This window comes from Erinaceus europaeus, chromosome 2, assembly GCF_950295315.1.
Source record: "Erinaceus europaeus chromosome 2, mEriEur2.1, whole genome shotgun sequence".
NCBI classification, from domain to species: domain Eukaryota; kingdom Metazoa; phylum Chordata; class Mammalia; order Eulipotyphla; family Erinaceidae; genus Erinaceus; species Erinaceus europaeus.
In genome coordinates this window covers 32,334,935-32,479,113 of record NC_080163.1, presented here as the reverse complement: position 1 = coordinate 32,479,113, position 144,179 = coordinate 32,334,935, and the positions used below count along the sequence as shown (strand labels likewise).

Sequence of the window (144,179 nt, the reverse complement as noted above, 5' to 3'; positions counted from 1 at the left end):
AAGAAAACATGATTGGTACTTAAGTGTATGTTGTTCAAAAAGCATCTTTCAAGGAAATTAAGTATTCAATGTAAAAACAAACAAGTTTTTTTTGTCACTGTTAGAGCTTCATTGCTCTGAGCTGACATTTTAGATCAAAAGAAAAGAAAAGAAAAGAAAAAGAAAAGATATCATAGCAGCAAATTTCCTCCTAGCAGTGGGGAGCAAGCTAGAAGTAGAATCATGCATGGTAATGCAGGCTCACTATCTAGCTGAACTATTTTGCCAGCCCAGAATGTAAAATTTAAGTCTTCTAAAAATTAAATTAGTACTTTTTATGTTTTTTTTATTTATAAAAAGGAAACACTGACAAAACCATAGGGTAAGAGGGGTACAACTCCACACAATTCCCACCACCAGAATTCTGTATCCCATCCCCTCCCGATAGCTTTCCTATTATTATTTTTTTAATCTTTATTTGTTGGATAGAGACAGTCAGAAGTTGAGAGGGAAGTGGATAATAGAGAGGGAGAGAGACAGAGAGACACCTGCAACACTGCTTCTCCACTTGTGAAATGTTCCCCCTGTAGGTGAGGACCAGGGGCTCGAACCTGGGTCCTTACACACTGTGACATGTGCGCTCAACCAGGTGCGCCACCACCTGGCCCCTAGCTTTCCTATTTTTTAACCCTCTGGGAGTATGGACCCAAGGTTATTGTGAGATGCAGAAGGTGGAAGGTCTGGCTTCTGTAATTGCCTCCCCGCTGAACATGGGTGTTGATAGGTTGATCCATATTCCCAGCCTGCCTCTCTGTGAGCAAAGAAGAGTGTGTATATATATTCACATAACTTCTACTTGCCATCAGTGATTTATGTACTAGTGTGACCTACAGAAGTTTCCTAGACCTTCACATAAGGAGTTTGAATCACCTAGTCAGAGAGACTGTATGTAGTATAAAAAGTTACGGATCCAACCTCTCAATTCCACGTTAAAAATCTAGAGTGAAAATGCCAACTTCTCCATATCCAGCCAGCCAGACGAACAGTCATAGATTCACTGTTTTCTTACATCATAGGACTGTCTTAAGGTTTGAGTTAATACTTACATAAAAAAACTTACCTACTTGACACTTGCTAGTATGATGATGGGGAATCAATAAAGAAGTATTAAATTTAATTTAGTCTGAAAATTCAAAGCATAGGGCTGGGAAGATAGCATAATGTTTATGCAAAAGACTTTCATACATGAGGCTCTGAGGTCCCAGGTTCAGTCCCCATCACCACCATAAGCCAGAACTGAGAAGTGTACTAATCTCTCACATTAAAATAAAGTACTTTTAAAAATTCACAACATGAAGCTTTAAATTCCAAGGAAGCTTACACAGGAAGCAGTTTAATATATTATTTTCCTCTTATAGATGTGAAATTTGTCCATGTCAGAGTTATTAAAAATGAAGTCATGTCTATTTTTTTTTTTTAATGTCTCAATCATATATCACACCAGTGGCTTTTTCTAGTATTAAAATCCTCCGGGGCCAGGCAGTGGCACAGTGGGTTAAGCACAAGAACCGGTTTACAGAAAGATAAAGATGAGTATGGAATGATCTCACTCATCAACAGAAGTTGAGAAAGAAGATCTGAAAGGGAAACTAAAAACAGGACCTGACTAAATTGAAAGTAGGGCACCAAAGTAAAAGCCCTGTGGTGAGGGGTAGACATGCAGCTTCCTGGGCCGGTGGGGGGTGGGGGTGGGTGGGTAGGATGGGACACAGTCTTTTGGTGGTGGGAATGGTGTTTATGTACACTCCTAGTAAAATGTAGTCATATAAATCACTAGTTAATTAATATGAGAGGGGGAAAATTAATTGTATGTCTCAAAGTTTTTAAAACAAAGACTAAGTCTTCTTAATACATAGGCTGTGTATTTGATATGCGGACTCTCTCAAAAGCCTAGACCAAGTAGATCAGAGGCAACCAGTGGCATAGCTATTTACAAGATACTGGGTACTATACAGCAAACCCTAACAAAAGGACTTTTCAAAGTTAACCCAATTACTAAATAATGTGATGATAACATTAACTATCGATTGTCTTTTTGAACCCGAAAACAGCAGGAACCTCACATCTCCACTATAGAGCCTATATATCTCCCAGTCCTGGAACCTTAGGATAGGGCCCACTTTCCCGCATGCCTCTCCCAATCCATATCAAATAATATTGCATCAGCCAATAGCAACCTAATCAATGCAACAATTGCCACCTCAACATGCTTCAGCTCAAACTGTGTCCAGAGACTTCACGTGTGGAATGACAACCCTTCAGCATCATTACTTGGGTGAGACCTTTCATAGTATTCTCTAATTCCATCCCAGGTGGATCACTTTCTAACAGTCTCAAAACCTAGATATACACCAGGTTCCAGGAGATAGAGCATATGTTCACACATATCCATAAATAAGTGCAATATATATATATATATATATACCTGAAAGCAGAAGTACACTAGAGTTTGCAATGAGTACCCTCCCAACACTTCCTCTCCACTATTCCAAGCTTTGGGTTGCTCAACAATTTGTTTGGCTTTGTATGTTAACTCTCTTTTCTGCCACCAGGTTCCAGATGCCATCAGGATGCCAGCCAGGCTTGCCTGGACTGAAGACCCCACCAATGTGTCCTGGAGCTCCGCTTCCCCAGAGACCCACCCTACTAGGGAAAGAGAGAGGCAGACTGGGAGTATGGACCAACCAGACAACACCCATGTTCAGCGGGGAAGCAATTACAGAAGCCAGACCTTCCACCTTCTGCAACCCACAAGGACCCTGGGTCCATTCTCCCAGAGGGATAGAGAATGGGAAAGCTATCAGGGGCGGGGATGGGATATGGAGATTGGGTGGTAGTAATTGTGTGGAGTTGTATCCCTTCTACCCTATGGTTTTGTTAATTTATCCTTTCTGAAATAAAAAATAAATAAGAAAATAAAAGAACCGATGTAATGATCCCAGTTCAAGCCCCCAGCTCCCCACCTGCAGGAGAGTTGCTTCAAAAGCAGTGCAGGTCTGCAGGTGTCACTCTTTCTCTCCTCTTCTCTGTCTTCCCCTCCTCTCTCCATTTCTCTCTATCCTACCCAACAACAACAGCAATAACAAAAGAATAATAACAATGACAAGGATAAACAACAAGGGCAACAAAAGGGGGAAAATACAGCCTCCAGGAGCAGCAGATTCACTGTGCAGGTGCTGAACCCCAGTGATAACCCTGGAGGCAAACAAAGGAAAGAAAATCCTCCATTTTTCTTTCGTTTTCCTGACAACTCCTTATCATCGATAACTATTTAATTTAAACAGAAAGGGATATACCACAATGCTCTACCTACCTCATGCTATAACCTAGCACGAATAAATTGCTGAAATCCAACAATGACACTGCAGGACACAGAGTAAGTTTTGCCAAATTCTTAAGAATAAAGCACTTAGTTGGCATACAAACAAAACAACCAAAAAGATGCTATAACATCTGGGAGGTGGCTAATAATTCACACCCAGTCTTCATCTTTCATGAACTCTCTAGGTTTGAATTGCTTGGGAAAAAAAAAAAAAAAACAACTCCATGTTCCCAACATTTTTTTTTTTATTTCCAACATTTTAATTTACGCGGCACTTCACATTTTTAGCTAGCCTGTTTGGCAACCTTATATGGAGAGCACAGCATGTGTTTACAGCAGCACAATTCAAAGCCACACGTATTCAATATCCATTAGAAAGGAGCACTTGAGTATTAACCATAGGCTTCAGCACATCACCTTTCATTTCTTGCATTTACTGTCTAGAGTGGGAGGAACAATTGAACAAGAAAGCAGCTGCAAGAACAATGAGCAAATCTGAAGTCAAGTGACTTTTGGGGAGCAGAGTGGTAAAATACACTGTGCAACTAACAATTATATCAAGAAATGAAGCTTCAGATATGATAGGTGTGCTTGTGGTTAACTGTTTTCTGCAAACAAGTGCACACACATGACTTCTGATGAACAAACTGCTCCACTGTAAGTACAAATGACTATAGGACATACATTTTCTCTTCTCTACACACTTCTGGAAACAAACTAGCAGACACTAATAGGAATGTAAAATATAGGCTTGTGTTTTTCTAAATTTTATTTATTGGGGAAGATTAATGGTTTACAGTCAAAAGCAAAACACAGTAGCTTGTACATGTGTAACATTTCTCAGTTTTCCACATAACAGTTCAACCCCTTCTAGGTCCTCCTCTGCCATAATCCAGGACCTGAACCCTCCCTGCCACTCCCGTCTTCTACTTTGGTGCAACACACCAACTCCAGTCCAAGTTGTGCTTTGTGTTTTCTTATTTTTCAACTTTTTTATTATTAGTGATTTAATACTTATAGACAAGATTGTGGGATAAGAGGGGCACAATTCACACAGCTCCCACCAATACCATGACAGGTTTTGATTGTCAAGGCATTCCACTTATTTTTCTTCCTCCTTTTCATGTAAATGTGATTGTAGATATTTTCTAAAAGCAAGTATATCAGTTTTTCACTGCCATGTCAGTTGCACAGAATGGTTGCAGAGAATGGTTGCATTCTCTGGGGCTGACCGTCAGTCAGCAGTCAGTTAAGCTCTTACCTGGAAGTTCTAAGGGAGGACCTCCTTTTCTTCTTCTCCTCCTCCTTTCTTTCTTCTTCTCCTCCTCCTTCTGGAAGCTCTAAGGAGGACCTTCTTCTTCTTCTTCTTCTTCTTCTTCTTCTTCTTCTTCTTCTTCTCCTTCTCCTTCTCCTTCTCCTTCTTTCTCCTTCTCCTTCTTTCTCCTTCTCCTCCTCCTCCACCACCTCCAACCCCCTCCTTTAAAAAATATTCATGATTTAATAATGATTTACAAGATTGTAAGACAATAGGGGTATAATTACTACAGTTTCTCCCACCTGAATTCTGTGGCCCATACCCTTCATTAGAAACTTATCTATACTTTATCCCTCTGGGAGTATGGACCAACATCATTGTCTGAGGTGCATAAGGTGGGAGTTCTGACTTCTATGGTTGCTTCTCCACTGAACATGGGCATCAACAAATCGACCCATAACCCCAGCCTGCTTCTATCTTTCCCTAGTCGGGTAAGTTTCTGGAGAGGTGAGACTTTGGGATGAATTGGTGAGGTTATGTGCCCAGGGAAGTCAAGTTGGTGTCATGGTAGCATCTACAACTTGGTGGTTGAAAAGTGGTAAGATAGGGGCTGGGTGATGGCGCACCTGGTTGAGCACATGTGTTACAATGTGCAAGAACCTGGGTTCTAGCCCCTGGTCCCCACCTGCAGGGGGAAAGTTTCGCAAGTGGTAAAGCAATGCCGCAGGTATCTCTCTGTCTCTCTCCTTCTTTCTCTCCTTTTCTATCACCCCCTTCCCTCTTGATTTCTAGCTGTCTCTATCCAATAAATAAAGATTTAAAAAGTTTTAAAAAAAGTGGTAAGATATAAAGCAGGACAAATTGTTAATACAACAGAACCAAAATGCAGAAATAGAGCAGATGAAATTAGGAGTCTTAATGTGGGAAGAAGCTAGGAAGTCTATTTTAGGTATATTCCATGGAGCCCATGACTTTAGTAATTTTTGTTTAAGCTTGATAGCTAACATGTAGGTGGAAAAAATATTTGTCTTTGGAGCTAGTGTCAGAGTTGAGAATATGTCCAGAAAGCTGAATCAGGACAAAGAATAGCTCTCAAATTTGAAGAAAATATATAATACAATTAACTTGTTTACCCTACCAATCGGACCCAGGGCATATATATATATTCATATTTACTATAGGAACCTGTGTGACCTCTGGGTCCTTGTTGGTGGGAGCTCGCAGTCTATGGTCACAGCTGGGACCATTCTAGGCTTCACTCATTTCCAGAACAGTCTTTCTCTAGCCGCCCTTCGGGTGGGGCAGTCCTTACCACTGCTGCTCTACAGTGAGAGCAAGGTACTGGGGAGGTCCACAAGAGGGCTTATGATGATGTTCCTGTTAGAAGTGACCAGTGGTGGTAGAGAGAGGGATCTATTATAAGTCTAGGCTCATCATATCTATGTGGAAATCCAAGGATTCTCCAGATGATGGGGTGGCCTGTTATTGACCAAAGAGGACATCATTAAGTGACCCAGTCTCTTGCTCGTATCCAGCTTTTCTTTATCTGACTCACTTGGACTTTCTCCCAGTTGTTAAAGCATTGAGTGTCATTTATTGCATCCAAACTAGTACTGAGTTTATGGGGTCAGGTCTCAAGTTAGGGAAGGAACAGAGACCTAGGGTTTAGTGGGATCTAGGTTAACCTTAAGTTTTATGATATTTTATTTGTTTTATGGCTCTAATAGAGGTTGTCATAGGGCAATAATTGTCCTTGGTTGAAATATATGCTTATGCCAGTTTATCTCTTGGCAGATTGTACACAGCATTTCTTCTAAAGACTATTAAAAGGGTGACAATAATGCTGTTGCTGGGGGAGTATCTGTTTTTTTTTTAATTTTTATTTATAAAAAGGAAACACTGGCAAAACCATAGGATAAGAAGGGTACAACTCCACACGGTAGAATAAGAGTATAGTACCCCTCTTATCCTATGGTCTTGCCAGTGTTACCATTGTATAAATAAATAAATACATTTTGAAAAAGAGGGGTACAACTCCACACAGTTCCCACTACCAGAACTCCATATCCCATCCTATCCCCCTGATAGCTTTCCCATTCTTTATCTCTCTGGGAGTATGGATCCAGGGTCATTGTGGGATGCAGAAGATGGAATGTCTGGCTTCTGTAATTGCTTCCCCGCTGAACATGGGCGATGACAGGTCCATCCATACTCCCAGCCTGTCTCTCTCTTTCCCTAGTGGGGCAAGAACCTGCTTCTGAGCTCATGCAGGGAGTCTGCTGAACTCAGTTCTCCAAAGTCTGCAGTTTAGGTCTTGGCTTCCTTGCTGACATTCTGTCTGTAAATCCCTCCAACTTTAGACAGCAGTGGAGAACCTCTCTCTTGTTGATACCCTCTAACACCCTTTTTCCAGGAAGAGCCCATTTCTCTTTCAGTATTCACCTGGAGGCAGGAAGCAAGCTCATCTGGTAGAGCACAGGCCTTATAAGTGTCTAGGTTCATACTTTGGCAGGATATCAGAATACTGCGAATGGAGGACTTCAGGAAGTGGGGCTAAGGAGCAGCAGCAGCTGTGTTTCTCTGCTTTCTTCTCCAGGGTCAACTAGGAATACCAAAGGAGACCACCTGGGACCACAAGAAGACAGGAATAGAATGACTTCAGGAACCCACCAAATCACTGGTGAGTACAAACACAGGTGACTCATGGACAGAGAGGAGCCTATGGAGAGATTAAGTGGCTGGTAACAGTCCCACAGTTTACCAGTTGAGGCACCACCTCCAGTCTGTTTCACCAACAAAAAGATGGCTGAAGGGAGGAGAGGACTCTCCTAAGACTCACCAGATGCAACTGTGAGTTTCCATTGGTACTGTCCTCAGAAGCTGGAGCAGCAGGTGTGTGTGTGGGGGGAGGCCCTGTGCTGTGACCAGGGGACAGAGAAATAATGAGGAAACTCAGAGGACCTATACCTCGGAGGCCTAGTGGTGGGGCTATGAGAGTCTCTTTGCATAACCACTGGATTATCTCTGCCCCACCCTGCTGTATCTCTTGGTCAGGAGTCAGTGATTAAGCTAAGAAGCCTACTTAGAGTTTAGAAGCCCTCAGGCTCCCTTAGCCTACAAGGAAGTAAAAAACAAAAGAGGCTTTTAAGCCACTGTGCTCCAACTCAGGGATTAAAATAATATTGAAAAAACTGTCAATTTCCACAACTGTGAACTCTTTAATTGCCTTACTTAGACACAAGTCAATCCAGGTAAGAGTGATGAGTAATTTGAAAAGAACTGAGAGAGGGACCTCATAACAGACTATATAAAATAATGGTTAAACCAGTAAGAAGAAATATTGGAGAAATGAACCAGGACAAGAGTCCAGCTAAAAGCCCCCCAAAGGGTGAAACACAAAATAATGAGGTCAACATCCAAACACTAGTTAAGGAAATAGTCACAGGAGTGAGTAAAGAGTTTGAAAGAATTGTCATCAGAAATACAGAAACAACAAATGAGACCTTGGGAGAAAAACACTAATTATCTCAAGGTTATTAGAGAGCTGAAAGGCGAAATAGCTAAGCTAAGAACACAACTAGCTGAACAAGATAAACCAGTAACAAAACAGGGTAACAAAATAGATGAACTCCAGAAAACCATAGAGGGGAGAGAGAATAGAATAAATGAAGCTGAAGACAGAATTAGCAAGATCAAGGACAAATTAGAGACAACTACAAAAGAAGAAAGAGATCTCAAAAAGAGATTAAGAGGGAGTCGGGCTGTAGTGCAGCGGGCTAAGCGCAGGTGGCGCAAAGCACAAGGACCAGCATAAGGATCCTGGTTCGAACCCCGGCTTCCCACCTGCAGGGGAGTCGCTTCACAGGCTGTGAAGCAGGTCTGCAGGTGTCTATCTTTCTCTCCTCCTCTGTCTTCCCCTCCCTCTCTCCATTTCTCTCTGTCCTATCCAACAACGACAACAACAATAATAACTACAACAATAAAACAACAAGGGCAACAAAAGGGAATAAATAAATTAAATAAATATAAAAAAAACCTTAAAAAATAAATAAATAAATAAATAAATAAAAAATAATAATAAAAAAAGAGATTAAGAGATACTGAAAACAACAACAGGGACCTATGGGAAGATTTCAAAAGAAATAATATATGCATTACTGGCTTACCAGAGGAAGAAAGAGAGGGATGGGAAGAAAGCATTCTTCAGGACATAATAGCTAAGAACTTCTCTAGTCTAGACAACACAAAAGATATACATGTTCAAGAAGCCCAGAGGATCCCAAACAGCATGAACCCAGACTTAAAGACACTGCGACACATCATATTCAGAATGGGAAGGAATAAGGATAAAACAAGGATCCTGAAGGCTGCAAGAGAAAAACAAAGAGTCACCTACAGAGGAAAACCCATAAGATTAGCAGCAGACTTTTCCACACAAACACGACAGGCAAGAAGAGAATGGAAAGATATCTATTGAGTCCTCAATGAAAAAGGCTTTCAACCAAGACTAATGTATCCTGCTAGACTGTCATTCAGACTAGATGGAGCCATAAAAACCTTCTCAGACAAGCAACGCTGAAAGAATTGACTATCACCAAGCCAACCCTGAACAAAGTTCTGAAAGGTCTCCTATAAACTGTCAGACCACCATAAATAGGCCCTATATCAGAACACTTTAAAACTCTCCAAGAGTGGCATTAAAATATCTTCAATCTTTAATATCAATAAATGTCAATGGCCTGAATTCACCTATTAAAAGGCACAGAGTAGGAAGATGGATCAGAAAACACAACCCAACAATATGCTGTCTACAGGAAACCCACCTAACTCAACAAGACAAACACAGACTCAAAGTGAAAGTATGGAAAACTATCATACAAGCCAATGACCCACAAAAAAGGGCAGGAACAGCTATTTTCATATCTGACAACCTCTGTGGAGAACAGTCTGGAGAACTCCCAGAAGGCTAGAAATGAACCTACCCTATGATCTTGTAATTCCTCTCCTGGGGATATATCATAAGCAACCCAACACACCCATCCAGAAATATCTGTGTACACATATGTTCTTAGCAGCACAATTTGTAATAGCCAAATCCTGGAAGCAACCCAGGTGTCCAACAACTGATAGTGGCTGAACAAGTTGTGGTATCTATACACAATGGAATATTACTCAGCTGTAAAAATGGTGACTTCACTGTTTTCAGCCGATCTTGGATGGACCTTGAAAAATTCATGTTAAGTGAAATAACTCAAAAACAGAAGGATGAATATGGGATGATTTCACTCTCAGACAGAAGTTGAAAAACAAGATCAGAAGAGAAAACACAAGTAGATCCTGACCTGAAATTGGCATATTGCACCAAAGTAAAAGACTCTGGGGTGGGGGTGGGGGAGAGTACAGGTCCAAAAAGGATGACAGAGGACCAAGCAGGGGTTGTACTGTTATATGGAAAACTGAGAAATATTATGCATGTACAAACTATTATATTTACTGTCGAATGTAAAACATTAATTCCCCAACAAAGAAATTTTAAAAAAAGAATACTGTGGATGGCACCAGAAAAATTTTTTGTGGATGGTGTAGCAGAGCTGTGACATCTCTCCTTTTCTCTTCTCTCAAAACAAATAAATGAGAAAACTGAGCTGTGTTGGGAGCACCACTTGGCAATGTTGTATAAGACATGCAGATGGGCCCTGGGTTCACTCATGGTGCCACAATCCTGATACAGTCAGGATCAGAACGGCAGTCTTTGTTACCTGAAGAAAACACTGATCTGAGACTTTATACAGCAAACCCTTCTCAGCTATGTCTGGTTCAAATAAGAAAAGGTGTGTGAGAAGACAAGGCAAGTGGGGACCTCGGGGGCCATTTCAGAATTCTAAGTCCTACAGTAGGCAATTCAGGATTATGACCTTCAACAGAAATTCACGGGTTGTTTTACTTAACATTACTCTAGGTTTTAATCTCTTCTGGAAATAAACTTTTGTGTCAAGATGGTGACTTAAGAGAGTGGAAAAAAAACAGCATGGAAATAAAAATTGTAAATATCAGTTGCAATGACTTGAAAAGTTAATTTAAATCATATCTAAGTAGTTGTTCTATCTCAAACTGGCAATTTTTTAAATCTTTTTAATCAAGGTTAAAACACTGTCGATGATGCTCCATGGAGAATTCAGGAAGCACTAATGATGTGGCAGTGTTGGTTTGCAGTTGAAAGTGAAATTAATGACAATTTTCCTATTATCAGCCACTGTCACAAAGCAATAAGGAAATGCACATTCACAAGAATCGACTGAAGCACCAGGTTCCAGGTGTCATCAGGATGCCGGCCAGACTTCCCTGGATTGAAGACCCCACCAATATGTCCTGGAGCTCAGCTTCCCCAGAGACCCACCCTACTAGGGAAAGAGAGAGGCAGACTGGGAGTATGGACCGACCAGTCAACGCCCATGTTCAGCGGGGAAGCAATTACAGAAGCCAGACCTTCTACCTTCTGCAACCCACAATGACCCTGGGTCCATGCTCCCAGAGGGATAGAGAATGGGAAAGCTATCGGGGGAGGGGGTGGGATATGGAGATTGGGTGGTGGGAATTGTGTGGAGTTGTACCCCTCCTGAAAAAAAAAAAAAAAAAGAATCGACTGAAGATTGTGGCCAAGCTCCCAGCAGTTTTAATATTATAAACAGTGCACAGTGCACTGCATTCACAAACCGTAAAATGTGTTCTTTTGACGGCTCATCCATCCCCACTACCTTCTGAATATGTTTAGCATTACCAACTAAAGTAAGGAAGCACAGAGCAGTGTATGAAGTACCCTGATTCTCATCTTGCTGTATCTTTAACCAACTGTACAACTTTGTAAAAGATGTTTATCTCTGGTCATCTCTAGCTGCCCTGGTTAAAATAACTTTCAAATTTTTTAAATTGAAATGACCTCATGTGACAGAATCCTCCCAGTTGCCCAGCCCTCCTCCCCCACCCCCGCCAAACAAATGAAAAAAGGGTATTTATGTCCTAATCATAGTAGATATGTTGTCATCATACCAAAAGGAAGAATTTAATAATTACTCGACCTTAAAATAGGCAGACTATAGGGATGTATCCAATGCATTGCAGCTCTTAAACCAAGAAGAGGAGGCAGAAGAGTCAGAGCTATGTAATGAGAAGCACAGGAGCAGCCTGTTGGCTTCAAAGGTAGAGGTCTGGGGTCATACATCTAGAAGCAGAGAGCAGGAGGAAAGGAATCCTTCATACAGCCTACACAAATAAATCCAGTCTGCTGAAACCCTCAGTGTAGGTTTCATTCATTCATTCATTCATTCATTCATTCATTCCAGAATTGTAACTTGATCAGAACTGTGAAGATAACTTTTTGCTTTAAGCCACTAAGGTTCACTCACTGTGTCAGCCTTGGAAACAAATTCAGTCACAGAATTGGTTTCAGCTGTGAAGTCTTCACCGTGACGGCGGTATTTCCCCAGCAAACGAGAGCCTCGGGTATAGGGCAGGGAAACAGGTGTTGTTAGTTATGGCTCCTCAAAGCACTTGGAAATTGATTTTTTTTTTTATGGTAATACAAACTGGCAGGCTCTATCCCAGCCCCCTGAACCAGAGTTAGCAATTTAACAGGCTCTCTAGAGGATATTCATTTGTGTGCCAAAAAAAAAAAAAAAAAAAAAAAAAACTCTTAAAAGGACTTGGTTGAATCTGTGAGGAATCTTCTTTTTCAACACAAAACTTGCTGGGAAAAATTAAATTTAAACACAGCAAGAAAAGAATGCTAGATTGCTATTTGTTACTACTGACACAATAGTTTCTACTGCTGTTAAAAATATTGACTCTTCAGTGAGATCCATTTGTCTTCTACCCTCCAGCTGAAAAGCAGTTTCCTTCTTTGAAGATTCTTAGGAGTTTAAAGATCGAAATGTCCAAAATTTCATAGGGCACCAAAATAAAAACCCTGGGGTGAGGGTGAGGATGGATGTTCAGCTTCCCAGAGCGGCGGGAGTGGGGTAGGGTGGGGTGAGGGTGGGTGGGATGAGACAGTCTTTTGGTGGTGGGAATGGTGTCTATGTACACTCGTATTAATTTGTAGTCATATAAATCACTATTTAATTAATATGAGAGAAGAAAAACTGATTGTATGTCTCAAGCTTTTTCAAGCACAGACTGAGTCTTTTTAATACATAGGCTGAGTCTTTGATATGTTGACTCCCTTAAAAGCCTAGACCAGGGAGAACAGAAGCAGCCAGCTATATATAACTAATATAAACAGCACAGCTATATATAACTAATGTCAAAGGACATAAAATATGGTCATGGTGTATATGATACAGCAAATCCTAACATAGGGATACTTCAAAGTTAACCCAATTGCCACATAATGTGACTATAGCAATAACTATTGTCTTCTTAACCCTAAGACAGCAGGAACCTCCCATTTCTTCTATAGAGCCTTTATTTCCCCTAGTCCTGAAACCTCGAGGGTGGGGCTCACTTTCCTGCATGCTTCTCTCAGTTCATACCAAATGATATTGCATCCGCCGATCCCAACCTAATCAATGCAAGGAGTACAACCTCAGCATGCTTCACTTCAGACTGTGTCCAGAGACACTAGGCATGGAATGACAACCCTTCAGCCTCATTACTTGGGTGAGACCTTTCCTTTCATAGTATTCTCTAATTCCATTCCAGATGGTTCACTTCCTAACAAAGTCCCAGGACCTAGATATAGACCAGGTCCCATGAGATAGGGCATATGTTCACATGTATCCATAACTTAGGGCAAAATATATACCTGAAAGCAAAAGTACACAATAGTCTGCAGTGAGTCAGTATAAAGTTCCTAATGAAATAGTATCTCATTAGAGTTAGATACCCTCCTCACCTACTTCCTGTTACACTTCCCTTACTCCAAAGCAAGGACTGCAAAAGCTGAGTAAGGGCAAGGGACTGGCATATTTTAGTGATGACTCTTTTGTCACTATCAGGCCACCCCATCAGCTGGGACCCTATTCGGGGAGTCCTGAGATTCCCAGACATGATTGGCCTAGACCTCAAATAAATTCCTCTCTCCATTGTTACCAGTCATCTCTATCAGGAACAACAAAATAGACCCCTTTGTGGGCTCCCATAGAACTTTGCCCTCAACTTGGATCAGCAACGGTAGAGAATGTTCCATCCTCTGAAGGGAGGCTAGACAATATACTCTATGTTCCACCTGAGTAAGATGGGTCAATATTGGGGCAGCTTGGAATGTTCCTACTCATGACCACAGAATGTGAGCTCAGATCTACAGGAATGCAGAGGTCACATAGGCTCCTAAGCAAAATTTCATATCTTTAGATAAATATTAGATTACCAAAATATGATTCATAGAGTGGGGACAACAGAAAGTTTTCATTCACATAAGACATTTTAATTACTTTAATATAAAAGACAGCAATGTTTCATAGTTCACAGAATATCAAAAATGTTTTAAAACCCTCTAGTATTTATTGAAAATAAATTTATTGAAGTGTAGCAATGACTACAAAATGAATATACCAAATCATGACTGATGCCTTTTTTTTTTTACATTAGTAATAGCATTTAGAGAATAGGTGAAGAAATATCAAACAAGAATATGAATTTACTAAAAGGATATTTTATCTAGTCTTTGTCTTTTTGCTAAATATTGTGCATACTAGAAGATATATTCAATGGTTGGAAAGATACACACAAAGTACTTCACAGATTTAAAAATGCCCCTCCACTAATTGTACAGCATTGCAAAGCATCTCATCTGTTTACAGAATCAAAACAAACAATGAGTCTGAGTAAAAGATCCAACTAAAAAAGAAAATATTAACAGAGGATTAATGGTAACCAAATGAAGAAAAATAACATAATAAAAATATATAAGCCTTCAGCAAAATGTTATCTAGTAAAATCAATGAATCCAGTAAGTAAGCTGCCTGTACTGTGAAGGAAAGAGTAACATGATCCAGAGTCTTGATTTCAACTTTTCACATACTAATCCTACTTCAGCCTACAAAGCAAAAAGCACAGAATCCACATTATCACATAGATCATAGAACAATACGAGAGAAATTGTTGTTGGTATATTTTCTTTAAAGAGCAATTTAAGAAAACTTCACAAGAGTGCACTTTTTAAAAGGTTATGATCAGTTAATACAGTATAGACAAAACGGGCACCTCCATAGTATGTTTTCTTTATAATAAATAAAAAGCACATTAACAAAAGAGGCAAACAGCACCTGAAGCTTTTGACATTGTAAGTAAATGCTGCTACCCAAATGTTCTAACTGGTTATGTTTCACTAAGAGGGGCAAAAAGAGAGTCAGTTTTTGACTTAACATTTTCATTCTAGCAGAGAGAAGCCTGTCTGGGCTGATGGGTGAGTAGTACACCAGTGCTTCAAATGTCCTATACTTTGGACAGCAGACCTGACTCGGGAGCACTCGCCTTAATTAGATTCTGAACTTCCTTGAATTTTGGATGGTCCTTATCAGCCACCAGCTGCAGCAGAATAGCCTCACTTGTAGTCACTATGATGCCAGTTCGAGCGAGACGCTTTAAAAAAAAAGAAAGAAAAAGACAAATCAGGTGGTAAGTATAAGAATTAACAAAAACAAAGGCAGAAAGGGAAAACACAAAGTTAAACTTGAACTGGGTTTGGTGTATTTCACCAAAACAAAGGACTCTAAGGAGGGAGGGAGTGAAGGTGGGGGAGAGAGGGAGGGTGGGTATGAGGTGAGGGTGGAGGAAGGGCTTTAGGATCCTGGTGTATGATGATGGAAAGGGCCTACATTGGGGCCAGACAGTGGCACACTGGGTTAAGCACATACATTACAGTGTGCAAGGACCCAGGTTCAAGCTGCCAGTCCCCACCTGCAGAAGGGAAGCTTCATGAGTGGTGAAACAAGGCTGAAATTGTCTCTCTGTCTCTTTCCCTCTACATCTCCCCCCTCCTCTCAATTTCTCTCTATATTAAAAGGACCTACATTATGGGTGAGAGTGTTTTGCAGATACTTATCATGCTAAAATGGGAAACTGTACTCATGTGTCAACAACTGTACTTAAAACCATTAACCTATCAATAAAACGATAGAAAAAAGATAGACTTCCCTGGACTGATGACCCCACCAATGTGTCCTGTAGCTCCGCTTCCCCAGAGACCCATCCTACTAGGGAAAGAGAGAGGCAGACTGGGAGTATGGATCGACCAGTCAACATCCATGTTCAGCAGGGAAGCAATTACAGAGCCAGACCTTCCACCTTCTGCAACCCAATAAAGTCCCCAAACCTAGACATAGTCCAGGTCCCCTGAGATAGAGCATATGTTCACATGTGCCCATAAGCTAGGGAAAAATATATACCTGAAAGCTGAAGTACACAAGAGCCTGCAGGGAATACCTCCCAACACTTCATTTACACTATTCCAGTCTTTAGGTCCATGGTTGTTCATGTTTCTAAAAAGATCATTTTATTTTTAATTTTTTAATATTTTATTCATTTATTATTGGATAGAAACAAAGAGAAATTGAGAGGGGAGGGAGAGAGACAGAGAGACACCTGCAGTCCTGCTTTATCACAGGTGACGCTTTCCCCTTGCAGGTGGAGAACAGGGCCTTGAACCTGGGTACTTGTGCACCGTAATGTGCACCACCACCTGGCCCCTAAATTTCAACACTCTTACTCAAAGTAATGCTGGTTCTTTCTAACCCTAACTTGGACCACATTATTTTCTCTTCAGAACATCTCAAACTAGTCTCTTCTGAGTTCATCATCTTAGACGTGTCTGGTAAGATTGTTACTTCCAGGTCAGGGAAATAGATCAGCAGTAGAGCACAGAACTTGCATGTCTGAGTCACCTAGGGCCTCAGGTTCAATCCCCAGTGCAGCCTCCTGCCAGGACTGAGCAGTGTTCTGCTCTCTTATAAAAGTAAATAAATGTATCTTTAATGAAAGACTGCCACTTCATGAAGACAGTGACAAATAACAACAATAAAAATCACAGCAGGAGCTAAGATTTGAGAGCTCACTACATCTGGCAGTGTTGAAGGTGCTCTCAGTAATAACTGCTACCATTTAATTCTCAAAGCATTCCAGTATAGTAACTACTACTGTTTCTACTTCACCAAAGAGAAACCTGAGGTACAGACCTTAGGCTACTTGTTCAAGGACACACATTTACAAAATGCTAGATAGAACCTGTTGTTGAGGTGGTCTGGTGTCGGGCTGCACCGCGAAGAGAGCGGACGTCCAGAGCAAAGGGGTACACAGATCTTTATTATAGGATGGGGGGGGAGGTTTGGTTCAGACCACGTGGAGCCAGCCAGCAATGGCCGACCACGGGGGGAGAGCAGGGAGCGAGACCTCAGAGAGGGAGAGCCGAGAGCCCAGAGAGAGCGAGGGGAGGGATGAGGGGGCTTTTTATTGGGCGACAACCAGGGGTGACGTGTAGGGCCAGGATTGGTTGAAAGGGGGCACTCTAGGATTTAGCGAGGCATAGAAAAACCTGGGGGCGGAGACTGCATCAGAATAAGTCCTCAGCAACAAGAACCCTCATCTTACCCTACTATTGCTTAGACTCCTAATACTGAGAGTAAACTGCTTTCAGCCCACAAGGTTCAGAAAGTTGATTCACTTGAGAACAAAATCTCACGTGAAGAGCAGCCATCACAATTTTCAGTAATAACTGCTATGATAAAGACATATCTGAATGTATGTGTGTGTGTGTGTGTGTGTGTGTGTGTGTATATATATATACATATATATATATATGTAGAAGAGTCCCTGAAATTTCTTCATGAACAGAGAAAGTTTTTGTTTTTCTGTGTGGCTATAGTTTTTAATTTCCTGGTAAATACTTCAAGTCCTGCGCTTCAGTATTACATTAAAGGCTATTCATCACTGGACAGGGTTGCTTGATGAAGTGGTACAAAGCTGACAGTGGATGTGTTTACATTTCTGTTACTGAGGCAATCTGAAAAGTAGAAGTTGCTTAACTTACAACTTTAAGATTAGCCTAGAGATCTTTGCTGAGACAGAAGCAACATTTAATACCTAGCAACCATAAACCTAATAGTCCAATTGGACTTAAAAATAGTTGATGAAAATAAATAAAACTATTTTTCACCAGTCCCCAAAATGGTCCAAATGCTTCAGAAATAGCAAAAGGACTGGAGAGTCAAGGCCTACTAGCAACCATTGCTGCCAGTCACTCATCACAATATGCAATGGGTCTTCTTACCAACTTCTTTATTTCCTCTGAATACATCTTACTCTTTCTCAGTGGCTTGTAATGCCACCCAATGGAGCACTTTAGGCTAGAGGTGAATTGGCAAACCTACAGAAAATTACTTCATAGGTAAGCTTGTGAATGAACTACCAGAGGGTCTCAAAAATAATCCTGCATTTCCTAAATAAAAATAAGCAGTTAAGGAACTCAACAATGCAATTCACATGTACATTATTCTATAATCGCAGAGTTAGAAAGAAGTATGAGAGTCAGAGAGTTAGAGTCAGAGAGTCAGAATATGAGTTAGATAGAGAATACATAAGAGACAGTCACAAGATAAGACTTAATGTTTCAAAGGACTGTGTAGCAATTTGCTTTTTCAGCAGTCTGGAATACAAAATATTTAGGAAAGATTACTCTTTTACAACACAGAGAAATAATCATTGACCATCTGACTCTGTGGTACGTTGTGACCTTCCCCCATGCAGAGAATCAAGAAACACTTCATGTGTGTTGTATCTCATCAGTGATAGCTCCTATTCCCAAAGATTTAAATCTAAGGAAACCAAATGTAATACTGAACCATTAGATCCATAGCTAGATCATAGAGACATTAAATTTAAGCCCACTGCTTTTAATGTGTAGCTATATCTAAGAAGATCAGATAAGACAACTCCAATTATCTCTTAGGCCATCAATAAAGCTTTAACAAAGTTCTAACAATGACAAAAAGAACTTTTAGAAACACTAGAAATAAAGAGCTAAAAAAAATACAAGGTATAAAATTGGCTATCATGGTGATATTTCAAAGGTCTTCCAGTCTGGTACCATGAGAACAGGCTTAAGTTACACAGATAAAAATCTTCATTGCCATTGGGTAGGCAACATTTTTTTTTCTGGTTTATTTGGAATATTTGTTGAATGATTTAAGACCAGACAATTACCTCAAGAGCAAACATCCTGTCCATCATGCTTCTTGATGAAGTGGCATCCGCAACAATGTGAACCTCAATTCCTCGGCCTACAAGCTCCAGAGCAGTTTGCTGGATGCACACATGAGTCTAGCAGAAATGTGAGGAAAAGCAATCAGATACGATAAATACTCTTATAGATATGCAACAACAGAACAAAGCAGAAAGTGCAGTGCAATTTTAATAAGAACTCTGTCCTACCTTTTGCTCTGCTTTCAACTAGCTCAGTAATCATGAACACAAATCAGTATTTCTGGTTTTGGTTTCCTCTTTACAAAAATCAGGAAATACATTAAATCAGTTTTCCTTATACTAGAAATCCTGAACATATTCTTAGAGCTCTGTGAAGATTGTGTAGTGTGCATGTATGTCAGTTGGTAAGCCTGACACTGTGTGAACACTAGCTTACTACTACCACTAAGCTTTGATGCTACCTGCAGCTGAGCTTCTTTCTGAAGTCACATGAGGTGCTTAGCATAAAGAATAAGTCCACAGAACTGTATACAATGAGCAAAACAGTAGGGAAAGTTGTTACAGGGCACATGGTAATAAAATTGCCCAAGTTAAAAATAACTTTTGACACAGAGGAGAAAAATACTGTGTATACACTTATATACAATGTATTATACAAAGTCCACTTTGTAGGTACTAATTTGCAACAATTCAGAAGCAGAAAATATAAAAAAACACAAGCTCCATTAATAATTGGATTATGCCTTTATGGAAAGCAGATTTCAATGATGCCACAATGTGAATCGTGTCTTCACATCACAAGTGAACCTTGGAAAATTATCACCTGACTCATTAAAATTAGCACAGGAGATCTGCTCAAAGAAGATTTTGATTAGGCAAGAGGCTTAGTAATGATGAAGGTGCAAAATAAAGTGCCAAAGTCAGCAACAACATTTGTTGTGAGATTTATACAAATAGGCTTCTTCTACATTGTCCTTAGTGAGGTCAAAAATGTAGAAAATATTTGACATACAATTAAACTCGAGGCTACATCTTTCTACTGTTAAGACTTACTAAAACAAAGTATCATAGATACATTTCAATTATTTGGATCTCATTGTTTTTATACTTTTCCCACTGATTTTTTTTTTTTAGGCATCATAGCAATAGTCTTTTGTTCATTTGTTTAAGACTTAACATAGCAATGCACATTATAAAAAAACAAAACAAAACACAAACCACAGATATCAGCATTAGGTATCCATCACTACTTTTTCCCTTTAAAATGGTGTACACATGTGGCTGGAAAATAGTTCAATTGGTTCCAGGTCCAACCCCCAGCACTGCATGTATTAGATATATAATAAATACTTTTGTAAATGCACTCTGCTTTCTCATACAATTTAAGTTATAGAATTAATAAAATATAGTAAAATGGTATATACATGATTCATCTGTCAAAGGTAATGAGTTCCATGACTTGACAGGCTCTTCTCATGCAAAAATCAAGGTGAAACTCCATAACACACAAATAAAAAAATTCCTTTGGTGAAAATGTGTTCCATAAGTAAAGATTAAAAGTAAAAGTCCAAATATTCATCTATGTAGACTCCATTGAACTCCATTCCTCACTATTATGGCCTTGGATAACATGTAATATCTCTGTGTTTTATTTTCTTCATCTATAATATGGGCAAAGAGTACTTAGCTAATAGAGTTTAAGGAGTTAAAGTGTTTAGATCTGTGTCATATATACAGTCAATATTAAGTTTTTTTCATCAGTAACACCTACAGGATATTATATATACCAAACTATATTCTGAAAATATAAAGAGTTCCACAAATGATTTTGCATCCAAAACATAAAAACTGTTACTTACTTCTACTCCAAATAACACAACACTCCTGACTCCAGGAATATCTGCTAATGCCGTTTCTATTTCTGGTAAAACCATTGAAAACTTGGTCTTTGGAAGTACAAGTTTTACACCTGTTAAATCAATTTCTTGAACAGTGCTTCCAAGACCCTTAGGGTACTGCTCCGTCACAATAACAGGAATTCCTAAAATCCGGGCCCCTTGTAACTAGAAAAATAAATAAATAAATAAATAAATAAATAAAACCACAAGAATGATTACCAGTATATACATGTACATATGTACATTACCAGTATATACATGTACATATGAACATCATGATTACCAGTATATACATGTACATATGAACATCATGATTCAGTAAATTGCAAAAAATAAGTAAAAAAAATCTTACCAATCTTTGTCCCACACTAATAATATCTCCAAAATACTTGATGGCTGGCCTAAATCTTTCCTGCATATCACAGCAAAAAAACACAGTGCTGGAAGGTGTAAGATTACCCAAAGTAGTGAGCTGTGGAAACAAGAAAAAAGAATAATTTAGTAATTGCAGTGCAATGACATTTATGTTTAATGGAGGTCAGCAAAAGAAAAAAAAATGCCACTGCTGTTTGAGCCAGTAATTATAATCCAAAATAAATTATTTGGATTAGAGAAAAAAAAAAGCTATCCAGAAAGATGTCAACTTCTCTCATGACAGTCATATATAAATCAAGGACTACTAATACAAAAATGATCAAACAAAATCACTGGATAAAATACTTAATAACTTGTATTATTTTAAGAGAAATGCTCATAACCTATTGCTAATTAGAAAAAACATAGCACAACTCAATAGTATTTCAAAAATATAAAATAGTGAAAATACTAACAAAGATATGAGAATATTAACAAGTTTTTATATAGTTAGGATTATGCCATTTTTTCTTTCTACATTTCTTTTATTTGTCAAATACTATTAAGAAAAGTAGAGAATATTATTTTAAGTATATATTACTTTTATAACCAGAATGAAAAAGTTATAGAAGTATAAGCCTTAAATGTTATGAAAGCATTGCTAGCAAGCATAAAAAGTAAAACTGAAGACCATGTATAGTAACGACTAAGTAACAGAACACCAGTCAAAGATAGTGAGGATGCAAGAAGGTAGTCATCATGGGCCCAGGCGTAATAGTCTCTCACACTTCCCAACTGCTGGAAGAACTCAAGGCCAGAAAGGAATAAGAGAGAGTCCATCTAGCTAGAGCAGAGCAGATAACAAAAACATGATACAACATGGACAGGGATGACAATTGGGTCTACTAGAATAATTTGTGAAAACCAAATACACAATGTGGTCTTAAATACCCCCTTTGCAAAATGTGTAAAAAAAAATTCATATGAATGTAAACAATAGTGTTGATGAAGAGAAGAATTCAAGGGTCATATCAATGCTAGTAAAATGGCAAGATTCTTATAGCATCAAAGTTTTCCTGCAAGAACTTTGAGGCCTAATGATATTTAAAGAAAATATGAAATCCCCTCTGTTGCCTGCAAGGAAATGTTATAGCGATTTATCAAAAGGAAAAGCTAACAACAGGGAATTCTCTCAAACCTCCATTTTATTGAAGCAGTCTTAGTTGTCCACAATAGTAAATTTTCTAGAAATGTCTTATAGGTTAACAAAGTACTGAAGAGGAAGCTTCCATTTAATGGCACTTTATTTTATACCATTTGTTTTCTACCTTTGATGTACACATGCTCGCACGCTTGCGCACGCACACACACACACACACACACACACACGTTGTACTATTGTGCTGTCAAAAAATTCATAACACATTTTTGCACAGAAAAAATATGTCATGATTTTTCAAACAATCCAATATTACAACAAAAACAATCAGTCCAGAGCAAATCCAAAATTACTGCCACTATCAAGACTGAAATATTAAGATGGTATTTTCAAGAATCATTATTTTAGAATTAAAAAAAAAATCAGTGAAATGATGCCAAGCAGTCACTACTGTATTCTTAAAAAACACGTTTAGTCGGGGAGTCGGTGGTTGTGCAGGTGGTGCAAAGCGTAAGGACTGGCATAAGGATCCCAGTTCAAGCCCTTGGATCCCCAGTCGCTTCGCAAGAGGTGAAGCAGATCTGCAGGTGTCTATCTTTCTCTCCCCCTCTCTGTCTTCCCCTCCTCTCTCCATTTCTCTCTGTCCTATCCAACAACAACAACAACAATAATAACTACAACAATAAAACAAGGGCAACAAAAGGAAATTTAAAAAAGGGGGGAAACATGTTTAGTCAATGAACTAAGATGCAAATTGGGTCTTGGAAGATCAAGCTTCACATAATTTGTTGTTTTACTCAACTGCAAAGTAAAATTTACTGTTGAATAAGACTATAACCTCCTTGCATTCACAGGTGAATACAAGACTATAATCTCCAAACATTCTTAAAAGCTTAAGGCTCTATAAAGGATGCAGTGTGATTGGTCTGGAATGAAGACACCATTATGATACTGCTACTCTTTCCAGCCACCAATAAATTTCTACTCTAAATTTCCCTAAAATCTTGATTTCCTAGAGGAATCTGTATACTGACTAAATGGTGGTGGCTTCATTACAAGTCTAACCCTAGATTCTACCTTAGTGCCTCTGTACACAATGATTAGGAGACTATTTACAGGAATAAAGTGACATATTATATGGAATCATTACCACTTGTTAGCAGTGACTGGTCTACTAGTCTACACTTAATTCATCAATGCTCTGTTCTGAGGACACTTTAATCTCCCTCTGATATTAGTTCCCACAGTCAGCTATGTACAATTCAGCACCAAGTTCAGGTAAGAAAGTATCATCTCTATTTCTTAAAGCTATGTGTAGGACTTCCCTACTTTGTCAGTGATAAATGATTCAAATAAATATGCACGTACCTTAAATTGTATGCTTTAACACTGACTCAATATTTTTTAAAGGTTATAGGAAGTTTGTCGGAATAAACAAATTTAAAAATAGTCATCAAGAAAAAAGAAGGGTAGGCAGTAAAAAGAAGTCATCTGCCTTAGAGGTGAGACAGAAGATGCTGGCAAAGAGAGAACCAACTGCCTCTCCTTCACTCCCCACCCCAGCCTTTTTTTTTCCTCTTTCTCTTTTTTATTAGATAGGACAAAAATAAGTTGAGAGAGGAGAGGATAGAGAGGGAGAGAGAAAGATAGATACCATCAGAACTGCTTCACAGCTCATGAAGCATCCCCCCTGCAGGTGGCCTCTGAGCTTTGTAATGTGTACTTAACCAGGTGTGTCACCACCTGGTCCCTTCTTTAACTTTTTTATTAAGATAATATTAGTTTGCAACACTACAATTATTTGCATTTTTAGTGAAAATGCTGTGCTTCCATGTTAGTCATTTTCAAAAGCAGTGAGCATGATTTGTATAAGAGTATTTAGATTGTTATTTTAAGAACCAATCACTGTATCTAAAATTTTCAGTAAACATTAAATTTAGGTTCAAAAACTATTTTATTTTTTAAAAATTTAATCACTGTTCCCCAAGCTATTCTCAATGAGTATACTATGAAAAGCAATTTATGGGTATGGAAGATAGTGTAGTGGTTATGCAAAAGATTTTAATGCCTAAGATTCTCAGGTACTTGGTTCAATCCCCAGCACTAACATAAACTGAAGCTAAGCAGTGCTCTGGTAAAATAAATAAATATACCGGCTTAAATTGGCATGTTTCAGATAATAATACTACAACTCAATAAGTCTTGCTATTCCACAACAGACAGAACAAGCAAGTATGCAAAGGAAAACAGCTCAATCAGCAGATATAATTATAATGTGCTATGTACTACTAACATGCTCAGTCAGATTTCAGTTCTTACCACAAACTACATTGACTAATTCTATATACATTCCTAATAAGCTTAGTTGTCTGATTCAAAATTCACAGCATTTAAACAAGTAAGAAAAGCTGCAGAAAAAAATGACAGTACCAAGAACAGACAGCTAAAAGAGAAAGAATACAGAAGACAATGAAAAAAAAAAGTCTCATACAGTCTAGACCTCTAGCACTGAAGTAATACATTGCATATAAATTAAGATATCATTATTCTACTAGGCTCATTAAGAAAATCTTAAATTATGTATTTCAGGAATGTATTATAAGCTGATTGAAATAGCCAAAGAAATAAAACTTTACTAACCAAGAAATCATAAATATTCTGGGTTGTCTTCTTCTCAGGGTCTCTGTTGCTTCTTGTAACTCACTTAAGCTGTGAACTATTATGTTCATGTCAGAGGACAATATCAAGTGTATGAAAAATCAAACACAGATTAAGGAGATCAGAAAACAGAATCCTAAGAGCTGTGAGGTAATACAGTAGATAGAGCATTGGACTCTCTAGAAACGGCCTGAATTTGACCCCTCACATGGCATGTATTGGAGTGGTATTCTGGTTCTCTCTCTCCCCCTCCTCATTAATAAATCAGCAAAAGTTTGGAAAATAGATCCTTGAAATTGTCTTCACCTTTCTAACACAAAAACTCATCATCTAAAAATCTTCAATAAACAAAGGAAAGAATTAAAGAGAATAATGTGGGAAGGCATTTTTTTGCAGAGATAATTGGTTATAATAATCTTAGGCAATCTCCTTTTCAGAAGTAGGAGTTTAACTCCCCCAAATGAGGTTTACATTTAGTAATGTGTTTCCTTAGAGTATAGAGAGAAAAGGTAATTTTTTTTTTTTTAGAGGAGAAACCTAGTAAACACTGTCTCAGGAACCAAGGTTAAGGTAATGTACAGACAGTATGATTCTTGATGTGATTTGATGACAACGACCTTCAGGATATTTCTCTCAAAATTCCACAAGCCCAGTTTATGTAAGGGAAAAACAACAGGGAAAAAAAAAAAAGAAAGAAAGAAACATTCTACTAAAATATCTGACCAGTCCACATCAAAACTGCCAAGGTCAACAACAACAAAACCCGAGACACTGTCACAGCTCAGGGAAGTCTAAGGAGACATGACAACTGAATATAATTAGTAGACTGGACTGGATTTTGGAACAAAATGTGCAGTGGAAGAGAAAAGCTAGAGAAATCCAAATAGAATGTAGAGTTCAGTGAAGAATACTCAATGCTGGTTCCCTAGTCATAGCAAATAGGACACAGTAATATGTGAGCATTAGAAGGAAAACTGAGTATAGGAACACAGGGAACTCTCTACTCTGCAACTGTGCTATAAATCTAAAACTTTGCTAAAACTACAACAAGGGGGTCAGGCAGTACCACACCTTGTTAAGGTCCAGGGTTCAAGTCCCCACCTACAGGGGAGAGGCTTCAACAGTGGTAAAATATTGCTACAAATGTCTCTTTTTTTCCTCTCATGCTCTATATCTCCCACTCCCCTCTCAAGTTCTCTCTGCCCTATCAAATCAAAGAAGCTGAGGGGAATGGGGGGATATGGCTGCTGAGAGCAGTGGTGGATTCACTGTGTCCCAGCCATAACCCTGATGTGGAAAAAAAAAAACAAAACCTAAATATACTAAATCCACCCCAAAATTAAAGATCACTTTGAAAAAAACAGGTTCCTTATGAGCCAGTAGTTGGGAGGAAAGGTGCATAACCCATATGCCTGTCAAGCCAGAAAGGAGACTGCAGAGCTATTCCCAAAACAAGACAAACAACCCTGTCTGACCAATCCTATTTCCTAAAATCTACACGCATTTTAATAAGATGCTGTTCAAATTACATCATCAACTCCAATTCAGTGACTTCTTACATTAGCTCATACATTTCAATAGTACAAGTTTAGTGATTATAGATGAATGTATGTTTAAGAAACAAAGAAATATCATACAAGAATCTATGTGCTTGATAAACACCTTTACAAACCTTTATCTACATATTCTCTGCATATATTCATAAGTAAGTAACGTAATAAATATGCATGTCACAGCAGAAAATACAAAAAGTTGTTCACATCTAATGGCTTCCTCAAATAAGAGTTTGAGGTCAATTCAAATGCAAATATTTATAGACCTTCTTAAGAACTGTCATAACTGTGATTTGACCTCGGATTTCATAACCAAGACTTTTCACCCCCAAGCCCACTATTACTATTATAAAAACAGTAGTTGCGCTTTGCCACTGGCACCTGTGCCTCGATCACCATTCAAAAACAGCTATACAAAGCAAGCAATTTGTCCCTCCCTGCTCGGTCCCTTTCGCCTCTCAGAATGAACGTGTACAGTGTGTCTGAGCCTGCACCACTATGCGCCAGTTCTGTTCTTTCCATAAAAGTTCTGCAAGGTGAATGCTAGGTTGTCACTCTCAAAGGTTACATGCGGAATTTCTGACTCCCAGTACCTTACTGTGGCCTTACTTTGAAATAGTCATTGAAAATATAGTTAGGAGGAAGTCAAGCTGAAATCAGTGCCTAATCCAACATAATAGATCCCCTTATAAAAAATGGGGGGGAGGGATTTGAGAATTTCCACATAGATAACACCTTATGAACAGAAAGCAGAGAACAGGGTGATGCACTATAAAGCAAGCAATGCAAAAAAAAAAAAAATGCTAGCGCGTCAACAAAAGTGAGGAAGAAGAAGATATGGAACGATGCTCCCTCACAGTGCTCAGAAAATAACTGTACTGCCAACCCATTGACCAGACTCCAGAAGGGTAAGAAAATTAATTTCTATTATATAAGACATTCTAGCGACTGGGGAAATAGCTCAGACTTCCAGGCCTGAGGCACGGGAGGTCTCTGATTCAGTCCCCAGTGCCACAATAAACTATAGTTGAGCAGCGCTCTAGTGAAAAAAAGAAGAAACGCTGGGTTTGTGGCATTTTCTTTTATTAGTTCCCTAGCAAATCACTGTACTGAGTAAAACGAGTCCTTGAGAATTATTAAACCTCAGAACTGCAAATACAAGGCTTTCAACAATTTAGGGTCCTGGAGATGGCTCAGCAGGTAGAGTGCACACCTTACCATGCACAAAGAACCTGGGTTCCAGCACTAGCACTACATTGGAGCACCATGGAGAGTATCCAGTGGAACACCATCAATGGTGGAGCAGTACTTTATTGTCTCCCTTGTTAGTCCCTCCCCATCTTTAAGAACAAAGAATAAAAAAAGAGAGAGCACTCAAGGGAACTCCATAGATGGTGGAGCCACTCTGACTGCCCATCTCTTCTTTCTCTTGTCTCTCCCTATATCTAAGAACAGATAAATTAAAAAGTAAAGAAATAAATAGAACTAGCCCAGAGAGACCATTCAGCAATATTATGACTGTAACTGTCTCTTGCCTCAGCCCTTTCCGTGACACTGCATTAAGGAAAAATTCAGTCTACTATAAGCACAAAAGAGTCATGATCTGCTTGAGAGCTGGTTCAGAAGGGGGTTATTATTTCACTAAGAGGTATTTCCAAGGAAATTATACTGGTGCAGCTATAGTAAGACCTTGTTCCAATTATCAACTTAATCAAAACAGAAGTCTGTGATATGGCTCTCGGAGTTACACACACGCATACACAGCATAGCTGTGGGCATCAGGATCTGAGTCCAAATCTTGATTTCACTAGTTTAAATTACATGAAATTAGGCACATAATCATTATCTCCAAACAGTAGTTTCTTACTCTGTAATAAAGCAAGAAAAATACTATCTACCTCATAGGACTCTTTCGGGGATTAAATGAGCTTCATAGAGCTAATCGGTAAGGATATTTGAGCACTGTGATATCTACTTTATGTAGGAAATGTACCCTAAACTCTAAGGTTCAGTACATGTCAAAATCTGTTCCAGCAGTGGATAGAGAAATGGTTCAGAGAGTAGAGTACAGGACTGGCAAGTCTGAAGGCCAGGATCAATCCACAGAACCACATATGCCAGAAAATCAGCCTGGCCTCTTGCTTATGATTAAATGTATTTAATCTTAAAAGAACTTTTTTTCTCTAATGAAGTTGAACTATTATTTAACATTATGATCCTTTTAAGAAATAATATGCTGGGAGTTGGGCAGTAGCACAGCGGGTTAAGTGCACATGGCGCAAGGGCTAGTGTAAGGATCCTGCTTGGAGTCCCCAGCTCCCCACCTGCAGGGGGTTGATTCCCATGTGGTGAAGCAAGTCTGTAGGGATCTCTTTTTCTCTCCCCCTTGCTGTCTTCCCCTCCTCTTTCCATTTCTCTCTGTCCTGTAAAACAACAACAACAACAGCTATGACAACAATAACAACTAGAATAAGCACAACAAGGGCAATAAAATGGAAAAAAATGGCCTCCAGGAGCAGTGGATTCATAGTTTAGGCATCGAGCCCCAGCAATAACCCTAGAGGCAAAAAAATAAAAAAAGAAAAAGAAAAAAGAAATATATGCTAATATTGCCAAACCTGTCATGCTAATTTAGTCTGCAGAATTAAGTCAATTTCCAGATTCACTGAAAGATTCACAAAGAGGTTTGGAGACTTTAATTTAGGTTACAAGAGGATATTTTCTCCATCTTATTTTGCAAGCATATTCACCTATTATAAACACAAATGTCATGGACATTACTATTACAATTCCTGCTTGTCAGTTAAAACTATAAACTTCCTCATTCCCCAAGGAAAGTCAGCAGTCTCCACCCACCTCAGAGCTCACAACTGGGCAATTTCTTAGGAAGGTTGCTCAAAGTAGGGTAAAGGTTCTTTGGATCAATTGGCCAGATCCCCAGAACATTGTGACATCGGAATCTACATTTGATTTCTCTTGCCTAGCTTAATGAGAAAGAAGAAAAAAAAAAAAAAAAAGCCCAAACTCCAATCATAGCTGCCTCTCAAATGTAGCTTATTTACAGCTATCGTCTATGCTATCTACCAGAGAGAGAAGGTATTTAATGCTCTGGGCAGTAATCTAGAATGATAATTTTTTTCAAGTGACACACATGCTCCTATCAAACCAAACGAATGGAGTCAATACCACAGCTTCTGGATCCAGCTTTCTTCTCAGTGCTTGGACACATTTGCCCTTTGAGACAGGCCCTACTTGTCTCTACTCCATCTCTGAGTATTAGCTCACTAACCCTTCCTCCCATACCTCCCCAGGCAAGGGTTTCATAACAAAAAAACACCACCTTTAAATTAGCAAGCCAGCTGGGGAACACATTCATTTCCTTCTTCTAATCAAACCCTACCTTCTCTATCTTTCCACCAGGAACTGTCAGGTCTCTTCCAGCTATAAAATGCCCCGGCCCCTGTCTAAAATAATTCCAAGAAAATCCCCAAGGAAGTCAGTGGTGCTTAGCCTAATCCCTTCCCAAGTAACCATCTCAGGAAAAGGTCAAAATAATTTTTTCCAGGGAAGCCCTAATCTTCTGCCTACACAAAGCAGTCAAAACCTCTCTTCCTGTAACAGTATCAAAATCCTTTTACTGTCCTTATTCTCCAAGACCATTCTCTTTCCTCTTCTATTTAGGCTCTGCCTTCCCTGGTGACAAACTGGAAAATACTTGGTGGTGGTTTGACATCAAATTTACATGTATTTCCAGGCCTAAATGTTTCCATTAACTAAAACATGGGAAATATTTTTTGAAGTATTTGAATTTGCAAGTCATAAAGAAAAAATCCAAAGTCCCACTCTATGATTCTCATTTACATTGTGTGTGCAAACACCTCAAATTTCTTCAGGCTTAAAACATCAGACGATAAACCATGCAGACACATAAAGCATGCTTGAAACATGAGCTGTTTATCTGCTACCTCAGCTGCTGGCAGATGCTTGGTCACTTTAACAGATGATTTCAGAAAAGAAAACAAAAGTTACCACAGTGTAACACTGGCAATGGGGTCTTAAAGACCAGTCCCCATTACAACACTAATCAATGACAGTGCAGCAAGTGTAGTGCAAGCAAACCCTGTGATTTGAAGTTCATAGCAATGGCAGTTAGTATAAGCATGAAAACAAACTCAAACCTTTAAGTAAATTAAGAATACATAAAGAATTTATAGAAGGCAAGCCAGGGTCACAGAGGCTCTGAAGGCCTATATTTTGAAAAGCAAGCCTCACTAAGCAGCTGACTACATGTGGTCAAACTTAAGCTCTTTGTCACTGCTCTGGAAGAGGGGTCTACCATTCCCAACAGCGCAGTTTCACTGATTTATCACCTTGAGTCTAGAAGAGAGGTCTACCATTTCCAAGAGCACAGTTTCACTGACAGGTCACCCTGAATCTTCTTAAGACAATTATCTATTCCAAAGAACAATGAACAGCAATACATAATGATTATATTATAAGGTAAAGTCCATATAGCTTGATATTCTCATCAACATGGAAAGGGAGCAAGAATGCTACGTTCTGCTAGAGGTAAAGACCTTTACATGCTCTGCTAGCTCTATCATTACAAAGCTATGTAATCATGAGCAATTTCCTCTATGTTCTGTTTTTTATGCAAAATGAAAGATGTAAATGATTAGGTGAGAAAAAAAAGAATTGGGTCTTATTTATGCTTATATTTGTCAGGCACTTAAAATTGTAACTCAAATATTTGTGGAATCAATTCTAAAGTCTTGATTAATCATTAAATATTCCTGTCTCTAGGATTACATAGCAAGGTTCCAAAAAAATATAATACAATGCTCATTAAAAAAAAAAAATCCTTCGGTTTGGAGTCAGATGGTGGCTCACCCAGTAAGCACACATTACCAGGTGCAAGAACCCTGATTCAAGTCCCAGGTCCCCAGCTGCAGGGGAAGCTTCAGAAGCAGTAGAGCAATGCTGCAGGTGACTTTCTTTTTCTGTCTCTCTGACTCTAAAAGAAAGAAAAGAAATAAATACATATAATTGCTAGGAATTGTGGACTCTTGCAGGCATGGAGAACTAAAGATAACCCTGGTAGCACAGATATATATGTCTTCTCACATATATGTTTAAACAGATACTAATCAGAACAGATATATGGGTATACATCAGGATTTTGTGTGTGTGTGTGTGTGTGTGTGTGTGTGTGTGTAATGCAGCATTTTCTATTTTTAAGTTGAAGAGGTCTTTGTCTGAAGAAGTCAAAGCACTATTGTTACTAAAATGAGAATATTTTTCAAAACTCAAAATAAAAAAGTATTACATAACTGATGTTAAGAATTCTTTAGACGGCTAAAAATAACATTCAAGTAGAGCAAAGTAATACTATCACTTAATTATTTTAAATGTCACCACAAAAGATTTATCTATTATTTCAAGTAAAATGTTTCAAAAGTTGCAAGTGACCTAATTACATAATATGTTTTGAAAATGTCTTCAAAAAGGGATTTCAGTGATATACCCATAACCAATATTGATCTCCAGAAGGTTTAATTAAAAAGAGTTGTCATGGTGACATATCAGATGTGAAACTATACCCCTGTAATCTTATAATCCTGTAAACCATTATTAAAATGCAAATAAAAAAAATAAGGCATTGTCAGACTGAGACTGGATTTTTCAAAGTAACAAAAATTCTATCCTGGGAGAAAAGAAGCCTTACAAAAGTGGGAGAGAGGAGAACAATCTCGTCTCAGCAGCAGTCCTGACCTCCACAGGCAAATGCCAGGAAGAGGTCAGCAATTTCAGGGTAGCTCCAAGACACCTCAGTATTTGGATTCTTGCTTTTAGTAATGGATTTGTCAAAGGTGCATCCAATTTCTTGGATACATTTTTGGCAACAGTAATCTAAACAGACTGACAAGGAAGACTGCAAAGAGATGTCAGCAATGACAACTTAAAAACATAAAAATGGGGGGCCAGGTAGTGGCGCATCTGGTTGAGCACACGTATTACAATGTGCAAGGACCCAGGTTCAAGCCCCCAGTCCCCACCTGCAGGGGGAAGCTTTGCGAGCTGTAAAGCAGGGTTACAGGTGTCTTTCTGTCTCTTTCCCTCTCTGTCTCTCCATTCCACTCAATTTCTGACTATCTCTATCCAATAAATAAATAAAGATAATAACAAAATTTTTAAAAAACATAAAAATGGGGTATAGTAAACACCTAAGAATTCCAATTCTCCAAACTTCATATGGACAGCAGGGAAAATTATGGAAATTATGGAAATCAACTGCTTCCCATCAGATTCTCCAGGAGTTAATGATGAAATCCACTGGTCAATGCCCACAGAATGCAAAGCCTTAGCCAGTTTAAAGTACCACTTTTAAAGCTTGTGTCAGAGGAGGTGACAGGAAATAGGTCTAATTCTGCAATAGAACACAGATGGGACAAAAACAAACAAACAAACAAACAAAAAACTAGGTATAATTCCAAGAAAATGGCACTTAATTAGGAAAATGTATTTTAATCCCAAAGCCACATTTGAATCAGATTTTCCTACTAAATTACCTAACAGTTTCTCAGCTAAAGAAAAAAAAATATTGATGTTGCACGACCTAAATTATATGTCATTTATTTCTTTCGAGGGCAATTAAGACTTCAAAACCGCTCTCTCTCTCTATCTCCCTCTCTCCCTCTGCAGGTCCACACCTGCCTCCTTCTCCTGAGTAAATACTCAGATGCGGGCAGCACAACCAGGAAGTCAAGGTCTAGCTGAAGTTGGCTGCAGTCAGAGTCAAAGGACTTATTCAATTCACAAAAAAGTACTTTCAATCAACAGATTAAATGGACAGCTACTAGAGGAGGCTCAGCAAATGGTTATTTCACTTAAGCTTCGAGAAGGCTTCGAAGATTCAGCTCAAGGAATTAAAAGCTGAGGGAAGAGAAAAGGGGAAATGGTCTGCCTCCTCCTAAAGTTTGTGAAAAAACCCCAACTCTGAGAAACAAACCCTAAGAACTACACTCTTCTGATCTCTTTTACACACACACACACACACACACACACACACACACACACACACACACACACACACACACACACACACACACACACACACACACACACACACACACACACACACACACACACACACACACACACTTTCGCTGCACTGCCCTTCACTGCCCCTGCACTGCACGCAGGAGGCTGGGGCTCCTTAAGGCGGATGCCGCGAGCTGAAGACCACACACGTGGGGGCCCGCACACTCGCACGCTGCAGACAGCTGGGGATTCCCCCACACACACACATACCAGCCCCGCCACTGCTCCCAACAGCTGGCGACCATCACCTTTGGACAAGCTGATCCTCCAGCCAGCCAGCTCTCCAGGTTTCAGTACAGAGAGAGCGGCCCTAACACAAGCCTGCAGGGTCCGCCCCCCTCTGGCAGCGCCGGGCACCTGAGGAGCGCAGCGCGGGCGGGGACTGGGACCCAGACACGCGGGGAACGGGAGCAGCTGCCGGGTGCAACCCCCGCACCGCCCCCCCTACCCCGCGCGACCCACCTGGATCTGCAGCGGCACGAGGCGCACCTTGCAGCGCTCGCTCACCGCGAAGCCCTTGGGCAGGTCCACGTACTGGCCCCACTCCTCCGCGAAAAGCTGCACCACGAATTTGCGGTGCATGTCGATCTGATCGCCGTAGAGGCTGAGGAACTTCTGGATGAGTAGCTCGTAGCCCGCACCGTGAGGTACCGACGAAGGTCGCGCGAAGACGGAGAAGCAGAAGAGCACTGGGACCGTGCCCGACGGCGGTGCCGCCGCGCCCACGCCGCCGCTGGAGAGGAGCGCCGGGACCGCCGGCTCCGCCGCCGCCATGTTCCCCCGCGCGTCTGTCAGCTCCAGGCCGCCGAGGCGCAGACACAGTCGGCTGCCGGGGCCCCGCCTCCCCGCGCGGCCCGCCCGCTCTCTCGCTGGCTCGCTCGGGAAGGCGAAGGGGCGGGTCCTGGCGGCCCCGGCTCACCGCCCCCTTCTCCGCTCTGGCTGAGGGCGGGCGGGCGCTCAGCACCAAGCAAGGGGGCTGGATGCGCGCGCCCGCAGCCCGGGTCGCCCCTTCTAGCCTCTCCTGAGGGACTGGCTCCGCCGGTAGCCGATCCGACGGCGCCGAGCAGTCACCGCGCAGTGCCTGGGTCATCCTAGTGCCTGCGTGCTCTTGTTCGCCTGGCTGTCTGGCATAACCTCCTCGCCCACTCCGCTGGCCTTCCAATGAGCTGTGTTCTGGGGAGAGGGTGTGGGTGTTTAGGTTGTGCGTGAGGATAGAACTGTGCTGCATGTTACCTGTTGGCTTGCTCTTTTTTTTTTCCTTTTTTCTCTCACAAGAGCACTTATCAGCCCTGGCTTTTAGTGTTGCAGGGATTGAACCTTGGGACTTCAAAGAGCATCAGTCAAGAAAGTCTCTTTGCATAACTATGCTATCTGTCCCCACCCACCTGTTGATTTTCAGCAGGGTAGACAGTCATGGAGAATAGCAACAGTAACCTTAGCACCAGTAGCACAAACTAATTACTAATCAAAGCAGAATTAAGTGTCCATAGGAGGGCTGTCCTGGGCTCAGCATGTTATGTGTTTTGCATGAAAGAGAGGGGGGAGGGGGAATTATATTCCTGTAAGTAAAATCTCTAATAGTAGAACATGAGATCCTAGCCTCCCTCTATCTCAGCTCAATCTCCAGTCAAACTTGAGATGGAAATTGTAAAATACAAAGTGATACAAAGGTAAAAATAAACGTAGACTTTAAGAGTTTCTGGTTTTAAGTAAAAGCAAGCACCTCCAAATAAAACAAACATCTGCCTTATGAATGCCCTAAGCCACTCTGAATAAAGTGTCCTTAACATTAGATCCTGTGAAGATAGGTTCACAAGTCTAACATAACATTAAACTTTAGATGAAGGATTCCTCTCCTTAGAAGAGATTATCTACTAAAACAAAGTTTCTCAACCCACAGTGTTGAAATTTGGGATGGATACTCTGCCAGCCTCCCACCCACCTAAGTGTGAGGGATGGTGGCTATTGATTTCACCTGTAGAACCTTTAGCTGCCTCCTAGCCTTTACACACTAGATGTGTATAGCACCTTGCTCCTCCCTAGCCTCGAAGATCAAAAAAGCTTCTAGGCAAATGCCAAATAACTCCTAGGAGGCAAATTTGGCTGCAGTCCTGAACCATTGCTTAGTTTAAAGTAACACTAAAATCATTTTCTGTTCTTTTTTGCTTACTGATACCAAGCTTCTGAAAATAGTCTTATCTGACTTCTCATCAGTTTGAGATATTCCTTTTAGAAGTCTGCTGTCTGAATCTACCCAGACCCAAAATGATAAGCTTTGCTGATATCAGTCTCTAGCCAGGTTTTCCGTATATATTTATGCAAATCTGTGTTAATGAAAGTACTTCTAGACTGATTACAAATTTGTTTCTTTTCTGGGTGGACTAATTGTATATGTGTTCCAACTTTCTGAAGACTTATGAAATAATGAAGTGCTTTTGCATATGGCTAGTCTCTGTGGTCTGAGAACGAATTCATAACACACATACGAAGTATAGAATGAAGCCAAGGGAATATTTTAATGGATGTTCCTCAAAAAAGAAAGTTAAGCAGAAGGCAAAGAGATGCCTACTGTAAATACACTGACCAAAGAAGTATAGCTGACAGAAAGAATTACCAACTGTAGAGAAGCAGAGAAAATTCCATACCTATATAGAAAATCATAGGAGTCTTCCAATGGTGTTTTTCTATTTCTTTTTTATTCTATTTGATTGCTTCTGATCTATTTTGCCAGTCATCTGTTCCATGCCAGGGGCCCACTTCTTTGGATATGATGATGTTTGTCCTTGTTATTCTACTTAGTTAGACATACATTGTAAAAACATCACATACAAATGAAAGACATACATTGTGAAAACAAGACAGGAGAACAGGATGTACTGGAAATGTATAGTATAATGTAAACAAGTCATGGGGATAGAAAAACAGAATGTTCTGGGAAATGTGTGGTCCGCATTAATATGCTGCACCAGAGTGCCTTCTCTGAAATTATTAAAATTAAACCACCACAGACAGGAAGGGTTGGAGATTAGAGATTGGTCCGAGATCCACCCTCTTCAACAAGTACCTTTGCATCTGCACAATGTTTTGTAGGGACCCTATATAAACAAATGTTCTTCCACTTTAAATTTTTTCAAATAGGTTTCTGACTTTAAAGAAATAATGTCCACATTCACCATACTACTAGAGATTTGTCTTGAGTAGTTCCAGGTATGAATTCAAACAGTTATGCCTCTTAGGCAATGTAGCCTGACAGATCTAATTATATTTGGAAATAGCAGTAATGTAAAACCATATCATTGGATTTATGTCCCCATGTCCACTTGGTCGATTCCAAATTATATTCCTCCATGAGGATAATTTCTGGAACCATCCATTCCACCCTGGTTCCATGGCTGCCAGTTCTTAGCAACATCGCCCCGCCAGATATTCATCGGGATGCGGCATCATCTATGTTCATTTTCCACGTCTACGCTCGACCGGACCTGCCAATATACGCGGATATCTTCGCCCACCCTGTCCCAATGCTTGACGTCTCGTCATCCAATCTGGTCTCCTACGCCTACACTGAACTTCTCTGTTCCAGACTCTTGGAAACAGAGTTGGCAGTCAGCTAAGGTAAAGAACAAACACCTCGTCACAGACCCCTGCAAGCGTCAACCCAGCTTTGACCTAGCACGTTATGATTGGGCCCTCCTCAATCGCTATCGAACAGGCCATGGCCGGTGCACTGCTATGTTCCATTGCTGGGGAGCCAGAGACGACCTGAACTGCCCCTGCGGCTACAGACAGACTATGACCCACATAGTCAATGACTGCCACCTCTCCAGATTCAAAGGAGATCTCGAAACTTTACATCAGGCTCAACCTGAAGCTGTTGACTGGCTACGGAAGAAAGGCAAACGCTAGAAGAAGAATTGGATTTATGGAAAACCTTAATGTGGGAATTACAATGCATAATACATTATCAGTTTTGAAATAAGACTGGTTGGTTCACAGCAGAAATATCTGATTGGAGATTGAGTGACCATGAAAATGGAATCGTTGGACCCGAGATGATTTGGGTCGGATTGAACAAGACTTAAAGTTAAATGGTTCTGAAAAAATCCATGGAAAGATAGAACATAGGGAATCAAAACCAAGCAAGATTGGGCAGAACACATGATCTACATTAGTGGGTAGTCTGGATATGAACACCATCCATTCTTATCCCACTCTCAAGTTACAAAAGTGATCCATTATCACCAGATAATAATATGTGTAAGGTGGGTTAATAATGGGTTGACTTAATGTGTCTGATGCAAACCTTGAAAGGCAGGGATGAAGACAAGTTCTCCATGGGCAAAGGTTTGGGTAGTTGTGATCTGGTCATCTACTTTGCGTGGAAAGAGAAGTAACTTAGAAGTCATCTGATCCAGATGCCAGCATGATGCTGACCAGACTTCCCTGGACAGACAACCCCACCAATGTGTCCTGGAGCTCTGCTTCCCCAGAGACCCACCCTACTAGGGAAACAGAGAGGCAGGCTGTGCTATGGATTGACCAGTCAACCCCCATGTTCAGTGGAGAAGCAATTGTAGAAGAATTACCTTCCAGTTTCTGCATCCCACAATGACCTTGGGTCCATACTCCTAGAGGGTTAAAGAATAGGGAAGCTATCAGGGGAAGGCATGGGTATACGGAGATCTGGTGGTGAGAATTGTGTGGAGTTGTACCCCTCTCATCCTATAGTTTTGTTAATGTCTCCTTTTTTAAATAAGCAAAAAAACTTAAAGAAAAAGAAATCATCTGAGTTCAATATTGAATCATGGACGATGGAAAATGGTTGGCAATGAATGTTTCTTGAGAGAGTGCCATGTATAATAGTTTACACATTGTATTGTAATGTTCACCAAAAAGGTTCCTTTTTAGGAGGGACACTATACTACTAGTTAAATATACTAGTAGTTAAATATTCTGCTAATCAATAATAAAAAATAACCCAATTAAAATGAGGAAAAATTTTAACAGACATTTCACAAAAGAAAAGAAACAACTAACACAAAAATACAAATTAACAAAAATGTACTACTTCACACTCAATAACATAGCTAAAGCTAAACAACATGAACTAGGACTTTTATACATTGTGACACATATGTAAAATTATACTCCTTTGGAGAATTGATGTGGTAACTTTTTAAAAAGTGAGAAATTCACCTGTCTTTTGAAAATTAATATGGCAGCTTTGAAACCAACTAAATAAGCACCTGTCTTTTATACCACAAAAATCAAAATTCTAAATATGTATGCAAGAGACATGGAAACATATGTCCACAGAAAAACTTATATACAAATGTTCATGGCTGATCTCACAATATCCAAAGGCTAGAAATAGTCCAATGTCCATGACATTCAAAAAACAGATGGTGGTAGGGTCTAATAATGGAATACTGCACAGAAATAAAAATAAAAGAATATCTGCTGAGCACAATTACTTGGATGAATATGAAAAGAAAACATGAAGTCAGACATTTGGTGGGGGGCAGGGTGGGGTCGGTAGGGACTAGCTCATCCAGTAGAATACAGAATTTGCCATGCCTACCATGCACAAGGACCCACCACGCGGGAGCACATTACTAAAAGCTTTTTAAAAGGATGGTTTCTCGATTTGGTGCTACTGGCACTTTAGGCTGAAACATTTTTCCTGCTCTTTTTTTTTCTCTTCTGCATTGTTGGATAATTGATATCATTCCTGGCTTCTACCTACCTAGGAATACCAATTACTAATTTTGAAAAACAAGAATATCCCCAGGCATTGCCAGATATGTCCAGGGACACACACCCCTTGACGTTTCTGAGGAACACTGAATAGAGCAATCTATCATTTCTTACCTGAATGATTCAATGGCCAATTAGGTGACCTTGTTTCCACTTTTGACCCTCTGCAAGCACTTCTCCACATAGTAAGATGCTTTTAAATTATAACTATTATGATCATTTCCTTTTTAAAACATTTCACTTAGAATAAAGCCCAAATCTTTAAGTGGTTATAGTCGTTGTTCTCAACTATAATTTCATCTCCTACAATTCACTATGTTCCAATCACATAATTTCTCCAACGTGCTAGGCATTTTTGTTCTCTAAGAGCCTTTGTACATCTTGTTCTTTCATCTGTCTGATCTATCTTAGCACTCAGATAGCAGCTTAAATATTTCCCCCTAGAAGAGTAGAGCATAGGCTATTTATTTGGAATATTCTACATCCTACCACTCCGGGAGATATTTTATGACATTGTTTTTTCTTAACCTATTTCACTAACCATAGATATAGCATGCATTTATTTGTTTACCATGCACAAAGACCCTAGTTGCCATATGGAAGCACCAGGCAAAAGGGGTAGCTTTACAAGCAGGGGAGCTATACCATGGAGTCTCCTTTCTTGCTTTGCCTCTATCTTTCTGACTCTTTGTGTCTCACCTTCTACAGAAGGGGTAAAAATGCTTATGCATAGTTTTGATATTTTAACATAAGACTATTTTCATATGAAGTCTAAAGGTCTGCTACATTTGCTGGAAATCTTTTTTTTTTTCTTCTTGTCAACGTTGTTATCCCTAGGGCTTGGTGACTGTACGACAAATCCACTGCTTTCAAAGGCCATTTTCTTTTCTTTTCTTTTTAACTGATTTAATAATGATTGACAAAATTGTAGGATAAGAAGGGTACAATTCCCACCGTCAGAGTTCCATTTCCAATCATCTCCATTGGAAGCTTTCCTGTTCTTTATCCCTCTGGGAGTATGGACCAAAGATTTTTATGGGATGCAGAAGGTGAAAGTTCTGGCTTCTTTAATGGTTTCTTCACTAAACATGGATGTTGATAGGTTGAGCCATACCCCCAGCCTGTTTCTCTCTTTCCCTAGTGGTGTAGTAGGGGAGGTGGAGTTCTAGGACACACTGTTGAAGTCATCTACCCAGGGAAGTCAGGTTGGCATCATGGTAGCATCTGCAATTTGGTGGCTGAAAAGCATTAAGATATAAAGCATTAAAGTGTAAAGCAGAACAAATTGTTTAGTAATCAGGAACCTAAAGGTAGGAATATAGAAGATGAGATTTATCGTCTTCATGGTGGAAAAAGTTAGGAAGTCTAATTTGGGTATATTCCAAGGAGCCCATGACTTCACTAATTTTTGCCTGAGTTAATATATGCAGGTGTGCTGAAAGTATTGTCTGGGAATATGGTGTCAGAGTTGGGAATAGGACTAGAAAGCTGGATCAGGTCAGTGAGTAGCTACCAAATATGGAAAAAGCATATAAATACTGTTAACTATAAACCTCACTGATCTGGCCCAGGGCCCACGCCTATCCATACTTAGCACAGAAGCCGGTGAAACTTCTGCATCCCTGCTGGTCTGGATTCACATTTCATGGTCGTAGCTAGGGACATTTTAGGCTGCACTCATTTCAGGACCAGTCTTCCTCAAGTGGCTGAGTAGGTTGACCCAGCCTCCTTTCAGGGAGTGGGTCAGTTTCTACCATTGTTATTCTAGATTAAGGGCAAGGTCCTGTAGAGGCCCACAAGAGGGTTTTTGATGTTCCTGATGGAGATTACCAGTGATGGTGGAGAGAGGGATCTATTAGAGGTCATATCTATGTGGGAATTCCAGGCTTCCCTGACTAGTGCCTCTGATTTTGGGTTGGCCTGAAAGGCTGACTGAAAGGGCCATCATTAAATTATCCAATAGCCATTTTCCCTTTTGTTTCATAAAACATAGAGAAATTGAGAGGATATGAAGATATAAAGAAGGAGAGAGAAAGAGATATGTGTAGACCTATTACACTATAAGTTTTTCCCTTGTGGGTGGGGACTGGGCGTTTGAACCTGGGTCCTTGCACTTAGCTGGGTATACCACCACCTGACCTCTAGAAATCATATTCTCCCATCTCTCTTAATTGCTATTCAGTGATTTCAGAAAATATCCATATTTTAGAAAAATGTTCATTAGGCATTAAAAATGAGTAGTGAATACATAATTGCATATATAATCTGGACCTCACAGGAAAGGGATCTCTCTCTCTTACCTCTCTCTCTCTCTATATATATGTGTGTGTGTGTGTGTGTGTGTGTCTATTTGACCTCTGGTCCTTATGCATGGTAATAGATGCATTTTAGGGATCCTGTTACATCTCTTAGACACCAATTAAGAGGAGATGAAATGTTATGCATATGTGTTAAGGACTATACTGTAAACCATTAACCCACCCATTAAAAAATGTGTGTGTGTGTGTGTGTGTGTGTGTGTGTGTGTATTCTACTGGGTGAGGCATCTGTCAATCCCCTCCACATACACACACACAGGTATTTATACCATAGGAATAGATTCGATTACTTGGAGGAAGACTAAAACTATGGTAGAAAATAGGTTTATGACAAAGAGGCAAGGTTAAGCATAAAATATCTGAAGGTAGGAATGAGATCAGCAATGTAGATAGGTAAAACCCTGGTCACTAAAATAATGTGAATTAAAAACAACAACAACAAAAAAACCTGCACCATAGATTGAGTCAAATGAAATTGCTTAACTTACACTAAACCAACAAGATCAGAAAGGTCATATAGTGCATCCTAATGTGTACTGAGGATCAACCCAGAGATTCCTGGAGATGTCATGAAGATTCTTGTGCTTTTAACTTAAAACTCAGTTTTTGTGGAATATAGAGGACAGTCAAAGATAAGGAAATTGGTACAAAGAAATGAGTTAACTAATCTATTAGATTCAGGAGGACATGAGTTTAGAATAATTTCTTTAAAAGATAAGAGCACCACTGATAAACAGTAAGTGGAAGAAAGACAAAATTATAATGCATTGCTTGAGAGAGAATAATTGAAGGAATCCTTGAAAAGAATGAGATAGAGAGCAAAGATCATTTGCATATGAAAGTCAAAGAATAAGGGTAAACAGACAGGCTGGTTAAAAATTAGGAATAAAAAACCCCGAGGTAGATGCCCAACTTTTGTTTGTTTCTTTCTTTTCTTTTTCTTTTTTTTTAACCAGAGCCCAGGTTTATGGTGGTTTGGGGGGGGGGGAGGGAGGAGGGGGGCCTTGATTTGGGACTTTAGAGCCTCAAGCATAAGAGTCTTAATCATTATGCTATCTACCCTCACCCTCTATATAACCTTTTAAATTATTTTTGTTTATTGGGTAGAGACAGCAAAAATAAAGAGAGAAGGGGAATGATAGAGAGGCATAGAGACACTTGCAACACTGTTTCACCATATGGAAAGCTTTCCCGGGGAAGGTGGGGACCAAGTACTTGAACCCAAGTCCTTAGACAATGTAACAGGTGTGCTCAGTCAGGTATTCCACCTCCCAGTGCCCTGTTACATATAACTTTGTATGTAACAATTAAATATATCATTCTTATTTCTTAATACAAACTAAACATCTATTACTTTATATTTAAATACTATTTATTTATTTTGGGGTAGAGACAGAAAAATTGAGGGGAGATAGAGTGGGGGAAGATAGAGTGGGGGAGATAGAGTGGGGGAGATAGAGTGGGGGAGATAGAGTGAGGGGAGATAGAGTGGGGGAGACAGAGTGGGGGAGATAGAGTGGGGGGAGATAGAGTGGGGGAGACAGAGTGGGGGAGATAGAGTGGGGGGAGATAGAGTGGGGAGATAGAGTGACAGAGATAGAGTGGGGGAGATAGATTGGGGGAATTGAGGGGAGATAGAGTGGGGGAAGATAGAGTGGGGGAGATAGAGTGGGGGAGATAGAGTGAGGGGAGATAGAGTGGGGGAGATAGAGTGAGAGAGATAGAGTGGGGGAGATAGATTGGGGGAGATAGAGTGAGGGGAGATAGAGTGGGGGAAGATAGAGTGGGGGAGATAGAGTGGGGGAGATAGAGTGAGGGGAGATAGATTGGGGGAATTGAGGGGAGATAGAGTGGGGGAAGATAGAGTGGGGGAGACAGAGTGAGGGGAGATAGAGTGGGGGAGATAGAGTGAGAGAGATAGAGTGGGGGAGATAGATTGGGGGAATTGAGGGGAGATAGAGTGGGGGAAGATAGAGTGGGGGGAGATAGAGTGGGGGAGATAGAGTGAGGGGAGATAGAGTGGGGGAAGATAGAGTGGGGGGAGATAGAGTGAGGGGAGATAGATTGGGGGAATTGAGGGGAGATAGAGTGGGGGAAGATAGAGTGGGGGAGATAGAGTGGGGGAGATAGAGTGAGGGGAGATAGAGTGGGGGAATTGAGGGGAGATAGAGTGGGGGAAGATAGAGTGGGGGGAGATAGAGTGGGGGAGACAGAGTGAGGGGAGATAGAGTGGGGGAGATAGAGTGAGAGAGATAGAGTGGGGGAGATAGACTGGGGGAATTGAGGGGAGATAGAGTGGGGGAAGATAGAGTGGGGGGAGATAGAGTGGGGGAGATAGAGTGAGGGGAGATAGAGTGGGGGGAGATAGAGTGAGGGGAGATAGAGTGGGGGAGATAGAGTGGGGGAGATAGAGTGGGGAAGAGAAAGAGAGGCACCTACAATTACTTCACCACTAGTGAAGCTTCTACCCTGCAGAAGGTAGATGTCAGGGACTTGAACCTGTGTCCTTGTGTAACCAGGTGGGCCACTACCCAGCTCCCACTTATTACTTTATTTAAAGGTAGTTATAATTTTGTTTTGGTCTTGCATTCTTAACTTTTTCACTCCTTATTTTCTGTGTCAAGAAATGTCCTTTCAGAACCACATTCCTATTTTAAAGCATTCACCTCACCATGACCACCTTTTGAAGACAGAAGGTTGTTTATGATATTTTCTATTTCTAAATATCCATTTATTCATCAGGAAGTTTCTGTCTGGTAGTAAGTCTGGTTTATTTTTCAATAAAAATGCTTCAGAAGTGGTCAGAGGAAGGCAAAATTAGAAACTTTTTCTAAAACCCAGAACTCCCATTCTATCCAAAATTTAAAATTTTGAAAACTATACAGTCTAAGACTGTTTTCCATCATCTTTAACATCCATCTTTGCTTTTTTTTTTTTCCCCCTTTCCCTCCAGTGTAACTGCTGGGGCTCGGTGCCTGCTCCTGGAGGCTACGTCCCCCCTTTTGTTGCCCTTGTTGTTTTATCATTGCTGTGGTTATTATTATTATTGTTGTTGTCATTGATGTAGTTGTTGGATAGGACAGAGAGAAATTGAGAGAGGAGGGGAAGACAGAGAGGGGGAGAAAAAGATAGATACCTGCAGACCTGCTTTACTGCCTGCTTTACTGCCCGCCACCATCTTTGCTTTTAATATTCATTTTCATTTTGCTGTGAAGGCAACAGATGGTCAGTGCCTGAGTTTCTACTCCAATACTCTATAATCTCAGAGTGCTTTTCAACATGGAAGAACTGTGATGGAAGCAGATGAAAAGGCCTTGTGCTTTCTTCATTCAAGTAATACATGTGTAGGTTTTTTTAATGTCTGCTGTGCCCATTTACTGTTAAGTCTGTCATTTCTATTGAAATCTACAATTTAGCTTTAACAACTTCAAGTGACTTCTTTTTCTTTTTCAAACTTTATTTTACTTGGTAGAACAAGAGAAACTGAGGAGGGGGGAGGAAAGACCGAGAGAGAGAGAGAGACAGAGAGAGACAGAGAGAGACCTATAGTGCTGCTTCACTACTTGAGAAGCTTCCCCATGCTGGTGGGGACCAGGGAGCTTGAGCCGAAATCCTTGTGCATGGTAATAATGTACATCACCATCAGGCCCTGAGTTTAAGTGATTGCTCACAATCTTATTTCTGAAGTTAAAATTTGGTAAAATAAGATTCTTGTAATAATTAATATCTGCTCTTACAAGGAAAATTTTCTCCAATCTAATTTTATTTTTAAGAGGAAAACCTTTATCTCATATTACTTTTCAGGAACAGATTCTCCTACTCTATATGATCACAACCACTATAGTATACAATTTTTAAACTTTAAAAAGTAAAATAATATATACAGGATTAAAACATACCAAAAATAATAAAACACCCAAATAGGTGTCTTAAGCATACATTTTAAATTCCTCTTCAGTGTTATCTAAATCTATTGTTTGCTTAATCTTGTTTCTGAATGAATTCATGCTTTAACTTCTCCATTTTTGTTATGAATTATTAAATATTTCAATGTTCAATATTCAGTAATTCAATATGCATTAATTCAATTTGAATAGTAATTCAATGTTGAATAATGCTACTCATCAGGTCCAAGACTAAGCCCTTTTAAAGATGCTGGGAATGGAGAAATCATGTAGGCACTTAGTCCTAGAGCTAATCCTGTTAGCAAAGAAAATAGAGAGTAAAAACAAAACAAAACAAAACAACAACAACAGTAAAAAAAAAAAAAAACGGGCAGGGGAAATAGCATAATGGTTATGCAAACAGACTCTCATGCCTGAGGCTTCTTAGTCTCAGGTTCAGTTCCCTGCACCACCATAAGCCAGAGTTGAGCAGTGCTCTGGTGTTTCTGTCTCTCTCTGCATCTCTCTCAAAAATAAAATAAATAAAAATACTTAAAAAAAAGAATCAAGGGACAAAAAAAACCTAGATGCTACTATAAGTAGGTAAACAAGCAAAAGAAATAATTCTCTTTTAAGAAATATTTCTTACAGTAGAAGCTCTAAGACATACTGTGTCAAAATAGAAAGCAAATGAAACAGAGCTTACTCCTTTAAAAGCAGTACTTCTGAGTTACAAAATTTCCACACTTTCTCATCTTTGGCAGGACTCCTTGTTCCAGCATGTACTTCATCATCTTATACATACACAATTACTTTAAGTGCAGGGCTTTTAGAGCAGTGTGGGAAAAGTGTGCTGTATAAACTGTATGCAGTGGAGGTATTTGCTGAACAAATGTACTTTTAACCAGTCCATCAAAAGGAATACCAAGCTTGAGTTGGCAATAAGCAGTAAACAAATTAGACACTACTTCAGAATACCTTGTTTGATTACTTTACACCTTATCCTCCCACTCTGTGGTCAAGCTAAGCCTTCTTTTACAACACTGAGATGCATGTTAAAAGGTTTTTTAGACTAAACATCCTATGACATCAAATTCCTAGCAGAAAACTTTGTACCCCTGGGGCTAGAGGTCCTAAAGGCTCTATTCCCTTTCCATCCTTTACTTTCTCAACTTTGCTTCTTGTTCAAGTCAGGCTGTATTAATCTAGCATCCCAGACTGTTTCTTTGGGCAAACTCTGGGGTCTCTATAACATGACTTTGTATTTATACCCTTTACTTAGTCTACTTTCTTTAGAGTACCTCTTAAACTGATTAATTCTCTATTTTTCCCTCCCTATACATTCAGAGTTTTGTCTAAACAGTTTTGCTAACACCGCCCTCTTAAGATCACTTGTTTTGACTTGAGTTCACATCTTCCTTGTATATAGATCTCATTCTCCTTTGACTAAATTTGTACAGTAACTCATACACCCTTCAGCTTATAGCCTCCATCTATTCACAAATGCTGAGGGTCTTTAGGTATTGATATTAAAAAAAATACTGCAAAGATTCAGAGAATACCACCTTATCAAATAAAAAGTTTCAAATATATGCTCCTAGACAGACTACATAGTCCCTCACACATAACTGGGAAACATGTAAATTAATATAATCTTTTAAAAAATAGTAACTTGACCATTACATATCAAGAACTTTTCCCCTATACTACTGGGGAGCTGATGGTTTACACCACAGTTGTTGTCACATAAATACAAACTCTCTTTTCCCCATGACTGGTGTGGGCAAGACACTCTTTCCTTCAACTTAGATGCTCTTCCGTCATCATACCAAAGTATAAATTGTTTTGTTTTACAGTTAAAATAATCATTTCCCAAAGGTATTCAGTGAAAAGTAAATTAAGTACTAAAGTACTTATAACACACCAATCATTGAATAAATGGTTACTACTATTATTTTAAAGTTTTGTTTAAACATAAAAATAATGAAACATATTGATCACAGTTAATACTGTCAAACCAAAATAATCTAAATGCATGAGTAAGTCATGACATTTACATTAAGTTAATTTTTTTCTTTTTTCTTTTTGTTTTTATTTATAAAAAGGAAACACTGACAAAAAACATAAGATAAGAGGGGTACAACTCCATACAATTCCCACTACCAGAACTCCATATCCCATCCCTTCCCCTGATAGCTTTTATGTTCTTTATCCCTCTGGGAGTATGGACCCAAGGTCATTGTGGGATGCAGAAGGAGGAAGGTCTGACCTCTGTAATTGCTTCTCCACTGAACATGGGAGTAGACTGGTCGATCTATACTCTCCATACTCCTAGAGTGCCTCTCTTCTTCCCTAATGGGGCGGGGCTCTGGGGAAATGAGACTCCAGGACACATTGGTGGGGTTGTCTGCCCACAGAAGTCCAGTTGGCATCATGTTAGCATCTGGAACCTGGTGGCTGAAAAAAAGAGTTAACATACAAAGCCAGACAAATTGTTGACTAATCATGAACTAAAGGCTGGACTAGTTCAGATGAAGATCTGGGGGGTCTCCGTTTTGTAGATAGTTAGTAGGCCTATTTTAGTTTTATTTCAAAGGGCCCATAACTATATTAATTTTTTTTTGAGCCTGACATCTAATATGCAGGTGGATCCAAGTTATTGTCTGGGAAGATGGTGTCATGGCTGGAAAAAAGGACCAGAAAGCTGGATTAGGGAAGAGAGTAGCTCTTAAATATGGGAAAGTATATAAATATTGTTGACTGTAAGCCCCACCAACTTGATCTGATCTGGGGCCCATATTCAGCTTAGGAGCCTATGTGACCTCTGCATCCCTGTAGATCTGAGCTCACATTCTGTGGTCATAAGTAGGAACATTCCAAGCTGCCCCAATTTCAGGACCCATCTTCCTCAGGTGGAACACAGAGTATGTGTCCAGCCTCCCTTTGGAAGATGGAACATTCTCTGCCGTTGTTGATCCAAGTTGAGGGCAAAGTCATATGGGGGCCCACAAAGGGGTCTATTGTGTTGTTCCTGATACAGATGACCAGTAACAATAGAGAGAGGGATTTATTCGAGGTCTAGGCCCATCATGTCTGTTTGGGAATCTCAATACATGAGTAAGTTAGTCATGACATATACATTAAGTGCAATTTTAAAATTCATTTTAAAATTTTTGTTGCAAAACTTATACAATATGATTGAAAAATACATATAAAATATAAATATTTAAAAAAACAAAAGGAAAGTTGCACTGATCTGTTTCAGCAAAGCCAAGGACATAATGGGGTGGGGAGAATTAACTGAGAGAGTAACAGGGGCCCAATGCCTGATGTTGTAGGACCCATGTTGGTGGTGTGACTGATGTGCAGACACCTACCACAGAAGGATAAAACAATTGTATCCATGGACAGAAACCATCCTATATATTACTGTTTCTCTAATAAAACTTAAAAGATATTTTTAAAAGAGAAAATTGTAGTATAATCTAGGTTATGATTTAACTAGGTGAAAACATTCTTATAGAACAGTTTTGAAAAATGCAATAAAATTTTGCCAACACTCTCTATATTTTACTATTTTATTTTGAATACATAATGATTTTACCATTTTATATTTTATTACCCTGTCTGTTATCTTAAATCTATTCAAAAAAATAAAAGAAAGAAATAGTAGGGAGTCTGGCGGTAGCACAGCAGTTTAAGCACACATGGCGCAAAGCGCAAGGACCAGAGAAAGGAACCCAGTTTGAGCCCCAGGCTCCCCACCTGTAGGGGCATCGCTTCACAAGCAGTGAAGCAGGTCTGCAGGTGTCTGTGTTTCTCTCTCCCTCTCTGTCTTCCCCTCCTCTCTCCATTTCTTTCTGTCCTAACAACATCAACAACAACAACAATAATAAGTACAGCAATAAAGCAACAAAGGCAACAAGAGAGAATAAATAAATAAATATTAAAAAAAATACCATAGACAAACTAGCAATTCTTTCTAAAATACCTCCTATACCTCTCTTTTCATTCCAGATTAAAAAAAAAAAAAACAACTTTCTTCTTTCCTTCCTTTCTTTCATAGAAAATCATTTTTCCCCCACCCATGAGCCTTTGCCTGAGGATGGTTAGCTTCAGTAGAGTGTGGTCCACTTTGATCAGAACAACTGACTGAGGAGTTCTACTGTGACCAGAGGCCCAGAAAGAGGGGAGCCCACCTGACCTGGGCAATTGCCTTCTTGGCTGTGGCTTCTACTCCTCTGTCTCCTTGTTTGTTTTTCATCTCTTTATTTATTTTGCTAAGCACAACCACTTCCAGTTTCATCCATTTTTGACCCAAAGGAAACAATATGATCTTTGTATTGCAGAGTAGTATTTATTCCATGTAATATATATCCCATAATTTCTTTAGCCTGTCATTTGTTGATGGGCCTTTGGGTGCTTCTACTTTTTGGCTATTGTAAAGCAGCTATAAACAAAGGTGTGTATCTATCTCTCTGAATTAGTGTTTGAGTGTCCTTTGGATAAATACTTAAGAGTGGTATTGCTGGATCATAAGGTACTTCCATTTTTATTTGTTTAAAGACTCTCCATACAGGCTTCCAAAGAGAGCGAATCTTTTCTTAAGTTGATGTAAATCCTTTGTAAACACATATTTTAATCTTGCTATATACAAAGAAGTTTGCATAAAAATGTTATCTTCTCTTGGCTTATCTCACTCAACATAATGTCCTCAAGTTTTATCCAAGAAGACACAAAGAAGACATCATCATTTTTAAAAGCTGAGTAATATTTCATCGTATCTATATACCACAATTTTTTTAGCCACTCATCTGATGTTGGACAATTAGGTTGCTTCCAGGTTGTGAGGATTACAAACAGTGCTGCTATGAGCATAGGTATACATAGATCTTTTCAGATAGGTGTTTATATTTCCTTTGGGTAAATCCCCAGGAGAGACATTGCTGGGTCTATTTCTAGTGTGCTGAGAAGTCTTCAGACTGCTTTACACAATGGTTGGACCATTTTGCACCCCCACTTAAAGTGCAGAACCTTTTTCTCCACATCCTCTCCAACATTTGTCATTTCTGTCCTTTCTAACGTATGACATTCTCATAGGTGTAAAGTGATATCTCAGTGTTGTCTTTCTTTGCATTTCTTTGATGATCAAGTCACTTTGAACACCTTCTCATCTATCTGTTGGCTCTCTGGAAAAGATGAAATTCTTTGAGACTTTTGTTCACCAGTTGTGTGTGTTTAGTAATACCTTCACATTTTCTGTGTTGATTATGAAATTAATCATCTTTCATATTTTTGTTAGACATTTAGAGTTCATCTTATAATCATTTAATTTTCTTTGGCTATTTGTATATTGTTTACTCATTTATTTTCAGGACTATCTTTTTTTCATATATTCTCAGAACTAAACTAATTTTAAAATATAAGCACTCCAAATATCACTGCCTGCTTTGCAGCTTGATATATATATACAAATAAACTTAAAAATCAGTCAAACATCTGGTAACATTGGTGAGAAATCACAATTCATTTCATGTTTTTATTGTGGTTAATACACGTGACTCATTAAATGGGATTTCTAGGGACAGATGTATATTCCACACAAGTCAAAAGATGAGAAGTCACTAAAGAAGGGCTTGCAGTTTACTAGGAGCTGAAAACGACAGAATTTAAATAGCTGTGAGGGATTTTCATACTGCTTATTCAGGCTTAAATGTCTGCTAATTTAGATAATGGCTGCTGTCCATTAGCTAATAGCATTTACAGCAAAAACATATGGCCAGCACTCAGAAGGCCAGTCACAAGCTAATGTGAGCCATTTTCAGATGATACAGAGATAATTTATATTGCCAGTATGAATTCTATAGGAGTGTGAGACACTTACCAGGGTTGATGTTAAGGAAAAACAATGATATTACCTAAATGTTGACTACTGGCTAATTCTGAAAAAAGACCATCACAAATTATGAAGAGTAAACTAAAACAAGCATTAGAGTTTGAGGGTAGCACGGCAAGAAAAAGAAAACAGGAGTCAGAAAAGACGGGAAGAACAGAGGCTAAGTAAATTAAAGTTTTTTTTTAACCATTCTTTTTTTAAGTGAAAGTCTTATTTCATTGTTTTCTTTTTTATTTTTTAAAGTCTTTTTTTCAATTTTTTTATTGTTGTTGTTATTGATGTCATCATTGTTGGATAGGACAGAGAGAAATGGAGAGAGGAGGGGAAGACAAAGAGGGGGAGAGAAAGATAGACAGACACCTGCAGTCCTACTTCATGGCCTGTGAAGTGACTCCTCTGCAGGTGGAGAGCCAGGGGCTTGAATCAGGATCCTTATGCCAGCGCTTGCGATTTGTGCCACCTGCTTTTAACCCACTGTGCTACCACCTGACTCCATATTTTATTGTTTTCTAAGTTTATTTATTTAACTTGATGGGCTAGAGAAAAATTGAGAGAGAAGTGGGATAGAGAAGGAGGGATAGAGAGACAGAGAAAGAAAGACAGAGAGAGAAAGGCAAAGAGAGAGAGAGAGAGAGAGAGAGAGAGAGAGACGTCTGCAGTATCATTTCACCACTTTTGAAGATTTCTGATTTCCCCCTGCAGGTGGGGGAGCAGGAGCTTGAACCCAGATCCGTGTGCATAATAACACATGGCCTTAAACAGGTATGCCACCACCTGGCCCAGTTAAAGTTTATATTAGTCAGAATTGATCTTAAGTTATACAGTAAAAACATTTAACAATAATAGCCTTATCCAACAACAAAATTTTATTTTGTGCTTAAATGAAAAATTCAGCATAGGTTACAGAGTACACTGAAGAGCATAATTAGGTAGAAACTTTCATGATCATCAGAATGTCCTTTTCAAATTGATATACCTGGTCATACTTGTTTGTTCCAGTAAATCCAATGGCAACCTCTGCCTTCAATAAGAACCAATATGCTTTCTGTGCTACGCCTGGAAAGTGGCCAGAAATTTGAAAGAAATAACATAGTGAGCACCGAATATCTTAGATCTAGTTACTAAACATTTAGACAAGTGGCTATTTCTCTCTCCTACAAACATAATTCATCTACCTCTATCTCTATCTCTAGGAAGACCACCCAAAGTGCCACATTGTCATGGCATAAGGCTCAGTACCTTGGGCCTATACTCATCAGTTTCTATTTCAAGTTCAGATTTGATAACTTTTGAACCAAAGACCTATGAGCTGAAAGATGTTATTAACTTGCAACACAACACACACACACACACACACACACACACACACACACACACACACAGCAAACAAAAAAACAAGATAAAGACTGTAATATAGTAAGCAGAAAACCAAGATCAAGACTGAAATCAGGGCCCTGGTGGTGGCACACTTGGTTGAGCGCACATGTTACAGTGTACAAGGACCTGGGTTCCAGCCCCTAGTCACCACCTGCAGGGGGAACACCTTGCGAGTGGTGAAACAGTGCTGCAGAAGTCTCTCTGCTTCTCTCCCTTTCCCTCTCAATTTCTGACTGTCTCTATCCAATAAATAAAGATAATAAAACAGTTAAAAAAAAAAGACTGAAATCAGAAGGTAACAAGTTCATGAAATAAAGAATTGCTGAAAATTTATAGTTCAGTAAATCTTACCTATAAACTTGATGAGACTGTTGCCTGGCATTTCATTCTTTTTAAAGTAGATCTTGGATGCTATCCAGAAAAGACAGAACTTCCTCTACTCAGTACATTGCCAAATTAATGATTCTGAAACAAAAGCCCCATCCAGCATATGTAAAATAAATAAATAAATAAATAAATAAATAAATAAATAAATGTCAGGCATCCAGGAACTATACCACTTCCTTTTCTCCCAGGCACAACTGTCAATTTCTAGATTTTCAAAATTCAATTTCCGTGCAGGCTGATTAAGTTTAAACACCAGTACTCCTTTAACAAATGCATTTCTTTTCTATTTTCTCCTCATTTTTGTCCTGCCTGGGTGGTCTGCCATCTGTAAGTTCATTTGGACTGAAGGCTAGAGTCTGTTCTGGGTATTTAGTTTGTTTGGTCCCAAAAGAGTCTTACATTTACTGAGGCTAGATCTATAAAATATATTTTTCTTTTATCTTTCTCTTTCTTTCTCTCCTCCTCCTCCTTCTTTTTACTCCTTGATTTGATTTTTTATTTTTGCCACAGGGTTATTTCTAGGGCTCAATACCTGCACTATATGTCCTCCACTCCTGGAAGCCATTTTTTTTCTTCCTACTTTTCTTTCTTTCTCTCTCTTTTATTTCTTTTTATTTGATAGGACAGACATAAATGGAATACACACACACACACACACACACACACACACACACACACGGGGGGGGGGGGAGTGAGAGAGGTGGGTGGAGAGAGAAAGAAACACCACAGATCTGCTTCACTATTTGTGAAGCTTGTACCTGCAGGTGGCGAACTAGGGCTTGAATCCAGGTCCTCATGCACTGTAACATGTGCTCTCAAGTAGGTGTGTCATGGCCTGGCATCCTAAAAATATTTTTTAAACAAGAAAAAAACTTTAGTCAAAGGAAAATATCATACCACAACTGTTTTCAGTAACTGATGTACAATTGGCTAAATTGAAAATGAAGCATATGGAGGTATCTTTCAACATCCAGATTATCCTTAAAGAGGGATAACACCAGGAACTAATGAAATAAACTGGGAAGAAATAAAAATGCCAAAGGAAATAAGCAATTTGAAGAAAGAAAGGAGACTTCTAAACTGGAATACGTAAAGGCGGCTTAATTTTGCTGTCAAAGTATGATCTGTGCACTAGCTAGAAATATGGTTATCATCTGAAAACTAGAAATACAGGGTCAGGGGGCTTGGCAGTGGCATACTTAGTTAACCTCACATATAACTATGGGCAAGGTCCCATTTCAAGTCCTTACCCCCCATCCTTGCAGGGGGAAAACTTTACAAGTGGTGGAACAGTGCTGTATCTCTCTCTCTCTCTCTCCCTCCCACCCCTTCCACTCTTGATTTCTATCTCTATGCAACAAAATTTAAAAAAGGTTAAAAGAGAAAGGAATGCAGAATCATGATTTTTGCATACCTGTGTTCCTAGGTTTGAATCTCTGTACCAGTCTCCCATAAAATTATATATAAGCAAAATGTTGAATTCCAAAACATAAAGCATACAGAACCAGTGTGGACTTTGCCCATATCATTGGGTGATTCATACGTGCATTAATAATGATGGCATCCATCTAGACTGTAGCTATTAAAAGTTATTTAAAAGTAGAAAAAAGTATTGTTCACATGGAAAGTAGAACCTGATACAGTGTTTGACAACGAACTTCTCCTTTTGACTGCAGCCATTTATTCTGCTATGTTGAATACTGTCTCTGAGATAAATGTGTTACATAGTAAACTAGTTTTGAGGTAAGGATGTATGCAGATAAAGTATGCAACAAACATTACATTTACATTACATCTGAAAAAAAAGTTGAATAGAGGCATGTGTAGAGAAGCAACTTATATATCGTTGGCAAAAGGTTAATTTTGTGGGAGGATCCTAAAGGCAGAATGGGGAGTACTTGTGAAAATATATTAATGTAAGCCTCACCTTTAAGGACATTGCCCTCAGTGTAGCTAGAAAGACATAATCTCTCTATAGGAACTTTTATCTGCATACCTTGGTTTTACTGTGCTTTTTTTGTGATCTGCTTCACTGATCTTCCTGTCTGACTTGCATGGCCAAGCAGGTGCAATTCCACTCAAGCTATCTTGATTGAACCTTGATTGGTTTTAATATATTTAATTTTTAATCTTTAAAAAATATTTTTATTTATTTATCTTTGGATAGAGACAGAGAGAAACTGAGAAAGGAGGGGAAGATAGAGGGAAGAGATAGAGAGGCACCTGCAACACTGTTACACTACTTGTGAAGCTTTCTGTCTGCAGCTAGGGATCAGGGCCTTGAACCTGGATCCTTGCACACTGTGAGTAATATGAGTGCTTAATCAGCTGCACCACTGTCTGGCCACAGTCTCCTCAATTTTTATAATAAGGGGTCATAACACATAAAATGGTAAAAAAAAAAAATATCACTTTTTGTCATACTTTTCCACCAAAGTTCTGTCTCTGCAAAATTAATGTATTTATTTCCACTTATGTTTCACACAAGTAATATAACTTTCTATTTTAAATAGTTCTTATTTACTTTATTTTTCTTTTATTTTATAGGGCAGAGAGAAATTGAGAAGGGAGGAGATAAAGACGGAGAGTGAAAGAGAGTCATCTACAACACTGCTTCACTGTTTATGAAGGTTGTGGGGGCTTAGACCTGGCTCCTTGCAAGCGGAAACTTGTTCCAAATGTACAACTTAATGAAATGTACAACTGCCTGGCCCCATATTTTCATCTGAATCTATTAATACTTCAAAAACAGGAAAACAGATATTAATATTTGCTATTCTAGACATATTTAATTTTATGCTTTTTTAAGTAAAATGTGAATGTTCTGTGTATATGTTTACAGATATTCTCATAATCTACTACCTGAATTTTCATCTTGATCATGTTAGAGAAATATAAGTTCTTAATTTTGGTTGAATTTGAGCTAGTAATCTCCATAGTCAGTATTTAGATTCTCTTTAACCTTTTTATATCCTGAGTTCATATTCTCTCTGAAATGCCCAACAACAGATGAGTGGCTGAGAAAGCTGTGGTATATATACACAATGGAATACTACGCAGCTATCAAGAACAATGAACCCACCCTTTCTGACCCATCTTGGACAGAGCTAGAAGGAATTATGTTAAGTGAGCTAAGTCAGAAAGATAAAAATGAGTATGGGATGATCCCACTCATCAACAGAAGTTGAATAAGAAGATCTGAAAGGGAAACTAAAAGCAGGACCTGACCAAATTGTAAGTAGGGCACCAAAGTAAAAACCCTGTGGTGAGGGGTAGACATGCAGCTTCCTGGGACAGTGGGGGGTGGGAGTGGGTGGGAGGGATGGGTCACAGTCTTTTGGTGGTGGGAATGGTGTTTATGTACACTCCTAGTAAAATGTGGTCATATAAATCACTAGTTAATTAATATGAGAGGGGGAAAATTAATTGTATGTCTCGAAGTTTTTTAAAACACAGACTGAATCTTTTTAATATATAGGCTGTGTATTTGATATGCGGACTCTCTCAAAAGCCTAGACCAAGTAGATAGCAACCAATAGCACAGCTATATACAAGATACTGGGTACTGTACAGCAAACCATAACAAAAGGACTTTTCAAAGTTAACCTAATTACCAAATAATGTGATGATAACATTAACTATCAATTGTCTTTTTGAACCCTAAGACAGCAGGAACCTCACATCTCCACTATAGAGCCTCTACTTCCCCCAGTCCTAGAACCCTTGGATAGGGCCCACTTTCCTGTATGCCTCTCCCAATCCATATCAAATAATATTTCATCTGCCGATCACAACCTAATCAACACGATTGCCACCTCAACATGCTTCAGTTCAGACTGTGTCCAGAGACTTCAAGTGTGGAATGACAACCCTTCAGCTTCATTACTCGGGTGAGACCTTTCCTTTCATAGTATACTCTAATTCCATCCCAGGTGGTTCACTTTCTAACAAAGTCCCAAAACCTAGATATAGACCAGGTTCTGTGAGAGAGAGCATATGTTCACACGTATCCATAAACTACTGCAAAATATATACCTGAAAGCAGAAGTACACTAGAGTATGCAGTGAGTATCCCCCTATCACTTCCTCTCCACTATTCCAAGTTTTGGGTCCATGATTGCTCCACAATTTGTTTGGCTTTGTATGTTAACTCTCTTTTCAGTCACCAGGTTCCAGATGTCATCAGGATGCCGGCCAGGCTTCCCTGGACTGAAGACCCCACCAATGTGTCCTGGAGCTCAGCTTCCCCAGAGACCCACCCTACTAGGAAAAGAGAGGCAGACTGTGAGTATGGACTGATCAGTCAAGGCCCATGTTCAGCGGGGAAGCAATTACAGAAGCCAGACCTTCCACCTTCTACAACCCACAATGACCCTGGGTCCATGCTCCCAGAGGGATAGAGAGTGGGAAAGCTATCAGGGGAGGAGGTGGGATATGGAGATTGGGTGGTGGGAATTGTGTGGAGTTGTACCCCTCCTACCCTATGGTTTTGTTAATTAATCCTTTCTTAAATAAGAGAGAAAAAAAATTTCCTTTTACCTCACATTTACATTTGTGATGTATCATTGTCTTATTTGTTTGCCTATGTCATGCCACCGAAACAATTTCCTTTTTTTACATTTTACATAAAAATGGCTATTCATTTTTATTATATAGCATTTTAAAATAAATGTCATGTCCTATCACCCTCCAGTGCTACTTTTACCATAAATCAAGTGTCCGTAAGCAGAGATATGCTTCTAGGATACTTACTATCTTTCTTAATCTGTTGTTCTTTCTAACACTGGAAATATCTGTATTATTTTAGTTGTATAATAATTCATTACAGTTTTTTTCTTCACAGTCAAAAGAATACTCAAAGACATACCATTTTCTTTTGTACTAGTTTAAGTGAGTTATTGTTTTCTAGAATGTTTAACATACATTTAATTAAAGTCCAACCAGGCTAGTAAGAGAAAGAAGAGATATTTAAAAAGTTAATGGTTACCGGCATAAAGATACTGGTTCCACCTGCAAGGGAGTCACTTCACTAATGGTAAAGCAGGTCTGCAGGTGTCTATCTTTCTCTCCCCTTCTCTGTCTTTCCCTCCTCTCTCCATTTCTCTCTGTACTATCTAACAATGACAACATCTATAACAACAATAATAACTACAACAATTAAAAAAAAAGCAACAAGGGCAACAAAAGGGTATAAACAAATATAAAAAAAATGTTAATGGTTAATACTTCCCTGAAACTGACTGAAGACTTTAGTCCATAGAGTCAATTAACTCAAACTCCAATCAAGCTAAAATATATATTACAGAGAAATTAATGGACGGTGGTTTTCTAAAAATTATAAAAGGAGAAGAAACAAAAAAAGGACAGTATATAGAAAACAGGTAGCAAGATTATGGGATTTAACTCTAATATTTTTGATACTAGTCATAAATTCAAATGTTCATTGCATTAAATGTAAACGAGGGAGTCGGGCTGTAGCGCAGCGGGTTAAGCGCAGGTGGCGCAAAGTACAAGGACCGGCATAAGGATCCCGGTTCGAACCCCGGCTCCCCACCTGCAGGGGAGTCGCTTCACAGGCGGTGAAGCAGGTCTGCAGGTGTCTATCTTTCTCTCCTCCTCTCTGTCTTCCCCTCCTCTCTCCATTTCTCTCTGTCCTATCCAACAACGACAACAACAATAGTAACTACAACAATAAAAAAGTAAACGTAATAAATATAAATATTAAACATTTTTTAAATTTATCAGTGTCTTCAATGTATTTCATTGTCTCTTCAAGAACTGATTTTCATTTTACCCTAAGTAATCTTTTTTGAATTCTTTAAATTAGATTTTGATGTATGTGGATAAATTATGTGAATGGCTCAGTAATAAACATAGCATTGTGACCCTATCAGGGTCTCCTCCATTGGTGGAGATTGAAGAGAAATTTTTGTACATATCCTTAATTTCCTCAATAATGTTGCTAACTTCCCTGCTACCACATTCAGGGTTGACTAAAAAAAAAAAAAGCCCCCAAAGACTGACCTCTGTATTTGTCTTCTGATACAGTATCTCCTTATTACTTTGTTTAGATATTTATCATTTCAAGTAAAATTCCTTAAAAGGTAGTTTCTGGGGAGTCGGGCTGTAGTGCAGCGGGTTAAGCGCAGGTGGTGCAAAGCACAAGGACCGGCATTAGGATCCCGTTTCGAACCCTGGCTCCCCACCTGCAGGGGAGTCGCTTCACAGGCGGTGAAGCAGGTCTGCAGGTGTCTGTCTTTCTCTCCTCCTCTCTGTCTTCCCCTCCTCTCTCCATTTCTCTCTGTCCTATCCAACAACGACGACAACAATAATAACTACAACAATAAAACAAGGGCAACAAAAGGGAATAAATAAATAAAATAAATATTAAAAGGTAGTTTCTATCCTTTGTCTAGTTGTTTTCAGTGGGAAGAGTGGTCCTAGTTAGCTTGCCACTACCAGAAAGGCTAGTGTATACTTTTGTAATTTTTCTAATGTACAAAGACTATTTTTGGACCTCTTTCTAACCTAGTTAAAAGTGATTTATTACATTTAAATCCTACTAAAATAAGAGTATTAATAAATATTATATTAAAATTCAGACTCTCTGAGTTTGATTATTAATGTTGTATTTTATCTTTGAAGTTGATTTTAATGGATTCATTTTATATATAAGTTTTGTGTAAACATGTCTAAAATCAACCTCCTTTAGCTTAGCTAACCTAAGGAAAGCACAGTTAGTAAATATTTATAATATTACAGGTATGAAACATGTGGACTCAAAATATTTACAATTTGAAAGATATAAGAATTATAGCCACATCTTGAAGTTGAAAGAAAATATAGGAATAAAGACACTTTCATGCCACAGACAATTTCATTTTTTTCCTCAAATTTCCCAAGATTTAATATGACTTTGTAACTTACTCTAAAAAAATCTGGCAATTCTCCTAGTATGCAAATAATTTAAATATGAATATTCTCCCATCTAATTTTTCGGTTGTTATGCTTGGTTGTTCTTGATAATGAAAACAAGACCAGATGGTGCGACTAGCTAAGAGGCTCTTTGAGACAGCTACCAGAACTTAATGGAGATTAGTCTTAAAAACTCATAGTCTTTCAGTTGTTTTTCTTAGTGTAAATAGAAAATGTGCAGTCAGTTAGCAAGGATGGACTCAGCTACTTAATTTTAATACATCAAGCTTTGTTTAATACAATTCTACCCACAGATTGCCTATAGTGGTAGGTAAACAGGCACGAGAGTTTGATGAAGTAAACTAAAGACTGAGAAAGACCCAAGAGGTTAACAGAATAAATACAGATGTAAAAACTACTTAATTCATGGAGAAAACATAAAATGAGAAAGAGGAGTCTTGGTGAAAAGCATCAGGAAGTGGTAAGCCAAGCCCTCTCCAAAGACATTTATTAACACTGGAGGGTGGGAAAGCTGCTTGAAGAAGATATAGATGCAAATATGTTTGTAGAAGATTAGCTGTGTAGATTATGCATGACCAGACCCAAAACTGTGCACAACATATTAAACTGTATACCAAAAACTCAGTTGATGTCTATTTTTAAATTTGTTTAAACTTTTACTTATCAAATGGAAACACTGACAAGACCATAGGATAAGAGGGTTACAATTCCCAACACCAGAACTCCATAACCCATTCCTTTCCCTGATAGCTTTCCTATTCTTTAACTCTCTGGGAGTATGGAGCCAGGATTATTATAGGGTGCAGAAGGTGGAAGGTCTGGCTTCTGTAATTGCTTTCCTTGCTGAACATGGGCATTGACAGGTCTGTTCTTACTTCCAGCCTATTTTTCTCTTTCCCTAGTGGGGCAGAGCTTTGGGGAAGCAGATACATTGATAAGGTCGTCTGTCCAGGAAAGTCTGGTTGGCACCATTTTAGCATCTGGAACCTGGTGGCTGAAAATGAGTTAAGATATAAAGCAGAACAAATTGTTGACTAATCATGAACCTAAAGGCTGGAATATTGCAAATGAAGAGTTGAGGTCTTCATTTTGGAAAGAGCCAGTAGGTCTATTTTAAGAATATTCCAAAGGGCCCATGACTTTACTAGTTTTTGCTTGAGCCTGACATCTGATATGCAGGTGGACCCAGCTTATTGTCTGGGGAGATGATGTCATGGCTGTAAAAAAGGAGAGAAAGCTGGATCAGGGAAGAGAGCAGCACCCAAATATGGGAAAGGTGTATAAATATTGTTGACAGAAAACCCCATCAATTTGATCTGGGGTCCATATTCAGCATAGGAGCCTATGTAACCTTTGTATCACAGTAGGTCTGAGCTCCCATTCTATGGTCACAAGTAGGAACATTCCAAGTTGCACTAATTTCAGGACCCATCTTCCTCAGGTGGTAGGTAGAGTATGTTATCCAACCTTGCGTTAAAGGATGGAACAGTCTCTGCCATTGTTGATCCACATTGAAGACACTGTCGTATGAAGTTTATTTGTAATATAAATGTCATATATATATATATATATATATATATATATATATATATATATATATATGAGAAATAGGACAAATTATACTCATTCACATCATGAAGACTACCATTAAGATAAATTGTATCATGAACCAACCCAAAAAGAGGATTTTAATGAGTCTCACATGCAGGACTGAGCTTTGATTACAATTATGGACTGGGACTTACTGATATTCAACAAAGGATAACCTCCCACAAGTAAGACTGCCTTTAGACGTCATGGTTGTTCAGCGGGTCAATCAAGAAATGTGTCAGTGACCAAGCTTGGGTGAACATCTGAGACGGCAAAAATCAAAGAAGATACAATCCTAAAAAATAAGAGCTGAGATTTTTGAAGCATTCGTTGCACTCTTAATCTTTTATTTGGAAACCTATAGGGATAAGCATAAGATCACATCTTGTTTCTTTAATACTGAAGGAAGCAGTATCCTTTGCTGTTTTAGCATCTATCATGTGGTAGTCCTCAGCACAGATACATTTGGGGAAAGAGAAACTCTTGAAGTTCAATGGATGTATCTTTAGGATAACTAAAAAATTTAAGATCAAACTGCAGTGTCCATTGATGTCTACCTAAGTTATTCCTAGACAATGCACTATTTTAATTTAACTTGACCTTGATAGTCTTGATTATATATGCTATTATATATTTGCTATTAAAACTACAGGCAATTAAAAAAACTACAGGAAATTAGCTTAGACTGAGCTATTATCCTTACTTTAAAAACCTAATCACAAGGTGTATTGCACCAAAGTAAAAGACTCTGGGAGGGTTCAGGTCCTGGAACATGATGGCAGAGGAGAGGACCTGGTAGGGGTTGAATTTTTATGTGGAAAACTGAGAAATGTTACATTTGTACAAACTCTTGTATCTTACTATTGACTGTAAACCATTAATTCCCCAATAAAGAAATTTAAAAAAAATCTAATCACAGAAACACAATGCTTAAAACGTTTATAAATCCTTGGAAGCTTTCTCAGTTTCCTAGTGGTTTCTAGGTTAACAGCCAGTGCCCCAGAGAAAGAAATAGTTATTCGCTGTTGCAGTAATTTATAAAAGGACAGCATTAGAGCACCCTTTAACATTTATTTTATTTTAAAATGTAGCATTTAAACACAACAAGAATTGATGACAGATGACTTGCTAAAGCAATATAGCAGTGTTACATTAGTATAAGATACTGATTCTTTTTGTCCACACTGTTCTTAGCTCCAGAGTTCTGTGTCCCCATTTCCTCCACTGGAAACTGCAATAGTTCTCTCAAGGTAACAGATATGGGTTAACTATTATTTCTAGTCACTATCTATATTTGTATGTATTTTCACATTATTTTCTATGTTTCTATCTCCTCTTCCTTTCTAAGTAACACCTACACCTATTGCTACTTCCAAATGTCCTTTCTTTTTTCCACTTATCTCTTTGGGTCTCGATAGAATTGGAGTTCAGAGACCTCTGGTAGAATCTTCTGTTCTGAAGCAACCAGTGGCACATCTATATACAAATAATGTCAAAGGACACAAATTATGGTGATGTTGTATATGATACAGCAAATCCTAACAAAGGGATATTTCAAAGTTAACCCAATTGCCAAATAATGTGACTATAGCAATACCTATCTATTGTCTTCTTAAATCCTAAGATACAGTAACCTCTCACTTCCTCTATAGAGCCTATATTTCCCCCAGTCCTGGAACCTCTAGGGTGGGGCTCACTTTCCTGCATGCTTCTCTCAATTCATACCAAATAATATTGCATCTGCTGATCCCAACCTAATCAACACAACAAGTACCACCTCAACATGCTTCACTTCAGACTGTGTCCAAAGATTTCAGGCATGGAATATCAACCCTTCAGCTTCATTACTCGGGTGAGACCTTCTCCTTCATAGGAATCTCTAATTCCATTCTAGGTGGTTCACTTCCTAACAAAGTACCAAGACCTAGATATATACTGTTGGGTAGTTGCCATCTCCCCCTGGCTTCTTCTTATCCATATGCCTATATAGGGATTTACTGATCCAAAGGTTTGGTCTATTTACATAAATCACTTTTACATAAAGCACTCCAGGGCATTGGTGGTTCAGTTATAGGATTCTCGCCTGTTCCGCCCCCTCCTTGTCACACTCTGATTTTCACCAGTCACTTTTCTCTCCACCCTCTCTATATCACATCCTGTTTCCACCCTACTTGGAGAGTATAAAAACAGCTGCTCTTCTGATTAAAGACACTTGGAAATTGCTTTCCGGCTCCGAGAGTTCCAGAGTGTATCTCCTGCGGAAGTTGGTGCAGCACGCGTTCCTGATCCCTCTCCCACACAGCAGCCTAGATCAGCTCCAGTTGAGTTCTCTCCAACCCAGAGAGCACCGGCTCGGGAAGAAGTACCCTCAGGCTATCCCGGCAATATACCAGATCCCATGGGATAGAGCATATGTTCATATGCATCCATAAACTAGGGCAAAATATATACCTGAAAGCAAAAGTACACAATAGTCTGCAGTAAGTCATAATGAAATAAAGTTCATAAGGAAATACTGTTTACTTAGACTTAGATACCCTCCTCACCTACTTCCTATTACACTTCCCTCACTACCTCCAAAGCTAACCTTAGCAAAGCAAGGACTGCAAAAGCTAAATAAGGGCAAGAGCCTGGCATACATTAATGATGACTTTTTAGTTACTATGAGGCCACCCCATCAGCTGGGGCCCTAATCAGGGAGTCCTGAGATTCCCAAACAGACATGATTGGTCTAGTCCTCAAATAAATCCCTCTCTCCATTGTTACCGTTCATTTCTATCAGGAACAGTAAAATAGACCCCCATAGTTCCTTGCCCTCAACTTCAAACAATGGTAGAGAATGTTCCATCCTCCGAAGGGAGGATGGACAATATACGCTATGCTATACCTGAGGAAGATGGGTCGATATTGGGGCAGCTTGGAACATTCCTACAGAATGTGAGCTCATATCTACAGGGATGCAGAGGTCACATAGGCTCCTAAGCTGAATATGGGCCCCAGATCACATCAAATCGATGGGGTTTACAATCAAAAATATTTTTACACCTTTTCCATATTTGGGAGCTGCTCTCTTCCCTGAGCCAGCTTTCTGGTCCTTCTTCCAGCTATGACATCATCTCCCCAGACAATAATTAGGATCCACCTGCATATCAGATGTCAGGCTCAGGCAAAAAAAAAAAAATCAAAACACTAGTATAGCCACAGGCCTTTTGGAATATAACTAAAGTATGCCTACTAGCTATCTACAAAACGGAGACACCCTTCCCCCAACTGTTTTCTGCACTATTCCAGCTTTTAGGTCTATGACTGGTCAACAATTTGTTTGGCTTTTTATGTTAACTCTCTTTTCAGCCACCAGGTTCCAGATGCTAGCATAATGCCAACCAGACTGCCCTGGATAGACAACCCCACCAATGTGTCCTGGAGCCCCGCTTCCTCAGAGCCCTTCCTCACTAGGGAAACAGAGAGATAGGCTGGGAGTATGGATCAACCTGTCAACGCCCATGTTCAGCGGGGAAGCAATTACAGAAGCCAGACCTTCAACCTTCTGCATCCCACAATGATCTTGGGTCCATACTCCCAGAGGGTTAAAGAATAGGAAAGCTATCAGGGGAGGGGATAGGATAAGGAGTTCTGGTGGTGGGAATTGTGTGAGGTTGTACTCCTCTTATCCTATTGTTTAATCAATGTTTCCTCTTTATAAATAAAAATTTTTTTAAAAGAGTCTTCTGTTCTAATTACTTTAAGTAGGGCTGATCACTACATGAATGAACATTGTCTAAATTAAATATGAAGGGTTAATTTCTGAGAACATTCAGAAACAGAAAAGACAATCAAATTTGCTGTTGTTGGTCTGACAGTTTTTCAATCCTTTTTTTTTTTTTTGTAAATGTCCTGGAACTTGATGTGTATATTCATTTTATCTATTGTGACAAATTAATTTCTGATTTAAATATAATATATTATTATCATCATTTAAATATATTAGCTAACATATTGTGAGAGAGAAAATGAGAGAGGAGGGATAGGGGAAAGGGAAGAAGAAACTAGAGTACCAGGGCTGGGCTGTGGTGCAGCTGATTAAAAGCACACATTATTCATCTGCTGAGGGGCAGAAGGGTATGTTTTAGGAGCAGTGAAGCAGGTTTGCAGATGTCAATTTTCTTTAGATTTATCTCTGTTCTATCCAATAAACTAGAAAGAAAAAAAATGGCTGCGGAGAGCAGTGAATTTGTAGTGCCAACATTGAGTGCCAGTGGTAACCCTGTTGTCAATGAAATGAGAGAAGGGCGGGGGAAGAGAAGGGTAGGGCAGGGCAGGGCAGGGCAGGGCAGGGCAGGGCAGGGCAGGGCAGGGAAGGGAAGGGAAGGGAAGGGAAGGGAAGGGAAGGGAAGGGAAGGGAAGGGAAGGGAAGGGAAGGGAAGGGAAGGAAATAAACCAGAATGCTGGTCAACACTAGTATGCAGTGGCACTGGGGAATGAACTTGGTAGCCTACAGAGTCTCTGGCAAACTAATTCTGTGATTGACAGAGCTATCTCTCGACTGCTTTCTGGCTTAAAACAACACAGTTTGTTAGCTTATAGCTTGGGTGGTCAAATGTCTTAAAATCAGAGCTTTAGCATAGCTGTGTTCCAAACGGAGGCTCCAGTAGAAAATCTTGTTTTCTAGCTTTTACAATACCTAGTGGTCACTTACACTTTTTTGTCTATGGCACTGCCTCAATCCTCAATACCAATGGCCTTAGCAACTTCCCGTCTCTATGATTTCATCTTCCTGTCTCTGATTTACATTTTGATCCTCCTGCTTTCCTCTGTGGAAGGACAACTGTATATTAAGTCCACTCAGGTAATCCAGGATAATCTTTTCATCTAATAGTTTTAACTTAATCATATTTTTAAAAACCTCTTTTGTATTTAAAAACATGTTCACAGTTTCCAAAAGTGGAACGCTGATATTTTAGGGTTCTACTGGAAGTTATTAGGCAATATAGCAAGGTATCAGGCTACAAAATCAATGTACAAAAATCAGTGGCATTTTTTTATGCAAACACTAAATCTGAAGAAGAAGACATCCAGAAATCACTCCCATTTACTGTTTCAGCAAAATCAATCAAATACCTAGGAATAAAGTTGACCAAAGAAGTGAAAGAATTATATACTGAAAACTATGAGTCGCTACTCAAGGAAATAGAAACTGATACCAAGAAATGGAAAGATATCCCATGTTCATGGATTGGAAGAATAAATATCATCAAAATTAATATTCTCCCAAGAGCCATATACAAATTTAATGCAATACCCATCAAAGTTCCACCAAGCTTCTTTAAGAGAATAGAACAAACACTACAATCACTCATCTGGAACATGAAAACACCTAGAAATGCCAAAACCATCTTAAGGAAAAGAAACAGAAATGGAGGCATCAGACTCCCAGACCTTAGAGTATATTATGAAGCCATCATCATCAAAACAGCATGGTACTGGAACAAAAATAGGCACATAGACCAGTGGAACAAAATTGAAAGCCCAGAAATAAATCCCCACACCTATGGACATCTAATCTTTGATAAGGGGGCCCAAAGGATTAAATGGAAAAAGGAGGCTCTCTTCAATAAATGGTGCTGGGAAAACTGGGTTGTAACATGCAGAAGAATGAAATTGAACCACTTTATCTCACCAGAAACAAAAATCAACTCCAAATGGATCAAAGACCTAGATGTCAGACCAGAAACAATCAAATACTTAGAGGAAAACATTGGTAAAACAGTTTCCCACCTACACCTCAAGGACATCTTTGGTGAATCAAACCCAGTTACAAGGAAGACTAAAGCAGAAATAAACCAATGGGACTACATCAAAATTGAAAAGCTTCTGCACATCCAAAGTAACTATAAAACAAACAAAGAGACCCCTCACAGAATGGGATAAGATCTTCACATGCCATACATTAGACAAGAAACTAATCACCAAAATATATAAAGAGCTCAGCAAACTTAGCATCAAAAAAGCAAATGACCCCATCCAAAAATGGGCAGAGGATATGAACAAAACATTCACCACAGAGGAGATCCTAATGTGTGCTTTTAATCAGCTGCACCACAGCCCAGCCCTGGTAGTTTCTTCCTCTAGTTTCTTCCTCTCTTTCCCCTATCCCTCCTCTCTCATATTTTTTTAATAGTATGAGCTAATATTTTTAGTATATATATAATATATATTTACAAAAGTAAATGATAATTTTAGGACTGGAAAACATTTCAACTGGTAGAGAAAAGGACTAGTTTACCTGAGATTTCTGGTTCAGTGCATAGCAGCATATGTCCTAGAGTCATGCTCTGGTTTCTTTCTCTCCCTATACCCCTCCTTTTTCTCTCTCTCTTCTATGAAATTCATTTTACCTCATATCTAATAAAAATTAACCTTAAAAATAAAAACTTTAAATAGTTACTTAGGTCATAACTCTAAATTGCCCCAACACTTTCTACAGACTCAAATGGCTGCTTCATTACATATTTTAGATATACATATACCCTAACGTCTAAAGTCTAAACCGAAACATGTATAGGCAGATGCTCCAGCAAAGCACTATGGAAGAAGAGAGTGAACCATGAGTGGAGTGGTGAATGCATTAGGCTACAAACGCAGGCTGTTAGGAAATAAAAGTCATCCTCAGCCATTTGGATCTCTGCATACTGGAGCTGGTTGAGTTGAGCATTATCCCAATAGCCCCATCTGGTGTGCAGATCAGTTCAGTCACCACTGAGTCTTTTCTAATGTCAAAGCTTTCTGTTTCAATTCTTTTTAAAAAATATTTATTTATTTATTTCCCTTTTGTTGCCCTTGTTTTATTGTTGTAGTTATTATTGTTGTTGTTATTGATGTCGTCATTGTTGGATAGGACAGAGAGAAAATGGAGAAAGGAGGGTAAGACAGAGAGAGGGAGAGAAAGACAGACACCTGCAGACCTGCTTCACCACCTGTGAAGCGACTCCCCAGCAGGTGGGAAGCCTGGGGCTGGAACCAGGATCCTTATGCAGGTCCTTGCTTTGTGCCACGTGTGTTTAACCCACTGCGCTACCACCCGACTCCCTGTCAATTCTTTTCCCATTAAAATGCTCATCTGAAAAATTTGGATAAATATTTACCTGGGATCCCAAGTGCTACTCTTACAACTAGAAATAGTTTCAGGCAGTATCATACCATTTTTTGTTTAGACACACAGCAAGAAATTTCAACCAAATGCTGTACTACATTGGATAACATGGTCTTTGAGGTCTTGCTGCTTTCCAGGGTTTTATTTAAAATGGGGTTAAAAGCCACCTTCCCACCACAGCTCTTATAGGGTTTCTACTTTTCTTCTCTCTTCTGCTGTCTGGCTTCCAGAATCAGTCAGGGCTTAGAGTGATTCTCTGGAATCACTTTGGTTTCTAACCCTTTGTATCTGCCCCTCTTTCAGTCTTATTGCTTTGCAGCTTACAATTCTGTAGTTCAGAAGCTAAGTGCTGGCTCCTCTGTTCTGTGCTCTGCTGTAGTTTGCAGGCCAACTCTTGACATAGTTGGTTAAGAGAGTGGGGAAATCAGGTTAGAAAGTTCAATCCAACCTCAAATAGAAATGTATTAACTCAGGTAAGAGACAGAGCAATAACATTAGAGTTTAAAAATATGTGTATTTTTCTTGATTTAAATTGGTAGAAGTTAGATTTGAGGGTTTTTTTTTATTTATTTACATAAAGTCAGAGGAGCAGAGGGAGAGTATGAAAGAGCCCACAGCACCAAAGTTTTCTTCAGAGCAGTGAGGAATTGAGTAGAACTGGGTCATTCACATGTCAAGCAATGTACTCTTCAAATGGACTATTTCGCTGGTCATGTGTGTGTGTGTGTGTGTGTGTGTGTGTGTGTGTGTGTGTGTGTGTGTGTGTTTTAAATGTGGAACCAGAGGAAAAATCTAAAGCCTCCTGCGTGTGCTCCACTTCTCCTCAGCCCATTTTCTCTATTATATACTACTATCAGAGATACAGAGATAGAGAACACAGCAGTGTAGCATTACTCCGCCACCCATGGAGTTCCACTTGTGTCTATTCCTATTGTTTCAGTGCTGAGGAATGAAACCAGAACCCTCATATGTGGAAGCCATGCAATCAACTTCTAAGGTGCCTCCTTGGTCCCTTTGATTTTAATTTTTTAAATCTAAATAAGAAATGAAACATGCTCAGGCTGAAAATGATTCAATCACATTTTTTAACTTTTTATTTATTTTACTCTATAGATAAGAGAGAAATTGAGAGGGAAGGGGAGATAGAGAGTAAGAGAGACAGAGAAACACCTGAAGCACTGCTTCACTTCTCTTGAAGCTTCCCCTGCTGCAGGTAGGGACCAGGGAATTGAACTCTGATCCATGTGCATTTAACCAGGTGTGCCACCATCCGCCCCCACCCCTTATACTCACATTTTTATAGCCTGTTCTCTGCCACTCACATAGTTGTTGCAAAACTTTACCTCAAGAAAAGGTAAAGATACATAGATGATTAAATAATAGATGAGTATATAGGTACATAGATTGAAAGGTACATAAATATGGAGAGAGATCTTTACTCCCATCCTCTCCCCTTATTGAAGATGTGACCAATATAATATAAATTTCTTTTTTTCTTAAATTTGCATTTTATAGTGTTATTGAAATGTTACTTGTATTTTTTGCAAGTTATATTTTCAAAACACAATGTAAATATTATCCTTCATAGTAACAAGGGAAGACTCCAGGTACCAGTTCACAAAGGCACTCTATCCTCCTGGTATAAGTAAATAATCTACCTGGTTTTATGGAGAACTGGTGAATTCTATATGAAGTGTGATTTGATATTGGCAACCTGGGCATACTTACTTGTGCTACACAGTCTACCTCCTGCACGTCCTGGGCACTCCAGTGAGAGGCGTCAGATCCTTACACTAGGAAGGCAGCAATTCGGTGCAGAGGCATTCTTATATATATTCTGCATTTTGGCCCTTAAAAATTTATATAATCCACTTTTAAGGTAATGGATAGCAAAATTTGTTCTTTAAAATGATTTCTTTGCATTTCATTTTTCTTTCCCCTCTGCTATACAACTAACTTAGTATAGCTGCTATTACTTTGAGATTCTGTGTTTAATTTACACATGAACTTGCCCTAACCTGTTTTCCTGGAAGTCATTGATGCGTTTTCTTCTAGATAGTAAATGTACCAGGATATTCCCAATTACAGATTAACAGGAACTCTTGAAACTATATGGGTTTCATTGTCCCCTATAACTGGAGTCCTGATTTTAAAAAATGCAGAAAAGGTGCAAATGGGGCTTTTCCTCATTTCTTCAACATGTTTAACTCTGTGCCCTCCACATGTCAGTTTTTTCATTGGTTTAACAACCTTCCCTTTAAAGTAGCTGACTTCAGTAGTTGGGCAACCTGATCCCTCATTAATATCAAGCTTTCCATTATTCTTCATTAAAACAGGAAGGACTGTCCCAGGAAACTAGTATACATACCTTTGTATTACATTTACCAGAATGTAAGGATGATTTTTATTCTTTTTATTTTACTTTATTTTATTTATAAAAAAGGAAACACTGACAAAAAACATAGGATAAGAGGGGTACAACTCCACAGAATTCCCATCACCAGAACACTGTATCCCTTCCCCTCCCTTGAAAGCTTTCCTATTCTTTAACCCTCTAGGAGTATGGACCTAAGGTCATTATGGGGTACAGAAGGTAGAAGGTCTGGCTCTGTAATTGCTTCCCCACTGAACATGGGAGTTGACAGGTTAATCCATACTCCCAGCCTGCCTCTCTCTTTCCCTAGTGGGGTGGGGTTCTAAGGAATCGGGGCTCCAGGACACATTGATGGGGTTGTCTGTCCAGGGAAGTATGATTGACATCATGATAGTATCTGGAACCTGGTGGCTGAAAAGACAGTTAACATACAAAGCAAAACAAGTTGTTGACTAATCATGAACTTAAGGCTGAAATAGTGCAGATGAAGAGTTGGGGGGGGTGTCTTTATTCTGTAAATAGCAAGTAGGCATATTTTACTTATATTCCAAAGGGCCTGTGGCTATACTAGTTTTTTTTTTATTTTTATTTTTCCCCTGAGCCTGACGTCTGATATGCAGGTGGATCCAAGTTACTGTCTGGGGAAATGATGTCATGGCTGGAAAAGGGACCAGAAAGGTGGTCACAAACTTTTAATGCACAGACCATAGGCTGAGTTTTCGATATGTTGACTCTCTTAAAAGCTTAGACCAGGGAGAACAGAAGCAACTGGTGGCACAGCTATATACAAATAATGTCAAAGGACATAAATTATGGTGCTGTTGTGTATGATACTGCAAATCCTAACAAAGGGATATTTCAAAGTTAAACCAACTGCCAAATAATGTGATTATAGCAATAACTATCAATTGCCTTCTTAAACCTTAAACAGCAGGAACCTCCCATTTCCTCTATAGAGCCTATATCTCCCCCAGTACTGGAACCACTCTAGTGGGACTCACTTTCCTGCATGCTTCTCTCAATTTATACTAAATGATATTGCATCTGCCTATCCCAACCTAATCAATGCAAGGAGTACCGTCTCAGCATCCTTCACTTCAGACTGTGTACAGAGATGTCAGGCGTGGAATATCAACCCTTCAGTTTCATTACTTGGGTGAGAACTTCTCCTTCATAAGATTCTCTAATTCCACTCCAGGAATGGAATTAGAGAATCCTATGTTCACTTCTTAACAAAGTCCCAAAACCTAGATATAGACCAGGTCCCATGAGATAAAACATATGTTCACATATATCCATATATTAGGGCAAAATATATACCTGAAAGCAAAAGTACACAATAATCTGCAGTGAGTCAGTATAAAGCTCATAATGAAATAGTTTCTACTTAGACTTATATACCCTCCTCACCTACCTCCTATTACACTTCCCTCACTCACTCCAAAGCTAATCTTATCAAAGCAAGGACTGCAAAAGCTGAATAAAGGCAAGAGCCTGGCATACATTAATGATGACTCTTTAGTCACTATGAGGCCACCCCATCAGCTGGGGCCCTAATCAGGGAGTCCTGAGATTCCCAAACAGACATGATGAGCCTAGACCTTGAATAAATCCCTCTCTCCATTGTTAATGGTCATTCCTATCAGGAACCCCTTTGTGGGGCCCCATAGAACCTTGTCCTCAACTTGGATCAACATGGTAGAGAATATTCCATCTTCCGAAGGGAAGCTGGACAACATACTGCCACGGACCACCACAGTGGATGAGCAGCAGGAGGGTCAGGGGTCTCGAAGGCAACCTCCCCGGTGGGTCAGGAGTCGGCGTGAGGGAGAACAGACAGACACCACACTCTATTGGAGGGTGATTCTGAACTCATTTTAATAGTGAAACTGCATTAGCTTTTATACTTTTTTCAGGTTACATTCAGGTTGTCTAAACAACCAGCTCATAAGGAAGTAGCAACAAACATCATAGTCTTGTGGCTTTGGTAGGCTACATGTTACTCCCCTATTACTGTAAAAAATGGAACAATGTTTAGTATCGCCCTGTTCTCAGGGGAGGTCATACCCAGAATTGTTTCTGACTTTTGCTGAGGGCTCTTTGTATCATTAATCTTCTATGGGGGGCATACAGATCTTTGCCTAGTCATGGACCCCTGCTCATCTAGGTCTGGTACAGTTTAACTATTAATCTTTCTTTGTTTTAATACATCAACTTGTACCAGGGAGGTCTCAATCTCTGCATTCTTTCTTTGAGGGGCAGGTCATAACATGACTTCTTTTGTCCATCTATGTTGACCCACCTTCCCCACTTTCATAAGGTAACTTTCAAATATGCCCCTGTGTAAGGGAGAGGGGGTGCTTCTGACTCTCCAATCCCACCAGGCACTGCCAAAGTGTTATTAATCAATTATGACAGTATAATTATTTGTAACAATAACGGGGGGAGAATGCGTCGACCCATTCTCGTCCTTTCTGCCCAGCTTCCTTGAAGTCTGAATGCAGGTCCAGAGATGACCCTGTCAGGATCCCTGGCGTTTGTGACGGGGTGCCGCATTTCCCTCTTTTTTATTTAGCTTAAAGTGGTGGAATTCAGTTTGGAGCTGTCTGATGGATCTGGAGAGGAGCTTGAAGAGGACTGGAAGAATAAGCAGAACAATTACTAGTATGAAAACAATACCTCTCAGTGATATGAGAATATGTAGCCAATTAATAGGGTTGAGAGATGTTAAGCCCTCTTTTAGAGATTGGGCAAATTTCCAAACATCAAGAGTAGCTAGGGAAGAAGCGCTTATGGCGCTAATCTGGGCCTGAAGGGTATCAATGTCATGGGAAATATTAACATGGGTTTATTGTTAGAGACAGTTTGTACCCAATATGTATCAGAGGAGCCAAGGCCTTTATCTCTCTGGGTTGTCTTGCAGCTGGGGTTGTCTGTGGATGTCAAGGGTAAGAGGAGTAGCTGAGCCACCCGTTGACCTTTAGTAATGGCAGCGACCCCATATGGGGAGGAGATCATGAGCTTAATTTCTCCTTTATAATCATTATCAACAACACCCGGGGTGATCTCAAGCCTCAGACTTTCTATCTTTTTTGTCAATTTTCATAGGTCTTGGCATCTGCAGGCATTTTGTCTCTTTCTCTTCCATTTGTTGGATGGACCTCTCTGGTGGCCAGCGGGCTTCATTATCTGTATTGGGAGAAAACACCAACATGCCCTCGTCCCCCCATATGAGGATGGGATCTGGTCTTTTCTAGGACCTTGACAGGATGTCCTTCCATTTAACCAGTGCATATCTACTATTAGTTGTAGTTTTTTAGAACCTATCACTGGCAGATTTTTTTTGTGTGTCCAAATTTAAAATATTAATGGTAAAGAGTGTTCTGTTAAGAATGTTGTGTGGAGTCTGTGGTCTTATCTCTTTCTTTTTATTTTTCAAAACACATGAATTGTCTGTTTTAGTGTTTTATTAGCATGTTTAACAATGGCCTGTCTTTGAGGAGGACCCATCAGTAAAGACTACTAAGGCTGTTGGAATCAGCTGAGATTTTGTTATCTTTGGAAAAACATAAAAACATTATTAAGTCACATAAACTGAAATTGGGCTACATATAGGGAATTTTTTATTTTAAGAAAGCTTTTCACCATATGAAAGGCTGGTTCTTTATGTGAAGGCTTGTCATAGTTGTAGTCTTTTATTTGTGACCAGCAAGACATATACAAGGCCAGGAAAAATACTAAAATTGATAATCTAATGACTTAGAATTTGTTTAAATATATTTATATAATTTTAGAAGGCCTTCCTAACAATAAAATGATTATTATCTTTGTAGTATAATTTTAAAATCACTTAAACAATTTAAGCATATTATTAGAACTTAGTTTAATGTATTTTGCTCATTATAAAAGTCATATATGTTTAAAATAATCTTTTATTTTTACACCATCTTATAATGACATCTTTAGACTAATTTTGTTTAATAAGGATTTATCAAATATTAAACTTTTTATCAGATCAGAAACATATATGTATCAACTTATGAAGAATAGACTTTTGACACTGTCTTGAAATAAATTAGATATTTTTAAATGTGGAAAGATATATAGAGGGGTACCAGAGCAAAAGCTTTAGGCATGAAATTTATTAGCATAACCATTGAGAAGTTATTTTTTGTTTATCTAGGTTTATTTTATCTTTTTAAATGAGAAGGTACTTGAGAACTTTATATATATCAATAATATCTCTTTTAGTCTTTTGTCACACTCAGTTAAAATTGAGACACACCCTAAGTGTGTGATATCTATTTTAAAAGGCTCTGTCTGAATTTTAAAGGAAGTAAATCTAAAGTCTAGCTTATTTAACCTTATCTATCAATCTCTGAATGTCAGGATCTTTAAACCAAATTTAACTAAAGTATATTAATTTTTTTAATTAACTTTATTTTAAACTTTAAACAAACTCAAGTTACTTAAAGAGTCAACACACATTTGTGACAATGCTTCTCAGAAGATTTACAGTGCCAAACAAACAACAAATTTTGTTGTGGACTAATCTTCACAGAAATTGTTTCACAGGGCATCATGGGGGCCCTCCATAATGTCCCAGAACCTCTCTGACTTAAAACCATACATATAATTTGTACTTTAATTTGGAGATGAAGAATTGTCACGTTGACACTCTCAAGAAGTTAGTCAATTTAAATACTTAGGCTTTTATTTTAAATATTTATTTACCTTAGCAAAATAACTTTTATTTTTAGATTACCACATAAGTGGTCTGTTAAGAATGTGGCTTTAAGATTATTTACACTTTTAACCTTAAAATTAATGTTTTTCAGGCCATAAAGCCAAACTCAAAACACACATATATAAATAATTATTTTTATTATTATTATCATTATTATTTAATAATATGTAATTTAATAATATTTAATATTTAAAATTTTAATATATAATAATATAATGTTTAATAATATATAATGATTGGTGAAGCGGGGCTACAGGTATCTCTCTGTTTCTCTCCCTCTCTATCTTCCTCTACACTCTCGATTTCTGGCTCTCTATATCCAATAAAAATAATAATTACAATAATAATAAAGAAAACTGAGAAATGTTATATATGTACAAACTACTTTATTTTATTTTTTGTTACTGTATCTTACTGTTGACTGTAAACATTTAATCCTCTTTAATTATTTAACCCCTTTTAGTTAATCCCCTTTAACTGTTGACTGTAAACCATAAATCAGTAGTTAATTAATATGACAGGGGGAAATCAATTGTATGTCTCAAAGTTTCTCAAAAGACAAACTGAATCTTTTTAATATATAGGCTATGTATTTGATATGCGGACTCTCTCAAAAGCCTAGACCAAGTAGATTAGAAGCATCCAATAGCACAGCTATATACAAGATACTGGGTACTGTACAGCAAACCATAACAAAGGGACTTTTCAAAGTTAACCCAATTAACAAATAATGTGATGATAATATTAACTATCGATTGTCTTTTTGAACCCTAAGACAGCAGGAACCTCACATCTTCACTATAGAGCCCCTACTTCCCCCAGTCCTGGAACCCTTGGATAGGGCCCACTTTCCCGTATGCATCTCCCAATCCAAACCAAATAATATTGCATCCGCTGATCACAACCTAACCAAAGCAACGATTGCCACCTCAACATGCTTCACCTCAGACTGTATCCAGAGACTTCATGTGTGGAATGACAACCCTTCAGCTTCATTACTCGGGTGAGACCTTTCCTTTTATAGTACACTCTAATTTCATCTCAGGTAGTTCACTTTCTAACAAAGTCCCATAACCTAGATATACACCAGTTTCTGTGAGAGAGAGTTTATGTGCACACGTATCCATAAACTACTGCAAAATATATACCTGAAAGCAGAAGTACACTAGAGTTTGCAGTGAGTACCTCCCTAACACTTCCTCTCCACTATTCCAAGCTTGGGATCCATGATTGCTCAACAAATTGTTTGGCTTCATATGTTAACTCTCTTTTCAATCACCAGGTTCCAGATGCCACCAAGATGCTGGCTAGGCTTCCCTGGATTGAAGACCCCACCAATGTGTCCTGGAGCTCAGCTTCCCCAGAGACACACCTTACTAGGGAAAGAGAGAGGCAGACTGGGGGTATGGGCTAGAGAAAGCTACCATGGGAGGGGGTGGGTTATGGGGATTGGGTGGTGGGAATTGTGTGGAGTTGTACCCCTCCTACCTTATGTTTTTGTTCACTAATCCTTTCTTAAATAAAAAATTAAAAAAAAATAAATAAATAAATAAATTCATTCCTATGTTAATGTTTATGTTCACATTAGGCTACTTTGTGATAAATAATATGAAACAATAGCATTTGTTAATTTCTAAATTAATCATGTTTGGAAATTCACGTCTTCAAGGATGTTTTCCACTAATAAAAATCAGACTTCCATGTATATGTGAGTTTATATTTCATCATTTTGAGTGTCATAACTTCATTACTATAATTAGTAATAAATTCTAAATTAAAAATATTCATAAATTACTGTGTCTACTAATTCATTTAATAGAAATAATAATTCATAGCAAAATCCTGAATTTAACACCTGTTTTATTTTTCAAAATAAAGCTAACATTTTTTTATATTCTGCACACATATCTAATAAACATTATTTTATTAAATGTGCACTGGACCTTCAAAGTTTGTTGTTCATCTCATCTCTATAAAATTTTTGTAAGGATGGGTTTATGGCTTCTGTTTTGCAGATGAGGGAACTAAGGTTTAGATACTTTTATCAAAGGTCATACTTCTAGTTTATGGACAAAGTTGTTATCAAACAGAGTACAGTAATTCCTACTCCAGTTTCACTTTATGAGTTTAAGGAGGAAGTTACAGAAACTGGATACTAGACAGCATAGTCAATTTGACAATGATTTGATGATTTGAAATAATTATAATATTTTCCTATATTAAATTTATTAATCTGCAGTATACACCAGGTCAGAGATGACAATTTGACTAGAAAATTATAAAGAAAAAAAACACTACTAATTATGATCCTTTACTTTCTATTCTGTAGTTCTGTTAGCATATTTTTCTTATGCAAAACAATAAACTTTCTACAATTGCCTGATAAATAGGCAAGCAGGTATTTTTAAAACTTTGATAATAGGGAGTCGGGCAGTAGTGCAGCGGGTTAAGCACAGGTGTTGTATAGCTCAAGGACCTAAGGATCCCAGTTCGAGCCCCCGGCTCCCCACCTGCAGGGGAGTCGCTTCACAGGTGGTGAAGCAGGTCTGCAGGTGTCTTTCTCTCCCCTTCTATGTCTTCCCCTCCTCTATCCATTTTGTTCTGTCCTATCCAATAACAACAACAACAATAATAACTACAACAATAAAAAACAACAAGGACAACAAAAGGGAATAAATAAATTAAAAAACTTTGATAATAGTAAAAACTTATAAAATAATCTACACTTTTAAAAGTAAGGACCTAGGGGCAAGGAAGATAGCATAATGTTTATGCAAAACAACTTTCCTGCCTGATCTCTGAAGTCCCAGGTTTAATCCTTCATACAACCATATGCCAGAGTTGTGCAGTGCTCTCACAAAAGTAAAAAAAGAAGAAAAAATTATATAATTTTTGTGATTTTTGTTACTTAGTTAAACCTCCCAGGCTTCATTTAGTTTTGATAGATTCAAAGGGAAATCACACATTTATTATATAAACATTAGTACAGTACACTTTTCTATAGTCATGACATGTTTGCTATACAATTGAAATAATAGGTTATCAGAGAAGATAGCAAAGTGAAAAGATATACAGTGGAAAATGACAGGTAAACAATCACCTATATGGTCATGATTTAGAGTTAGCAATCTTAATACATGCTATGTTGAGCTCACTGTAGATGAATATGATTACACATACAAATACATATGTAATACAGGTACCCATATATACAAGAATATCATACCATATTTATTTTCTTGTTCTGTCAGCTGACAGAGCCTTGAAGCAACAATCCTAGTGACTTAAATCATGGAGTCTGCTGTTTAACAAATTAGACTGACTGAGCCTAGGACTAGGGCAGGCAATATGAATATAGGACAAATTTTGTTCTTTGCTTTTCATATAATATTAAATTATATCATAACTTCAAATAATGTATTATCTTCTAATTAAATAGGGCATAAATATAATGAAATAATAAATTCATATATCTTAATGCTGACTAAAAACAAGTGGCCATTAATAAATTTCCTTTTTAAAAACAATAGTTTGGCTTGATTATCAATGACAAAAATATTTGATGATTGCTGGATTTAAGGGAGTAAGATTGATCATTATCTTTTATATAAACAGATTAGTTCATATTTCTCCCTTAATGAATTTCTATGGTAACATTTAAAAAAACTACCTTTTATTGCTGTTGAGTTCAAGTTGTCTAGCAGAAATTGTTTGTTGTGTTATTGCTTTTTTGGGCTTAAGCCTTCATATATCATTTATATTTTAGCTTGTTCCCATAACAATATCTACTCTCAATACTCTATCTCTTAATATGTGGAGAATGTGCTTTCATTTTATATTATTACATCATTGACAGTTTATAAATCATACCTCTATAGGAAATGGCATTTTGGGCTCAGATATCCATTTATAAATAACAGTATATTAAAAAAAAATAACTCAAGAATAAAGGGCCACAGTAAAAAACAAACAAACAAAAAACAGCCAAAAGGTTACTTGCTAGCAGCACTGGGCCAGGGTATAACTTAGGACCCACCCTTTACTGCTATTGCCCTCTGAGACCAAAGTAATTGTGTGGATGTTCTTATTCTAATCCTGATCCACAATCAAGTATAATGAAGAAAAATATTTATTAAATCTTTGCTTCATAAATCATATTGCAAGATCCCAAGAAGCAGACTTTATGAACAATTGAATATCTATATTTAAAAAAAAATGTTCTATGTTAAAAATTAGATGGCAGGGGATTTAATTTCAGTTCTAACCTAACCGGAATTCAGTTTTTTTAAGGCCAAAATGGTAGGAGTGGGATGGTGATTTACCGGACAGAGTACATACATTAGCCAGCTCTGGCATCCTTCAGGTGAGGGGATGCTTCACAGCAGAGGGGCAATGATGGCTCTGCATATTTTATCTAATTTTATCTTATCCATTACCAAGGAAATCTGACAGCCACACAGGCAGAATAATAAGCTTATGCTCTTATCTCCAGAAGGATTAAATAATTTACATAGATTAAATGTCAGTTTGGATTAAATCAAGAAACCAAAATTCTGAATAAGGACAGTTAAAACACTGTAGAAGTTCACAAACTCCACAGGTACTTTTAGTACTGAATTTTAACTTTGGTTTACAATTGAGTGAAGTCATTATCCAGAGATCCTCTGGTCTAAAAACCAAAGTCCAGGTAATAAATCCCTTCAATAGTAAAGCAACAATAACAACAGAAGTCATAGATATGACAGGTTCCTCACTCACATTAAGAAATATTATCATGAATATGGTTCAAACTTGACTTTTGTCCTATTAAAATGTTTAAATTCAAATTAACTGATGTTTGGGTAGAATTAACAGTGTTTTTTCTCAAGATTTATGTTCATGTGTCATATTTATAGAAGATATTAAACTTGTCTATTTAATTGTCTTGAAATAATACATATGGTTAAAAGATGGAATCTAAAGGGAATTACAATATATAGAATGATAACCTCAAATTTGTTTCTACTAAGAAATAAATGCTTGAGTATTTTACTAGCTTACTAAGTCCCCTGCAATTCTATGCTTTATTTTTATAGTTTTGTTTGTTGTTTTATGTTTTTTTTTTTTATAAAGAAGTCATTGGGTCAGATAAATAGCTTACCAAGTATAGTATGAGCCTTCTCATAAATGTGGTGGCTTGAATGAAGAGAATGCCAATACACTGGGGGAAAGCCCTGTTCTGGGTAGTCTCTCTCTCTTTCTTGAATGAATGAATGAATGAATGAATGAATGAATGAATGAATGAAATGCCAATACACTGGGGCAAAGCCCTGTTCTGGATATTCTCTCTCCCTCCCTCTCTCTCTCTCTCTCTCTCGCTCTCGCTCTCTCTCCCTCTCTTCCTTATTTGAATAATAAACCTTTGTTCTGGAGTGGCGAAACTCAGCATGTGTGAAGTACTTCCTCTAAAAGTTAAAATAATAATTATAATAAAAAGCAGGCATTGTACTTAACTTTTTTTTGTCTTAGAAGCATATATAAGCAGTATACATAGTGCAAATCATATTATACTATATTCCGACATTTCAATTCAAATGACACAGAGAATAGAGAAGAAAGTGTAAAAATTCACCCATTCTCTGTTCAAATCTCTTATTTCTTATTTAAGTAATCAAGCCTGTTTTACACTGTCCACGCAAATAATTGTATTTCTCAATGTATCTTGAATGCTAAAATGCCTTTTGTAACCTTTTTTTTTTTTTTTTTTTGCCTCCAGGGTTATCACTGGAGCTCGGATCCACTGATCCTGGCAGCCATTTTTTCCATAGGACATAGAAATTGAGAGAGGAAGGGAAGATAGGGAGAGAAAGAGAGACACCTGCAGACCTGCTTCACTGCTTGTGAGGCAATCCCCATGCAGGTGGGGAGCCAGTGGCTCAGGATCCTTGAGCCGATCCTTGAGCTTCAGCTTCGGTAGTACATGCATTTAACCTGGTGCTCCATGGCCAGGCTCCCTTGTAACCATTTTCTTTTTTTAAATATTTATTTATTCCCTTTTGTTGCCCTTGTTGTTTTATTGTTGTAGTTATTATTGTTGTTGTTGTTGATGTCGTCATAGCTGGATAGGACATAGAGAAATGGAGAGAGGAGGGGAAGACAGAGATGGGGAGAGAAAGACACCTGCAGATCTGCTTCACCGCTTGTGAAGCGACTCTCCAGTAGGTGGGGAACCTGGGCTCAAAACGGGATTCTTAGGTGGGTCCTTGCACTTCCACCCACGTGCGCTTAACCTGCTGAGCTACCACCCTAACCATTTTCTACTTAGTGACACGGCGTGGATATTATCTTATGTCAGAGAATGCTGACTTGTCAGTTATTTTTTGTAACCTGTTACTGCAGAGCATTAAAAATATACTGTTAGGTGTTTTATTTTTTCTATTTTGTGTTGCTTTTAATTCTTCAACTAATAATGTTGCCTTGCCGACTAAACAAAGCACAGCGGGTAGAGTTGGACTCTGAAGCATGACGTCCTAAATTGGATTTTTGGCATCACATGTGCCAGACAGACTGATACTATGATGTTCTTGTCCCCTCCTCCTCCTCCTCCTCCTCTTCCTCCTCCTCCTCCCCCACCCTTCCTCCTCCTTTTCCTCTCCTCTCTCATGCTACTAAATAAAATTTGATAAAAAAATACCTAAAAATTAAATAATTTTTCCTTCAAATGAACATACTTTGACATAATTCCTGGTCTACTACTAATTATATCTATATGTTTCTTTATAAACAGAACTGCTGGAGAACATATACATAGATGATAGGATACACCCCCACCCCCACCCCCACATATGCAGAGGGGGTGTTTCACGGGTATGCAATTTTATCACTCTTAGATTTATGTATTTATTTACTTTTTTTTCCTACAGCACTGCTCAGCTTTGGCTTATGATGTACAGGGGATTAAACCTGAGACTTTGGAACCTCAGATATGAGAGACTCTTTGCATAACCAGTATGTTCCCCACCTCATTCCCAGACTGTGTGTGTGTGTGTGTGTGTGAGAGAGAGAGAGAGAGAGGGGGGGGGGGGAAGAGGGAGAGAGAGAGAGAGAGAGAGAGAGAGAGAGAGGAAGAGAGAGAGAGAGAGCTTTCTCTAGTGCCATAGCATCTCTCATATAGTTGCCAGTGCTAGAATTCTGACCACAGATATAAGGCAGGTATCTTACTTAGGGAGCTGTCTTTCCTGCTCTGTGTTTTATATTCTGTTAGGTACTATACTTCAGAAATTCACATTCTTGTATACTCCCATAAACAATGCACATTGGTAGCTATTTCTGATACATAGTCAATATCTTTCATAATAAACATTTAACAGAAATAAATGTTGCCTTACATATAATTTTTATGAGAAATAAAGCACCTTTTATTTGTCCATGTACTTAACCATTTCCAGTGCTCTGCATTTCCTTCTGAAGATAGGAGTCTCCAGCTGCTATTATTTCCCTGTGGTCTGCTGAAATCTCTTTAGCATTTCTCCTAATGTAGGCTTCTTGGCTATGGATTGATTTTCATTCATTTTCTCTGAGCATGCCATAATTTCACCATCACCCTTGAGTGGTACTTTTGCTGTATCTCAAATTCTGATTTGATTGTTGCTTGTGTATGTGCCTTTTGAAACACTGTTGCATTGAGTGCCAGAACATTGTGTGGCACATCTGGTTAAGCATTCACATTACAGTGCTCAAGGACTCGGTTTCAAGGCCACTGGTCCCCACCTTCAGGGGCAAAGCTTCACAAATGGTGAATCAGGCTTGCAGGTGTCTCTCTGTCTCTTTCCCTCCTCTCAATTCCTTTCTGACTCCAATAATAAATAAATTTCCTCTCCCCTCTCAATTCCTTTCTGACTCTATCCAATAATAAATAAATAAAAATGTTTTTTAAAAAGGTATTGTCACATTTCATTCTGGCATTATAGTTTGATGAGAAGTCAATCATAATTCAAACTTTTAGGTTTTTCTTTCTTTTTACAAAGTACTGTTTTGTGTTTTCTATGTTATGTCAAGACTTCCTCTTAATATTTGGTTTCCAGCAAACTAATTATAATCTACTTGTGTTTGATATTTGCTATCTTATAGTTTGAGGTTTGCAGGACTTAATACATACTGAAAATTTATATTTACTGTCAGTTTGGTAAATGTTGGGTATTGTTTCTTCAAATAAAGCTTCTTCCCCATTCTCTCTCATTTCTCCTTGTTGAAGTCGTACACAGTGTGTAATGTCCCACCACAAAAACTTGAAACATTGCTCAATTTATTATTATGTTTTTAATTTATCATTATGTTTTTAATTTCCCTTTTTTCTAGGTTGGAGTTCTGGTGGTGGGAATTGTGTGGAATTGTATCCCTCTTATCCTATGGCTTTGTCAGTGTTTCCTTTTTTTAAATTAAAATGTTTATTGACTCTGTCCTGTGTCATCTCCATTCTGCTGGCTAGCACAAATGAAGTTTGTATTTTTTAGACTGGAATTGTAATTTGTTAAATCTTACAGTTACTACTTTTGAGTCCTCCTATCTTTTCATTGAGAACAAACATCTGTTATCATAACTACTTTAAAATCTTTTTCTGCTAATCCAATAGCTGAGTCATCTCAGTCTTTATTTGTTGCTTTTTCTCTTAAGAATGAGAACTGCTTGTTTGCATACCTATGGATTCTAAAGTATATCCTAAACAGTGAAAATGTTTTCTTCTGAAGAGTATTGGATTTTATTGGTTTATGCTTTGTTATTTTACTTTAGCATGCAATTAAAATGGTTGGTTTCAAGTTGTAGATTGATTCTCTTGAGCACCACTTCAATCCTCAGATCAACTCCTTCCTCCTTGAATGGACTATTTTGAGTCTGTTTATACAAGTAATAAAGTTTATTGGCAAAAGAAATTCTGGTGTGCAGTACTTCATTCTTGTTCCAGTCTCAAGACTGCCTCTACTGAAGACAGTTCACTATTTTGGGAGTCTTATGGTTGTTCTAACTTGAAAAGAAACAGTGAACCTGATGCTTCCAGATAGAAACAAGCGAATTTTCCCATTATCTTGTAGTTTATTCCCCATTAACTACTTACACATTGTGATTTCATTTGAAGCCCATTCTGCCTCTGGTCTTGACATTATTACCCACCAAGTTTCCAGTTAACCTACATTAATCTCTCCCTTACTCATTATTAGGGATTCACATAGCTCTATTGGATTTGATTGCCTATTTGATGTTATTTACACACTTTTGCATAAACTTTTAAATGCTTTAGGCTTTCTTATTTTGTTATTTTACTTGTTTTGTTATTTTACTGTTTCTTACTTTTATATAAATTTTATCACCTTAATGTGAGTTCAAAATAAGAAATATGAGTAAATGTCTTTAGTTATCTTACACTGATTGCAAAGTTTATAATGAAAAAAATTTAAAAAAAACCTCAAAATTCATAATAAAGGTTTTATTGATTGCAGTACAGAGTATGTAAGACCAACTATCTGTGTAAAATTATAAAGCCATTCAAAATTAGAAACTTTAAATATAAAAAAGATTTTCAGTAAGTAAACTGTTAATCATGTGATCACTATTTAAAATCTTAAAGCAAAGAGTTAGTTATTCAATCATCCTCAAAATAGGTAAAAGAATAATCAAATTTGGTTTTAAAACAAATGAAATATTTTGATTGATTTAAAAAGCTATTGTATATTTAGGAATATAACACAAATTTTATGTCAGTTTTCTTTCTCCATTTCATATTAAATAATACTAAACTCTTCTATCACCTCTCCGAAGATTTCATATGAAAATTACACATATAAAATATCTTAAAGTTTGATCTCCCCTGTCATTATTTGATTATAAAGTTCTTTGGTCAATGGGACATAAGATCTTTTCAAGTTATCTATGAAGTAAAGTGGATCCAATATATTCAGTGGATTAAATCCTTCTTCCACCAACTGGAACTTCTTTAGTTTGAATGTCCCTGTCATTTCCATTTTTTCCTATAAGGTAATTAACAGGATTAGTGTAACAATTTAATATTATGTCTGCTATGTAAATAATATACTTAACAACATAGAAAACATTTAATGACATTTATACCCAACAATCTTTACAATAAAAATGCCCTCAAGAACATTGAATATTTAAGCTCGACTTACCAGTGAACTTTATCAAAATCATAGGAATTATAAGATAGAAAATAACTAACTACAAATATGTCTGAATGTGATGCTTATTTTGTTAATCCAAAACCACACAACTGTATGTGCATAGAAAAAAACATAATAAGAAGGCAGAAACCAGAAAATAGCAATCTACTACACATGGCACAATGCTCTAAGAACCAGATAGGGTAAAGAAGGCTTAAAAACCTGAGTTCAGGCTGAGGTGCCTTATGGTATCTCAATGAGTTTGTAGGATCTCAATGGGATAGTTACATATTTAAAGCAACCTCAGAGATTCATGCAAGTTACCACATGAAAACTATTTGTTCAAGATAATTCATAGTTTCAATATCAGTTTGTGATATGTCCTTTTTAATGATGTCATATCTTTGCAAAAAAAAAAAAAAGAAGAAAAAAAAAAGAAAGAAAAGAAAAAAGTATTCCTAGTGGTTCCTATGAATAATGCAAGTAGAGCCAAAATACAGTCACATCTAATCCAGTTTGATTTCAAGGTATAAATAGTTCTGGTAAAATGCTCCATTTGCACCCCTTTAGTACTTGTGACTATTTTTTAAAATGTAATTTTATTTCAATGTGCATGCATTATTTTTTTCAAATGGCATCTACTTTGTGAGACGTAACTACTAATATGTTTAGACCGATTGATCTTAATAAAATGAATATTTAGGTATTTGTTTTGACTGAAATGCCATAAAAACTTACTGAAATTATAGATGCCATAACTCTATAAAGTTTTAGAGTTTCTGCTTTAAAGTTTTTAAAGGTGGTAAGAATATGTCTCTTTGTGGCAGTTTCAGGTATGAAGAAGATATAGGTAAGGTTCTTTTATTTATTTTAAATTATTTATTTATTCCCTTTTGTTGCCCTTGTTTTTTATTGTTTTAGTTATTACTGTTGTTGGATAGGACAGAAAGAAATGGAAAGAGGAGGGAAGACAGAGGAGGAGAGAAAGATAGACACCTGCAAACCTGCTTCACTGCCTGTGGGGCAACTTCCCTGCAGGTGGAGAGCCAGGGGCTTGAACTGAGATCATTGTGCTTTGCGCCACGTGCGCTTAACCCGCTGCGCTACCGCCTGGCTACCTCTATAGGTAAGGTTCTGGGGGAAACTTACTCAATTTTATTTCTGCTATCTAAAATAATTCAAAAGTCAAATTATCTTTGAAACTCCTTATATATCATCCTGCCCCATCTTTATTTTTCCTCCTCCCTAATCCTGTCACTTTAGTAAGTTGTGACTATGACTTAATATTTTTTAAAAAATATAACTATATTTATAAAGTTTGATGCTCTGTTTTTAAAATGATATATTATTATAGTAGGTGTATTTCCTTTTTTATATTTATTTATTTTCCCTTTTGTTGCCCTTGTTTTTTTATTGTTGTAGTAGTTATTATTGTTGTTATTGATGTCATCTTTGTTAGATAGGACAGAGAGAAATGGAGAGAGGAGGGGAAGACAGAGGGGGAGAGAAAGATAGACACCTGCAGACCTGCTTCACCACCTGTGAAGTGACCCCCCTGCAGGTGGGGAGTCCGGGGCTCGAACTGGGATCCTTAAGCAGGTCCTTGCGCTTCGTGCCACATGCGCTTAAACCCTGCGCTACCTCCTTACTCCCTTAGTAGGTGTATTTATTCAGGACACACTTTTCATCAAAATATCACTTTTTAATGGTTTTATGAGAGTTCATTTAATTTTATTATTGAATTAGCCTTGCTCTTATTTTTGAATTTATAGAAAATATTGAAAATACTATAACTAATACTCTAAAAAAATCTTCATATGCAATGCTAGTTACTCCCTAGAGATGATTCTAGAAATGAAATTACTAGGTTAAAATATGCATAATTTCCAAAAGTCTGATCCATATTACCAAATAATTATTAAAAGGGATTATAGTAATTTATGGTTTTGTAAGCTAAATAATCAAACTTATCTCAGCCATTCAGAGCATTATTACAATAAATCTGTTTTGTAAGTTTATTGGAAAAATAGCTCCTTTAAAATTTGTGCTAGATTTTTAATAAAATAATTGTTTCATACATTTGTCAAAAGTAACACATTCATATTGTGTATATAAAATCATTTATTATAATTCATTTCAAAATAAATATTTAGACTGCCAGTTTACTGTCTTGCATTGTGCTAACTATAGAATGTATTGCAATAAACTCAGCAGTCATGACCCATGCTCATTTAGGTGTTTAATGATGCTGAAATATTTTCTAAATTTGTACAAGACTGGTTTGGCCTTATAGAGTAGTCCTATGCCAACATATTTATTTTGCTTACTGAGAGCGAATTTTAAGTTGCCTTGGGAAAAGCATTTAAAATCTCATTTGAGTCACCAAACTTTCTACTTATAATATATTACTTCCGGTGCAGGATGGAATTGGGAATGGTATAAAAGGACAGCATGAGGGATTCCTGTGGAATTGGAGTTGCATTTATTGACCATAGTTACTAATGCATGAATATGCAATAAAGCTACATGAGTACTATATTGCACAAGTAATAAACTTGTATAGAAGTTAATTCGTATGCATACACATAAGTACAAATAAAGTAGGAAATTTGAATATGATGGGAATTTTGTATCAATGTCAATAGCCTAGTTGTAATAACTGTATAAAGTGTTACCAATGAAAGAAACTGAGTAAAAGGGCACATGTGATCTCTGTATTATTTCTCATAAAATCATGTGAAGAGTTCAACAGTGAGTTCCACAGAAATTGAATTAAAATGAATTACATATCTACTTACCTTAGTATTTTAGTGGATTGTTACATGTAATTTATGTACACTGAGATGGTGTGCATCAAATATTTAAACAAAATAAATGAATATTATGTAAGCAAAATACAAGCTCATGTGAGCTCAAACATGTCTGATTGGTTAAACAGTGATTTAGCCATGTCATTACAAAACAAATGTTCTAACAAATGATGACGATACCATCTATCCAATATTCTATTAGTGTTCTAGTTTAGGTGGTAAAATTACCTGAATTCTTAAAAATCGTGGGCAGGCATAAGCTGGTAAGAATGTCACAAGTTGTTCATAAATTTTTTCCAAGTCTAAAGATTTGTTTGGCTTTAGAATAATAGAAGCCATTCCTGCCTTCCCTTCATAATCTGGAAAAAAAAGTGAAATAGAGTTAATTTTATAAATAATAGATGAATTCTTAAAATAACCCCACTAATTACATATTATGTATATATAATATATATAATATATTATGTATATATAATTATGTATATATAATATTACCTATATGTAATATTAATTACATATTAATTGGTTGCACAAGAAGCTTATTATTATATTAAATACACTGTAACACTAATGAGGCAATAGTAAATCTTTCTCTGAGTGTATGATTTACTAACTAGAAATTATTTAGGGGCAGGAAAGGGGGAACATCTATACGTGACTGCCCACATTACAAAAATGAAAATGACAGAATGGAAAATGGAAAATTATCATAATTTGATCATAATTTATATCTTACTACTATTAATAAAAGAACGTATTTGAATGGCAGTGCAGGATACCCCCAGTCTCCAAAGGGAGACTGGAGCTATCCCTACCATCACTGCTTTATGGCAAAGCCAAGGTCCTGGGAGGGCCTAGAAGACATTATTCCTAATGGAAGCGACCAGTGACAGTGGAGAGAGGGAGCCTTTAGAGGTCTAGGCCCATCATATGTGTACGGGAATCCAAGGATTCCCTAACTAGGGCCCTATATGATCAGGCCCTATATGATCAGGCGGTATAATACTGACCAAACGGGCCATTATTAAGTGGGCCAGTCTCTTGCCCTTATCCAACTTTTGTAGTCCTCTCTTTATGTGATCTTAGATTTTCTCTCAGCTGTTTAGGCATTGAGTATCATTTATTGAGCCCAGCCAGAGTTAGGTTTTTGGGATCTGTCTTTTTTGGTCCTTTCTACTAGGCTGTCCTTCTGTGCAAGTTCATAAACATCATGGGATAGGTTCCAACTGAACTGAGAGTATTTCTAAGCAAAACTTTAAAAGTTTGGTCAATGATATGAATCACTGCTTGGAAGTCATTATAGCTTTTAATAGTCTATTTAATAGCTCTTTCTTGCTAAAATTTACACATGCCACTAAATACCAACTTGAGTGTCCCAGGTCAATGCAAGACACTGAACTTGTGTTAACTTAAGTCATTATGAACTTTTCTAGGGCATTACTTGACAAAACAAAACTATGATGTTTATTTTAATATAATAAAACTGTTGAATTAGTAAGATCATTGCAAAACTAAAGATCAGTAGTACATTCAATTCTGAAAGTGTTTTTCATACAGGAAATACATTCATACCTGGCACAGAAACTCCATAGACATTTGCTTCTTGTATGAAGTCTAACTTTCCAATAACATCAGCAACTTCTGTAGTTGCAACATTTTCCCCTTTCCATCTAGAAAAAAAAAATAGTTCAGCTCAGCTAGTGTACCTGTGATTGAAGAAATAAGTACCAATTTTAGGTTTAGGGTTACTTCCCTGAGTTTGTCTCTGTGCAAGTACTTAACAACCAAACATAATGACAATGAAAAAGAAAAGTTTGTTAAAACATCAAAACCAAATGATTTTGTAGATAAAATTACTTTATCTAGATTTCACTGGTATGAATTGCTCACTATAGAAATTTTAACATTCCAGGGAGTCAGGCTGTAGCTCAGCAGGTTAAGCACAGGTGATGCAAAGCACAAGGACCACCATAAGGATCCCGGTTCGAGCCCCCAGCTCCCCACCTGCAGGGGAGTTGCTTTACAAGCAGTGAAGGAAGCAGGTCTGCAGGTGTCTATCTTTCTCTCCCCATCTCTGTCAGCCCCTCCTCTCTCCATTTCTCTCTGTCCTATACAACAATCACAACATCAATAACTACAACAGTAAAACAACAAGGGCAACAAAAGGGAATAAATACTAAAAAAAAAAAAAAGATGTTTAAGAAATTTTAACATTCCATAGAAATAGTGACAAGCTCCTTTTTATTTTGTAAAATAATGATAGCTAAGTACAATCATTCATATCGCTAATGACAGTGATATAAAAGATTGACAACTATAGCTGTTTCTCAGCTTACTGTCTCCTTTATTTTAATGCACTTAAGTATTTTAATTAGGTTAATTTTACATACAGTGAGTCCATATTATAGTTCAAGAAGGCAGAGAAGAATAAAGTATAATTCATTTATTCACTCCAGTATTTTCTGAATATCTGCCATTCACTGTTGTATAATTAAAGACTAGTAAGTGATAAGTCTCTCCCTAAGTCTTTTAGACCTCATAAGTCTAAAATAATCCCAAAGAATTAAATACATATAATTTAATAGATATATAAAACAGGTCGATGTTATTACTTTTTATCATTAAGACAAGAATTAAATTCATTGACTCAGTTTTCTATTCTAACAAAACTACTTGTATTTCATGTATTTCTACCTGTTTTCTATCTGCTGTGTAACCTAAAAGCAAAAACAAATAATCAAAACCTCAGTGATTTGGACCAAACTAATCCTTTAAATAACAATAAAAAATTGACGTCAAAATTCAGCTTTTAACAATCCAGAAGCAGATGGACAACTACTATTTAAATAAGGACACACTGAGGAAGAAGAGTTCTGCCCTGAAGGCTGATATGTTTCCATGACGGCTGGCTCTCAGCATGGTTCACAATTTCAAGCAACAAGCAGTGCAACAGATGATACTGTCTACCTGAAAGTGTCTCCAATACGGTCCCAAAAATAAAGAAAACTCTGGTCTTCAACCATTAAATCTCCTGTGTTAAAGTAAAGATCTCCCTTCTCAAAAACATCACAAAGCAATTTCTTTTCTGTGTGCTTCTTATTCCCAGCATAACCAAAGAAAGGATGCTTTGCATTCACTCGAGAGATGAGAAGTCCGGGTTCTCCTGTAAGGCAGAGAAAGGAGTTTTCAATCATTTGTTTGAAAATATTATTACCCACCCCATGCAGGAAGGTAAATTATATCTGATCAATACAACTAGTTTGCTCATCTTAACTTTACTGAACCTCAATTTATTAATATTTGATGTCATTTATCCTGTGCCCATACCTGGGGCATCCTTTTATAGACTACCACTATAATCAATTTATTAAGATTCTTATGAAATATATAGACTTTTTGTTATTAACAGTATAAGTAGTTAGGCAAATGCTAGGTAGCTATTGGTCTATTTACTCTAGATGGAAAATAAATTTAATATCCTTTCCCTTACAGTCAATGTCCTTTTCGTCAGTTTTTCCCAAAGTAAGTTATAGTGTCATTATTTGCATCTTTTCTCAAACTATAACTCTCATTTTGGACATTCCTCACAGAAATCTTTTGAAATTAATATCACAATCCTAGCAATGCATAAAAACAAGAATGACAAAGACAAATAGAAAATATCACTAGTAGTATTATGCTCTATTCTGTCTCTCTGTCATAATAAAAAAAAAGAAATTTCAAAAAACGGTATGTTGTTTTGGAGATCACTGACAGGAAAAAAATAATGAGATAAAATTCATTAATTGTACTACAGATTAAAATATATGATCTGAAAAAAGCTTTCAATCAGATTTATTCAAATTAATTATGATTTTACCAGTAACCTACAAGATCAATTTATGCCATTTCCCTACTCTCCATTCAACTCACAATCCTTAATGCTTATTCTGGGCCTTCTAACTTTCAAGGGTTTGTACCCTATTGATCACAACAGATATGTGACATCCTTCATTCTCACTGTCACCACCAATTAATCATTTTCATCAATAGCAGAATCATTTCATGCTACACTTAATCGAGCTTTTTCATAGTGAGTCACTATTCTGAATGATTAATTTATGTATTTTATTTGATCTTCATCATAAATCCATGATGGACCTGATATACTCATTTTATAGCTTGAGAAATTGAGAAAAAAAGAAAATTTCATAATATATTTTAGCTGTCATGTGTTGGAATTTAAAATTGTTTTGTTTTTTCAGCCCTAAGCAAGCCAACATCTTTCTTTCATATTCTATATGTCTACATTCCATAATTTTCCAATCCTCCTATATTTCCTTGAAAATGATGCATTATTACTATAATTTGTATTTGTATAAGTGACAACTTCTAGACAGATAAATTACTGGTAGTTTTTTAAAAAAAGGTAAAAGTGCATTCATATCTTGTCAGGAAATTGTTAGGATATGGTTGAGCTTGGCAGGGCTTGACTTGAGGGGACATCTATTCTCTCGTCTTATCAGACTTACTATGTACATAATCATTGTTTTGCCTGAAAGATCCCCACCCATTCCATTCCTTTAATCTATGTTCTTTCTACCCTCAAGACCCTTCCTGCCTCCAGCATATTATTAATTCTACCAGTTAAAACCCTTGCAACAGTTGCTAAGGAAATTCCTACCTTTCCAGTCCCTTTTGCTTTTCTCTGCCCCTTTCCTAGCCATTTCTGTTTCTGACTTGCCACTTCTGAGTCCGACTTTTAAAAGTCTGGGCTCTCTGATCAATAAATAATTGAATTGCTTCCTACCACAAGTTTGTTCCTGAGTCATCTCTCTCGCGATGCTGAGTGAGTAGCAGCCCAGGCTGGCTCTGGTTGCGTTCTCTCCAACCCAGAGAGTACGCGCTCAGGGAAGAGGGACCACCCCAAGCTAGACCAGCAATATCTTTCCCTCTTATTATTTCATTGGAAAGTTTTGAGTAACCCATAATGAGTTACAAAATCATAGAAAGTAGTATTTATAGCACAGCTGCTTTTTAGGAAGCCCTGAGTTAGATAAGAATTCTGAGGTTAGGAGCTAGGCAGTGGTGCACCTGGTTAAGTACACACATTACAGTGCTCAAGGACCTGGGTTCAAGCCCCTGGCCTCCACCTGCAAGAGAAAAGTTTCATGTATGGTGAAGCAGGGCTGCAGGTGTCTCTCTGTCTCCCTCTCTATCTCCCTCTTCCTCTCTCAACTTCTCTCTGTCTCTATCCAATAACAACAACAACAACAACAACAACAACAAGAATAAAGGAAACAAGGACAGAAAGCAAAATCACAAAATAAAGCTTGGGCTGGATGTGGTACTGCAGCAAGCCAAAGGACTCTAACGACAGAAGGGAAAGGCAGGTAAGAAAGGAAATTGGGGACCTCATGATTGGTGGTAGGAAAGAACCTAAATTGGGGGAGAGAATGTTTTGCAGACAATTGTCATGGGGAGATAAGTAATTGTACCTCTGTGTTAACAACAATACTATAAGCCACTAACAGCCTAATGAAGTGATAAAAAAGAAGACATTTTGAGGTTCAAGTTCCCATGTCAGATATCAATGTAATACATAAAAGACACTAGAAATGTATTTGTTTTTCTCTTCCCATCATCCAGAATTTTCATGGACACTGTCAATTGAAATACAGAACAATATATGCCCTTAGGTTCTAACTTCAGAGTATTGAGCAACTTGTTTACTTAATAGCTAGTGATTTCTGTTTTTCAGTATTTTAGTTACCAGGGGAAAATGACTGTAGGCTTACAACTTTTATTTCCACATTTTGAGTTGTAGAGGTGTAAAGAAATATTTTCCCTGCAACAGTGGGATGGAAGAAGGAAAATAGATCAGGGCTGGTAGAAGAAAAAAAGAAAAAGACTAATTTATTTACATGCCCACGGGGCTATATACATTAATTATTCAGAGCTCTCTTCACTCCAGGAGAAGATGTTTAATCCTGGTATGAGGAGTGGTGAAGAATCTGGGGCACTATGGAGAGAAAAATGGGAACTTGAGGGGAAGCACACACTTATTCTGCAGTTAAAGATTAAGAGAATGTTTTGGTATATCATCCTATACATAAATAATACCCTCCTCTCTAGTCTTTATACTTTTGGGGAGTAAAAGGGATTGCCAACTGCATCTCTTATTAAGGGGAAGGTTAAAAGTATCTCCTTAGCCTCCAGTGCATCAATTATCTCAACTCAAACTGCAGGCAAAAGCAAAGTGGCCCCAGGAAAAGAGCTCTGAGGATCCTGAGTCTGTCTGTTCCGAGCATCATCAAAGTAAAGATTCAAAGGCAATCATCTCTGAAATGTAGTTTAGTTGTTTGTATTCTGAGGCAGTGAAAAGTAATTGTGTCCTGATTTATTCAAACTTAATTTCTACATGGTTCTGTGTATATGCACATTAAGTTCTTTAGACCAAGTATATGAACAGTAGTTGGGACTCTTTCATTAAAATTTCTAACCAAAAGTGATTAGAAAGTCTACCCTGCTGAAGAAGAGGAAATGAGGTGAAGCAAAGAAGGGGAAGAAGGTAACAAGCCAAATGCCAAACCCTTATGCAGAGGTCTGCGTATACTGTCAGCTCATTGTCAGAAATAATCTCATGAAATAAATACTGTCTCCTCTATTTTATACATGATGAAAATAAGACTCAGACATGTTGACTCATCTGCCCAAACCTGTACAGTTTCTAAGTGTCAGAGTACAGGTTTAAAGCCATGTCATTCAGGCTATCCACTCTATTAACAGTGATAAATTAAGTTGTTCATTCTATATCATATGTTAGGATGAATAACGTTAGATATATGCCATGGTTAAAAAACTAGAAGTTGAGGATTAATGGACCAAGAGATGGCTGTATGTAAAGTGTAAGTTATACACACACAAGGCCCTGGATTCAATTTTTGGTATCACCTCCTTGGTGAAGGACCAAGGAGGCAACATAATAGTTATGTAAAAGACTTTCATGACTGAGACACTGGTGTCCCAGGTTCAGTCCTGACATCAACACAAATCAGAGCTGAGTACTATTCTGGTTTCTCTTTTGTATCTTCTTCTCTGTTTCTCTTTCACAAAATGAAAGAAATAAGATATTAAGCAAAAAAAAGATAAAGTGATGATGAAAAAGCCACTTCTACTTTGTAATAGTGGCATGTCTAAAATTTTATATCTAAAAATCAGTATGCTTTTCAAAATAGTGACAGTGCTTAATATGTTATATAATTATATGATTATTATGATAATAATTCTAGAAAATTAAGAATTTGAACCTCCCCCCAAACACACATACTTACACAAAAAAGTGATGGATTGAAGCCTGGGTGGTTGCAAAAGTCTAAAACAATGGACTTGGAAACATGAAGTTCTGACTTTAATCACTGGCACTGCATATGCAGAGTAATGCTCTATACTCTTCATTTTTTTTTTCTCTCTCTCTCTCTCCATGTACATATGCATGTATGGAGAAGGGGGGTGGCTTGTTGGAAAAGCCATGATGATGCACTTTGTACAGAAAAAATAAAAAAATTCTTTAGATATGAAGAGAGTCAGAAAGGGGGTAGACGAGGGGGGAAGCCACAATAATGAAGCTTCTTTCAGTGCAGTGGGAGCTGGACTAGAATAATGTATATATAGTGCAGGACTGGGAACTAGTTCACCCAGTAGAACACACACTTTGCGAAGCAAAAGGACCTGGATTTGAGTCACTGAACACCCCACAGGACTATCATGCCATGGGGAAGTTTTATTAATAGCAATTATGCGCTCCATCTTCATCTATTTCTGTCTCTCTCCCTCCATTTCTCTCACTCTTTATCGGGAACACAGAATTTAAAAAAGACTTCTCTGGGAGCTGTGGAACTCTACAGGAAAAACAAAATAAATAAACAAAACAAAACAAAACAAAGCAAGGATGGATTAAAAAATCTGAGCCACATATTAATAATTTTTAATTTTAATAATTTCTCATCCAAGGGGTTCATTCAGAGTTTCATCTAATAATGAGATAATTCTATTGGCAGTGAAGTACCAAATAGTCTCATTTCATACTATGAATAACCATTCTTTCTCTTCTAAATTCAGTAAAGTTAGGTAGAAGTTAAAAGACCTTGCTAGTGATCTTCAAAATAAGTCTTACCTGTTTTCACAGGACAACACCAGCCCTGTTCATTTCTAATGGGTTTATCTTTCTGGAAATCATACTTTATCAAGTCAAATTTGAAAAACAGCTGCAAAGATAAAATTAAACAAAAGCAAGTATTTAGTTATTTGTACAGTGATATCTGCTGGTAGTAGATTTTATGTTCATTCAGTTGTCAAAGAGATTAGAATACAGACTTAAATAAATAAAATATAGTAATAAAACATTTCAAAGTCATAAATGAAGCTTTTTGTAAATAGCAATCATATACTAGCATTTACTTTTAAGATTAAGCCTCGAAGAGGATGGGTTTAGACTATCTAAGGTAGTCATAGTGAGTGGGTGCCAGAAATTGAATTTAACTTTAGTAGAAAATATGCTATGACAAGTATGAAATAGGTTGAATTAGTGACAACTAAACAAAGAAGTAAGAGATCTCAAAAGGAGACTAAGAGATACTGAAAACAATAACAGAGACATATGGGATGACGTCTACTGAAAGAGCTACAGCAATATACTAACAGCAACACAGTCATAGTAGGGGACTTCAACACCCCACTTTCTCAACTTGACAGATCATCCAGGTAGAGAATCAATAAAGAAATGAGGGATATAAATGAGGTGATAGATAAACTAGAACTACTGGACATTTTCAGAATCATTCACCCCCAAAAATCTAGAATACACATTTTACTCAAGTCCACATGGGTCATTCTCAAGGATAGACCATATGTTAAGACACAAAGACAGCATCAGCAAATTCAAGAGCACTGAAACCATTCCAAGCAACTTCTCAGACCACAGTGGAATTTAACACTTAACAATCAACAAAAGATTAGTAACAGTCCCAAAATGTGGAAGCTCAACAGTACACTACTTAACAACTACTGTGCCAAAGTGGAAATAAAGGAAGAAATCAAAATGTTTCGAGAGTTCAATGAAAATGAAGAAACAAGCTATCAAAATATTTGGGACACAGCTAAGGCAGTACTGAGAGGGAAGTTCATAGCCATACAAGCACACATTAGGAAACAAGAAAAAGCACAAATAAACAACCTGATTAAACATCTTAAAGATCTAGAAGAAGAAGAACAAAGGAACCCTAAAGCAAGCAGAAGGACAGAAATAACTAAAGTTAGGGCAGAAATAAGTTACACTGAAAATAAAAATATTTGCTCATTGACCCAGTCTTTTACTATTATTTTATTATTCTTTTTTAATTTTCAAATTTATTGTAATCTTGTTGGATAGAGATAGAAACTTAGAGGGACAGGGGAGACAGAGATGAATAGAGCAAGAGACACCTACTGCACTACTTCATCACTTGTGAAGCTTCCTCCTTATAGGGGGGAATTAACAGCTTGATCCTGGGTCCTTGGGTATGGTAATATGTGTGTTAATCCAGGTGCACAAACATCCAGCCCTATTATTCAAATATTCCACATCACTGAAGATTTTTTGCTGCTGTTTGTTCTATAAAATGCTGATAGAACTACAATAAGACAGTCTACTGTAATTCTGGGTTTATTTCTAATTGAGATTACATACACCCTACTATGTAGATATTGAGGGTGTTGTCTTCATTTTCACTTTTATACTTTAACAGTGTTGTTCCATTAATAACAAAATTCACTTAGATACATCCACTTTATTTTTAGAAGTTCTCAATTTTTAAGGTGATAGTACATTGTAGTATACCTGCAATAGAGAACAGTTACTATAAATTTTGTAAAGAAAATACTGCACTTACCTTGTAAATGAAGTTTGTCCTCCCTACTGATCCAATTTTCCCCGTGTGATTCATGAAACAAATGTTTCCTTCTGTAGCTCCATACAGCTCACACATCTTAATGTTTCCAAACCGGTCTAAGAATTCTTTCCATACCTCCTTCCCTAGGCCATTTCCAATTGCCAAACGCACCTGATGATTCTTTTCTCCATCTCTCTGTTAGAATAAAATATTTTATGTGCAATTTATTAATTTAATATCCTAATGCTCTCCCTCATTCTCATTATCAAATGGCAAACAGTGAGACACTGCACAGTGCAAGGATGAAAGGGAACTATAGCAAAAGCACCTAAATACTTGTAAAACAGGTCTCCTAGAGAATGAAACTAACAATGGCTCACAGCAATATAGTTTATATTTCTTAAAACCTGGAAAAAGTTCTTCCTAACCTACAGGTGACTGAAGTCTTGTTTGGGGAGAATCAGGTAAGGAAGAAAGCATACTTGAGGAAAACAGCATTACTTAAACAATGATATACTGAAGCTTGCATTCTCAGCTCTATCATTTATTATTTATATAACTTCAAAAAAGAGATTTAATCCTACTGATTCCTAGTTTATTTGTCTAGAAAGACTGATAATAACTATGCTCTTATTTCTATAGTGTATAGTGACTAGTGCTTAGTATGTAATAAATAAGTTGAGGTAATTTAATCATCATAATCTTTGTCCTGCATACACAAACACACATAAACACATGCACATGTATACACATATATGTAAAGAGGGAAAAAATCAGGTATAAAAAAATATTCATGGTGGGGTGAGGTAGCTTAATGTATATGCAAAGAGACTTTCACGCCCGAGGCTCCGACGTCCCAGGTTCAGTCCCTATACCATCATAAGCCAGGGCTCATCAGTGCTCTGGTTAAAAACAAACAAAACAAAAAAAAGAATGAAACTATTCAATATTTTACGCAGGAATGAAATGAAAGGTCTCCTAAGACATATACAACAAGATATTAGCATAAAGTCTAAATCAAGGGATCAAGGGATAGCAAACTACAGCCTTTGAGGACCAAATCCTGTTTACCTCCTGATTTTGGAAATAAAGTTTTTCTTTCTTTCTTTCTTTTTTAAGGAACACAGTCCCATTCATTTATATGCATTTTATCATTATTTTTGTTACACAGAGGCAGAATTAAGTAGATAAAACAGAAACATTAAGATACACAAAGTCTAAAATGTTTATGATCAGACTCTATACTGGAAACAAAAAACCTGTTAACTCATGTCTTATATTATAAAGTTAGAAAGGTAGCAACTTTTAATATTAACTCAAGTCAAGAAGTATACTCGGATATCTTCACCCATCCTGTCCAATGCTTGACGTCTCGTCACCCAATCTGGTCCCCTATGCCTACACTGAACTTCTCTGTTCCAGTCTCTTGGAAACAGAGCTGGCAGTCAGCTGAGGTAAAGAACAAACACCTCATCACAGACCCCTGCAAGCGTCAACCCGGCTTTGACCTAGCACGTTATGATTGGGCCCTCCTCAATCGCTATCGAACAGGCCATGGCTGGTATGCTGCTATGTTCCATCGCTGGGGAGCCAGAGACGACCCGAACTGCCCCTGCGGCTACAGACAGACTATGACCCACATAGTCAATGACTGCCACCTCTCCAGATTCAAAGGAGGTCTCGAAACTTTACATCAGGCTCAACCTGATGCTGTTGACTGGCTACAGAAGAAGGGCAAACGCTAGAAGAAGAATTAGCATACTGGGTGGTGGCACACATTACCATGTGCCCAACCTGGGTTCAAGTCTCTCGTCCCCATCTCATCTGTAGGCAGAAAACTTTACCAGCAGTGATGCAGTGCTACATGTGTCTCCTTCTCTCTCTCCCTCTTTATCTCTTTGACTTATATCAAAAAATGAGAAAAGGAACAAAAATAAAGGAGAAAAGATGGTAGCTAGGATAGATGAAATCACTGTATAGGCATGAAGAATCTCAGTGATAACCCTGGTGATAAAAATAAATGAATAAGTAAGTAATAAAATAATAGCACCATACATACCATCTAGCTAATTGGACAATATATTGGTGATACAAATGGTTGTTCATTACATTTCCTTATCCAGATTCCTATGTATGTTTCTTGGGAAAGGCATTTTTTCATTGTAAATAACTAAATTTTGATTTTATTTACAGTGTGAACAACTAGCTTTTTATACATATGGAAATTATTAAAAGGTAGGCAAAATACTGGTCAAATGAGCCTTAAAAAATGACTGCCCAGTTAGTAATGCTGTCAAGCTTCTTTCTTGGTGACTCTGAAAAATGACTGCTAGTCAAGGGAGAGTGCCAAGCAGAGTCCAATGATAACATTAATCCAGCACCAACTGGTATGGTGAACAGGGATTAAGGAAAGCAGCTGAAGTGACCCAGATGAAAGATGATAATGGGAAGAGAGCAGATTATGGTAGAGAAATGAAAAAAGAAGGTTAGAAGAATGATAAATGTGTGAAAGGGGAAAAAAGGGGTGGAACATTAAATGATAGCCCTGATATATAAAAACTGATGGAGGTTCTGAGGGTTGCTAAATACATTTGGCTTTTATCAGTGTCATATTAGTAACAGCTATAAAATCATCTCTGTGTTATTTAAATTAAGTCAAATTGTAGCAATATCCATCTATAATTTTAAAAGTCCCCTTCTCTGTCCATATGTTCTTTAAGACTTTTAAAAACTATTATCTTTATTTATTTATTGGATAGAGACAGCTAGAAATTGAGGGGAAAGAGGGAGAGAGAGAGAGAGAGAGAGAGAGGCAGAGAGAGACTTGCAGCCCTGCTTCACCACTTGCAAAGCTTTTCCCCTGCAAGTGGAGACTGGGGACTCGAACCTGAGTCCTTGCACATTGTAACATATGTGCTCAACCAGGTGCACCATGGTCTGGCCCCACACTTCTTTATGAAAAATTCTTATTCCTTTTAATTATTCCCAAGGCAGGAGGTTGCCATCTATCAAGGAATTACTAAATTGTGTTTGGAATGAAAGTAATGCATATTTATTGGACTAAATCAAGCTACACTATGAATACATGCTATCTACCCTGTATCTACCTCTCTATGCCAGAGAAAGAGAATATCAGAAACTAACAAACAGAAAGCAACAGAGAGGGAGACATGAGAGATATTGTATGTGGGTATGAAAAACAGAAAATTAGAAACACACAACAAAAATAAATAGTGATACATAGGGCAAGAAAAAGGTGTGTGTGGGAGAGAGATGGCGACAGAAAGACAAAGTGAGATTCAAGGGAAAGCAGAGGAGAGAATGGAAACAGTGAGCTAGATAGTGTGTAGCAGCACATTCCAACTACACACCTGACGGTTTCAGACCTGATGCATATTTAATACCTAGCACAGCACCTAGAGGACTCTGTACTCAGTAAAGTTATCTCTAAGCTCCTCAGACATGAATGGGAGGAGTCTGTGGTAAAAACACCCAGGATGCAAAAGCCCCTAAGTAAACTGACTCTGGATATGGATGTGGAGAATCAGTAACTTAATGAGACAGTGACAAGCTAGATGTTGAGTTAGATACATTGAGCCAATTACCACTTCCGGCCTCCTAAAGCTGTTTATCCTTGTACAGCTATTTGTCCTGCTTCCTGCTGAATCCATACCTTTGTAACCTGGAATTCTAGATGTATTGTAGAACTTGCAATAAAAAAGGGTTCTGGCCCTTATGTGGGTGCTCCATTGTTCATCACCTTCCTTCGGGGTACAGGTTCGATGGAGACACCCTCAGGGTCTCGGTCAGACACACAACATGTCTTTCTGAATGATCTTTGGGGTTCATGTGTCACCCTATCCCTCATGTGGACAATAAATGTGGTATTAGTGTATTAAAAATGCATAGAAATATTGACACAGGCTGATATATGCAAGGACAGATAGAACCACATTGAGAAATATCAACTCAGAGACGTGCAAGGATACATGCTCATGTAGGGATATTAGGTGAGAGACATTTATACAGAGATAGAAAACAACATACTGAGATACAGAAATAAATAAGAATGCACATATTAGGCACTCATTCTAACTTCTCTCTCCCTTCTTTCTTTTCCTCCCTCCCTTTTAGACAGATCAAAGATAGTGAGAGAAACTAAATACACACATACTAAAAAAAAAATTAAAGAACAAAGAGAGAGGCAATAAACAGATACATACATAAGAAGACATAGCTACACACAGTGAAAGAAGTATTAAGGACCACAGAAAGTTATACATGTAACATGTGTGTTCAACCAGGTGGGTCTTTTTAAAAAAATTATTATCTTTATTTATTGGATAGAGACATCCAGAAATAGAGAGAGAGGGTGGCGATAGGGAGAGAGGCAGAGAGACACCCGCAGCTCTGCCTCACCACTTGCAAAGCTTTCCCCCTGCAGGTGGGGACTGGGGGCTCGAACCTGGGTCCTTACACATTGTAACATGTGTTCAACCAGGTGCGCCACTACCCAGGCTCCAAAAGTTATACATGTAAAGAGAGACATACAGGAACCAAAGAAAGGAGAGATCTAGAAGGGGAGTAATTACAGAAATCCAGAAAGTGTACAATAGGAGCTAAAGATATGTCTATAGTTAAATCAGAAGAAGCCAAGGGAGTAAGTTTGAATCTCAGTGCTATTAAATTAGCTCATTTTAATCACAATAATCTTATAGGTAAAGTCCTATAATCCAAATAATAATATAAATATATATTACAGCCCATATTACATATTTATCAGAGTACATAAAGTAGATCACAAATGTGTAAAATAAATAATAATGAATCAAAATAAACACCTGTAAAAGATTAATATTCTTGAGTCCTATACTGGAATAATGAAGTTCAGGTCAAATATCAATTGAATGAACAAAATCTGAACTCTTGAAACACAAAGGTTTTATGTACAAAGACTGTTTCCTGTGCTTTTCTCTATTCTACTCCATTGTCTAGAACAATGCATTGTACATAAGGGATGCTCAAGAGATATTTGTTTAAGGAAGGTAAACAGGAAGGGGATTATATTTATTACAGTTTGGATTATTACATAAGTTTTATAAATCAGCTAATCTCTATCTTGGAATAAAGCAGAGTGTGTGTGTATGTATATATATATATAATATTTTTCTTTTACTACATTTTTTGTTTCTGAAGTTATTAGTCCCTCTAATTATGATCACGCTTACCTTGGGTTGTTTGCAAAGGTAGCGACAAAGTTCTCCGATATACTGAAACGTTGTCACGTTATATTTTTTGCAGTCATTCCAAAATTGACTTGCTGAGAATTTCCTCTTTAACACACAAGTAGCACCTGTGAGAAAAAAATGGCTAAAATAAGCACTTAAAAATCCAAAGACAAATTGACATAAATCACAAATGATGTTGCCATGTTAGAAAAACCCTTTTGCTTACTTTTGAAGCTTTATGAACTAGTATTGACCATTTTATCTCAAGGACACTTAAAATATTGAGCTTACATGCTAATAAATCCTTAAAATATCCATATTGCAATTCTATATTTGAATTGTAAATATACCTTTTGAAATACATAGAAAGAAAAATTATAAGTAGGAGAGTTACAAGTAACAGAGCATAATCACATAGAAGGGGATTTTTCTTCAAAAATACCAAGAGTAATTATTTACTTTTGACCCTGAATATGTACACAGTTTATTTTACTTACTTATTTGTTAGTTTGTTTGTCTTATCAGAGCACTACTCAGCTCTGGTTCATGGTGGTACTGGAAGTCGAAACTAAGAGCTTAGAGGCTCAGGCATAGAAGTTTTTTTTTTTTTTTTTTTGCAAAACCATATGCTATCTCCCTAGACCTAGTTTATTTCAAACATTCAAGCAAATTCACATATCTTGAAATCAAGAGTTAGTAAGGTAAGCTTAGTAAATAGCAACAAAAAGTTAACTAATGACATCACATTATGATCCTGTTCCAAAGAAATGTTAATTAATATCTTGACCATTTTATTTATTAGGAAGATTCATTAAAATTTAAATATATTTCATGAAATTATTTTATAATATTTTAGACATATAAGTAACAGTGAGAAATCTTTCTATATTTTCAGTACAGATTAATAGATAAGGTAATATAACCTTGGCATGTTTATGATTGGAATCTACAGTCAAAAGGTCTACTAACTGACTTGTTGGGTGTCTGGAGTATGATATTTGCAAAGATAGCTTTAACAATTCCTTCTGAGATGATTACTAAGGGGAGGTTGGGGACCTCATTCCCTGTGGTAGTATAAGATGATAATTTGAGAGTGAAATGTACTGATACCTATCTTGGGGAAATGTGGAAATACATTTTTGTGACAACAAAAATCCCATCATTTTTTCCTCAATAAAGTGATATAGGAGTAAAAAGAAAATCCTTTCTGTGGAATAACCTTTGCAATTTAAACTCATCACTCCTTCCTTTAGGAATTCAAATTCTGAATCTATACTTTGGTCAACACAACATAGGTAAATGATCTATGTGACTTAAGAAGTTAGAGCAAGAAGCTTCTCCATTCACCCAGATGAAAGTTTTCTACTTCCATTTAGAAGGGTAGATTGTTAAAACATAAGTGACCATGGGAAGAGGCCTGCCAGTCAATAGCCAAATATATGTTCAAATTCCCAGAGCACTGCTCTTTCTGTTTCAGGAGTACAATCTGTATCATGAAATTGAGTCATTGAAAATACTTTTATGGAGGCGGACCCAAGATGATGACTTGGAGGCAGCTGCTGGCCTGAGCTCCAACAACAACTGCTGGATAGGCCACCAGGTTCCAAATGCCAGCATGATGCCGACCCGACTTCCCTGGACAGACAGCCCCACCAATATGTCCTGGAGCTCAGCTTCCCCAGAGACCCACCATATTAGGGAAAGAGAGAGACAGGCTGGGAGTATGGATCGACCTGTCAACGCCCATGTTCAGTGGGGAAACAATTACAGAAGCCAGACCTTCCACCTTCTGTAACCCACAATGACCTTGGGTTCATACTCCCAGAGGGATAAAGAATGGGAAAGCTATCAGGTGAGGGGATGGGATATGGAGTTCTGGTGTTGGGAATTGTGTGGTTGTATCCCTCCTATCCTACGGGTTTTTTTAATGTCTCCTTTTAAAAATAAATTAATTAAAAAAGAAAACAAATTATTTTATAATTATATTATATGTATACAACTATTCTGAATTCTACTAATAAGTGTTCCAAGTCTCTCTTTTTAAAAATATGTATTTATTAGAAAGGTAGGAGGAGAGAGTGAAAGAACCAGAAATAACTCTGATACATATGCTGCCAAGGATTGAACTCAGGACCTCATGCTTTAGAGTCTAATGCTTCACCCACTATGCCACCTCCCGTACCACGAAGTGTTCCAAGTCTTAATGAACATAAGTTCTAATTACCAGGCATTTTGAAAACTTATCAACCCAAACAAAACTTACCTAATTCAATACATCCACCAATTCCCAGGATAGATCCTGAACTATGATACAGAGGAAGGGTTATATAAATAATGTCATTAGCAGTACAACCAAAAGCCCATAAGCCAGCAGAGCCCATTAAAGCCTGTATCTGAGTAATTATAGCTGCTTTTGGTAGACCTAGAACAGAAAAAATACAAATATATGATTATATTGATTATAACAATTGAGACAAAAGATAGTAGTTTTCCAAAAAAAAAGTCATTTAAATGTGACTTATTGCCTATTTCTAGAATCTTAGATTTATCAGAATAAACCTTTTACATTATATAATTTTCTAAATATTTGTAAGTTTACCAAAAACCTATATATGCTATAAGAATATACTAAATGACAAAAAGAAAACCCTAAAATATACACTGAAAATTAAACAAATCATAGAATTCTCTTTTTAAATCATTTTATGGAGGAAGTTTATGGTTTACAATACAGTCAAAGAACATATAAATAAATATTTCCATAATTAATACTTTAATACATAGACAATAAAATTTTAATAATATAGCAGGTTACAAATGAGGAATATTCAAAGAAGATAGGATTAGGAGATAACTCTCTGAAAAGTAAATCTAGGGTAGTGGCGCACCTGGTTGAGCACATATATTACAATGCGCAAGAACACAGGTTCAAGCCTCCAGCCCCCACCTGCAAGGCGAAAGCTTTGCGAGTGGTAAAGCAGTGCTACAAGTGTCTCTCGGTCTCTCTCCCTCTCTATCACCCCCTTCCCTCTTGATTTCTGACTGTCCTTATCCAATAAATAAAGATTTAAAAAAATATTTAAAAATTTAAAAAAGTTAATCAAAAGGTAAGGGAAATAAAGTAAAAAAAACAAAACAACATTTTAGAGAATGATTTAGTCCTAAATGATCTTTTTTCTTTTTTAACTTAGCATTCCAAAAATAAGAGTGTAAAAAATAAATTTAATAGGAGAAAGGAATGGACAGAAAGAACAGAAATAAAGGAGAAAAGAAAAGGGGTGCAAACATTAAAAAAACATATCATGTACAGAAAGTTGCAAACCTGGCTTTCTAGACTGAAAAGTCTACAGATTTCAAGAAATCTCTCAGACCACAGTGGAATTGGCTAAGGCGCAACAGCAAATAGACAGTTAGAGAGAGTCTTAACATATGGAAACCCAGCAGCACCCTACTTAACAACTACTGAGTCAAAGAAGAAATTAAAATGTTCCTGGAAATAAATGAAAAAGAATATACAACTTAATTTGGGTACAGCCAAAGCAGTATTACTAGGGAAATTCAAAACCATACAGGCATACATCAGGAAACAAGAAAAACAGTCAAATAAACAACTTGAATGAATGCCTCAAGGAGTCAGAAAAAAGAAAAGCAAAGGAAACCCAAAGTCAGTAGGAGTAAAAATCAGAGCAGAAAAAAATAATATTGAAAATAGAAAAACAATATACAAGATCAATGAATGTAGGAGATGGTTCTTTGAAAGGGTAAACAAAATTGACAAACCTCTGACCTGAAAGACAAAAATATAAAAGAAGATCTTAATATACTGAGAGCCCCAAGTCCCCACCTGCAGGGGGAAAGCTTCACGAGTAGCAAAGCAGGATTTCAGGTGTTTCTCTTTCTGTCTTCCTCTCTTTCCTCCTTCTCTCTCATTTTCTCTCTGTCTCTATACAATAAATAAATGAATAAATAAATAATAAGATAAAAAATAAATAAACCAATGGGACTACATCAACAGAGATACATCTGCACAGTAAAAGGACCACCAACAAAACAAAGGAACTCCCCACAGAGTGGAATAACATCTTTAAATGTCATATGTCAACCAAAAGGCTAGTAACCAAAATACATAAAGGACTCATCAAACAAACAACTCCAATAAAAAATGGTGGGTAGATCAGGGGAGATAGCAGAATGGTTATGGAAAAGACTCTCAAGTCCGGGACTCGAAAGTTATAGATCAATCCCCCTGCACAACCATAAGCCAGAGCGGAGCAGCACTCAAGTAAGTAAATAAGTAAGTAAATAAAAAAATAAATAGGAAAATAGGACATGGGCAGAATATTCTCCAAAGAAAAGGTCCAAAGTCCCAGCAGAGAAATGAAAAACTGCTCAAAGTCATTGATAATTAGGGAAACGCAAATAAAAACACCATTTAGATACCAATTTACACCTGTGAAAATGTCATACATTAGAAAAGACAGAAACACCAATTGCTTGAGAGGCTGTGGAGGGAAAGGATCTCTTGTAAACTGTTGGTAGGAATGTAAATTAGTCCAATCCCTATGGAAAAATAGTCTGGAAAAATCACCTGAATTCTAGAAATGAAACTACATAACCCATTAATTCCTCTCCTAAGATACACTAAAAGGAAATAAAATATCTGCCAAAGAGACATATGTTCATAGTAACACTATTTGTAATTGCTCAAACTTGGAAGCAGCACAGATGCTCAAAGACAGATGAGTGGCTAAGATAGCTGTGATTTATTTATCTATTACACTTCAACATATGTGATGTGATGTGTGTGTTTGGTGTGTGTGTGTGTGTGTGTGTGTGTGTGTGTGCAAATAATACTAAGCAGCTGATGAGAATAATGAAGTCATCCATCTTCTTTGCCTTATCTGGGAAAGAACTTGAAGATATCATGTCCAATGAGATAAGACAGAAAGAGAAGAATAAGGATTCTATTTAGGATTTCACTCCTAAATAGAATCTAGAGCTCTGTTAGGTGGTAAGTAGCTTCAAAATGAAGGATAAAAAAACAGAAGGAACACTTAAAATATTTAGTCACTATAGTAGCTCTGCTTATAATGCTAATTATGCACAAGAAATTACAGACTATTCAACTTCCTCCTCCATTCATATTTAAATTACAAAAGCTTCACTTACCATAAATAGAATGCAATATTTCCTAACAATAAAAATTTTAAGGTTTATTAAAATTTTTAAGTAGTTTCCTTGAACTTTTGTAATTGTTGTTTATCTAAGAAAGCAGAGTTTGGTTACTTGATGATGATGATGATTTCTATCTGTATATCTAGTACCTCATGCATAAGAAATTCACCACTCCCAGACACTTTTTTATTCAGATACAGAGAAGGACTAAAAAAGAATCAGAGAGGGGGAGGAGAACTTACTTACTTACTTATATCACCAAAGTTTCCTCCAGTGTCAAGGCATCTCCCATAATTGCTGGGGTTGGAACCTAGGTCATGCTCATGACAACACATATGCCCAAACCACTAAGTTAGCCCCTTGCCCCTGCTTGATTACATTTTGTATCTGCTGCAATACCTTTTAGATTTCTGGTTTGTTGTATTTTCTTACTGCCCTAAGGAAAACCAAGAAGTTATAGTACATTTGTATTATGCTTAGTATTTTAGCATAGACAAGCAAAAAGAAAATAATACAGAAGGATAATTTGTGACTATTTAAGGCATTATATCCTTTTTATATATTAAGAACCTAAGGATCTTCTTATCAAAGAAGCTAAACAAATTAATTGAATTCCCATTCAATTAACCTAGGTGGGGTTAGTTCTTTTTTTTTTTTTAATTTTTTGTATTAGCTTTATTTATTGGATAGAGACAGCCAGAAATAGAGAAGGAGGGGTGATAGAGAAGGAGAGAGACAGAGAGACACCTGCAGCACTGCTTCACCACCTGCAAAGCTTTCCCCTGCAGGTGGGGACCGGGGGCTTGAACCTGGATCCTTATGCACTGTAACATGTGTGCCCAACCAGGTGCGCCACCACCCGGCCCGAGGGGTTAGTTCTTAAACACTCCAGTACTCTTTGTGTTACCATGCTTAATGATAAGTGAACATGGCGACCTCTAAACTAAAGTAATTAACTTCTTTTTTTTTAAAATTTTTTTCCTTTTTTTTATATATTTATTTTATTTATTTATTCCCTTTTGTTGCCCTTGTTGTTTTATTGTTGTAGTTATTATTGTTGTTGTCGTTGTTGGATAGGACAGAGAGAAATGGAGAGAGGAGGGGAAGACAGAGAGGAGGAGAGAAAGATAGACACCTGCAGACCTGCTTCACCGCCTGTGAAGCGACTCCCCTGCAGGTGGGGAGCCGGGGTTCGAACCGGGATCCTTATGCCGGTCCTTGTGCTTTGCGCCACCTGCGCTTAGCCCGCTGCGCTACAGCCTGACTCCCGGTAATTAACTTCTTCACTCAAGTTGGAGAGTTCTCAGAACAACAAGACTTCTGGAATATATCCTTCAAATGTGCGATAACCACAAATCTCTGCCAATACAATACACTCTTTTATGTTTTAAGAAAAAATGGAGCATACCTGTTGTTCCAGAGGTAAAGATATAAAGACAAACTGATTTGAGGTTTGAGGTAACATGCCGGCTGCGCGGTACAGGCTTGTCAGATGCTGTGCTCAGTTTTTCTTTAAGTGAAATTATGCCATCTGGAACAGAATCTTTCATCCCCCAAACACTGATACCTTCTGGGAGGTTTGGAAGGATTTCTTCTATATTTCCAAGTAGATCTAACAATCAAAGTGATACAAATATGTAAGCCAAACTTAAATCTCAAATCATGTACCTTCTGTTTTCTTTTACATGTCAAAATGTAAAGTGGGAAACTTTTTTTTTTTTTAACCAGAGCACCACTCAGTTTCAATGATAGATGGGGCCAGGAATAAAAACTGCAACTGTACACATTTAATTCCTCTGTGTGACCTCTGCACAGTCTTCCTGCTAATTGAAGTGTTAACACAAGGCTGATTTCTTTTCCAAGTTGGAAAAGTAATATTGCTATCATTTAATTATTCTCTTTGAATGGGATAATAAAATCTAGTTATTACCCAACTGAGTCAAAGCAAATAGGCAAATTCATAATGAATTTTGGAAACTCATCACCTTTTACCAATTTTAAAACGGAACTATTTTTATACTTTGTTTTTAATATGAAGTGAAGGGGCTGGGTGGTGGCACACCTGGTTGATCACACATGTTACAATGCATAAAGACCCAGTCCCCACCTACAGTAGGAAAACTTCATGAGTGGTGAAGCAGTGTTGCAGGTGTCTATCTCTCTTTCTTTCTTTCTTTTTTTTTTTTTGCCATCAGGGTTATTGCTGGGGCTCGGTGCCTGCACTATGAATCCACTGCTCCTGGGGGCTAATTTTTTACCCCTTTTTTGCCCTTGTTCTTTTTATCGTTGTTGTGTTTATTACTGTTGTTGTTATTGATGTCTTTGTTGTTGGATAGGACAGAAAGAAATGGAGAAAGGAGGGGGAGACAGAGAGGGGGAGAAAGAGACAGACACATGCTGACCTGCTTCACCACTTGTGAAGCGACTCCCCTGCAGGTGGGGAGCCTGGGGCTCAAACCAGGATCCTTACACCAGTCCTTATGCTTTGCACCACGTGCGCTTAACCCACTGCACTACTGCCTGACCCCACACCCCTTCTATACCCCACTTCCTCTGAATTTCTGGTTATCTATATCAAATAAATAAAGGTAATTAAAAATAAAATAAATACAAAGTGAGGTTACCATGCTTAAAATGGAATTAAATGACGTAAGAGCAGCCTGCGCACCACTCTTTGGCTTTACAGTAATGTAAGGAGAATTCACCGGCTACTCTGAAGTGAGAAGATCCTATGGTTTAGAGATTATTTCAGAGAAAAAAATTAAGTGAGGCAATTTAGAGGTCACATGTTCTCTGTATCAGTGAGGTAAATACCTATAAAAAGTACATGGAAAAGCATAGCATTAAGATTCACAGTACAGAGGAGGAAGTGACTATGAGAGCCAAGAGCTGAACCTTTGTCAGTAAAGGTGATATCCAAGGCCCCATGAGAACCAAAGTCAATCTATAAAGCAGTACGTTAATTATCCTGCATCAAACAAGCTTTACATGATTTTATCTACATTAAATAAACTCATAGTTTAAAGGTCGTTCTATAGCTCTTAGGACATTGATGACATTTAAACATTGCAATATGTGTATTAATAAACCTGACATGAAACTGAACTACTCACAGTCAACTTGAGCTTTTCATACAGCAGAGGACGACCAACACAGATTTTAAACTGATTTCCTCTCATGGTTATCACTACCATCCTATTAATTAGAGCAGTTCAACAGGTTGCCTAGTTTTGTTTTGTTTTATATAATGAATGGTCAGGTTATATTATCTAAGAAAATGAGGCTTAAGAAAGTACAATTACACACACACACACACACACACACACACACACACACACACACACACACACACACACACACCCATAGCACTGTTCAGCTCTGGCTTATGGTGGTGTGAATGATAGAACCTGGGACCTTGGAGCCTCAGGCATGACAACCTCTTTACATAACCATCATGCTATCTACCCTCCCCAAGTAAGCAATTCTCTAAAGCAAAAGTAATCTATATCCTGAATACCAATATCTTACATTGTCAGAAGCTATTTGCATCGTAGGTAATATGGTAGCTATTTTTATAAATGTTAATTTAATAAAGCCATAAATACATTATCTCTTGGTAGAGTAAGCCCATTCTAGGTAAGAGGAAAAGTGAAAAATAAGCGACAAAAGGCCCAGCATAGCATTTATTTGTGGACTTTCAGGTCTTTCTATGTGACTGGGGGCTGGAAGTAAAAAGCCCAGAGGGAATTATTTTATTTATTTTGCTATGTATATATTTTAATGAGAGAGATACACAGAGAAAAAGACTTGAGTACTGCTCAATTCAGGTTTATGGTGGTATTGGGGAGGAACCTGGGGCCTCAGAGCCTCAGGCATGATCAGGATGGATCATCTTTTGCATAACCATTATGCTGCCTCTCTAGTCCCAGAAGGAAATTCTTTAATAGGCCTCCCAGGTTAGCCCTAGGCTAAATAGAAAATCCTAGTTTCATCTCTCATAAATACTAGTAAATGAATTCAGAAATGTCCTATCACCTCATTTGGAATGTAAACTTCTATCCTACAAACATCTCTTTAGCTTATAAACCGCACCTTTGTCCCAAGCAGAGTTGAAGAAAGGAACAAAGCATCCTGCCTTGACTTTTCTACAGGTCAAAAAAGTAACTCCAAGTCTGAAATTAAAATGGGGTTATTTTCTTCTGTACGCCCACCACCACCCCTGCCAAGACCTGCACACACAAAAAAATTATATTACGATGACCAAGTGTGTTATTGAAAAATTGATTGAGTTACCTAAGCTATTCAGACTGAGGAGACTCCTCGGTAGTAGTACAGAGGCTTTCATGCAAGAAGCTCCAGGTTAAATCCCCAGCACCAACAATATATACAAAGTTAATGCATTCTGACAGAAAACCTTCTTACTGAAGGAGGAAAAAAAGTCCTCTTGAAATTTTCTTTTCTCTCTCTTTTTTTTTTTCCTGAGATAATGATTTCTGAATCAGCCTATTCATTCATGTATCAGGTCATGTTTAGTTATGGAAAAGATAATTTTTCCTTAAAAATAAAGATTACACACCAACTATAAGCTACATCCTTTTTACAAGAAAGGGAACAAGAATTTGGGGAAAGGAAGTAAAGATTTTAAACCATTTTTATATCAGGGAAACAGGGCACTAACCCCTGTAGTGGGGTATAGCCCCCCCCACACACATACACCTTGGGTTCCATGGACTTTTAAAAATATAGTATCACCCTAACAGAACTCCAAGCTGACTCCTTAAAGAATTTTCAAGGTGAGGGAGATAGTATAATGAATTATGCAAAGCCACTCATGCCTGAGGCTCTGATATTCCAGGTTCAATCCCAGGCACCCTCACCACCATTAACCAGTTAATTAAACAATGCTCTGATAAAATAATAATAATAATAATAAATATTTTAAAAATAATATTCAACCAGATGTCTCTATTCTTGTAACTTGATAACTGTGTTATCTTGAACAAGCCATTTCATTCCTCTAAGACTTCATTTTCTCCACTGAAAAAAAGATTCGATACTATTCCTACCATTGTGGTGAGAATCAAGAAAAATGCATAAACCATTCTTTATGAGGGCTGGCATTCAGTGCTTAGTAAATGGTCTCTATTTTGGCTTGTTACTATTTTCATTACTATAGCTGTTTGTAATGATGATAATGGTGATCATCTAATGAGCTCAAACTCATTAAAATGAAAGATGAGGACTGAAAAGGAGAAACCATAGATAGTGAAAAACAGTAGAAATCTAGTCTAAGGAACAAATCAGGAAGCCACAGCCCTATTATTTCCATGTCAGAACATTCTTCTTGTTTTTCTTATAGAAGTGTGTATAACAAGATTGGAACATGTTGAGGAAATCACTTTATCACTTAATGATCAAAGTTCTATGGGGACAAGACATAACAATGATCTGTAACAGAAGCATAAAACTTTCTATTACAAAAACAGTCTTCTCTGTTGGATGGAATTTAAAGGAATCATGTTAAGTGAGATAGGCCTGAAACAGGTGGACAAAAATGGGATAATCACTCATAAAAAGAAGTTGAAAAACCAGATAAGAAGGGAAAACACTAAGCAGGAATACGAACAAGATAAGAAGGGAAAACACTAAACTTGGACTGGAGTTGGTGTATTGCACCAAAGTAAAAGACTCGGGTGGCGGGAGGGTTCATGTCCTGGAACATGATGGCAGAGGAGGACCTAGTGGGGGACTGAACTGTCATGTGGAAAACTGAGAAATGTTATGCATATACAAACTATTGTATTTTACTGTCAACTGTAAATCATTAATCCCCCAATAAAGAAATTAGAAAAAAAAAAACAGTCTTCTCTGAAATGAGTAGGTTTGTATGTTTTTATTTTCAGTTGTCCCATATCTTTGTGGGGATGGGGGAGAGGCAGCTTTTCTTTTTGTTGTTGTTGTTTATTTAGTTTAGTTTTTTTTTTTTTTTTTTTGCAACTGGAGCTCAGTGCTGGCACTAAGAATCCCCTATACCCTGTGGCTATTTCCCCCCCTTTCTATATTACTTGATAAGACAGAGAGAAATTGAGGGGGGTGTGGATCAGGAGAGAAAAACATCTACAGATCTGCTTCACAGCTCATGAAGTGTCCCTCCTGAGGTGGGATCTGGGCCTCAAACCCAGCTCCTTATGCACAGTCATGTGTGCTTGCTCAACCAGGTGCACCACTGTCTGCCCTTCCCCCAACAGTGTATTTATTATCTGCAAAACTGCAAATCAATAATATAAATGAGATTACTTCATTTATAATATTTTCAACACATCTCTTATTGCTATTGAGTAATGAAGACTCACAGGGTACCACACTGGTGTGGTGCTGCTGGTTTCCTTTAATCAATGACAAAACAGTGAAAAATCTAAAATGCATAGAAATCCTTTCCAAATACATCCTCACTAGTAACTAAATTATATGTGTATAGATAGTAAGGTGGTGCTGGGAGATACACCTAAATTTCATTTATGTTCTCTACTGCTGAGTCAATTCCCTGACTCAATCATTTTATGTTTATATGACAATGAGAAAGAGATCTCTATGATTCCTTACCACCATACCAACTTTGTCAACTTCAGCCAAATCGCTCCTGGTGCTGCCATCCCACATTATGCTGCTACTGAAATCCTACTGTGGACTGTAACCAGAGATACCAGCCTAAGAAGTCAACCTAGCAACTCTTCAAATCTGGTGAGACTTTTCCTAACACATGGGACTACCTATATCCAAGTTAGATGGCATATCATTTAGCTAAGTAACAGATACCAGATTAGGCTAGGGTTTAGGGTACTGGATACAGGTGTACCTGTATCCATAAACAAGAGGCAATCATATAACTCAAAGTCAAAGTGCTGAATAATGGTTGAAGTGCCTAAAGAGAGCATCATAAATTCTGTAATTGATTGGGTTTAGACCAAATTCGCAGAACAACCTAGCAGAAAAGTTCAAAGAAGACAGATCCCAAAAACCTAACTCTGACTGGGCTCAGCAAATGATACTCAATGCCTATACAACTGAGAGAAAATCTAAGATAATCAGATAAAGAGAGGACTGCAAAAGTTGGATAAGGGCAAAAAGATTGGCCCACTTAATAATAGCCTGTTTGGTCAACATCATACCATCTGATCATCTGGGGCCCACACAGACATGAAAGCCCTAGACCTCTAAAGGGTCCCTTTTTCCACTACCACTGGTTTCTTCCATAAGGAACAGTGTCTCGTGGGCCCTTCCAGGACCTTGGCTCTACCATAAAGCAATGATGGTAAGGATAGCCTCAGTCTCCAAAGGGAGACTAAGGGTATCCTGCTCTGCCACTCAAAAAAGACTGGTCTTGAAATGAGTACACAATGCAATGTTCCTCCAATGTGACCGTGAGCTATAAGCTCAGACCAACAGGAACTTAGAGGTTATACAGGCTCTGGTGTTAAATATAAATATGTACTTACATGGGCCCTGGAGCAGGTGGATGGAAGTAAATAGTTAATTTTAGCCATAGAATTTTTTTTTTTAAGAATGTGAGCTACTCCCTGCTCTAATCCAACTTTTTAGTCCTTTTCTCTACTCGACACCATTCTCTCAGACAATGTTCTTATCCAACCTCAGGCTAGCTACCAAACTAAAGAAAACTACAACAGTTGTATGCCCCCAGGAATACATCTAAAATAGTTTTACTAGCTTTCTTTTACCCTAAAATCCCTAATCTCATATGCTCTGATCCTACTTTCTGGTTCCTGTTCATTAGCCATCTTGTCTCAACTTGGGTCATGCCACTTTCCAGACACCAAGCTACAGATGCTACAATGACTCCACCCTGAGTTCTCTGGGCAAGACAACCTCACCAATGTGTCCTGGACCCTCACAGCTCCAGAGCTCTGACCCACTAGGGTAAGATAGAAACAGGCTAGGGTTATGGATCAACCTGTCAAGGCCCATGCTCAGCAGAGAAGCAGATACAAACCTTCTGCTCCCCATAAACAACTTTTATTCATACTCCCATCAGAGAAGTGATAGGATGAAGATAAGAGGGCTCTGAACTCCGGCTCCATCAGCAGAGAGAGAGAGAGAGAGAGAGAGAGAGGAGAAGGAAAACGAGAGGGACATATGGGAGCTATGATGTTATGAGTGGCTTAGAGGGGAAAAGAGGATTAAATCAGAAAAAGAAGGGGAAACTATGTATAAATGTGGACAGAGAGTTGTAGAGAATATGGCTGGCCCATGTCTACAACTTTAGGGGAACGGTAGTGGATTTCAGTGGGGAGAGTTAAGATTCAGAACTCTGATGGTGGGAATAGTGTGGATTCAAACCCCTGTTGACATGTAATCCTGTAGTATAAATAAATAAATAAATAAATAAATAAATAAGTAAATAAATGAGAAAGAGAGAGGAAAGATGAGAAGAGTAAGGGAGATGTACTCCACCCTCCAAGGAGTTCTACCTCTTTTTTTCTCTTTGTCTTTGGTGCTCTCATGTCCTGTAGGGATCAAATGCTACCTACTTGCTGAGCTACCACCTGGGATGAATATATGGCAGTATTATTTTTTTTAAATATTTGGATGCCGGTAGAATTAACTTTTATTTATTTTCTTGGTTATCAGTGAAAGAACATCCTTTTAGGAAGAGAAAAGTGAACTACCTAGTTCCAAACTGCATCTGACAGTGTTCCAACAGCCCTGACTACTGTGGATTGAGAAGAGGATATTGTCACTGTACTACTTTCTTCTAGGAAGAAAGGAAAACTGGTTAAAACCAGTCCAACTGGGTAGTATAAAATGTCCCCAAATCTATCTCCATATAGCTCTAAGACCACAAAAAAATCACACACACACACACACACACACACACACACACACACACACACACGTTCATTTAACAGTTGATACTTCTACTTATGTTATTGGCACCATGAAATATTTATGTATTGACTAGTTACTGTTCAACTTTTTTAAAAAAAAAGTTGTGATTAATAATGGTTTACAAGATTGTAAGACTATAGGATATAGTTCCATACTGCATCCACCACGAAAGTTGTAAGATCCCACCCTCCCAGTGATAACCACCACAGTTCTCAGAAGTCTTAGAGACTATTTACTTCTGTTTTTTTCACCATGAAATTAAAAATAATAGTGGCACCAAATTATTAAATATACACTATAGTGCAGGTATTCTGTGGCATCTTTTATGTTTGTTTACTTCACACTAGATTCACTTGATACTCATCAGTTTTTTGTTGTTGTTGTTGTTTGTTTGTTTGTTTTTTAACCAGAGCACTGCTCAGCTCTGACTTATGGTGGCACAGGGGATTGAATCTGGGACTTCAGAACCTCAGGCATGAAAGTCTCTTTGCATAACTATTATACTATCTACCCCTGCCCCTCTTCAGTCATCTGGTTATTTATAATCAGTTAATGAAATAGTTAGGACTGAAGTCCAGGTTCACATAACTCTGAAATGAGTATTTCTCCCTTTCAGCCTTGCTATTCTGAGAAGGCACAGCCACCATTTAAATTGCTTTTGTTCTTGCCTATATTCAAGTATTACTCTCTTACAGTAAGAACTTTTCCTACTATTATTATAAACAAGAATTCTAGGGTCATTGTCTCCATGATCAGTGGAGAGAAAAATAAACATGCTTGTATAGTACTTGCAACACTGCCTGTTCCATGCAGTGTACCATGAATCTACTTAAACGTCTATCAAAATCTATTTTAGTGGAGGTAATTGAACCAGCCAAAATGGAAAAAATACAAAAGCAGCATAAAAATAGATGTAGCACAGTACATGAATGAGATAAGTTCCACAGAGGGTATGTATTTTTCCTATAAGCACATATAGGACTCTATGTAAAATATAAAGGGTTTTTATTTTTCCTCTAATTCTTTCTCTTGATTTAAAAAAAATATTTATTTATTTTCTTTATGTTGCCCTTGTTTTTATTGTTGTTGTAGTTATTGTTGTTGTTGATGTCATCATTGTTGGATAGGACAGAGAGAAATGGAGAGAGGAGGGGAAGACAGAGATGGGGAGAGAAAGATAGACACCTGCAGACCTGCTTAACCATTTGTGAAGCAACTCCCCTGCAGGTGGGGAGCCAAGAGGCTTGAACCAGAACCAGGATCCTTATGCTGGTCCTTGCACTTTGCGCCACATGTGCTTAACCTGTTGCGCTACCGCCCAACTCCCCTTTCTCTTTATTTTTAAAAACCTGATACTTTTGTGGTCTCAATGGCTCTATTTTGAGAAGGAACAGTGGGCCCGCACAGTCTGAATGTAACAGCTCTCGAAAATAAAGGGGAAAGCCTGCATTCATTGTGCATGTTTAAAGGGCCAACAGAAGATGCTCAATCTGTTTTGCAAGCAAAAATACAAACTTTCAGTATATCTTGAGATAACAAAATACTGTTGGATCTAAACAAAATCATTCAGGGCACTGTGAATAGATACATGTGTATATCCACTCCTCCACTTACAATGATTTCATGTGTAGCATGTTGAGAGTGTAAAACAAATATGTGTAAATAAATCAGAAGCCTTGTCCATAGTATTAGTATCTCTAAAACTTTTGTACTTTTGAAGAGACATGATTCTAACATATAATAACACTGATATAAAATAACAGTACAAAGAAATTCCATTGATACTACTACTCTAAAAATCAATTACCAGAAGGAAGGAGAGGGACAATCTGTTGACAGAAGTGTGTAAGTAAATAGAAATTTAATGAATGTCCATAAGTACCTTATAACTTCTCTTCTTCTTCTTTTTTCTTGCTTCCAGGGGTAACTATTGCCAGTACTGTGGTGTGACTCCACTGCTCCTGGCATCCATTTTTTTCCATTTAATTGGATAGGACACAGAAAAACTGAGTGAGGAGGTGAAAGAGAGAGGGAGAGGGAGAGGGAGAGGGAGAGGGAGAGGGAGAGGGAGAGGGAGAGGGAGAGGGAGAGGGAGAGGGAGAGGGAGAGAGAGATCTGCACACCTGCTTCATCATTTGCAAAGCATTCTCCCCACCCCCACGCAGTTGTGTAGCTTGAGAAGACTACTTGCCCATTCTAAATCATGTTTTCTTCCTCTGGAAAACAAGGCTATGCACATAAGACATTATATATAGAAGATTTTACAGTTTATAAAGTGTTTTTAGGAGGCTAGGTGGTGGCACATCTGGTTGAATGCACACATTACTGTGCACAAGAACTCAAGTTCAAACCCCCTATCACCACCTGCAAGGAGGAAGCTTCACTAGCAGTAAAGCAGTATTGCAGGTATCTTTCTCTATCTCCCCTCCTCCCCTCAATTTTTTCCATTCTATCAAATTAAATAAATAAATATTAAAAATACTTTTAATAGGAAAAGGGTTATTGTCATTTACCTATTATTAACATTATCATTTTCCTTCTCCTATTAATACCACTGCTAATACTAAATATGGCAAAAGTTATAGTTACATACACTTTTGAAAATGTTATACAGGCATCCTGACATTCTTCTATTTGTTTTAAGAGAAAATCACATATAGGTAAATGGTCATCTTGGCAGAAGATACTATTAATAACCTTAGAGTTGAAGTACCGGGGGGAAGTTTGATTCAAGGCTAATTGTCAATATGTGCTGAAAAATATCAGGGAAATCTGTGGTGCCACTGGGCATATATAAATCAAATTGTGTACATAAAAAATGTCTTTACACTTAATTTTAGCTTCCATAGTAACAGAGAATGAAATAACAGTTTCATGAACATTCTAGTTGTTCTGGTTACCTACATATAATAAATTTCATATCTTAATCATGACAACTTTATATTTCAATACCTTTATGTAAATGGAATGCATATTTTTCCAGTTACAGAAAATACATAAAAGTATTATGAAAAAATTATTACTTGCAGTGGGCTATACAGTACAACACATTTTAATATTAGAGAGCAGGCCTTGAGACTTTGCTTTCTAACTGCTTACTAAACTATTTCGACTGCCACACCCTAGGGTAAGTTTTCTGTCTCTTTGTTCCAAAATTTAAAAATTACTATACTGGGAGTCAGGCGATAGCACAGTGGGTTAAGCGCAGGTGGCGTAAAGCTCAAGGACCTGAGTAAGGATCCCAGTTTGAGCCCCCAGCTCCCCACCTGCAGGAGAGTCACTTCACAGGTGGTGAAGCAGGTCTGCAGGTGTCTGTCTTTCTCTCTCTCTCTGTCTTCCCCTCCTCTCTCCATTTCTCTCGGTCTTATCCAACAACAATGACATCAGTAACAACAATAATAACTACAATAAAACAAGGACAACAAAAGGGAATAAATAAATAAATATTTTTTTAAAAATTACTAAACGAAGTCAATGTATATTGTTCAAGGAACTATTCCAGAAAAATTATTTACTAATCTTTCTTCTAAGTTATATCAAATGAACTCATAGTAGAAAAATCCAAATGAAACCCCTTATTAAAAGTCTAATGACACTATAATAGTAACAGTAATTATTTCAATTCACCAAGGATCTAGTTAGTGCATATAAAGAACTCAGCCACTTCTTTTGCATGATTTTTTCAATCCTCAGAAATACATAATAAAATAGATGTTAGCTTCACCATTTACAGCTAAGTGAAACCCAAAACCACTGATAATCTTATCTGATATAAGACAAGGAAGTTCTAAATGAAATACCAATGTCTGAAGCTTATTGACTAGTTTCTCCACCTGAAGACACTCTTCTTGAACATATAACAATTTAATAGAATATCTCTATCAGAAACTTCAAAGAGAATCTTATAACATCTGAAATTTAAGGTTCTAAAACCTATATGAATGTATTGTTCACTGATTAAATTCAAGATGCCAAGAAAGCATCAGAGTAAGAGTTTCAAAACAGAAACATATGATCTAATTAACATCTAACCAATAAAGTATACTTAATCAAAATATAGTTGTTCCACCTTTGGAAAACACTTGATTTGTATAATGAAAAGAATCATTTATAAGATTTAAGACTGGGGAGTCACACGGTAGCACTGCAGGTTAAGCGCAGGTGGCACAAAGCACAAGGACCATCTTAAGGCTTCCGGTTCCAGCCCTGGGTTCCCCACCTGCAAGGCAGTCACTTCACAAGCAGTGAAGCAGGTCTGCAAGTGTCTTTCTCTCCCCCTCTCTGTCTTCCCCTCCTCTCTCCATTTCTCTGTACTAGCCAACAATGATGACATCAATAACAATAGTAACTACAACAATAAAAACAAGGGCAACATAAAGGAAATAAATATTTAAAAAAATAATAAAAAGTTTTTAAAAAAAGATTTCAGACTGATTTTTCTCCAGTTATCAACTTACTGAAAAAAAAAAGTAACTACATGGATTTATTTTTAAAATCTAGCATTTTAATGTAATGGTTTTCTTAAAACAAACAAACAAAAAAGGACTGTTGGTGATCACAAAAACAAAGAAACAAGGCAATTAGTTTTTGCAAGCACAGTAAACGTCGGCACAAGTAAAATTGTGAAACTAATTGGTTCTAATTAAGCAACAACTCAGTCAACAAAAAAGTTTGGGTGCTCTATTTTGAGAGGTAACCGGCCCTATGTACTTTAAGAGAAATCCCTCAGGAGCCAGCTATAGGATGCTTCTCTGGTTGATCTCAGCATCTTGGCCACAGAAGTGTTTGCAAGACATTGTAAACTTATTCTTCCATGAGAAATTTATGGTTTTGTGACTATAGCATAACTTGAGGCTCAGATTTACTCCAGAAATTACAATCTATTTTTTTCCAGACCCCTGCTCAGATCTGGCTTATGGTGGTATAGGGGATTGAACCTGTGACTTTGGAACCTCAAGTATGACAGTCTCTTTGCATAACCATTATTCTGTCTACCCTTGCCCCCATAAATTGCTATCTAAATTAGATAGGACAGTGCTATGGAGCATATCCTGAGATGAACTGTTGACATATGTGTATTTTTTCTTTAGTCTTCATCATATTACCTTTGAACAAATGGTAAACATTATTTCACTATGCTATCAAAATCCTGTATTGTTCATTTATTCTGCTTATGGCTGTCACCTAGAGAAATTTTGTTGCACTAATAAACTTTTTTCTATGGTCAGAAGTTTAAATTACTTTATTGAGGGCATGTGATGAAGGAAAAACAATGAATAAAATATACAAATAGCTGGTGAAGTAACACAGAAACACAGAAGCAGCATAGTAGACTTACATACTCAACATCCTAGATGACCCAGGTTTAATTCCTGGCAACATCACAAACGTGAACTGAACCTTATGGGAGTCTCTCTTTCTCTCTCTTGAAAATACATTAAAAAATCTTAAGCACATCCACATGCAGATGCACATACAAGAGCCATTCTGATTTTTCCACTTGTCTCATTTAAACAAATACTTCAATTTTTTAAAAATTTATTATCTTTATTTATTCAGTAGCAACAGCCAGAAATAGAGAGGGAAGGGGGTGATAGACAGGGAGAGAGACAGAGAGATGCCTGCAACACTGCTTCAACATCACAAAGCTTTCCCCCTGCAAGTAGAGACCAGGAGCTCAAACCTGGGTTCTTGTGCATTGTAACATGTGTGCTCAACCAGGTGCACCAACTGACCCCAATATATACAAATTTATTAGGTCATAAGTTTAGGTGGCAGGGCAACCAGAACAAGCAAGTGCATCTTGAGGCATTAGTCTTTTCATTCTATATTGTCTAACTCATTTTTTGTGTGTGATACAGCTACTATACACAAAGGTTAGATAAACCCCCCCCATGGTTGTTGTTGCTGTCATTGGATAGGTCAGAGAGAAACTGAGAGAGGAGGGGAAGACAGAGAGAGGGAGAGAAAGACACCTGCAGAACTGCTTCACCATTGTGAAGCGAGTCGCCTGCATGTGGGGATCCGAAGGCTTGAACTGGGATCCTTGTGCTAGTCCTTGCACTTCACACACACAGAGACACACAATCTTTTATTCTGGTAATCTCTCATATGCAAATGTACATTATTATCCCATACTGCTCTGTGTATCTGAATACTCTATATGAGCTATTTGTGTGTCTATTAAACCTAAATACTTTCCTGTTTTTCTCTAAGGTACCTGCCCTGGCTTGTCCTTATTCTCTCCCTTCCTACTTCCCATACAAGAAGGATATGGGGCCCCATACCTATGGACATCTAATCTTTGATAAGGGGGCCCAAAGTATTAAATGGAAGAAGGAGGCTCTCTTCAATAAATGGTGCTGGGAAAACTGGGTTGTAACATGCAGAAGAATGAAACTGAACCACTTTATCTCACCAGAAACAAAAGTCAACTCCAAATAGATTAAAGACCTGGATGTAAGACCAGAAATAATCAGTACTTAGAGGAAAATATTGGTAAAACACTTTCTCACCTAAACCTCAAGGATATCTTTGATGAAACAAACCCAATTGCAAGGAACACTAAAACAGAAACAAACAGGTGGGACTATATCAAATTGAAAAGCTTCTGCACAGCCAAAGAAACACAAACAGAGACCACTCACAGAATGGGAGAAGATATTTACATGCCATACATCAGACAAAAGACTAATCACCAAAATATACAAAGAGCTCAGTAAACTTAGCACCAAAAAAGCAAATGACCCCATCCATAAATGGGCAGAAGATATGAATAGAACATTCACCTCAGAGGAGATCCAAAAGGCTAACAAACATACGAGAAACTGCTCCAAGTCGCTGATTGTCTGAGAAATGCAAATAAGGACAACATTGAGATACCACCTCATCCCTATGAGAATGGCATACATCAAAAAGGACAGTAGCAACAAATGCTGGAGAGGCTGTGGGAACAGAGGAACTCTTTTGCATTGCTGGTGGGAATGTAAATTGGTCCAGCCTCTGTGGAGAGCTGTCTGGAGAACTCCCACAAGGCTAGACATGGGCCTTCCATATGACCCAGTAATTCCTCTCCTGGGGTTATACCCCAAGGACTCCATAACACCCAACCAAAAAGAGGTGTGTACTCCTATGTTCATAGCAGCACAATTCATAATAGCTAAAACCTGGAAGCAACCCAGGTGCCCAACAACAGATGAGTGGCTGAGAAAGCTGTGGTATATATACACAATGGAATACTATACAACTATCAAGAACAATGAACCCACCTTCTCTGACCCATCTTGGACAGAGCTAGAAGGAATTAAGTTAAGTGAGCTAAGTCAGAAAGATAAAGATGAGTATGGGATGATCCCACTCATCAACAGATGTTGAGAAAGAAGATCTGAAAGGGAAACTAAAAGCAGGATCTAACTAAATTGAAAGTAGGGCATCAAAGTAAAAACCCTGTGGTGAGCGGGAGGGTGGACATCAGGCTTCCTGGGCCGATGGGAGGGTAGGGGTGGAGGCGGGTGGGTGGGATGGGACACAATCTTTTGGTGATGGGAATGGTGTTTATGTACACACCTATTAAATTGTAGTAATATAAATCACTAGTACATCAGGCTCAACCTGACGCTGTTGACTGGCTACGGAAGAAGGGCAAATGCAAGAAGAAGAAGAACTAGTTAATTAATATGAGAGGGGGAAAATTGATTGTATGTCTAACAAAGGGATTTTTCAAAGCTAACCCAATTACCAAATAATGTGATGATAACAGTAACTATCCATTGTCTTCTTGAACCCTAAGACAGCAGGAACCTCACATTTCCACTATAGAGCCTAAACTTCCCCCAGTCCTGGGACCCTAGGGTAGGGCCCAATTTCCCGTATGCTTCTCACAATTCTTATCAAATAATATTGCATCCGCTGATCGCAACCTAATAAACGCAACGAGTGCCACCCCAGCAATGCTTCAGCTCAGATTGTGTCCAGAGACTTCAGGTGTGGAATGACAACCCTTCAGCTTCATTACTCAGGTGAGACCTTTCCTTTCATAGTATTCTCTAATTCCATCCCAGGTGGATCACTTCCTAACAAAGTCCCAAAACCTAGATATAGACCAGGTTCCAGGAGATAGAGGATATGTTCACAGGTATCCATAAACTAGGGCAAATATATACCTGAAAGCAGTAGTACACTAGAGTTTGCAGTGAGTACCCCCCCCCAACACTTCCTCTCCACTATTCCAACCTTTGGGTCTATAATTTTTCAACAATTTGTTTGGCTTTGTAAGTTAACTCTCTCTTCAGCCACCAGGTTCCAGATGCCATCCGGATGCCGGCCTGGCTTCCCTGAACTGAAGACCCCACCAATGCATCCTGGAGCTCAGCTTCCCCAGAGACTTACCCTTCTAGGGATAGAGAGAGGCAGACTGGGAGTATGGACTGACCAGTCAACGCCCATGTTCAGCGGGGAAGCAATTACAGAAGCCAGACCTTCCACCTTCTGCAACCCACAAGGACCCTGGGTCCATGCTCCCAGAGGGATAGAGAATGGGAAAGCTATCAGGGGAGAGAGTGGGATATGGAGATTGGGTAGCGGGAATTGTTTGGAGTTGTACCCCCCCATCCTATGATTTTGTTAATGTCTCCTTTCTTAAATAAATAAATTATAAAAAAAGAAAATTAAAAAAATAAATATAAAACAATTTTAAAAAATAAGGATATGGCATACAAACCACTGGGATTTTACCAAATAAGTATAATTTTTTTTCATACTTCAACACCATTTTGCTGAGAAATTCATCTTCCTGGGTTCATTTTTTAAATATTTACTTATTTTCCTTTTTGTTGCCTTGTTGTTTAACATTGTTGTGGTTATTGATATCATTGTTGTTGTATAGGATAGACAGAAACGAAGAGAGGAGGGGAAGATAGAGAGGGGGAGAGAAAGAGAGACACATGCAGACCTGCTTCACTGCCTGTTAAGGACTCGCCTGCAGGTGGGGAGCTGGGGCTCGAACTGGGATCCTTATGCTTCCTGGGTTCTTTATTCTTTTCTTTGGTAGTTCAGCACTAATGGATGCTTTCAAAGCAAACATATGGGAATGGAGAAGACTAGAATCACAAAAAGCAATACAATGACACAAACAGAGGGTAGAGAAGAGAAAGAAATCTAGAGTCTGTCAAAGCTCACCCACCACTTGGAGAGTGAAAGCCTTAGTGCTTGCAGGCAGTACAAAATAACAGCAGTCACAAAGACTGGCATTTGTGCATGAATTTCAGACTAAACATTTATTTTGTAAATGTGGTCAGTCTTGATAATGTTATCCCTAGAGACATGTAGATATACCACAACTAAGTCAAGGTAGCTTTTCTACTCATTAAATAACTATGTCATATCTAACAATATCGAGAATTTAGCAGTTTCTGTCTCTGAATTCTTGCACATGCTGAAGGTCTCAACAGCAGTAGAGCTGCCCCGCCTCTCACAAAACAGGGAGAAGCAGAGGTTTTAGAAAAGGTTTTGATGTTTGCTAAACTATAGTAGGGAAAGTGACTGGAGCCGGAGAAAGGGCATTAAACCAGCTGTGATAAGAGCTGTAAAATGAGTTTTTACCCTAAACACACATATGGTCATCAAGAATAGTATATGTGAACTGTTCTAAAAGAAGGGGGGGGGACAAAAAGGGAGGGCAGGACAACAGCAGGGTGACATTTCAGCACAGGCAGCCCACACCCCATACTCTACCTTCGCCCACAATCAGGGCCCTGGGCTCACAGCTACGGATGCAGTGCAGGAGGGAATTGGAGCGGATGTTGGAATTGAGGAAGGCCACCACACAGCCCAGCTTTGTCAAGCCCAGCCACACGTGGATGAAGTCCGGCTCATTGCTCATTAGCATAGCCACTGTGTCCCCTCTTTTCAGAGTGGAATGGTCCAGGAGAACGTGGGCCACTCTGCTACTCCTTTTGTCCACCTCCTGATAGGTGTAGATGTCTCCTTCGTAGATGATGAATGGTTTCTGGGGCTGCTTTTTAGCATGACTCAAAAATCGATCCAGGACAGTGACCAATTCCCCTCTCTTGCTGTGTATCTGCAGCCGAATTCCGCAGCGCAGTACCTTCAGCAAGTACCAGAAGTCATCCCAAAAGTAAGGGAACAGGAGTTTCTGCACGAAGTGCAGGCAGACGATCCCACCCCCCAGTCCTGTTAGCCATGTTAGCATCATGGGCACTGCAGAGTCAAACTGGAAGTGGACCTCAACTCTACACTTCTCTTCCAGGGGCAGCTCCTCGCTGAGATCTCCCGGTCCTCCAGCTCAAGGTTGGCGCCTTACAGTTTGTGCCAGCCTGTCTGAGGAGAGTGTGATCCTGTAAAACAGAAACGGAAGGTTTTTTTTAAATTCTTATTTATTTATTTATTTATTTATTATTGGCTAGAGACAGAAAGAAATTGAGAGGGAAGGAGAAGACAGGAAAGGAGAGAGACAGAGAAACATTTGCAGCCCTACTTCACTACCAGTTAAGTTTTTTTTTTTTTTCCCCATGCAGATGGGGACCCAGATCCTTGTGCATTTTAGTGCGTGCATTTAACCAGGTGCGCCATCACCTGGCCCTTAGAATCAGAGTTTTGCACAGAGAAGGTGGCCCCAAGACGTTCTGGGTTTAAAAGGATTTGAGTAGCTGAAGGTGGAATACAGAGCTCAGGATTCCAAGGCAGCATTCACAGGGCTCAGAATCAATGAGTTCATTCTCACCTCCTGAAACCCCAAAGACAACCTGCGGGTTTCTTAGCCCTCTGCTGGCAGAATGCACACATGCCTGCCGCCTCGGTGGCCCTAAACAACCCTCCATAGCCGCCCCCCGCCCCCCCCCCCCCCCCCCCGCAGTCCCCTGTACCAGTTTAGGAGAAGTTGTTGCTCTCCTCCATAGAATTCAAGCCAGGAGAGAAGCTGCGGTGGCAGCGATTTCACTCCACTCGCCTGCCAGAAGACAGCAGCGTTTTGGGGCCAAGCCTAGCCCTGGAGGGGAACCTCCAAGTCTCGGGAATCCCAGAGGACCCTGCAGCGCCGCCCCGCCCTGCGCCCAGGAGCTCCCTAGAACACACCTGGCCACCGAATAGCTCCGAAAGCTCCTTTCTGATTGCTTTAGGGGCTGGAATATCTGTACAACTTCAGCGGAGGTGTAGTCTGCTTCTAGCCCGCCTCCAGGCTCCAGACCAACCCAGGTCCCAATTAGACAACGTCAGACCTTCCTAGACCCCTTCCCTGGCTCCTCCTCTTGGACCATCCTGTTAGACCAGCATAGGCCTATCTCCTCCCCACCCCAAAGGGGCGTATGGCCTGACTCAATCCCTGAGAGGGAAAACCAGGGGTCAGAGAGGACAGGACATAGGATTTAGGGGAACCTGGCTGCTGTAATTAGGTTGGGGATGTTCACTGATTAAAACACTGAACTGTGAAAAAGAATAAAACGAAATGCTGGAGAGATACAAGGTAGAGTTACACACAACACACACACACACACACACACACACACACCACGTGGAAATGGGTCTGGGGCGGAGGAGGACGAAGGAGAAAGGACAACCACAACTAAAAGATAATTATGAAATAGGTCAAGGAATATTTGAATTCAGTTCACAAAACATCAGACAATGCCTTTGTTGTTTTTCCTTTAAAAGATTTCTTAACACTGGATACATGGTATTAACATTTATATCAGAACTTTTTACATTTCCCTCAACTTTTGAATGATGTAGGAGCCTAAGTTCATAACATTAAAAAAAAAAAAAAAAAAAAAAAACCCAATACTTTGTCCTTAAAAACATTTTGCCCCTGGTCCTCACCTGAAGAGAAGTTCAATGAGTGGTGGAACAGTGCTTCAGGTCTCTCTCCTCTCTCCTCTCTCACCTTCCCCTCTCATTTTCTCTCTGTCTCTATCAAAAAGAAAAGAGAAAAAATGGCCATTGGGAGCAGTGAATTCATTATACAGGCACTAAGCCCCCAGTAGGAATCTTGGTGGTAATTAAAAAAAAAAAAAAAGACAACTAGTGGGTTTTCTTAGTCCATCTGTAGAGACACAATGAAAACAAGGAAGAGCAGTGGGGGAGCACTTCAAATGGTAGATCACTGGACTTTCATGCCTGAAGAGCCTGGTCTGATCCCAAACATGGCACTTACTAGAGTGACATTCTTGTCTGTCTGTCTGTCTCTCTCTCTCTCTCCTACTTCAAATGAAAATTGCTGTTATGTGTAATAAATAACAATACCATAAAAAAGAAGGTTTTTGTATTATAGTCAGATTGCTTAGAGAACTAATGAATTGTCAAACTAAAAAAAAGTTTAAAACATAAGCAGGTATTGCAAAAATATCAATACAACATTAGAACGATGAAATTTTACTAACAATAAACTGAGCAGCACTTGATTATGTGATTTTTAGGGGCCAGGTGGTGGTGCACATGGTTGAGTGCACATGTTAATATGTGGAAGAACCCCTTTCAGCCCCCTGTCCCCAACAACATATCTTCTCTTTCATTTCTGAATGATTTTACCATAGCTTTCTCTCTTTTTCTCATGAGTGTAACTAGTGATTTATCTACTTTATCCTTTTAAAGAACTTATCCTTTCAAAGGGGGAAAGTTTTGCAAGTGGTGAAGCAGTGTTGCAGGTTTCTCTTTGTCTCTTTACCTTTCTATCACACCCTTCTCTCTTGATTTCTGGCTGCCTCTGTCCAGTATATAAATAAAAATAATAAAAAAAAATTTTAAATGCTTTAAATAACACATGGGTCATTGAAAAAATTTAAAAAAGAAATTAAGAATTTCCCTGATATCAATGAAAATGAAGAAACCAATATCAGACCCTATGGGACACAGTAAAAGCAGTCCTGGGAGGGAAGTTCATCGCAATACAGGTCCACATTAATAAAGAGGAGAAATCACTAATAAACCATCTAACAACCAAGCTGAACCAACTAAAAACAGAGCAACAACAGAGATCCAAAGGTCAGCAGGAGAAAGGAACTGTTTAAAATCAGAACAGAAATCAGTGAAATAGAAAACATTAAGACCATCAGGAAGATTAATGCAACCAAGAGCTGGTTCTTTGAAAGGATAAGTAAAGTAGATAAACCACTAGTTATACTCATTAAGAGAAAAAAGAGAGAAAGCTATGATAAAATCATTCAGAAATGAAAGAGGAGATATTACAACAGATAAAGCAGGGATACAAAAGATCATGGAAGACTATTATGAATAAATATTGATACATGTAGAAATAAATTCAACAACATGGGATAGAAACACATTTGTAGAGTCATACCTACTACCAACCTTGAAAAAAGAAGAAGTAAATAAAATAAGTAAACTTAACTAGTGATTAGTGCAGAAATTGAAACAGTAATCAAAAGCCTCCCCACGAACAAAGGCCCAGGCCCAGATATATATATATATATATATATATATATATATATATATATATATATATATAAATGAATTCTATAAAATATTCAAAGAAATAACACACATTGTACTCAAACTCTTCCAGAAAATAGAGAATACTCCCAAACATATTTTATGAGACTGATATCATTCTGATCCCCAAAGCAAGAAAGCACTCCACCAAAAAAAGAAAATTAGAGACTTATACGCCTGATGAACATTGATGCAAAGAACTTCAGTAAAATTTTGGCAAATCAAATTCAACAGTATACTAAGAGAATAATCTATTGTGACCAAATGGGATTCATCCCTGGGAAACAGGGATGGTTCAAAATAGGCAAGTCAATCATTGTAATCCACCATATCAATGAAAAGAAAGCTAAAAGTCGCTTGGTTTTATCAATTCATGCAGAAAAAGTATTTGATAAGGTCCAGTGATTTTTTTATATTAAAGGCCCTCAAGAAATTGGGAGTGGGAGGAAATGTTTTCAACATAATAAAGGCTATATATGACAAACTCATGGCTAACATACCCAAAGGAGAACACTGAAAGCTTTCTTTCCCCCTAAAATCAGAAAATAGGCAAGGATATTCACTCTAACCACCTCTATTCAACACAGTCCTAGAAGTCCTTGCCATACCAGTCAGGCAAGAAAGAGATAACAAAGGAATTCACATTGGAAAGGATGAAGTTAAATTATCATTATCTGCAAAAGATATGCTGTTATATTTAGAGGACTATAAAACTCTGCCAAAATCTACTTTAAATTTTCAATAAATCCAGCAAAGTTTCAGCCTACAAAATCAATACTAATAAATCTGTGACGTTTCTTTATACAAAAGATGGGCCAGAGGAAGAACTCAAGGAAGCAGTCCCACTTATAATTGACTCTAAAATAATAAACCACCTAGGAATAAATCTAATAAAGGAAGTAAAAGACTTTTTCAATGAAAAGTATAAGCCATTGTCAAATGAAATAGAGGGTGACACAAAGAAATGGAAGAACATACCCTGCTCATAGATTGGAAGAATAAATATCATTAAAACGACAATCCTGACAAAAACAATCTATAGGTTTAATGCAATTCTTATTAAAATACCAGTGACATACTTCAAGGAAATTGAATAACTTGTCCAAAAATGCATGTGGAACTATGAAAAACCATCAGAAGCAAAAGATCTTCTGAGGAAAAAGGAGAAAAATGTAGGCATCACAATTTCTGACTTCAGTTTGTATTACAAAGAAATAGTAGTCAAAACACTCTGTGGTATTGGAACAAAAATGGACATATGGACCAAGATAGAGAGTACAGAACTTAACCCACATATGAGTAGGCACATATATGATTAAGGGACCAAAACTGCCCTATGGAGAAAGGAAGTCTTAAATGCTGAAAGTCAACAAATGGTGTTGGGTGAATTGGACAACCACATGTAGAAAAATGAACTAGACCATTACCTAATACCATGCACCAAAATTAACCTAAAATGGATCAAATATCTGGATATTAGACCTGAAACTATAAAATACATAGAAAAGTACATCGGTAAAACATTTCAGGAACTTAACATTAAAGATACAGTTGAAGACTCCACCCCATGGGCAAGGGAAACAAAAACAAGAATGAACAAATTGAACTTTATCAAATTAAAAAGCTTCTACACATCAAAAGAAAATTCTATAAGTTTTTTTCTCTCTTTTTTTTATATTTATTTTATTATTTATTTATTCCCTTTTGTTGCCCTTGTTGTTTTTTATTGTTGTAGTTATTATTATTGTTGTTGTTGGATAGGACAGAGAGAAATGGAGAGAGGAGGGGAAGACAGAGAGGAGGAGAGAAAGATAGACACCTGCAAGCCTGCTTCACTGCCTGTGAAGTGACTCCCCTGCAGGTGGGGAGCCGGGGTTCGAACCGGGATCCTTATGCCGGTCCTTGTGCTTTGCGCCACCTGCGCTTAACCCTCTGCACTACAGCCCGACTCCCGAAAATTCTATAAGTTTAAACAGGAAACCCAGCAAATGGGAAAAGATATTTACATACTACACTTTTGACAAGCAGTTGATATCAAACATCTATAAAGAACTCATACGGCTCAACAAAAACAAAAAGAACAGCCCAATTAAAAAAAAAGAAGAAGAAGAGCTACACATGGCCTACAGACATGCATAAATGTTCCAAATCACTCATCATTAGAGAAATTAGAGTGGTGTACCTGGTTAAGTGCACACACTACAATGTGCAAGAACCTGGGTTCAAGTCCCTGGTCCCCACCTGCAGCAGGAAAGTTTCAGGAGTGGTGAAGTAGAGCTGCAGGTGTCTCTCTGTTGCCCTCTCTATCTCCCCCACCCATTTCAATTTCTGTCTCTATCCAATAACAAATAAATAAAATTTTAAAAGAGAGATATATGAAAGTTAAAACCACACTGAGATTCCACCTCACACATATGAGTATGGGCTCCATCAACAAAACAAGAGAAGGTAAGTGTTGGAGAAGATGTAGAGGGACAGAAACTCTATCACACTGCTGGTGGGAGTGCAATTGGTGCAGCCATTATGGAGAACAGTATGAAGAATCCTTAAATGAATACAAATAGAAATAGCTTCAGACCCAGAAATTCTACTCCTAAGTATTTATAAATAACACTAATTCAAAGGAATATATGAACCCCCATGTTTATGTCAGCTTTATTTACAATAGCAAAAACTTGTTTGTTGTTATTTATTTATTTATTTATTTATTTTTATTATATTTATTTACTGGATAGAGACAACTACAAATTGAGAGGGAAAGGAGTGATAAAGAAGAGAGAGAGAGAGACAGAGAGACATCTGCAGCACTGCTTCACCACTCACAAAGCTTCTCCCCTGCAGGTGGGGACTGGGGGCTCGAAACCGGGTCCTTGTGCATTGTGACATGTGCGCTCAACCAGATGTGCTAGTGGCCCCAGAAAAACTTGGAAATAATCAAAATGTTCATCAACATATGACTGAGTAAAAAACGCTATGGGACATATACTCAGCAGAGTATTATCCAGCAAATAAATAAATAAATAAATAAATAAATAAAATTATAGTGTGTCCTTTGGGGTAAATTGAATGGAATTGGAGAAGATTATGCTTAGTGAAGCAAATAAGGAGGTAAAGAACAACTACAGAATGGTTTCACTAATGGGAAATTTAGAGAATCAAACATACAAATGTGAAAAAAAAAAGTCAACCCGTATCTAAGACTGTGGGTGAACTTTAATGGTTATCTATGGTAGAATGGGGACACATACTTTTGGTGATGAGAGTTGTGAATAAAAACAAAGACGATAGTGCAAACTATTACTCAATAAAGTTCTAAAGTTAAACCATTACTCAATAAAGTTCTAAAGTTAAACCATTACTCAATAAACTCAAGTTAAACCATTACTCAGTAAAGTTCTAAAGTGAAACAAAAAAGTGGATCCTTGCCTGCTGCAGGTGTTAGGTGTCTGAACACACTTAGCATGAGAAGCAAAGCTTTCTTCAAGATGATACTCAAAGAAACTACTAGCCATGGGTGATTACAACCAAAACACCAAATGTGTTAAATAAAAACATGCATCTGTATAAATCATCTCTGTGACCTACCTTCCATTTCATACTTTGCACAAGTCTTTTTCATTATTTTTTGTTTGTTTCAGTGAGGCATGTACACACAATAGAGAAGTGAAGCTGTACTTGCAAAATTTATATACTATTGAAAACTAGTTAATAATATGTTAATTAAAATTTTGTTTCTCCCTAATAAAAACCATATTTAAGAATATTTTTAATAATTATACATTTTTGCAGACATCAACTTCCTGGTTCTTTGATTTTAAAAGGTGCGTGTGTAAATAGTTAACTGAACACACTGAAGTTATTAAGCAGTGTTTCACATTGTCAAGTTTTTCCTTCTTCTGTTTTATGTTCTGCAGCTGGATTCTAAGTAGTGTCAGATTTCCTAGTAAAGGCAACACTGGTAACTCCCAAGGCAGACTTTGGTTTGTAAATATGAAAATGATTACTTTGAAGTCACAGTTCAGAGTCTAGAATAAGAGAGGGTCTTAACTCTTTTGTGTAGATGACAAAAAGTACTTTATTTATGTAGAAACTCTGATCTTGTCATTAAAAAAATAATTGGATTTCTTCAATAAAGTTTTTAAAAGGCAGCAGCTGTGTTTTGATCTCCCTGATCAATCAGGAACACCAAAGAGGATCATCTGAGAATGCATCAAGAGAAGACTAGAATTACTTTGGGAAGCCATCAAGTTGGGGTGAGTGCAAACACCTGTGGCTCATAAACAGCGAGGGAATTCAGGAAGGATTCCTAGTCCTAAAAGCCCATACTCAGGAGCAGCTGGTACCTGTGTAGCAGCTTGCTAATGGAGACGCTAACTCCAGTCTGAGTTTTATCAAGAAAAAGACTGCTGAAGGGAGGTAAATGTCACCCAAACCTCAGCCACCCAGCCAGTTCTCTGCCCCTCTATTGCTGCTGCCCCTCAGAGGCTGGAGTGAAAAGGCGGCAGGTGGGCAGAGAACTGGCTGGGTGACTCAGGACAAAATCTACACTTCTGGTGGTCTGGAAGTGTGGTTATGTAGTAGGAGCCTTTCCACATTGGTCTGATAAATTAGGAAAAGAGTGAGCAATTCCCTCAGAACCCACAAAGTACACTCCTTTCTTTAAATTTATTTTTTATTTAAGAAAGGATAAATTAACAAAACCATAGGGTAGGAGGGATACAACGCCACACAATTCCCACCACCTAATCTCCATATCCCATCCCCTCCCCTGATAACTTTCCCACTCTCTATCCCTCTGGGAGCATGGACCCAGGGTCATTGTGGGTTGCAGAAGGTGGAAGGTCTGGCTTCTGTAATTGCTTCCCCGCTGAACATGGACGTTGACTGGTCGGTCCATACTCCCAGTCTGCCTCTTTCATTCTCTAGTATGGTGGGTTTCTGGGGAAGCGGAGCTCCAGGATACATTGGTGGGGTCTTCAGTCCTGGGAAGCCTGGCCGGCATCCTGATGGTATCTGGAACCTGGTGGCTGAAGAAAGTTCATATACTAAGCCAAACAAATTGTTGAGCAATCATGGACCCAAAGGTTGGAATAGTGGAGAGGAAGTGTTGGGGGTTTACTCACTGCAAACTCTAGTGTACTTCTGCTTTCAGGTATATATTTTGCATTTGTTTATGGATACGTGTGTACATATGCTCTCTCTCACAGAACCCCATGGAATATGGACCCAGGGTCACCATGGGGTACAGAAGGTGGAAGGTCTGGCTTCTGTAATTGCTTCCCTGCTGAATATGGGCATTGACAGGCCTATCCATATTCCCATCCTGTCTCTCTCTTTCCCTAGTGGGGCAGGGCTCTGAGAAAGCGGAGCTCCAGGACGCATTGGTGGGATCATCTGTCCAGGGAAGTCCAGTTGGCATCATGGTACCATCTGGAACCTGGTATCTGAAAAAAGAGTTAATATAAAGTCATAAAAATTGTTGATTAATCATGAACCTAAAGGCTGGAATATTGCAGATGAAGATTTGGGCTTTCTGTTTTGGAAATAGCTAGTAGGTCTATTTTAGGTATATTCCTTTTTATAAATAAAAATTAAAAAAAATAAGATAAAATAAAGAAAATCAAAGTTCTTTGGCATCTTTTATTAAGTATTATCAATGTTTGAATGTCACATTCAGTTGTTCTGTGGACTCCTACTACTGCCCATTACTTAATCTTGAAGTTGAGGGGGATGGAGTGGAACTTCTGAGATTTAGTATGCATATTTCATTTCTGGATAAGTCTTGCAAACTTACAATGTTTAAAATAATTTCTCCAATCTTCTTCTTCTAGCGTTTGCCATTTCTCCAATGATTTAATGACAATAATTACTTCTCCCACTTAGGCATGTGTTCAAGTGCCACCTTCAACCTGTGACTCTCACTTATGTAATCAAAGCGGCTACTCTAATTCTTACCTGCCATGGCCATAGTATAAAGGGTTTGGGTTAGGAGATTTGAGAACTCAAGTCAATTGGTGCTTCTTTGTTTCAGTTTTAATTTTTTAGATTTTTAAAAATTTATTAAATTATCAGTTTCAAACCCACATGAATAGATAAATAACAATAATATTTGCACTATATAAACTGAGATTTTATGATTGCTGTGATTCTTTCAAATGTGTTTAAAACACTTTGCTTTTCCTGAAGTATTTTAATTACAGACAACATTGCTTTTTATACCTTCAATACCTCCAAGGGTCTCTGATAAATGGGTATTTCCCTGTTTCATCATCTTGTCATGAAAACACGTAATAAAATTAGTAATTCTTTATTCTCAAATAGTCCATATTTAATTCCTCCCAAAATGATCAAGATTTCGTCAATCTAAAACTAGAAGTGCTTCAATCTCTAACATCTAAATTTTCTTTTAATCTAGAATATTCCTTAACATAATCACTATCTTTTCCCAAGACACTACCTTGAAGTCAATAGCCCAATAAAGTAATTTGTAGAGATTTTGTAAAGTATTATAGTTTCTCACCATCTGCATTATTTTGATTATTTTCCTTATCTTCTCCTTTAACATGAAACTTTATTCCCCACATTACATATAAATTAATTTTTAGAGCTAAAATCTTTATGCAATTCAGATTAAACATTTGTGGGAAGAAATATATCATAGACAATATGCTATGTACTTTGTTATGTATTATGTAATGATAAACATACTATGTAGTCTTAAATCTAATAGAGCCTCACTATTGATTATGAAACATAGCTTTCTCCATATACTGATGTGTACCTGGCTTCTTTACACCTAATCTGTCTTTAAAATGTCATTATACAAATGTCCCTCTTTTTCTTTTAAGGTTGCACATGTTACATTATACAATAATATTATGACTAGCTCTCTGCTGATGGACTTAATTTCAACACTTTGCCATTACAGGTAGTTTTACAATTAATGAATCTATGCATGGGTATGTAATTAGCCAGAGTAATTTTAGGATGATTACCTACAAGTGAGATTACTGAAACCAAGAGTAAAAATAATTGTGTTTTACTAGGTTGTTTTTTTTTTTTTTACCTCCAGGGTTATCATTGGGGCTCAGTGCCTGCACTATGAATACACTGCTCCTGGGACCATTTCCTATTTTTGTTGCCACTGCTGTTGTTATTGCTGTTGTTGTTGTTGGGTAGGACAAAGGGAAATTGTGAGAGGAGGGGAAGACAGAGAAGTGGAGAGAAAGATAGACACCTGCAGACTGGCTTCATTCCCTTGTGAAGTGAACCCCTGCATATGAGGAGCCAAGGCCTCCAATCAGGATCCTTACACTGGTCCTTGCACTTCATACCATGTGCAAGGTTTAACTTGATGGGCTACTGCCTGCCTCCACCCACCCCAAAATCTTTATATAAAGGAATCTGGGAATTACAAAAGGACTTTCTGATAAACTAATTTATATACTAAAATCTTACAAACATGTACAAGTTAGTTAATTCATATTACATATTTAAAATGCTTTGGTTGTGTTTGAATGCTATTATTAGCTGCCCTATGTGTCCTGAATATAAATGCTTCCTTTACATGAAACTATCAAATTTAAATTTCACATCTGTTTTATGACTTAAGTTCTGAATTTCAAGACTGTTATTTAGTAAGTTGGAAATTTATATTTGAACTAAAGCTAACTAAATTAATGGGTCATCTCAGAGATAAGAAACATGGAAGCTCAGATCTACAGGGATGCAGAGGTCACATAGACTCCTAAACTGAATATGGGCTCTAGATCACATCAAAACGATGGGATTTACAGTCAACATTATTTATACACCTTTCCCATATTTGGAAGCTACTCTCTTCCCTGATCCAGCTTTCTGGTTTTTTTTCCAGCCATGACATCATCTCACCAGACAATAACTTGGATTCACCTGCATAACAGATTTCAGTCTAAGGGAAAAACAAACAAACAAACGAACAACAACAAAACAGGCCCTAGTACAACCACAGGCCCTTTGGAATACAACTAAAATAGGCCTACTAGCTATCTACAAAACGGACCCCCCCCCAACTCTTCATCCGCACTACTCCAGCCTTTAGGTTCATGATCATTCAACAATTTGTTTGATTGTATATGTTAACCCTCTTTTCCACCACCAGGATCCAGATGCTATCATGATGTCAACCAGACGTCCCTGGACAGACGACCCCACCAATATGTCCTGGAGCTCCAATTCCTCAGAACCCCACCCCACTAGGGAAAGAGGCAGGTTGGGAGTATGGATCAACCTGTCAACACTTATGTTCAGCGGAGAAGCATTTACAGAAGCCAGACCTTCCACCTTCTGCATCCTGCACTGGCTTTGTTTCCATACTCCCAGAGGGTTAAAGAATAGGAAAACTATCAAGGGAGGGGATGGGATAGAGAGTCCTGGTGGTGGGAATTGTGTGGAGTCGTACCCCTCTTATCCTATGGTTTTGTCAGTTTTTCATTTTTATAAGTAAAATTAAAAAAGAAAAAGGGGTAGTGCACAGTGGGTTAAGCGCATGGACCAGTGTGAGGATCCCGGATTGAGCCCTCGCTCCCCACCTGCAAGGGAGTTGCTTCACAAGCAGTGAAGCAGGTCTGCAGGTGTCTGTCTTTCTCTCCTCCTCTCTTTTTTCCCCTCCTATCTCCATTTCTGTCTTATCCAGTAACAACAAAAATAATAGCTACAACAATAAAACAAGGGCAACAAAAGGGGATAAATAAATATTAAAAAAAGATCTAAAAAAGAAAAAAGGAAAAGAAAAAAAAAAAAAGAAAAAGAAACATGGAAACAACTAGCCTCAAAATTCAGACCACACACACTTCACAGAAATATTGTTCTCCAAGTTTCCATTGGAATGTGTGTTCTGATTTCCTACAGAAGGCACTTACAAATTTTGGCTCATTTAACTAATTATAACTACCAACTGCATATATAAAAGCAAGTGAAAACTTAAAATATTAAAGACAAGGAAATTCTTATGCATGTCCATAGGAAAAATTTGTCAACTCTTTAAAATTGACTTCTGAAGCCAGAGATAGATTCCAAAAGGCCTTTCTCAATATGGAAACTTCATAAATAGAACTATACATTGATAATGCATTCTTTTGTTAATTAAATATGCCCAAAAACAGATGGAGAAAATTATCTGCTACTCTAATAGAGCCAAAGGCTTCCAAAAAAATAAAAAACAGAGTCAGACACAGTTCTATTTTCCTGTTCCAATAAACAAAAATGCTAGAATTAAACATGGTCGTTGCCAACCTTCTTTAAGATGATAGTAAAAGGGACCTGATTTCCAACAATAAAATATTGGAAGAATCTCAGGTTTTTAAATTCACCTGGGGAGAGTAGAAGAACAATTAAACTTGGCTGTTATTATCTGGCCATGCAATTGATGAAAGCCAAGGCATAGGAGTGCTTCATGTAACCCAGGAACATTATTCATAAAATTCTAGAGAAAATATTAATTAATGAAGTTAAACACTTAATCTTGCAGGGTTGCCACCTGGGGCAGGAAAGGGATATATCTAACTACAGGAGTATTAAGCTGTATAGAGTTTCAGAATCAAGCTATCCTTTGAATATAAAACAGGACAGTCGGCACTGGATCAACTGGAGAGGATGGAGTAGATGTGTAGGGGAGTAGGGAATCTTATTTATCAATGTGGAAACTTTCAGAAAAGCCTACCATTTTACTTCTTCCTGAACACCATGCTTGCTGCATTTTCTCATAGTGGATTAGACACAGATAGAATACATCTAGAGATGATTAAGGATCCATTGTGGGAGTCGAAGGGTAGCACAGCAGGTTAAGCGCACATGGCACAAAGCACATGGACCGGCTCAAGCCCCCTGCTCGCCACCTGCAGGGGAGTCGCTTCACAGGTGTGAAGCAGGTCTGCAGGTGTCTATCTTTCTCTAGGCCCCCTCTTCCCCTCCTCTCTTCATTTCTTTCTCTCCTATCCAACAACGACGATAATAATTACAACAATAAAAAACAAGGGCAACAAAAGGGAATAAATAAATATTTAAAAAATATCATTGTAGGGTAATATGGCAAAGAAGAATGGGGAAATGTTAATGATGGGCTTGGATTTCTTTTCTCTTGAGGTCTCTCATTTATAGTTTGAAGAATATTTGAGGGGCCAGGAAGAGGTGCAGGGGGTTGAGTACACATGTTGCAATGTGCCAGTATTTGGGGTCCAGTCCCTAGTCCCTACCTGCTGTGAGGGAAGCTTCACAAGGGGTGAAGCAGTACTCAGGTGTCTTTCTCCTCAATCTCTCTCTGTCCTCTCAATTTCTCTCTGTCCTTATCCAATAAATAATAAACATATAAATAGAATACTTTAAAAGAATATTTGAAAATGCATTTGAGAGTTATATGATACATTCAACTGGTTTTAAAATGTATTAATATGCCCTTATATTTTCCCTATTATTTACTTAAAACACTAGGTTAAGGATAACAAACCATTTATTATTCTACTTGCTTCTAAATTCTTTTCTTCTTTTAGCAAAGCTAGTAGTTTGTTTTCTGATATTTTCTCATCTACCATCTGGCTCCTGTGTATGCCCACACTACATGTTTTGTCCAGAGGGGAGAAAATGTGTATTCATTTATTCAATAGAAATTCAGGGCTAGAGAGATAGCACAATGGTTATGCAAAAAGATTTTCATGACTTAGCCTCTGAGGTCTCAGGTTCAGTCACCATAAGCTACAGCTGAGCAGTTCTCTGTTTCCTATGTATCTCTCTTTCTCTTTTTTAACATTTAAAGAAAATTTAAATTATTTATTTTCCCTTTTGTTGCCCTTGTTTTTATTGTAGTTATTATTGTTGTTGTTATTGATGTCGTCATTGTTAGGACAGAGAGAAATGGAGAAAGGAGGGGAAGACAGAGAAGGTGAGAGAAAGATAGAAAACTGCAGACCTGCTTTACTGCCTGTGAAACGACTCCCCTGCAGGTGGGGAGCCGGAGGATCAAACCTCAATCCTAACGCAGGTCCTTGCGCTTTGCACCATGTGAGCTTTAACCCTCTGCGTTACCTCCCTCATTAAAACTAAGTAAATAAAATGTAAAAAAAAAAAAGAATTTCATCTCAACACATGTACAGAAGTATGTATTACTTAAAAATTATGTTAGTTTATAGAATCTTCCTGTTTAATTTTATCTCATGAAAAAGTAATAATGCACATCTGCTTATGTATACATGAACATATAGTTTCCCTGTCTAATATCTAGTAATAAGTAACATTATTTAGTCAAACATAAGTATCCTTTAGATGATTAAGCAAGTAAGTTTCTTGTACCTTATTTTTAAACAACTTTAATGAAATGCAATATACTATATATAGTACTATGAAACAATAAAACCATTTTTACAGTGCTATCTTTTGGCCAGGGTATAGATCCATTGCTAGAGTTAAACACTTGAATACGAGGCTCCAGATTAAATGCCAAGTGAGAGCAAAGTTCTGTGCTCTCTCTTTTTATTTCTTTCTCTGTGTGTGTGTCTTATGAATAACATTCAATCTTATATCAAATAATTTTAACTATATATATTAGAGTAACAATTTTAATATACAGACCTATGAAAACATTACTACAATCAAAATAATTAAAGCGTCCAACATCCCATATCATCCTCACTTTGAAATTCCTACTCCCTGCCACTCCACAACAGACCTGCCCCATACTATTCCTCACAGGAGCAATAAAGTTAATTTAACCACATCTTACTGTACCAGCCAACACTTAAGTAAGGCTGCTGGTAAGCAATAGACTGCTGGCATGTATGTCTACAGAACCATGTTAAAAATGTATTCATTTTTTTTTGTTTTTGCATAGTAAAACATCTTTCCTATGCATTTTAGAGGCTGCATGTTTTCACTTTAATTTGAGAGGAAGACAGATTACAGACCTCCAGCTATTCCACAAAACAGCATAAAGGCAGAATTTTTTTTTCTGTTGCAGGAAATGGGCATCAATTAAGATCTTTGAGGTTTGGTTTTTAACTCATACTTCACTATAGTAACAAAGAATTGTGACCTCTCTCAAAGCTATAGATAGGTAGTGAAAAGTAAACAATATAACACTTACAGGGCTACAATTATCTTATTTCTCAGAAAAAATATTTCCAGTTGCTCAGAATTGTTTTTCTTTTCATTAGTTACTAATTCAAATTGAACACAGCTGCATTTCTGATAGTTAAGAAATAAAGCATGTGTACAGACACACAAATATAGTCAACATTTTTGTCCCTTCCTTCTTTCCTGCCTTCCTTCTTTCCTTCTTTTTTTCAGATAGAGAGTGAAAGAGACCAAAGCACCTAAGTTTCCTTCAATACTGTAGAGGCCTGGCTCAAACCTGCATCATGCACAAGACAAACATGTATTAATTTAATTAGTGCTTATACATATTCAGTACCTGTTATGTATTGTCATTGATAAATCCTGGGACTATAACATGAAGTACCATAGTCCCCTTTGTAAGAAAAGTAGTTTGATATGAAGTAATCAGCACAATATTTTATGTAACTGAAGGATAGAAAAAGTGTATTGAAGGGCAAAAGGAAAGGATTC

The 144,179-nt window shown here is 37.9% G+C and overlaps 2 protein-coding genes across 2 annotated transcripts; both read right to left on the bottom strand.

The window, feature by feature from the left end:
• Nucleotides 1-14,030: 14,030 nt before the first annotated feature.
• On the bottom strand, nucleotides 14,031-34,322 carry ISOC1 (isochorismatase domain containing 1). The gene is made up of 5 exons (XM_007527890.3): nucleotides 33,995-34,322; nucleotides 21,060-21,179; nucleotides 20,669-20,872; nucleotides 18,810-18,926; nucleotides 14,031-15,194 (listed from the first exon to the last, which is right to left on the bottom strand). Exons 1-5 carry the CDS (start codon nucleotides 34,304-34,306, stop codon nucleotides 15,048-15,050), a joined length of 900 nt encoding a protein of 299 aa, XP_007527952.1. The 5' UTR covers nucleotides 34,307-34,322; the 3' UTR covers nucleotides 14,031-15,047.
• Nucleotides 34,323-85,390: 51,068 nt separating this feature from the next.
• On the bottom strand, nucleotides 85,391-128,470 carry SLC27A6 (solute carrier family 27 member 6). The gene is made up of 10 exons (XM_007527881.3): nucleotides 127,857-128,470; nucleotides 110,629-110,832; nucleotides 106,309-106,467; nucleotides 104,046-104,170; nucleotides 98,818-99,012; nucleotides 97,065-97,155; nucleotides 91,877-92,072; nucleotides 90,482-90,579; nucleotides 89,138-89,268; nucleotides 85,391-85,949 (listed from the first exon to the last, which is right to left on the bottom strand). The coding sequence occupies exons 1-10, from the start codon at nucleotides 128,335-128,337 to the stop codon at nucleotides 85,773-85,775; spliced, it is 1,857 nt and encodes a 618-aa protein (XP_007527943.1). The 5' UTR covers nucleotides 128,338-128,470; the 3' UTR covers nucleotides 85,391-85,772.
• Between the last annotated feature and the right edge of the window lie 15,709 nt (nucleotides 128,471-144,179).

Excerpts from the sequence above, each read along its gene's own strand:
- ISOC1 (XM_007527890.3), bottom strand. The coding sequence starts at position 34,306 with ATGGCGGCGGCGGAGCCGGCGGTCCCGGCGCTCCTCTCCAGCGGCGGC. Across the intron at positions 21,180-33,994 it reads TCGTGCCGCTGCAGATCCAG|CTCACTACTTTGGGTAATCT; the intron begins GTGGGTCGCGCG and ends TTGTTTCCACAG. Across the intron at positions 15,195-18,809 it reads ACAGGATGTTTGCTCTTGAG|CGTCTCGCTCGAACTGGCAT; the intron begins GTAATTGTCTGG and ends TTTTTTTTAAAG.
- SLC27A6 (XM_007527881.3), bottom strand. The coding sequence starts at position 128,337 with ATGATGCTAACATGGCTAACAGGACTGGGGGGTGGGATCGTCTGCCTG. Across the intron at positions 92,073-97,064 it reads GTGTTGTCCTGTGAAAACAG|GAGAACCCGGACTTCTCATC; the intron begins GTAAGACTTATT and ends TCTGCCTTACAG. Across the intron at positions 90,580-91,876 it reads CGTATTGGAGACACTTTCAG|ATGGAAAGGGGAAAATGTTG; the intron begins GTAGACAGTATC and ends TTTTTTTTCTAG.